This window comes from Malus domestica, chromosome 05 (assembly GCF_042453785.1).
Source record: "Malus domestica chromosome 05, GDT2T_hap1".
NCBI classification, from domain to species: Eukaryota; Viridiplantae; Streptophyta; class Magnoliopsida; order Rosales; family Rosaceae; genus Malus; species Malus domestica.
Genome location: NC_091665.1, coordinates 3,941,645 through 4,083,614, shown reverse-complemented (window position 1 = coordinate 4,083,614; position 141,970 = coordinate 3,941,645). Strand labels below are relative to the sequence as shown.

General features: G+C 38.2%; 12 protein-coding genes, 1 long non-coding RNA gene, 1 other non-coding gene and 1 pseudogene across 26 annotated transcripts; 8 read left to right on the top strand and 7 right to left on the bottom strand.

The window, feature by feature from the left end:
- Positions 1-5,262: 5,262 nt before the first annotated feature.
- On the bottom strand, positions 5,263-6,392 carry LOC108169510 (toll/interleukin-1 receptor-like protein). Its single transcript, XM_017322965.3, has 2 exons — positions 5,728-6,392; positions 5,263-5,631 (listed from the first exon to the last, which is right to left on the bottom strand). The coding sequence occupies exons 1-2, from the start codon at positions 6,270-6,272 to the stop codon at positions 5,376-5,378; spliced, it is 801 nt and encodes a 266-aa protein (XP_017178454.1). The 5' UTR covers positions 6,273-6,392; the 3' UTR covers positions 5,263-5,375.
- Positions 6,393-6,641: 249 nt separating this feature from the next.
- On the bottom strand, positions 6,642-10,718 carry HD8 (disease resistance protein RUN1). Its single transcript, XM_029101868.2, has 4 exons — positions 8,972-10,718; positions 8,587-8,862; positions 7,518-8,468; positions 6,642-7,434 (listed from the first exon to the last, which is right to left on the bottom strand). Exons 1-4 carry the CDS (start codon positions 10,580-10,582, stop codon positions 6,889-6,891), a joined length of 3,384 nt encoding a protein of 1,127 aa, XP_028957701.1. The 5' UTR covers positions 10,583-10,718; the 3' UTR covers positions 6,642-6,888.
- A 7,652-nt stretch (positions 10,719-18,370) lies between these two features.
- Positions 18,371-23,283, top strand: LOC103402159 (transcription factor VIP1-like). Of its 3 annotated transcripts, none has more exons than XM_017323306.3 (5): positions 18,380-19,223; positions 19,545-19,677; positions 21,829-21,913; positions 22,010-22,275; positions 22,747-23,283. In XM_017323306.3, the coding sequence occupies exons 1-4, from the start codon at positions 18,409-18,411 to the stop codon at positions 22,240-22,242; spliced, it is 1,266 nt and encodes a 421-aa protein (XP_017178795.2). In that variant the 5' UTR covers positions 18,380-18,408; the 3' UTR covers positions 22,243-22,275; positions 22,747-23,283. The 3 variants fall into 3 exon arrangements, with proteins under 3 accessions (XP_008339117.3, XP_017178795.2, XP_008339118.3); XM_008340896.4 differs by lacking the exon at positions 22,747-23,283 and adding an exon at positions 22,381-22,646 and having other exon boundaries at positions 18,381-19,223; XM_008340895.4 differs by lacking the exon at positions 22,747-23,283 and having other exon boundaries at positions 18,371-19,223; positions 22,010-22,646.
- A 1,542-nt stretch (positions 23,284-24,825) lies between these two features.
- LOC139196340 (pentatricopeptide repeat-containing protein At2g20710, mitochondrial-like) lies at positions 24,826-27,582 on the top strand. Of its 4 annotated transcripts, none has more exons than XM_070822130.1 (2): positions 24,826-27,087; positions 27,243-27,582. In XM_070822130.1, the coding sequence occupies exon 1, from the start codon at positions 26,180-26,182 to the stop codon at positions 26,966-26,968; it is 789 nt and encodes a 262-aa protein (XP_070678231.1). In that variant the 5' UTR covers positions 24,826-26,179; the 3' UTR covers positions 26,969-27,087; positions 27,243-27,582. The 4 variants fall into 4 exon arrangements, with proteins under 4 accessions (XP_070678231.1, XP_070678232.1, XP_070678229.1 ...); XM_070822131.1 differs by having other exon boundaries at positions 27,219-27,582; XM_070822128.1 differs by having other exon boundaries at positions 27,200-27,582.
- On the top strand, positions 25,511-26,135 carry LOC139196006 (pentatricopeptide repeat-containing protein At2g20710, mitochondrial-like). The gene is made up of 2 exons (XM_070821668.1): positions 25,511-25,924; positions 26,061-26,135. The coding sequence occupies exons 1-2, from the start codon at positions 25,511-25,513 to the stop codon at positions 26,133-26,135; spliced, it is 489 nt and encodes a 162-aa protein (XP_070677769.1).
- A 1,438-nt stretch (positions 27,583-29,020) lies between the features above and the next one.
- LOC103402226 (pentatricopeptide repeat-containing protein At2g20710, mitochondrial-like) lies at positions 29,021-34,013 on the top strand. 4 transcript variants are annotated; one of them, XM_070822126.1, is made up of 4 exons: positions 29,021-30,798; positions 32,285-32,660; positions 33,001-33,351; positions 33,473-34,013. In XM_070822126.1, exon 1 carries the CDS (start codon positions 29,228-29,230, stop codon positions 30,671-30,673), a length of 1,446 nt encoding a protein of 481 aa, XP_070678227.1. In that variant the 5' UTR covers positions 29,021-29,227; the 3' UTR covers positions 30,674-30,798; positions 32,285-32,660; positions 33,001-33,351; positions 33,473-34,013. The 4 variants fall into 4 exon arrangements, with proteins under 4 accessions (XP_070678227.1, XP_070678228.1, XP_070678226.1 ...); XM_070822127.1 differs by having other exon boundaries at positions 32,285-32,645; positions 33,001-34,013; XM_070822125.1 differs by having other exon boundaries at positions 33,001-34,013.
- On the top strand, positions 31,649-31,767 carry LOC114825274 (5S ribosomal RNA). The gene has a single exon (XR_003773917.1). It is a non-coding gene; the product is annotated as a 5S ribosomal RNA (ribosomal RNA).
- A 1,303-nt stretch (positions 34,014-35,316) lies between the features above and the next one.
- LOC103402227 (abscisic acid 8'-hydroxylase 3-like) lies at positions 35,317-38,684 on the top strand. Its single transcript, XM_008340972.4, has 8 exons — positions 35,317-35,540; positions 35,761-36,079; positions 36,180-36,332; positions 36,428-36,697; positions 36,784-36,949; positions 37,051-37,157; positions 37,249-37,367; positions 38,323-38,684. The coding sequence occupies exons 1-8, from the start codon at positions 35,329-35,331 to the stop codon at positions 38,411-38,413; spliced, it is 1,437 nt and encodes a 478-aa protein (XP_008339194.1). The 5' UTR covers positions 35,317-35,328; the 3' UTR covers positions 38,414-38,684.
- A 1,664-nt stretch (positions 38,685-40,348) lies between these two features.
- On the bottom strand, positions 40,349-42,969 carry LOC103402161 (serine decarboxylase-like). The gene is made up of 5 exons (XM_008340898.4): positions 42,542-42,969; positions 42,214-42,445; positions 41,901-42,094; positions 41,647-41,783; positions 40,349-41,107 (listed from the first exon to the last, which is right to left on the bottom strand). Exons 1-5 carry the CDS (start codon positions 42,852-42,854, stop codon positions 40,544-40,546), a joined length of 1,440 nt encoding a protein of 479 aa, XP_008339120.1. The 5' UTR covers positions 42,855-42,969; the 3' UTR covers positions 40,349-40,543.
- A 24,305-nt stretch (positions 42,970-67,274) lies between these two features.
- LOC139195873 (uncharacterized) lies at positions 67,275-68,026 on the bottom strand. Its single transcript, XR_011580941.1, has 2 exons — positions 67,879-68,026; positions 67,275-67,409 (listed from the first exon to the last, which is right to left on the bottom strand). It is a non-coding gene; the product is annotated as an uncharacterized lncRNA (long non-coding RNA).
- Positions 68,027-70,753: 2,727 nt separating this feature from the next.
- LOC103402229 (germin-like protein subfamily 1 member 7) lies at positions 70,754-71,408 on the top strand (annotated as a pseudogene).
- Positions 71,409-74,150: 2,742 nt separating this feature from the next.
- LOC103402162 (SKP1-interacting partner 15) lies at positions 74,151-75,526 on the bottom strand. Its single transcript, XM_017323389.3, has one exon. It carries the CDS (start codon positions 75,383-75,385, stop codon positions 74,309-74,311), a length of 1,077 nt encoding a protein of 358 aa, XP_017178878.1. The 5' UTR covers positions 75,386-75,526; the 3' UTR covers positions 74,151-74,308.
- Positions 75,527-83,946: 8,420 nt separating this feature from the next.
- LOC103402164 (serine/threonine-protein kinase STY46-like) lies at positions 83,947-96,938 on the top strand. Of its 5 annotated transcripts, none has more exons than XM_070822122.1 (17): positions 83,984-84,440; positions 85,171-85,285; positions 85,655-85,807; positions 86,665-86,780; positions 86,980-87,060; positions 89,209-89,281; positions 90,316-90,426; positions 90,939-90,989; positions 91,065-91,204; positions 91,289-91,396; positions 92,358-92,431; positions 94,475-94,650; positions 95,505-95,600; positions 95,962-96,042; positions 96,121-96,171; positions 96,416-96,556; positions 96,642-96,938. In XM_070822122.1, exons 3-17 carry the CDS (start codon positions 85,805-85,807, stop codon positions 96,669-96,671), a joined length of 1,332 nt encoding a protein of 443 aa, XP_070678223.1. In that variant the 5' UTR covers positions 83,984-84,440; positions 85,171-85,285; positions 85,655-85,804; the 3' UTR covers positions 96,672-96,938. The 5 variants fall into 5 exon arrangements, with proteins under 5 accessions (XP_008339122.1, XP_008339123.1, XP_070678223.1 ...); XM_070822123.1 differs by having other exon boundaries at positions 84,047-84,440; positions 85,655-85,777; positions 86,941-87,060; XM_008340900.4 differs by lacking the exon at positions 85,655-85,807 and having other exon boundaries at positions 83,947-84,440; positions 86,941-87,060.
- Positions 96,939-109,686: 12,748 nt separating this feature from the next.
- On the bottom strand, positions 109,687-110,309 carry LOC103402230 (uncharacterized). Its single transcript, XM_070821667.1, has 3 exons — positions 110,033-110,309; positions 109,863-109,972; positions 109,687-109,773 (listed from the first exon to the last, which is right to left on the bottom strand). Exons 1-3 carry the CDS (start codon positions 110,307-110,309, stop codon positions 109,687-109,689), a joined length of 474 nt encoding a protein of 157 aa, XP_070677768.1.
- Positions 110,310-115,864: 5,555 nt separating this feature from the next.
- Positions 115,865-117,493, bottom strand: LOC103416298 (extensin-3-like). Its single transcript, XM_029101864.2, has 2 exons — positions 116,460-117,493; positions 115,865-116,150 (listed from the first exon to the last, which is right to left on the bottom strand). The coding sequence occupies exon 1, from the start codon at positions 117,394-117,396 to the stop codon at positions 116,488-116,490; it is 909 nt and encodes a 302-aa protein (XP_028957697.1). The 5' UTR covers positions 117,397-117,493; the 3' UTR covers positions 115,865-116,150; positions 116,460-116,487.
- Between the last annotated feature and the right edge of the window lie 24,477 nt (positions 117,494-141,970).

The window sequence follows — 141,970 nt, the reverse complement described above, 5'->3', positions numbered from 1 at the left end:
AACTATCCCCCTGTTGTACGTTGCATACTTCTGCGGCCATGGTGCTTGGTGTTGCCAACAGTTCGACATGAATTTTTCTTCCAATCTTGTCTTCCACAGCTGAGGCGAGGCGAGCCAGGGCGTCTGCATGACTGTTTGCCGCTCGAGGAACTTGGGTGATCTGGTAGTGGAAGTGTTTGAGCAAAAGTTGTGTTTGCGCAAGATATGCTGCCATGGAGCTGTCCTTAGCATCAAAGTTGTTGGTAACCTGGTTGACCACTAATTGGGAGTCACTGAAAATATCAATTTGTTTAACCCCGAGGTGTTTGGCCAAACGTAATCCTGCTAGAAGGGCTTCATACTCGGCCTCATTGTTTGATGCCTTGAATTTGAAACGAAGAGCATACTCCATTGCTACTTTGTCGGGCGTAGTCAAGACTAGTCCCGCTCCACAGCCCTGTTGGTTGGATGAGCCATCAACATACAGACTCCATGCTGGGGTTGTTGGTTCTATCTTCTGAGCTTCTGATGGTAATGAAGCTACTGCTTCAGGTGTAGAAGCAATGTCAACAGGATATGTGAAGTCGGCGATGAAATCTGCTACTGCTTGACCTTTTTCGGCTGGTTTTGGTTGGTAGGAGATGTCAAACTCACCCAATGCTATCGCCCATTTGATCATTCGTCCAGACGTGTCAGGACTCTGGAGTATCTGTCAAAGAGGGTGATTGGTAAGCACGATGATGGCGTGTGCTTGGAAATAAGGGCGAAGTTTCCGAGCAGACATGACCAATGCTAGAGCTAATTTCTCAATGTTGGAGTATCGTGTCTCCGCATCTTGTAGGGCCTTGCTAGCGTAGTAGACGGGCCGTTCGACACCACTGTCCATTCGAATAAGAACAGAACTGACTGCTGAAACCGAAACCGATAGATAGATGATGAGAGTGTCACCAACTTCTGGTTTGGAGAGCAGAGGGGCTTTACTCATGTACTCTTTGAGGTTCCTGAATGCCTTGGCACATTCCTCCGTCCATGTAATGTACTTCTTATTTCCCTTGAGTGCTTTGAAGAAAGGAGCACATCTGTCTGTGGCCTTAGAGATGAATCTGGTTAAGGCTGCCACCTTGCCAGTAAGGCTTTGGATGTCTTTTGAAGTTATTGGCTCTTTCATGTCGAGGATTGCTTTGATCTTTTCAGGGTTAGCTTCAATGCCTCGTTGGCTAATCATGAAGCCTAAGAATTTGCCAGAGCCCACGCCGAAGGCACATTTGTTGGGGTTCAACCTCATTCGATACCTCTTTAGAATGGTGAAAGTTTCAGATAGGTTGGTGATGTGTTGGTCAGCATGTTTGCTTTTGACTAGCATATCATCAACGTAAACTTCCATGTTCTTCCCAATTTGTTCGGCGAACATTGAATTGACCAGTCTCTGATAAGTTGCTCCTGCATTCTTTAGGCCGAAAGGCATGACTTTATAGCAATATAGTCCCCTGTCAGTAGTGAAGGCCGTGTGTTCTTGGTCTGAGGGGTTCATGAGGATTTGGTTGTATCCTGAATAAGCGTCCATAAAGCTCAAGAGCTCACACCCTGCCGTAGAGTCTATAAGCCTGTCAATAAGAGGAAGAGGGAAACTATCTTTCGGACACCCTTTGTTTAGGTCGGTGTAGTCAACACACATCCTCCACAAGACATTTTGAAGCGAAAGACTTTCTTTGGTCGGATTTTTCCTAACAAGGACCACATTTGCTACCCATGTCGGGTAATTGACTTCGCGGACAAAGCCTATGCCTTTGAGTTTTTCAACTTCTGCTTTCATTGCCTCGTATCGTTCAGCGTCATAAGATCTTCGCTTCTGTCTCACCGGCTTGATCTTGGGGTCAATACTCAAACGATGACAGATGACATCGGGAGAGATGCCTGGCATGTCCTCGTATGACCAGGCGAAGACTTCAGTGTTCTCTTTCAAAAAAGATATCAATGCTAACCGAAAGGGTGGTGACAATGTGGTGCCAATCTTCACCATGCGATCTGGATAATCTCTTGAGATAGGTACCTTCTCCAACTCTTCAGCAGGTTGGGCTTGCTGGGTGAAAGAGTCATCTCGAGGATCATCGGGTTGATTGTTGCTATCAGGAAGATCCAAGTTCGCTGCATCTAGGCTGGTCTTTGTGACTTGGTCATGTACAGACAGGGTTTCCTTGGGTCCGGGCAAGTGTTGTTGCTTAACTGAAGTGTTGTAACATGATCGTGCAGTAAGCTGATCTCCTCTGATGTAGCCGTTGCCATGGGGGGTTGGAAATTTCATCAACAGCATATGCGTGGATACCATAGCCTTGAGATCATTGATGCCTGTGCGCCCAAAGATGACATTGTATGCCGTTGGGCAGTCAACCACTAGGAAGTTAGTGGTAATGGTAGCCGTGTAAGGGCCTGTACCAATAGTAAAGGGTAAATGTATGCTCCCTAAGGGTTGCACGATATCACCGGAGAAGCTTATCAGAGGAGAAATCGAGCGATCGAGCAAGTGTTCAGCTACACTGAGTGCCCTGAAAGCTTCGGCAAACATGATATTGACCGAAGCCCCTGTGTCTACGAGGATTCGTCGAACATCAAAGTTGGCTATGTGAGCCTCCACGATCAATGGGTCGTTATGAGGGTAGATGATGCCTCTTTCTTCCTCAGGGTAGAAACATATCGGATCCCAGTTAGGCTTTTGATACTTCCCTCCCCTGATGTCTTCCACGTGAAACACTTGGTGACCAGGCCTCAGAATTCGTTCACTGTTTTTCATGGCCCTATTGGAAGATTCAGATATGGGTGTGCCGCCGCTTATGGAATATATGACATTCACCTGGCGTTGGTTACGGTTATCCCTTTGAGGGTGAAGGAGGAATTGATTAATTTTTCCTTCTCGTGCCAAAGCTTCAATACGATCACGGAGGATGATACATTTCTCGCTATCGTGGTCGTTATGCTCATGGTAGCAACAAAACATGCCCGCGTTATTCGGGGGCGTGTAATCTGGGTGCCTCGGCTTTGGCTTTGGTATCATGTGTGCTATGCTGGGGTAAATGGCCGCGCATGTGGCATTCAAGGGCATGTATGTCTCATACCTTGGGGTAGGGGGTGTCTTGACGCGGGTTTGACCCACTGCATTGACTGCCTGGGGGCGAGCGTTATTGTGGCGATACCCTTGGTTATCGGGATAGTGTCCCTTACTCTTTTTACTGAAAGGAGAGTGGTGAGGATGGAAATCCTTCCTCTTGCCTTGAAATTGATATGTCTGTTGATTCGGCGAAGCATTATGCAAGGCATGGGAAGGTGCCACTGCTGTTTGGAAAGTCGAGGTCTTCTCATTTAGGTGAGTCTGGCTTTCACCTCCCACTTGTTGATAAAGGATGGTTGTAGGGGGTTTCTCCTGATATGTCTTTGCCTCGGCGGAGGCATGGTTATAAGCCTGCGCCATCACCTCAGAGTAAGTCTTCCAAGTATTGGCATTGATCATGTATTTAAAGAAACAATCACGTAGGCCTGCCGTGAAGGCTTTGAGGGCAGTCTTGTCGTCTGCCTCGGCACACCGGGAGTATTCATGGCTGAAGCGGCCAGCATACATACGTAATGACTCGTCTGGCTTCTGGCGGATAGTGTACAGGTCATCTGCAGAGTGCAAGCGATCGGTTTGGAAAATGTGTTGGGAAACAAATAGTTTCCTCAATTCCTCAAATGAGTCTACCGTCTCAGGTGTAAGACGACAATACCAATTTAGAGCTCCGCCAGAGAGGGTGGAGGGGAAGAGAAGACATCGCTCTTCGTCGGTGTGCATCCGGTATGCCATGGTGGACTCAAAGAGGTTAAGGTGCTCAATCGGGTCCTCTTTTCCAGTATAAAGTTGCAAGCCAAGCTTCTGCTTTGTCTTTGCTTGAAGGGGGGTGTTGAGGATCCTTCTTGTAAGAGGGCCAGGCCTGGGTTGGTTCCAGTCAGGTATTTCAGCCTGACGTTCAACCTTCAACTTGTTTACTTCCTCAAGAAGTTGTAGGACAAGGGGGTCCTGAGCGGAGTTATGTGCCACTGGAGCTTTCTTTCGTAAATCTCCATCTCCTCTTGGAATTAGGAAGGTTTGATCAAGGGCATGTGATTTTTCCCTGGACTCGCTGTACTGGCTTCCAGGGTATGTCTGTCGGAACACCTCTGAGTCCCCTGTACCCTCATGTCTCTCTAGGACTTGTTGCACCTTCCCCAAGTTGGTGGCCGGCTCGGGCCGTGGCAGGGGACCGAGTCTCTCAGAAATCCTTGGGTCATTGATCTTTGAGCTTATATGGATGGAATTCTCTCGACGTTGCTTCAGGAAATCCCGACAATCGCGAAAGACGGCTTTCGATCCTTCTGCCCCTTCAGCAAAGAGGTGTCTCCCTCCGCTTCTCATGGTTCGGGTCGAAGCAACTGGGTTAAGAGAAGCCTCATGTTGATTATCAAATCGAGGGGTAATTTGTTCCCTATCAGGGATATCTATGTCGAATGCATGTGACCCTCCATGTTGGAGGGCACCCAGTTGATGGTTGACTTCCACGGGGGCAACAAGCTCGCGTGTCTGAGCTTGCCTAGCTTCGTGAAGTGTCTCGAAGAGCTTCTCATATTGCTCCTGGAGGACCTCATTCCTCATTGCTATCTTGTTGTTCTGAGCTTCCAACTCATCGACTTTAGCTTGAAGAAGAACTCGTTTTCCTTCCTTCTTTCGTTGTTTCGCACTATGTGCAAGGGGGGTGTCATTCTGTGTGCTGTGGCTTCCTTCGCTTCCCATGCTGGAGAGGGATGCCTGATCAAAAGAAAGTGTACGAATGATAGAAACCAGCTTGACACAGCTGAAGAGAGTAGGAATAAGTGTCGTTTCCCACAGACGGCGCCAAATGTTGATGCACAAAATCAGCGAAGACTTTGGTACAACAGAAAGTGTCAGGTTTTGTGACCTTCGCTTGGTTGCTTCGGTCACTAGTGAGGATAAGTACGTAAATGAATAGAGACAGAGAAGCAAACACAGGATGTACGTGGTTCACCCAGATTGGCTACGTCCACGGAGTAGAGGAGTTCTTATTAGTAGTGAAGGGCTTACACAAGTACAAAGGATCAAACTCTCAATTTAGTGAGTTCTTGTGAATGATTTAACACAAATGGCATTAGGCAATATTGTGGGGGAATGACCCCTATTTATAGAAAAACTTGTAGCTTTGTCACATTGACATGTGTCATGTTATGATTGGTTCTTGATGTCGACACGTGCTGCGCTCTGATTGGCTTCTAATCTTGACACATGTCGAGTAGTGATTGGCCTCCTGGTCGGAGGGGAACTCTTCTGGGTCCTTGACAGTATAGCGTTGGCCGGTGCTCGGTAGTTTCGGGATTGGTCAAGTATGGTACAAACAAAACTCATGCGAAATTCTCTCATAAACTAGTCTAGCAAGGGTTGTCTTACCCATCCCGCCCATCCCCCATATCCCTATAAAGCGAACATCATTTGCACGAACAAATAAAAGCATATCTATATATTTCAATCTAAAATCAATTCCGACTAAGTTCTCTGTTGAACCTGAGAGTGTGTATGTAGGATGCACCTTTTTCCATATGGCTTCGACTACCTCTTTAATAAGCTCTGTTTCATACCTACAAGAAATTCAAGTAAATAAATAAACTAATCACCAAAGAAGGTAAAAGGAACACAACATCCGAGTATATATTGTTTATGTCAACTTTGCTTACCGATCGTTTGAAGTCCACCCTGCGAGATTACTCACGTTCGTTAAAGAAGCTCTCCACCGATCCACCAGCCGCATGTTTTCCTTATGCTCTTTTTCATGCTTTGTGAAAGCTTCAGCAAAAGTCCCCCTTTGATGTCGTACGTCAGAGGGATCAACATTGTAAAAGATTGGCAGAATTGTCCCCCTCTTTGTCATGCATTGGAAAATCATTGCGAGTTCACTTAAGCACCAAGTTGAAGAGGCATAGTTTGGCGAAAGAACAACAATAGCAAACTGAGATTCTCTGATTGCACTATGAAGCTCAGGAGAGATAAATGTCCCTCTTTCAAGTCCTTGGTCGTCCTTGAAAGTTTTGATTGCACGCCACTGTAATTTATCATAGAGATGGTCTGTGAAACCCTTTCGGGTGTCTTCACCCCTGAAACTTAAAAACACATCATATTTCCATCTGCGAGCTGTAGGAGCAGATGCGGAGGCGCTTCCATCGAGCAGCTCCCTTCGGGACCGGTCCCACCTCTCCATTCTTTCCTCCTCCAAGAAATTCATTGATGAGTTACTGACAACTTCTTTTTCGTTTTTCTTTAAACGAAGAAACACCAAAACAACCAACAAAAAAAACAGGAAGGTGGAGAGAGGCTAGCTTCGTGTTAGAGACAAGGGAACTTCCAGTTGGTCTAGGAGAGAAAGAGGCTCTTTTGACTTTTTTTAGTCAGATTGGACAGATTCAATGCTCCAAAGCACATCACATGCTGCCAATTATCTTTTCTTCTTTAATTTATTTATTTTTGTTGGATAGTTGACTTCGTTTGGTTGAACAGATTCATTGTTATCAATGAATAAAATCTGTGTACTCTTTAGCACTTAATTTGTTGAATACAAATTCTAACATTTTTACCATCAATCCAAGGATAAAACTAAAATGCAATAGGTTCACTGAGATTCCGAGATGGCCATCAGGGAAAGAATGATTCACTCCATAGGATCATAACATACGAAGTTACAAGAACAAAAGATTCCAAATGGATACAGAGACATGTCCCTTCTTTTAATCTTTTCCGGAGTGCTTCCTTCCTTGTCGAAGTTACCACTTCTGCTCGATCCTGCCTCGTTCCTGGATTCTTATGTTCACTTAACAGAGGCAGTTTGTATGTTTGCTGATACGTCAAAAATCACAATGTGGAATGTGCACAGCCTCATGAAGAGAATTGTTGTTGTTGGACAGGTTCATTGTTCTGTTGAGGTCTTCCACATCTTGCTCGTACACTGAACGGACTCCACATTTCTTCACCTTCAAACATTTCTTGTTTCCAACAGCACGTCTGGTTTTGAAACCAAACTTAATCTGAGAGTGTTTCTCCTCCAAAAAATTATAGTGCTGCCTAGACAAAAGGACTAACAAAAGGTGATCTGATACAACGTGGTCTAAACGATTATAAAAAGACACACCCTCAAACTGAGAACCAGGAATTTTCCATTGACAACAAATTTCATTTGCATAAGTTTGCAAATAATCTACTTCACGAACAACAGCTGGATTCTCGTGAGATACAAAAACAGCACATAAAGCAAACCCCATCCACTCGCTATTTCCAGCATGCAAAGGTAGCTTTTCAGTTAGTGAGTGTCCAACACTTTGATTAGTGAACCACTCAGGGATTTCACTTCCAGGAATTATAATACTAAACCGGTCAACAAAATGAGGGATTTCCTGTACGATTCAAATTAACCACTATATCACACAACTATGGAGGAAGATAAAGAGAGGCAGAGAGAGAGAGAGAGAGAGAATACCTGTAGGAATCGCTTTAGCATTGAATATATAATATTGTTCGAACCTTGATAACCAACTAGTCTCAAGCAATTGACAGAAGAGAAGACAAACCGGCGTAATCTGCACAGCTCTGGTGGACCTGGCAACATTTGTAAGGAAGTACAATTGTCCGTTTTTAAATATATTCTGTTGTTTAACGGAAGGTCTGGTAATTGTTGAAGCCTTTTGCAGTTGTTCAAGTTGAAAAAACTAAGCTTAGAAAGACAACCAATGCTTGTGGGAAGGCTAACAAAATTGTTTCCTCCAAGATTTAATTCTTTTAAAGAGGACAAACAGCCAATATCTTCGGGAAGGGCTCCGTCACAAAGGTTGCAGTCACTTAGATCTAGTTTCTTTAAAGAACGGAAATCTTTTAAAGAAGCTAACACCAGATTCACAGGGCTAAGACTGTTCCGTGGGAATAAGCCAGAAGGGAGGAATGAGAACCGTGGCTGAGGTGGTGGACCATTACATCCATGAAAGGATGATAGGTCGAGATTTTTCATAGGACCGATCGAGGAAAGTGGCTCTCTTATAGAAATTCCCGTTAAATCAAGTTCTTCTAAACTCTCAATCAAACCTTTAAATGATAAAGGCAGCTCCTCAACAGCAGTCCCACCTAAATAAAGCTTTGATACATTTTTCATCTGTCCACCGAATTCTGGAATCTTCTTAACTTTTGAGCAGCCAGAAAGATCAAATACTTCAAGAGTTTCCATCTTTACTTCATTTGGGAGAATCTTAATACTTTTGCAGTTTCTAAAATTCAAAATTCTGAGACATTTGAGAGATGCAATGGATGGATGAATCTCAACTAAATTTGTGCAGCCTTCAAGAACTAGCCTCTCAAGATTTTGAAGACCTGTGAAATCTGGAGTCCTTGTCAAGTTCTGCGAGTAGCTAAGATCGATAGATTTCAACTTTCTGAAGTACTGCACAAAACATGAAAAAGTTAGAAAATCAGATCACCGTCCAAAAAGCCTTGCAATGTATTCTAACCAAAAAGATGAAAAAATTGCTGAATGAATACTATTCTATGCATATATTTACCTTTATTCCATTCCAAAGGTAATCAATTTTGCTATGGGGCAAACTAAGTTCAGTCAGTTCATTTGGTTGAAAACCTGGCGGCAGAAATTTGGAGGGATACCAACTCCATTTGAGAAATCTCAAGGCATTAGGAAGATATTTGGGGCCAACAGAAAGTCTCAAATTATCAATGTCAAGCAACTTTAAATTACACATCTTAGAGAAGGCTTCAGGATTCCAGTGTGCCTCTTCAAATTCACGCAAGCGTAAGACAATGCCTTCAATTGCTTTTTTTCCCTAATAAACAGGAATGAAGGAAAAGTTAATTCCACAAGTCTCATAGTACTGTGTAACATTAAGGTTTTATACTGCTATCCAAACTTGATATTTACGAATAATTTCTTACCGTATTCTTTGTGAGCACATGAAATATGTCATCACGAAGCCACAAACGACTTCGCGCACCGGGCTCTTCAAAAGACTCACCTCGAACAATCTCCCATGCCATTTCTTGTATCAAATCGTGCATACAGACACTCTTGCCAGAAATAGTTAAGAGAGACTTCTCAACAAGAACATCTATCACAATACGAGCGCAAAATCCACAACTGTCTAGTACTTCAATTACTCGCTCTTTGTCAGACCACTTATGGAAACAAGCAATATCAAGGAAAATTCTCTTCTCCATCTCATCTAGTCCATCATAACTTATTTTTAGCATTTCAAAAACTGTTCTATTAGGAGTTTGCTTCAGTTTGTTCAATGCACTACTCCATGCATATGGATCTCTTTTATACAAAAAAGACCCCAAAGTTCTAAGAGCTAATGGAAGACCTCTAGCATACTTAACGAACTGCTTAGAGAGCTCCAAATATTTTTCCTGAGGCTCATCTTCTTTGAATGCTTTCCAATTAAAGAGCTGATAAGCTTCATCCTCATCTAATTCTACAACTTCATATTGTTTCTCTATGCCATGTGCGACCAGCAAATGTCTATCTCTAGTGGTCACGATGATTCTGCTCCCTAAACCGAACCAGTATTTTTCTCCAACCAACTTTTCTAGTTGGTTTAATTGGTCTACATCATCAAGAATGAGAAGAGCTTTTTTGTTACACAAAAAACTCTTTGCCATTGTAATCCCGCTATAAACATCCCAAACTTGTACGTCCTTCTCTTTCAAGATTTGTGAAAGCAGTTGCTTTTGTAGATGTACTAAACCATGTTTTGCATAAATTTCTCTGACGTTAGCAAGAAAGATGCTAACTTCAAAGTTATGAGAGAATTTTTCATAAACAAGTCTAGCAAGGGTTGTCTTACCAATCCCTCCCATCCCCCATATCCCTATAAAGCAAACATGATTTTCCGCTATATCCAAAAGGAAACATATTTCCTTTAATCTAAATTCAATTCCGACTAACATCTCCGAAGAATCTATCAGCGTCAATGTAGGATGAACTTTGTTCCACACTACTTCCACAATTTCTTTGATAAGTTCCGTTTCGTACCTGTAATCCTTTGACGTCCACCCTGCAAGATTAGCCACTTTTGTTAAAGCATCTCTCCAACCTTGCACCTTCTCTATGTCTTCCCTGAACTTCTCCTCATGTTTAAAGAAGGCCTCGGCGAAACTCCCCTTTTGATGCCGGACATCCGAGGGATCAACATCGTAAAAAACTGGCAGGATGGTCTCACTCTCGTCCATGGACTGAAGAATCTTTGTCAGTTCAACCAAGCACCATGTGGAAGCAGCATAGTTTGGCGAAATAACAACAATTGCAAATCGTGATTGTTGAATTGCCATAAGAAGCTCAGGATGAATACTAGTTCCTCTTTGAAGTTCTGGGTCGTCCCTGAAAGTTTTGATTGCACGCCACTTCAATTTATCGTAGAGATGGTCTGTGAAACCCTTGCGGGTATCTTCGCCCCTGAAACTCAAAAACACATCGTATTTCCATCGACAAGCTGACGGAGCAGATGCGGAGGCGCTTCCAACGGTCAACTCCTCCAAGCAGGTCATTAATGACAAGCAGTTTTTCACTTCTTTTTTCTTTTCTCAATCTCTAAACCAATCAAGAAAGAAAAATGAGAGAAGACGAGATAAATGGAGGTGAGAGTGAGATAATCTTGATAATCCTGACAAGTTGACAACTTACAGTTTTTTACGCGTTTCTTTCAATGAATTTCCTACTATCTTACCACCTGGGAATTACTTTGTCTCTCCTCCTGTTAGTGTGTAAATTGTGATCTGATGTGGCAGTTGGTTTCTAGCTCATATTGCTAAGATTGTGTGTATGCTTTCGTATTAAGTGTCATAGGTCTTAAACAAGTGAGTGTATATGTGTCTTCATCTCATAGGATGTAAGATGAATCGCTAGGATTGGTTGGATGTTATTTGAATACTGCCAAGTTTAAATTGTAATTGCAATTAAGAGGAGTGGGATTTTTTCCTCACTCACTCTCGGTGGAATGAAATAGTAAAATCATTTGCAGAGTCATATTCTCTGCATTCTTCATCTCTTTCTCTCATTGCATCATCTTCTTCATTGGTGTAAACAGTTTTTATTCCATAATACAGAACGTACCTGTGAGTCACAGCTCGCATGGAAGGTTAAAATTCGTTTTAACACTAACATCTTCCTATCTATTCAGTTTTGTACTGTTGCAGTTGCTAGTTGCTAGTTGCCACCAATTTGTTTCTTTCTATATTGTAAGTGCATGTTCAAGGAAATGAGGTATAAATTAAGACAAAGTTCGACATTGACAACCTTAGCTGACATTGACAACCTTAGTTGCCACCAATTCGAATTGAAATTTTGCATTGGTACTGGTATTGGAATTTTGCATTGGCTAGCATTGGAATTTTACACTAGTATTAATATTGGAATCTTGCATTGGCACTAGCATCTTGCACTTGCATTGCATCAATGGAATTTCGTATTGGAGTTGGCAATAGAAATTAGCATAACGGAGCTTGCATCCACATCTAGTGGCAAACTCATATCATGTACCGCCATGAGTGGGTGTGTTGGAAAATATTAGTCTTAGGTTTATTTTAATGTTTGGTCTTTTGGGCCTAACCCTTTACTATTAGAGTTTTGTTTCCGAGCCTATTAGGGTTATGCCAATTTTCTATATATATGACACCTTGTAACTCTATAGAAGAATAAGTTAGTCTTGAGTAGTTTCTTTGGGTTATGTAGCTGTCTCGGCATCTTGTTTATTTATTATATTCTTATTATTTTGTAGTTTTGTTCGTCGCACACTCTGATATTCAACTTATTCATGATCAGTTTTAAGTTTGACTAATAATGTCATTAACTCTGGATTTTGCAAGGTGAGACTTATTCGTCATTAGTTTTGAGTTTGTTTTTTTTTCCTTCTCCTACAACTTCAACATAATGGGATTCTATTGCTGGTGCCAAAACTCTAACGGAGCTTAGGCACAGTGTTCAACATGCATATTCCTTGAGTTTTGTTTTTAGTTTCAGTGCCACGAGATGGCTCGAGAGAAAGAGATAATAGGCACGCCACTGCTGGAGGTTGCCAACAAACAGTATTTGTGTTTGAATATGTACAAAGGCTGCATGTTAATATGACTTCTAAACCAAAATATTGTGCATTGAGTGGGGGACGCTGGTTCTATTAAGTTCTTTTTGTGCCTCGAACAAACGATGACTTAATATTCAATGTAGTGTATGTTTGCCTATAAAGTAAATAAAAATGAAATAGAAATTTAAACGAGAAACAGAATGTAATTATTTCTTGAAGGAGTCAAGTTACAAATGTTCACAAAAGTAAAATCTAGGCCGATGGGCTGAGCTACATAACTTGAAATGTAAAGTGATTGGAAATGTAAAGAAATCAGTAAAACTCTAACAAGATTCAAGTCATGAAGGGAAAAATAATGGTAGAAGAGTCCATTGAGACCACTGGTGTTAGATTGGACTTAGTGCACAACACACACCTCAAGGAAATCAGAGTAGTTGGAATTGCACATCAAACGAATTATACCACAAAGTGGCAAAGCGGTAAAATTTTAAGATCTCATGGATTGTATGCAATGTTTGCTTCAAAAGAAGGCTTTAAGGTTGTAGCTAAAGAGCTACGAGAGTTTTGCTAAAGAGCAATTGGGTGCTAAAAAGAAATTTGGTTGATTGAAGAATCATTCAAGGTATTGTGTAATCGTAGAGATTGAATTTGACGAATGTCCTCAACTTGAAAGTCCCTGGTTCTATTTATAGGCAATGGTGAAGGAGCAACCTCGATCATATCGCTAAGTTGAAACATGGGTAGATCGTTCATGTGGTGCTAACAATGACTGTAATTCCTGGTAGGTGGCCTTCAACTATGTCTTGAAGCAGTTAGACGATCGCGGTATTGACCTTAGCGTGTCAGATAACGCGTACGTATGCATTTAAGTGGACAAGATATTCCAGTCTTTGGTCGTTTGCCTCACAAACACGCTTCTGAGGGATTTCTGTCCAATGCCTCAGACAAGTTGGAGCGAAATGAAATGGTCGTCTGAACGTAGTTTTGATTTAGAAGTTGGTGGACCGAAGTCAAGGGCGAAACTACAGAGGGGCAAGGAGGGGCGGCCCCTCATCTCATCGAAAGTCAAGCTCAGAAGCGGTGGTTACCCCCTCTGGTCCCGTCGGAACTCGAAAGTGAGCAATCCCGTCTAGTTCTCTAGTTTTTAGTGCTATGCAGCAGAGCCCAGTGCTGCTATGTTTCTGTTTTCAATTTTTCAAACCCAGGCCAAACGACGTCGTTTTAGACAAAGGAATTGTTTTAAGTAGAAACTGATAGCAAGAGACCATGCTTTGTTTGTCATTTAGTAGCACGTGATTGTCGAAGTCTTATCATTCACATCCTTTCAGTGCTATGCAGCAGAGCCCAGTGCTGCTATGTTTCTGTTTTCAATTTTTCAAACCCAGGCCAAACGACGTCGTTTTAGACAAAGGAATTGTTTTAAGTAGAAACTGATAGCAAGAGATCATGCTTTGTTTGTCATTTAGTAGCACGTGATTGTCGAAATCTTATCATTCACATCCTTCTAGTCTTCTTTCTCGTGGGATTTTTTTAAAGATTTCAAGGCTGGAATTTTCCTAATAATTTCGATATGGAATAGGAGCTGATTTCAAGGCTTTGATTTTTCTTTTGAGTCGTAACTGATTTCATTCTAAACTTTTTTTTTATTTTTATGATTCTCTAACTCATGCTAGCATTTTAGAATCGAAACTGACAGTTAACCCAAGAGTAGAGAATTATGAAAGGTTTCAACTTTCAAGGCTTTGATTTTTCAAGGGCTTATGTTTGGCTCTGTTGTTCTCATCTCCTCCTCTGTTGAAGCTGAGACATACAAAGATAATAAGAAAGGTTAATTAATTATTAATTAGTGCATGCAGTCTTCTTTTCTTTATGTATGCTAGCTAGTTAAATATTAGTATAGGCTTTGGTAGATAGTGTTTTTTTTTTTAGGCACATTCTCTGCCCTCTCACTTCCTGTGCCCTCCTATTTGTGTGGTCACGGTTAAGCCACATCAACATTTTATATTACTATTCATTTTTGTTTTATTATCTCTATAAAAATAATAATATAAAATGTTGACGTGGCTTAACTGTGACCACACAAAACAGGAGGGCACGGGAAGTGGGAGGGTAGAGAATCTACCTCCTTTTTTTTTTCCTCAACCTATTATGTGTCTCAATTTTAAACAATTGCACATCATCAATATGGTTACACTTTTACATATTCGACTTATCTATGCACCCATTACATATGTATAATTGACCAAAGCACATGTATGTACTCGATTATTTTTTAACCTTGTACCCTTTTAAATCCACCCCTTCCCTCGCCAACTCCTAACTTCGCCACTGACCGAAGTTATGTAACTTTTCTGTAAATAAAAATAAATAATGCCCATAGCAGGCTTTATTTTCATTTATAACCCAAACATGTTTTATATTATGTACGGTCAATAATGTTTGACTAGTTTGCTGTAGTGTGAGACAGTGGCCTTCTTTTATTTTTCATTGATAACAATGAATCTGTTCAACTAAAAGAAGTGAACTTTCCCCAAAAAATAGAAAATAAATAAAAATTTTGGCTGCATGTGCAGCGTTGAATCTGTTTAATCTGACTGACAAAAGTCTTCTCTCCTATTTCAGTTTCACCTTACACACCAAAGACAAAATGGAATTTCCCTTGTTCTATTAACTCCTGCATTAATCTCTATTCTTTTGTTGATTGGTTTGGATTTTTCGCTTAAAAAAAATTAAAAAAAAAAAAGGAAGAAAGTGGAAAACTGCTTGTAGACTACAATGCATGTACACGGGAGAAGACCAACGTATCCCGTATCTGACACGCAGAGATACGGATACACAGGGTGATACATGCGGATACACGATCGATACGTATCCGAGTCAACAGACACGTTGTTGACTGATGGGATACGCGTACCTTACTGTTGAGATATGAGTATCCTACCTTTCGGATACGTTTTAACCCTAAACCCTAATGAACTTCTTGGGGGAGGAGAAGATGGAGGAGAGGTATTGGTTCCCTTTTCAAAGGAGGATAAATGTTCCTTCAGTTCGTCAATGGAAATATGATGTGTTTCTGAGTTTCAGGGGTGAAGGCATCCGCAAGGGTTTCACAGACCATCTCTATGATAAATTACAGTGGCGTGCAATCAAAACTTTCAAGGACGACCAAGGACTTGAAAGAGGGACATTTACATTTATCTCTCCTGAGCTTCATAGTGCAATCGAAGAATCTCAGTATGCTATCGTTGGAGAAGGATGCCTGGTCAAAAGAGAGTGTACGAATGGTGGAAACCAACTTAGCAAAGCTGAAGAGACTGAGAATAAGTGTTGTTCCCACATACGGCGCCAAATGTTGATGCATAAAATCGGAGGGGACTTTGGTATAATAGAAAGTGTTAAGTTTGTGACCTTCGCTAGATTGCTCCAGTCACTAGTATGGATAAGTATGTAAATGGATAGAGATAGGGAAACAAACACAAGATGTACGTGGTTCACCCATATTGGCTACGTCCACGAAGTAGAGGAGTTCTCATTAATTGTGAAGGGTTTACACAAGTACATAGGTTCAAGCTCTCCTTTAATGAGTACAAGTGAATGATTTAGTACAAATGACATTAGGAAATATTGTGAGAGAATGATCTCTATTTATAGAAGAGAGTTTCTAGTTTCATTCTGACATTGACACGTGTCGTGTTGTGATTGGCTTCTGATGTTATCACTTGTCGTGTTATGATTGGCTTCTGATGTCGACATGTGTCGTGTTGTGATTGGCCTCCTGGTTGGAAGGAAACTCTTCTGGGTCCTTGACGGTATAACATTGACCAGTGCTCAGTAGTTTCGGGATTAGTCAAGTATGGTACAAACAAATATAACGGCTAGCTGTTGCAGCTAGCCGTTGGGTTTTTTTTTTTTTTTTAATTTAAACATTTCTTTTCTTCTATAAATATGGTGAAGTTCTTTCAATTCTTCACTTCATTTGCAATATTTCCTTCTTCAATATTTCCTTCAATATATTTCTCAATATTTCCTTCAATATATTTTCCAATATTTCCTTCATCTATAATATTTGTTTCAATTTTTCAATAATTTCCTTCAATATTTTTTCAATAATTTCCTTTGAATTTAAGTTGTAGTTTATAAATAATAAATTATGTTTGGCCCTCGGTTGGAAACGGTTTTTTGTGAAAGGGCTAAAACGAGCCATTTGGCCCTCGATTGGAGACGGAGGCAAATATGGTCATGTACTGTTCATTAAAATATTAATATCTTGGAGAATTTTGGAAGGCCAGAGGGCTAAAACGAGCCCTCTAGCCAGCCATCGGTTGGAGATGGCCTTACATCAAGAGATTAGTATTTTATGGAAGACAAAAGTTTTATTAAACCTTTTTTTACCCACTCACAACTTTCTATTTTATGCCCCTATGGCTGGATTTATGTGGCGAGTGAGGGTTCTCCAGCCAATCAATGTAGGAATTCTTATTCCTATAGTTTGTAGCATTATCCATTTTACCTAGGATGTGAATACTCACTTTTACTACACTTGCATTGTGCTCTGACATTACATACTCTATAATACGGGTTCATCCGCACTGCGCGCACTCTCACTATTAGTTTTAATTAGTATTAAACTTTGGTTTTAAATATTTATTCATACTTTTTAAACATAATTTATCATTTATAGCTTCGTTAATTTTCAGGCGTCGGTTAGCACGCTTCAATTTTCGGTATCCTCCTGGATATCCGGATAGGTGTTTACCACCTTGCTTCCTAAAATTGGCACGAGTTAGAGTTCATTATCAGTAGAAATTTAGGATAACAAATTACTATACTAGCAAACTACTCAAATTGCATGCAACCAAAACCTAACAAATAAATTATAATTTAGTTAAAGGCCTTACAATCCAAAATGAAATAAATTATTGTGTAAACAATTTATTCGTTTTCTGATTAGATGTTTCGGCTGATATTTTAGTAGAATCATTTTTATTTATTTTGCATGTCTTTTGGGTTGAGTAAGCGTATGGACTGAAAATTTTAATGGTTGGATTCTATGCATTTGGGCTTAAAATTGTCCATTTATTGATTTGTGTCCCTTTGGCCAATAATTAAATAATTGTGATATTTTAAGTAAGGATTGTTGTTTCCATGATGTTCTTAAGTAGCTTGTAATATAAGTTCTTAATTTATCTTCAAGGATGGAAAGTTAGTCCCAATAAGCAATTATAACCTAATCAAGTAGGATTATTCCAAGAAGGGAAATCTATTCAACACAAATCCCTTATGGGAAGAGTTTGGAATTTATTAAGAGTAATTTTAAAAGAATGGAAAGTTATTCAACCCAAATCCCTAATGGAAAAGAGTTTGGAAGTTATTGAGAAAGTAATTATGCAAGAGTGGAAAGCTATTCAAGGGAGATTTTTTATGGAATGCATATCTACACTAGGATGCTTCTAACCTAACATTCATTTCATGGAAGAAAAATTTAGATTTAGTCCCTCAATTTTTACTCTAGCCTGGAATTGGTTCCTCAATCAAAAGCTTGTCAATCAAGATCCCTGAAGTTAATAAAACTTGCAGCATTGATCCTTGCCGTTAACATGGATTTGAAAAACCACCCAATTGATCGAGGATTTACTTTTATAGGATAACTCTCGTGCTTAGTTTTGGTGTATGATGTTTTTTTTTTCTCCTTCTGTTATAGATTGGGTTGAAAGATCCGACAAGTTTTTATACCCAAACCCATTATTTGTATCTTGTACGATGTCTTTTTTTTTTTTTTTTTTTATCAATTTGATAAATATAACACATTTCTCTTAAAAGGATAGAGTTTAACTTACCGCTCAACAAATAGTGTTAATTAAAGGATTATGCATTGCTCACTTCACGTGGTTACATTCAATTATTTGTATCTTGTACGATGTCTCTATTTATCAATTTGATGAATGTAACACATTTATCTTAAAATGTAGTTTTTTGTTGCATTCAAATGTTAGTATGTAACTCAACAAATATTGCACACGTAAACGTAGTTACATTTATTATAACAGATGTAGTTTTTCTGCGTCTAAGACTCTAAATTCTTCTTTCATGAAATTTAAATTAGTTTGAAGTAGAATATAGTTAATTTATTATCAAGAGAGCACTCCTTTGCCTAATGAGAATAATAATGGTAAAAAAAAATAAAAATAAATCACACAAAAAAAGTTACAAATATTTGCAGTTCAAGTACACAACTTCAACTTCTTTCTCAACCTACACCACAGGCATCGCGTTTGTGATATAAATACAACTAAAATGGCCCCCCTTCTCTCCACTTGCTACTCACTCACTACTCAGCAGCTGCAGCTTCTCCAGGTCCACCCTACCACCCAAAACCAAAACCAAAACCAAAAGCACTTTTCTCACTTTTACCAACCTTCTCCCTTCTCCTCCTTTGCTTTCAACAACCTTAACTCCGGCCACCGCCCTCCGCCACCACTCGCCACCTCAAACCGAAAAAAAGGACCAAAAGACAAAAAAATGGATTCCAACAACATCAACAACTTCGGCGCTGCTTCCAGACCGTCCCCGACATCATCGACTGACATGGAGCAGATGTCGGAGACCCCTCAGCGCGGGTCCCACCACCGCCGGGCCCACTCCGACACCTCCTTCCGCATCCCCAACTTCGACGACCTCCTCCTCTTCGACCCTTCCGACCTCGACCTCTCCTGCCTCCCCTCCCCAACCCTCCTGCCACGTGGCGGCAACAGCAGCAACAACAACATCCCCATGTCCCTCGACTCCGACGACTCCTCGGAGGGCCAACCACCCAACCCCTTCTCCTCCACCCCCAAGCCTGCCGCTTCCTCCGGCTCCACGGCCACCGCTGCCCACCTCCGGAGCCTCTCCGTCGATTCCGACTTCTTCGACGGCCTGGGCCTGGGGGATTCCGGCAGGGAAGTGAGCGGGGGGCAGAGGTCTGGGTCCCACCACAGGCACAGCAGCTCGATGGACGGCTCGTCTTTCGATGCGGACTCGTCGGTGATGACGCTGAACGGCTTCAAGAAGTCCGTTGCTCCTGAGAGACTTGCTGAGCTCTCTCTGATTGACCCTAAGAGAGCCAAAAGGTTGCCCCTTTTCCTCTACTGGATCATGTTTTTGCTTTCTGCTGTTTTTTTTAGGGTTTTTTACTCTTCAAATTTCGATCAAATTGCTTGCAATTGAATTATTTTGTAATTATCGTAAATAAATTGGTATTTCTATTCTCCAAATTTTTTTGTTAGAAATTACATTTGCTTAAATTTTGTGGTTGAAGTTTGTGTTGGGAAAGGAAAGATTTTTCAAGTTTTATTTTTATTTGTGTGTGTTTGTAGAATTTTTGGGCTATTTTTGTGGATATTATTTAATTAAATGAGAAATTGATGCTTTATAATTATTTGGTTTTGTAGGATATTAGCTAATAGGCAATCGGCTGCGAGGTCAAAGGAGAGGAAGGTGAGGTATACGAATGAGCTGGAGAGGAAGGTGCAGACGCTTCAGACGGAAGCAACCACCCTCTCAGCACAGGTCACTCTGTTACAGGTATAATGCCTAAGACCTTGACTTTTGTAGCTTTGTAGTATGAGAAGTATCATTTGGGCAAGACTTTTTCGGTACTACATGCTAAAACAATGGATCCCACAGCTTGGCTTGTTATGAAACGGATATTTTACGCATGGTCGTTGCAAAAATGGTATTTTCTGCTTTGCTATTTTTGCCATGAAGTTATTTTCATTGTTTATTTGTGTCTGGTTTGGTTTGGGTGCATGGTTGATTTGATAATGTTTTGGTGTGATTTTGGAATGATCCAGGATACAAAAATGTGCCGTTCTTGTTTTTAGAATGTGATTTGTTTAAGTGATAGTTTAACTTTGATCAATCCTTATTTTGGTATGATTTTGAACTTACATTGACAACCCAAGAAGGAAAGGTACACTGTGCACTTTAATAATGTGTGATCATTGAGTTTCAGTGGTGGTAAGTTGCTTATGTTAAAATCTACGTCATTGCATGCTGCCATGTAATTATCTTTCCAATAAACCCTAAGCTTGACATGCTTAATCCTAACATGCAAAGAAACTTATTTTTTAATCATGTGTTCATGGTGCGAATAATCACCTACAAGAACCACCATTACATGCTAACTATTTGCGTATGCCGTTGCTGCGGTTGTTAATTTTTTTGTGTTTTCTCTCTTTTTGGGTGTCTGCTTCTGATTGCATTATATTTTGGTGTATCCAAAATGGAACCGGCTACATATTTAGAAGGATGTAAATAGGGAGACATTATTAAGGGAAAACGGTGTTATAACCTACAACAAGTACTTTACTTTAAAGTTTAAACCAGGATTCACTTTTCTGTTGAAGGATGTTAAACATCTTTAGTTACCGGAAACCTGAGTTCTTGTGGTTCATTAGTCAAGTTGGGAATAAGGTTAGTGCATTGGCCTGTTCTCTCTGCAAGTCTTTTCAACTAGTGAGCTGTATCCAACTCATATCCAGACCTAACAGGCCTCTATATTAGATGATGCAGGCTTCCTTGGTAGGTTTCTTAAATGATTCAAAGCTTAATATTAGAACGTAGGTTCCAGGAACATAAGAAACTTTGTCACCAATGGCATGGTATTGAACCATGAATGCAGTAATAGATGCATACTAGCCGAGGAGACTTGAAAAGTCATAAGTTACAATCACACTTGAGCCCTCGTAGATGTCTTGGGATGTTTTTCTTAATTTGTTTGAATGGGAAGAAAGCAAACAAGTTTGCCACAGTTCAACAGCATTTTAAGGGTCGTTGTCTGGTTTTGGACCCTTGCTTTATGGCAGAGTTTAAAACTAAGCAGTTTTTAAAGGGACTTTGTTGTGTGACCTTGTAACACACAGCAAGTTTGTATAGCACATAGTTCAGGTAATTCAGATGTCTTCAGTTTAGGATTTTTGTCGGAGTGTCAGATCCGATATCAAAGTGATTTTTTTTTTCTTTTTCCCTAAATACAGGTGAATGTTTTTAGTTTAACACCTAACAATATCTCGGCATCCTTATTGGTCGATTTAGCAGGGAGAAAGGGTACTAACCAAGATGGTCAAATTTGACATTTTCTTGAATTATGTATTCTTCAACAAATTAGCCATTGCCACCATGGTTCCTGAAGATGCAGTAAATGATATGCGTGTTTGTGCGGCTGTCTAAATGATGGAAATTTGTATCTGTTATTGCTCAGTTTTCCATGTGTAGAAAAGTAGGTAATCTTGCATTTTACGTCGTCTCTATTATTTAGTATTTACATGTGCTGTATTCTTTGGTTACGGGAACTATTCATATCTACTTTGATTTGCAAACACTTTGGACGTGCCACATGACTGCATATTTCATGTCTCTGCCCTTTAATAATTGGTTGGTTGTTAATGTTAGATGTTCAATGTTTCTGGTAATAGCCTCTTATTGTATTCCTACTTCAGCTCTTGTTTCTGTAAATAGTCATAGTCATAAGTGATTTGATTTCTTCACGAGCTTTAGTAGTTTACCTGTACAACCTTAAAACCAGAGTTTTTCATGTTGTGTCTTCCCAAATTATTATGTTAGTTGGATGTTGGAGTCGACACAAAAAATTAACTAGAAAGGTAAATAAAGCAAAGGTTACAATCACAATACAAAACGTTCTTGTTGTGCTTATACAACTTATCTATTGTGCAGAGAGACACTACTGTCATAACTGCTGAGAATAAGGAGCTCAAACTTCGCCTACAGGCTCTGGAGCAACAAGCACAGCTTAGAGATGGTATAAATTTCATTTCATAAGATTGTGCTAAATTTTAACCATCAGTTCTTTTAAAATTATGTTATAGTTTCCGTTTGCTTTATTTTACACCTACAGCTTTGAATGAGAAACTTAAGGAGGAAGTGCAGCGGCTTAAGATTGAAACCAACCAAATCCCACCCGGGGCTGGGAATGGAAACCCTTTCTACCGAGGGCTTCCCCCTCAATATGGTCAGACCCAGCACCACCAGAACCACAACCAGCAGAACCAGCACCAGCAGCATCACAACCAGAATGTCACCAATGGGCAGGCTCACCCGAGCTTTATGGACTTCAACGGGAGGGCATAGAAACTCTCGAAGAAGTCATTAACCACAGTTTAGGTATTTCATAATGTTTTTTTGAATTAGAAGAGGGTAGTAAATCTCATCAGATAGCTTCTTGTACAGACTACATACATACAGGTAATGTATATGTATGTGGTACAGGACTGAAGGCTGTGAAGATTGCTGCTCACCAGTACACACAGAACCCCACAGTACCCTGTATCAGTTAATTAAAAACTACAGATCTACTCTTATGTTATTATTTCTAGCGGATTAGAATATCATCTTAGAGTCCAAAACTTACCGGATCACCTTTTTACCGTCGTTGTACTTATCGAACAAGCAACCTCCAGGGTTTAAACGGTTGGCTATGCATTGCTTATAAGTTTATAACACCAAATGTTGTGTTGGTCCCCTTTGCTAAGCAATTCCAATCTGTCTTCCGTCTGTTATGGTTGATTCTGAAATTGTTTATTGATTTTATTTTCTTCTCTTTTTTTGTGGTTTTTCACATTTCCACTTTTTAAGGTTGTCATCACTGCAAGATATGCTTACAAGTGGCGAGTCTTATCTCATTTCGTCGCCTCTTTAGAAAACATTTCTTGTACATGGGGTGCCACGGTTGCCGTATCCAAGCCTACTACATTATGACGTATAATTCGTTTGGATACCGCCACTGTCATATCCCGGGTCGGGATGGAACAAAAACACCTTATTTATGGAGCAATCCTTCTCTTCGCCCGGGTGGACTGCCTCCGAGAGTGGCGGTGGGATCGAAGGGTGGGGCGGGTGGGCCATAAACGCCGATGGAGGGTTTTGGGTTTGGTTGTATTGCTGGCAGAGTCTTGACTGTCGGACCTGAGAATTTCTCCATGTATGAGTGGAGGGTAGAAAATAAGGGCAATTTGTTGTGTGATAAAAGGATAACAATAATTGTGCTTCTTGTCAAAGAAAGAAATTATTTGGTGTTAGTTGATGGCTAAGGAATGATTTGTGTCGTTATCATATGTACTAAGTCCATTAATAATGATGGAGAAGGAGAAATATCACATGCAAGTTAGGTAAGGGTACCTTCTTCTATATTTCATTAACAAAATTCCAATTATATAACTTAGTATATTGTATAATGTACGCAAATTACTAGACAAGAAAACAATTATTACTATTATTATATACAAAAATCATATGTAGATTAGTCACTCATTATGTTATCGTATATAATATAGTACTAGTTATGTTCCTCTCAACCGAGGTTCTAGATTTGATTTCTTTCCACACACTATCCTTTGCATAACTTAAAATAAAAAGCAAGTGGTGAATTGCTCTAGTGGTTAAAATGCCGCTTATATTGACAAAAATTTTGCACAATAAATAGAGACTAGATAATATGTAATATGCATGTGATATGGTTCCGAAGGAATGAATTGGATATGGACAGTTCCAATAAGATTTCTTTCTTGAACAAAAATTCATTTTTTTTTATTTATTTCATCCTCTATAATGAGATATACCATAAGTTGATTCAAGTAATCTTTCTCGATAAAGTCGGTTGATTGAGATAAAGTTTTATCCCTTAGAAACCGTACATGCACCTTTTGATGCATACGGTTCAACAAAAATCACGAAAAATAAAAAGAATCAATGTGTAGATGTAGATTCTAGCACTTTCTTTTATTTATTTATTTTTCATACATAAAGGATAAATGCACTCTTAGGAATCCTAAAAATGATTGTACTGATGTATCATGCAAATTCTTTTAAATGCAAAATTAAAATAATTCTTTGTGGTGGAACAAAATATCTCTCATTTCCCCTTCGAATAAATTCTTCATTTTTGTTTCCAAAGGAATGTTGTTATGTTATTTTGAACGGTGCACTAATTCTTTAAATCTGGTGACATTTTACCACAGTGTCAAAAAATAATCATGCTCATGCACATTTTTGCAAGTTCAATCCTTTTAAGCCATGGTGCGAGCTAAGAGTATTTAAACCTAGCTCCATCAGTTTAGGTAACCAACCATGCAGTTTGTTACCAGTTGGATTTGGGTTGAGTTCAATTAAGGATTTTTCACAGTAGTGCCCCATAAAATAACAATTTAATCCCTCAAATTTTAAAGACACCGGGGCTGGTTTTATTTATTTTATTTATTTATTTTTGGTGAACTGAAAATCGTATTACCAGGGCAAAAATGAGCTTAAAAATGAGAAATCAATTTCTTTCTCGTATTTAGTAAGTAAAAGAAAAGATATGTAATAAATACTAATTAGTGTTGGAAAAAGGGGGAAATTCAATATACCTGCAATAACATCACATTCAAAAAAAATTTCCTGGAAATTTATCATATCAAGAATTGAAAATATCAATTTTGAAATATTATGTCCAAGTTTCTTTCTCAATTTTGTCACATAATCTAATGGGACCTCAATATTATCCTCGTTCTCAATGTGGTTTCTAATGTCAGCATTGTACTGAACTTTGTCAAAATTGATAAGGTGTGTGACATGTTACCAATTTTTTTTTTTTCAAACGCACATCATTGTTGATGTGGTCCTGCCATTTTAAAATCTCAATGCTCACGCAAAAACTTGCAAAATTGACATTAGTGGCCATCTATCAACTTTTCTGCACAATGGAGCGGAATGTGTAGTACAAGAAACGAGGATGGCATGAAGCGATTTTGAGATTGGAAGACCAAATTAACAAGTTTTGCATAGTTCAACATTATTTTTACGATCATTCTGGTTTGCTTGTGTTTTACGGATTGGTAGTGATTCTCACATTCTCACTCTTTTCTTTTGCACCTCATCATATTTTTGCTCAATCATTCCTTTTTACTTTATTAAATTTTACATGTGATTTAATATTCTAATGAATAGGACGTTGAATTTTTACTAATATGTTTCGAATTCAAAGCAACTCCTCTAAATTATTGTTATGGGCCATATTTTAATTGTTTTGTGCAGTTCTTTTGGGCTTCTAGGAAATCATCTTCGAATCCCCAAAAAGATTATAATTTTCTTCAAAAAATTTTTTTTTGAAGTTCTCAATATAAAATAAGAACAGTTTTGAATCCTAAACATTTCTTACCGTTTTTCATCTCTCAATTTGTTACGGGCCATATTTTACTTGAATTGTGCAGTTCTTTGGGCTTCTAGGAAAATCATCTTCAAATCACCAAAATGATTATAATTTCTTCAATTTTTTTTTTTAATTTCTCAAAATAAAATAAGAAAAGTTTTGAATCCTAAACATTTCCGTTTAATTCTACCTGCAATCAATTAGCGTTCGGCGATGAAGCTTCTCCGTTCAAATCCATGCCGTGGCACTGCCATTTCTAGGGTTTTTGGTTCCCTGAACTACTCAACCAATACTCTGGCCTCCTCCTCCACCACATCTCCCACATTTCAGTCTCTGCACCATAGGATTCTGTTCTATAAAGGCCCGAGGGTTTCCGTTCTCCCTGTACTCCATCAATGGCTGAAAGAAGGGAGAGACGTGGAGCAGTCAGAGCTCCGAGATTTCATCATTAAACTCCGTCGGTCCCGCTGCTACAACCTCGCCCTGGAGATCTCAGAGTGGATGGGCGACGAAATGAATTTCGATTTGCACCCTGGAGACATTGCGATTCGGCTGGATTTGATCTCGAGAGTCCACGGAAACAAACGAGCTGAGAGGTATTTCGATTGCATTCCCAATGAATTAAGTGTATGTTTCTCTCTTGTTATCCTATGTAGAGCATAAATGTTTGGAAAAAGCCGAAGCTCTTTTCGAAAAGATGAAGGATTTGGAGTTTGTGAAAGGGCCATTTACTTATAATGTAATGATGAATCTGTATACTGAGGTGGGAAAATATGGAAAGGTTGATATCTTAGTGAACGAGATGGAGGAGAAGGGCATTGAGATATTAGGACGTTGAACAACCGGCTGCATTCGTATGCAGCCACTTCGGATGTAGGCCGAATGGAGAAGCTTTTGATGAAGATGGAAGCTGATCCGACGGTTATTGTGGACTGGCATGCTTATGCTGTTGCAGCAGACGCTTTCTTGAAGGCTGGAGAATTGGAGAAGACATCGGCATTGCTGAGGAAATCGGAGCGACTCATTACAAGTAAAACAAGAAAGTCTGGTTACGAATTTTTGATGACTTCACATGCTGCTGTTGGTAATAAGCACGAGGTTGATCGAATTTGGGAATTGTACAAAGATGTCGTAGGATTCTACAATAGTGGGTATCGCTGTATGATAAGTTCGTTGGTGAAATTGGATGACATTGAAGGTGCTGAAAAAATTGTGGAGGAATGGGAATGTGGAAACAAACTATTCGACATTCAAACACCCAACTTGTTGATCAATGCTTACTGCAAGAAAGGTCTTTTGGAGAAGGCCAGATCATACGCAGAGAAGTTTTCAGAGGGTGGGAAGGAGGATTGTAGAACTTGGGGCATATTGGCTACTGGATATCATATGAATGGTCAGATGGCAGAGGCAGTGGAAACATTGAAAACGGCAGCAAGCTTGGCATGTCGACCAGGGTGGAAGTTTGATCGTTCAACTGTGTCTGCATGCTTTGATTACTTGAGAGAGAAGGGGGATGTGGAAGCAGCACATGAATTGTTGAGATTATTCAGAGAAATGGGTCATCTTCCAACAGATTTGTTTGATAAAATTGGAAGTTATATTGATGGTGGTGAACCTCCTATGGAAAGGATTGATAAAGTTCAGGATCGCGGGATGGATTCGACAGTTTAGCTCAACAATGTGGTAGCAGCCAAATATGTGTTACGTCTGAAGGGTAGTGTGTCTTGTTTTGGTGGTGTCGCGGCTGCACTGTGTGAGGGCTACCAGCTGCAGATTATGCTCTAGCTATTGTGAGTAAGCTTAAAAGTTGTGCTTCTATATCTGCTTTCGTGGTTTCACTTTATGCATTGACAGTTTTGTGTTTATTACCTTCCATATGCACTTAACGTAAATGTTTCGTAGTTCTGTTTTGCACTGGCAGTAATGTTTATTGATGCGAAAATAGGAGCACGAAATTCACACGAGCCTCTTATATTACTTAAGGATTGTATTCGATTCCTTATGACCTAACAAGGCGCAGCTTGCTTACTTCTCGAGCGATAGTTTTATGATCCCGACAAGAGTTTTTGAGGAAGTTATGCCAGAGTGTCGAAGAGCCTCACACCGAGAAGGCCGATGGATAATAAGATAGAGCTGGAACCGGAGGTTTCATTTTGCCACTGTATTTTGTTCAACCTTTACAACAGTCACGTAACCAGCGTATGACGATGTAACTTGCATGAGTTTTGAAGCGTTGGAAACTCATTCTTGAAATTTCAATTAATTAAAAGAAATTTGATGATTCATTGTGATGTTGTAACTTGTTATTATGACAGCGGATTTTTTTTTAGAGATGATAACAAAAAATATAATCAGTTCTAATTATGATATTTACAATTTTGCACGATAAAGTAAAGTGACAAATAGAAGGCAAGTGGCTTATAGCTCAATTTATTAAGCATATTCACTTTTAAAATCGAGGTCTTCTGTTTGAATCCCCCCCCCCCTCTGTAGTTTAATATAGATATTTTATTGTTTGTAAAAGGAAAAGTGACAAGTAGAGGGAAAAAGAAAATGAGGAAGTATTATCTTAAAAAAATAAAAGGCTTATTTTTTGTTATGGCACTTGTACCCTTCACCAAATCTCACTTTACTTCTTCCTCTTTATTTTGTCTCATTTTACCACCTACACTCTTCTTTCGTGTCCCACTCTACCTACTTCACTTTATATTGTCTCACTTTAACACATGTACTCTTTATCAATATCTCAGTTTACCCTATGTCGTCGTATAAGTTAAGACAATTGTTCATTGTGCTTATATGGAATGGACAATTTAGTCTTTTCAACCATGTTGGTTTTGTGGCATGTGACATGGCATGTTACTGTAACTCATGGGTATGGGAGGTGAGTTAAATTCAAACTAGGATTTGATTCCTCCATATTAAAAGAAAAAACATATATAAGAAAAGAAGGTTGAATTTCAAGATTCACGAATTAATTTCAATGTTTTCGAATCCTTTTGCAAAGATTCTTAGGGTTCTATTATGAGAATGTCTACCTTTATCGCTTTCCTCTTCTTTATTTTTTATTAGTTCGGAGAAATCACATACTGGTGTGAGTTTAACCCACATCCTTGCAATCATGGGTCTTACTAACACAGTTGAAATTACTAAATTATTCATGCCACATTAGCATAATTAACGGCTATTTTTAACTAATTTGAAGAAATAGGGTAAAGTGAGACATTGAGAAAGAATAGAGGTGTTAAAGTGAGACAATATAGAGTGTAGGAGGTAAAGTGGAACATGGAGGAAGAGTGTACACAGTAAAGTGAGTAAATATGAGACTTGTTTGGAACTATTTTTAAAATGATTGAAAGTAATTTTGGTGGAAATGTTTTTTAAACCAGTCCATAGAAAAAATCTAAATAAATCATGAAAAAACACTCTAAGTGCTTTCCGCAAGAAGCACATATTTGGTGCCTTCCGCAAGAAGCATTTCCAAAAGGCATTTGCACATATTTGATGTTTCTTCCAAAAAGCATTTAAAGTGCTTTTGAAACCCAAAATTAGTTTCATCAAAAACGCTTTTGGTCTTTTTGAAGGCATTTTCAAACAAGCCAATAGAGTAAAGGAGATAAAGTAAAATTTGGTGAAAAATAAGTGTCATGGAAAAAAAAAAAAAAAAAAAGAAGCCAAAATTAGAAATCAAAAGCGCATTTTCTCTCGTGTGTTCTTTGTGAATGGGCTGCCAATATATTATGGATCACTTTACTTTGTTCCATTTTTTGGGCTCCAATGAAAATTCCTTCAGAACTAAAAGAAGAAAATGGAAAGAAATTCAAAACCCTAAACCCTAAATTATCGTTCAAGTTCACTCCCCTCGAACAAAAAAGCGTCGAACCCCAAAATTTATCTACGGTTCTCTGTGAAATTAATTAGGGTTGAAAGATGAAGCTTATTGGTTCGAATCCATGGCGTGGCAATGCCATTTCTAGGGTTTTCGGCACGCTATTCAACTCAACTGAGGCTCTGGCCACCGCTTCCGCCTCCGTCTTTGCCTCCGCACCACACCCATTTGTGCCTCTGCGCCGTAGGATTTTGCGGTCCGGAAACCCTAGGGTTTCCATTCTGCCGGTGCTCCATCAGTGGCTGGAAGAAGGGAGAAACGTTGAGCGATCAGAACTCCAAGATTTCATCAAGCAGCTCCGAAAATTCCGTCGCTACACCCAAGCCCTGCAGATTTCAGAGTGGATGAGCGATGAGCTGAACCATGATCTGCATCCCGGAGACATTGCAATTCGGTTGGAGTTGATTTCGAAGGTCCGCGGCCTCGAAGAAGCGGAGAAGTATTTCTATAGCATCCCGGAGTTATTGAGAGTGGTTCAGGTGTGTGGTGCTCTCTTGTCCTGCTATGCAGAGCATAATTGCTTGGAAAAGGCCGAGGCTCTTTTCGAAAAGATGAAGCATTCGGGTATAAGAGGGCCATTGCCGTATAATACAATGCTGACACTTTATTCTCGAATGGGTAAACATGGAATGGTAGATATTCTAGTTAAAGACATGGAAAAGAGAGGCGTTGATTATAACATTCACACGTTGAACATTCGGTTATTTTCTTATGCCGCCACTTCTGATATCAATCGAATGGAGAAGCTTTTGATGAAGATGGAAGCTGATCCTCTGGTGTCTGTCGACTGGCATGGTTATGTTAGTGCAGCCGAAGCATTCTTGAAGGTTGGACTATTGGAGAAGACATCGACATTGCTGTGGAGAGCAGAGCAACGCATCAACATTAAAACGAGGAAAATTGCATATGAATACCTGATGACTTCATATGCTGCTATAGGTAATAAGGATGAGGTTTATCGAATTTGGGGATTGTACAAAAGTATTGTAGGATTCTACAATAATGGGTATCGGTGTATGTTAAGTTCGTTGATGAAGATGGATGACTTTGATGGTGCCGAGAAGATTCTGGAGGAATGGGAATCAGGGAACCAATCCTTTGACATCCAAATACCAAACTTGCTGATCAATGCTTACTGCGGGAAAGGTCTGTTGGAGAAGGCCAAATCATGGGCAAACAAGCTTTCAGATGGAGGAAAGGAGGATTGTAGAACATGGTCCCTTTTGGCTACTGGATACTGTACGAATGGTCAGATGGCAGAGGCAGTGGAATCATTGAAAACGGCAGCAAACATGGCATGTCAACCAGGGTGGAAGTTCCATAATTTAACTTTGGCTGCATGTTTTGAGTACTTGAAAGAGAAGGGAGATGTGGAAGTGGCACATAAGATATTGGGGTTATTGAGAGAAAGGGGTCATCTTCCAACAGATTTGTGTGATAGGGTTGAAAATTATATTGATGGTGGTGACCTCGCTGTTCTGGAGTAAGGTGAAGGGGGATATCGTATGGAACGAATTCATAAAGTTCAGGATGGAGGGATGCATGCAATAGACGGACAGTACAAGTCAACGACAAGGGTGGAAGACAAATATTTATCTAACATTGTGAAGAGGTATTTATCTGTAGTATAGCATCTTTTTACAATGGTTTTATCATCTTCTTAATGCTCCAGATGACTCTGTAATTGGTAGCTTCAAATTACACATTTTCTTGAGAAAAGTGACATAAAGAACGACAGGTTATCAGGGCATCGTTTATGATGTTAGATTGAAATCTACCACTGCAATATCTTGAAAAACAATGTGGAGATCTCATTTTTGGAAAAAAAAAAAAAAAAAACACAAATGCAAAAGCTGAAAAAACTTGGTAGTAAGAGTCTTATTTGCTAACAATGGCTAAGTTCTGTTTCTTGTTTGTGTGGTTCGGGGCTGCTGTTGTTTTTGCTGCATGTATATCTGGTTGTTGCTTTTGCCAACAGATTGAAATTGGTCAATTCTCCTTATTTATGGGTGTGCTTTTCCATGGATGTCAAGAATCCGTAGATCTCCTGTTCTTTGAGTGCTCTTATGCGATGCTCAAATATGGTGGTGTAGGAAATTCTGTGTCATGTCTCAGCTTGTTTCTTTGTATGCTTTTTCTTAGTCGCACAATCTTTGATACTATGTTTGGTGTTCTGTTCGTTATATTTGGAAAGATAGAAACTGCATACTATGCTTCTGCAGTTTATGCTCTATTCAACCTTCAACCCCCAATATTACCCTTGCTCCTGGTTGTTATATCAGCCCATGATAGTCTCTTCTTATTTGGTTTCACTTTACATTTTGATAGTGTACTGCAGTTAAAATCTTAACTCCGCCTGTGTAAGTTTATCTTACATTGCCGGTCCCAAGCCCGGATAAAAGAGGAGGGGGAGGGCGTCAGGTAGTCGACAGCCGGCACTCCTAGATTACGTCGAATCCTTGGGATGCGATCATACCAGCTCACATGCACCGGATCCCATCCGAACTCCGAAGTTAAACGAGTTTGGGCGAGAATAGTACTAGGATGGGTGACCGCCTGGGAAGTCCTCGTGTTGCATCCCCCACAGCCGACCCCACTTGGTGGGAAAAGGCTTTGTTGTGTTGTTACTGCAGTTAAAATCTTGGTAGGTGCTAGTTACAACTTACATGCGATAGCAAAAGCGATGATTTTGGCAGTCCAAAATCACCCTTAAACCACGTGTTAAACCAGGAAGTGATGTTTAGACTTCCGAAAGTTTCAGTCTCACACATGCAGAGTAGAGGTTTATTTTTTCCCGATATGTTAATTTTTATGTTTTAATTGACTAAACAAGCTGACAACTTAGTCACATTTTTCACATGATGTTCACAAAAATATCTTTAGTAAAAATTCATTAAACCTTTGTGAAAGTGCTCTTCTTTTTACCAGCTGAACAAGTAGAAAGAACTTCAAGATCTTTTCCAATTTAATCATTATGTACAACTGTGAACACTTCAACATTAAAATGTATAAGATACTTAGATGCTGCGTTTTATACTAACAACGGATGTGGAAGGCATACACAGCCATGGAAATTGAAAAGTGGAAAGGTTATGCAGGTGCAGTAGGTTTTTTGGCAATGGTTACCGTACAGATGGTCAGACAGGAGAGGAATCAATGAAAAAGGCAGCCAACTTTACATGTGAACCCTGCTGGAAGTTGAATAATTTTTCTTCTTTGGCTGCATTTCTGGAGTACTTGAAAGAGAAGGGAGATATGAAAGTGATACAAAAGATTTTGACGATTATTGAGCAAAAGGGTCATTTACCAACATCTTTGTGCAGTAGTTTGTAAAATAATAGACGGTGGTGAACCGCAGGTTCTTGGGTTCTTGAGAAGGTGAAGGGGCTAATTATGTGGAAGGTATTCACAAATTTGGGATGAAGAGAAGCAAGTCGCAGGCAGCAGCTAAAAAGATATGTAAGTCTGTGAAAGGTACTTTGTTCTATCTAAATGCTTTAGCTTCAGTAAGTACATGGTTAGCAAAATGCTATACAGCACAGACCAGGGCATGGTTTGTAAATTTGCGGTGTGTTAGTAAATTTGGAAATTGTTTAGCCACTTGATTACCATCACAATGATATCATTTTTATATAATGCATGCATTGCGTGAATAACTTTGGAGTAACCTATGTGTCTGACATGCGTAAGAACTCTCTCAATTGGGAATTTGGGAAAGTAGTCTATGTCGTTTGGTATATAGTAATTGGATCTGCTGCTGCTGCTGTTTTTTTGCTTAGTGTCCTTATTCTTTTAGTTTTCCTCTTTTTTGAAGGTAACCTTTTAGTTTTACTCTTTCACTACCCACAATCTAAGGAATGTCAAAGGATGAATTGACGTAGTGTGATGGACTGATGGGGGCCGTAAGATCTGAAATGAGCGGTCAAGATTACTCGATCCTTTGGCTTCGGATTGCCGGATCTCGATTCATCAAAGCATATATATCCAAGTCATTTTTCTTATATAATATAGAACATAGGTGGCAGTGACCAGGTACAGCACTTACCTTGTGTACAAATCTCAAAAGGACAAGAAAGTGGGGGAAAGAAGAATGAACGTAGAAGTATCAGTGGGAATCTATCATGGCTTATTGTGACCGGCATTCTACTTCTTTTGGCTTTGTTTGGTAGGTAGGATAAGTGTTAAATCAATCCGATATTTGGTACTCAAAAGTGAAGAGAATTTGTGTTTACCTAGGAAAACTAATCCATTCAAAACAATTGAGATAACTTGTAGTTGGTGAACAGGTTTCGGCTCAGTGGCTCAATGTGCGGGACTGGACATACGCCCTAGACGTAGACTAGAACCCTGATCGCCGAGTCAAGGCCCAGGAATCCCAACTCTTTAGGTCGCGACGCAGTAACATAGACGCCTAGGACCCAGACCATGGAACTCGACTATTAGAGATCTTAGGGTTGAGCTTGACTGGGGTCAAGAACTTGGAGGTTCAGGACTCGAACAGGGAACTTGGACACCTGAGACACAGACTGGAACTTCCGGGGCTCGGTACCTAGCCTAGAGAACTTGACACTTGTAGACTTGGACTAGGGACATCGAAATCAAAAGACCTGGTTAGAGAACTATTGATGTCGGGGAACTGAATGGAGACATCGGTCCAACTCAGAAACTCCGACACGTAGTGAAATGGGCACAAGACCTAGATCGGGAGCTTGATTCGTGACCCGACGCAAGTTAACCGGATATGTTGCTCGACACCAAGACTTGTGATTTAATTGAACCATTGGATTAGTTTTTTTTTTAAATTATTCAACCATTGGATTAGTGCTATGCTCTCCAATCCGATGCAATCCAATTTCTAAGCCCCATATTAACATATCCGATGGTTGTCACCGAGAACAGACTCTTTATTTTTGAGTCGTTAATCTATTATGTCTAAATTAATATGCAAATTAAATTACTAATCAAACATGACAGCAAATCAATTGCCTCAGTGGAGGTTCCACTATAAAATCAATTGCCAATTTTTCGTTCTTCATTACCTCAGTGAAGGTTTTACCGTAAAATCAATTGGCGAATTTTTAAGCCTAACATGTAGACAACACAAGTTGGGTGACGTAGAGCACGTGTGACCGTTAGACTTCACATGCATGACAACTTACTCTAGTACCATGAAGGAAATTGAGATTCACCATAAAATCAAAGGAAAACTGACGAAAAGTTCAAAAAAAACTTTTGTTTTAACAAAAAATGACAAATAAAAGTGTAGTGAATAGTACCAGGAAAAGGTAAAATGTGGTTTTTCGTTAAAAGTGAACAATACCGAGAGTGTTTTGTTAAAACTCCCTAAAATCAATTGTCAATATGAAAAGTAGCCAAATTACTCATAAGCACAAGTAAGATTCCTTCTTTCTCAGATGTGGGATTCATACTCTCAACACACTCTTTCACGAGTGATATATTTCAAACCTAACACGTAGACAACACAAATTGTGTACCGTGGAGCATGTGCAGCCGTTGAGCTTCACACGTGGGACAATCTGCTCTAATGTCATGAAGAAAGTTGAGGTTTCACTATAAAACCAATTGGCAATATGAGAAGTAGCCCAATTACTCATAACGCATGCAAAGTCATTTCTTTCTCCGATGCGAAATTTATACTCTTAATGCTGAACCAAAATACAAGTGCTAATATACAATAATTGTCTTAATAAAATATGGAGATTTTGTAAGAATAATACATATAAGCTAGCAAGGGCCGGCATTGTAATTTTCACTATCACTCACAAATGAAGACAAATTAAACTTCCGATTCTTTTTATGTCCCATTGTCACGGATTAGTGATTAAATTAAGAAATAGATTAGCACGAAGCCTGATTAAAAAAATAATAATCAGCCTACTATAGAAAAATAGAAGAACAAGAAGAAAAACAATGGCCTCCCCAAAGTACCAATTAAGGAAGAAACAAAAACGCTAAAACAAGAGCTCATCAAACATCTAACGTTTACTTAATTGCTGGCGCTAATTACAAGTAATGGGAGCCATGTTAAAGTATCCTTCATTGCAAAATATGATTTAAGAGTGTAATTAGAGTCAAAAGACAGACGATCATCTGATAATCTTTCGATTAGCCAAAACTTGCAATGGCGCTCTTCATCTTGATCATCCTGGCATTGCTGTCCATTTTTGTTTTTTCTGCTTTTTTCGTGCTGCAATCTTGGACCTCGTCACCGAAAAGCATGGAGGATATCCCGGGCAGCTTGGGTTGGCCTATTGTGGGAGAGAGCTTCTCATTTATTTCGGAGTTTTCAAGTCCATCTGGTATATACAGCTTCATGAACAAGAGGCAGCAGAGGTAAATCGATTACATTTTTTGAATTCTGTAACGAGAAAATGAATTTCCGAAAGGGAAGTGATTTTCACTCTCTTTGCTTCCTTGGGAATCAAGGGACAGAAACAAGGAGAGAATTCAAAAGGAGAAAACACGAGTGTGAAAATCACTTGCTCTTTCCAAAATATCCGAAAGAAATCTATATGTGATATTTCAGTAAGTACTAAGCTTGGTTTTTATGTAGGTATGGAAAAGTTTTCAAGAGTTTTGTGTTGGGGAGATTTACAGTGTTCATGACTGGGAGGGAAGCCAGTAAGATTTTGTTAGCAGGAAGAGATGGGATGGTTAGCTTAAACCTATTCTACACCGGGCAGCAGGTGCTAGGGCCTACCAGCTTGCTCCAAACAACCGGCGAAGAACACAAGCGCCTTAGGCGGTTGATTGCAGAGCCCCTATCGGTTGATGGCCTCAAAAAATATTTCCAGTTCATCAATACTCTGGCAATTGAAACACTAGAACAGTGGCCTGGACGAACTGTACTGGTTCTTGAAGAGGCTTCTACAGTTCAGTATCGAGTTACCAAGTGAACAAGCAAAATTTTCTTTTCTACACTCTTGACTTCAGGCCCGATTGATAATCATTTCATCTTTTATGTTTTTGCAGTTCACTCTCAAAGTGATTGGCAACATGATCATGAGTCTGGAGCCTGCTGGTGAGGAGCAGGAGCAATTTCGGTCAAATTTTAAACTCATCTCTTCCTCCTTTGCATCCTTGCCATTTAAGATCCCTGGGACAGCGTTCCATAGCGGCATTCAGGTATCAGTTCTTATGTAGTTTTTTACAACTTGTAACTGTCAAAGATGGAAGGAAATTTTTGGATTCATCTCGAATACATTGTTCTCTTTTATCAGGCACGGGATAGGATGTATGCGATGTTAGACTCGACCATTTCTAAAAGAAGAAGTGGAAGAGGTGGCTTTCAGCAAGATTTTTTAGAATCGCTGATTATGAAACATAGCAAAGGAGAAGGGGATGAAGATAATAAAGATAAACTCACTGATCAACAACTGAAGGACAACATATTAACTCTGCTGGTTGCAGGCCATGATACTACAACTGCTGGGCTCACATGGCTTATTAAATTCCTCGGAGAAAATCCTACTGTTCTGGAACAACTAAGGGTAATGTATCTTTGCCATCTAGGCATCGTTTGATTGATATTTGATTTCCGCCGAAGACTAAAAACTAAATGTTGTCAAATTTGCAGGATGAGCACAAAAAAATCGAAGCAAACCGAGACAGTGGAGCAAATCTAACATGGGATGAAGTTAACAACATGCCTTACACTGCGAAAGTAATCAGCGAAACTCTTCGGAGAGCTACTATTTTGCCTTGGTATTCAAGAAAAGCTGCCCAGAATTTCGAGATTGATGGTACAACACTTTGACTCCAAAAAACCAGATTACAAAAGCAGCCATATTGTTCTCTATACAAGTTTGAATATGTGGCTCTAAATCATGAATCCACATTACAGGATACAAAATAGAGAAAGGCTGGTCTGTCAATTTGGACGTCGTCTCCATTCACCATGACCCAGAAGTCTTCCCCAATCCTCAAAAGTTTGATCCCTCGCGGTTTGATGTAAGTCCGTCCCCATATAACCAATCAGTAGTTGATATAGATAACTTCCTGAAACTATTACATTGCTAAATAATTTTTGAACAAAATGCAGCAACCCCTGAAGCCTTTTAGCTTTCTTGGATTCGGTAGTGGACAGCGTATGTGCCCCGGACTCAACCTGGCAAAGCTTGAAATCTCAGTGTTCATTCATCATCTGGTGTGCAGATACAAGTAAGAAGCACAAATTTTTTTGAGGACTGCTAAACCCACCCGTTGTCTTATTTCACCACCCACATTATATTTACACCCACTATAAAAAGTTAAAAAATTAAAATGTTATTTTCCCACCCACTATTATTCCTAAAATAACCCTATATATAATTAGAGATAAATTTCTTTAAAAAAAATAAATAAATAAACAAACCTTCTAAAAATAGGAAAAAAAGAAAAGAAAAAAAAAACCATGTTTCCTTCCAAATTCCAATTTGAGTGTCCTTTTCGAGATGCATACCAATTTGAGTGTCATTTCCAAATTTCTTTAAAAAAAATAAATAAATAAACAAACCTTCTAAAAATAGGAAAAAAAGAAAAGAAAAAAAAAACCATGTTTCCTTCCAAATTCCAATTTGAGTGTCCTTTTCGAGATGCATACCAATTTGAGTGTCATTTCCAAATTTTCCCTAACCTAATTAAAACAATTCCAACGAATTCTAGGAATTCTCATAGGAAAACATGAAACAAATTGTACCCTAACCTAATGCAAATTCAAATAAAAAGTCACAAAGCTATGCTTCAATTATTCATGTTGACAAATCAAGATGGTCCACATAAAATTATCTTTTACCTGTTCGACAGAAACATAGTCATCTACTTGTTCCATAGAAATGTCATCTTCTAAATTCATTCTTTTTGCTTTCTCTGAATGAAAGGGGATGAAAAGGATGAGTTAGGGTTTATGGGAGACAAATTTTCTAAACTTTTCTTTTTTTATAAAAAAAAAATTAATGCAAAAAGGAGTAAGTAAGGTCCCTATTAGTCATTTTACAAATGGATAAATTTGTAATTAAAAAATTCATAAAAAGGTGGGTGGGGAAATAAGACATCAGGATGGGAATATCACCACTCATTTTTTTTTTATATCTAATTAGTAAGATGCATAGGATAACAATATATTTATCCAATGCAGGTGGAGTCCTCTGGAGAAGGATGATTCAGTCCAGCCAACACTTGTAAGGATGCCAAAAAACAAGTATCCAATTGTAGCTGAGCGACTTTAAAACGTGGATCCCAAGGCACCGATTACAATAGTAATCGTTATATTAGTCCTAGCTAGCTGTGTTATGCAATAATGCCTCAAATTTTCAATATCCAGAAGCTGTTCTGGTTGATTAGTTCATCCATTTCAAATATTTTCCTTTTGGCTTTTAAATGGTGCACGGCATGAGCCGGGTAATGTTGTATCACGTTAGAATGTGAGCATACAATCCGAAATAAATTTGTAATGGGTAGAGAGGCCCAAGACCTTTCAAAGACTGATGCAAGGTTTCATTTTCACTTGTTACGTCACTCGAGCCAAATACGTAGACAATACATTGAGTAATATGGAGGCACATTAGGCCATTGGGCGCAACACTAGAATAATCTGATATGCTACAAGTACTGTACAAAAATACTACATAAAATGGTAAAATTATGTCCTCCTGACGCCAAAACAGACTGCACATCTCCACCAATGAAATGAGACTCTTGACGAACAATTTTCCCTTCCCATATCTTGCATCAAATCATGCATCTCGGCGTAGTTGTAATTGGTATTAGTTAAAAAAGATTTCTCAACCAGAGCATCTACCAGGTTACGAGCGTCGAAAAAATAGCACCCTAGTATTTCAACCACTCGCTCCCTGTACTCTTCCTTAAAGAAACATGCAATGTCAAGGAAAACTCTCTTCTCCATCTCAGTCAGTCCATCATAACATGTATTCCGGCTTTTATAATACATAAAGGAACCCAAAATTAAAGAGCTAACGGATGACCAAGGCAATACTTGACGAAAAGTTTAGATAGTTCCAAGTAATCTTCTTCAAGTTCCATCGTTTTTGAAGGCTTTTTTGATAAGACAGATACAGTGATATCGCGGATCTTTGTTCTCAGATCAAATGTAGAATGTCAACATCATGTCTGATGAGCAGTTGTTGACCTCTAGTTTTAATGACGATTTTACTCCCCGAACCAAACCTGCCTTTGTTTCTAGCCAACATTTCTTGTTGGATTGATTCACTCACATCATCGAGAACGAGAAAAACCTTCTTCCAGTGAAAAAATTTCTTTATCATATCGGTTCCTTGATCATCATCATAAACTTCATAATTCCGCTTCAAGATTGGGGAGAGAAGTGGCTTCTGCACATAAAAGAGCCCGTTTGTTTTAGTAACATATCTAACATTCGGAAGAAAGCTTGTCGACGACCTTAGCAATGGTAGTCTCTGTGGGCAATTTTCCTTATAAGCTCGACTTCACTCATATCCTTGAGAGTCCGCCCGACAAAATTTGCCAATTTGTTAAAGCATCTCTCCAAAGTTATACTTTTGTTAGGTCTTCTTTAAACCTTTCTTCATGCTTGTTGAGGGCTTCCTCAAAACTTGATAATTGCCTTCGGATATCGGGAGGATCCAGGCCATAAAAAAACTGGTAAAATTGTGTTTCCGGCTTCCATGCATTCAAGAATCTTTCAAATTTCATCCAAGCACCAAGTGGAAGCAGCATAATTTGGCAAAAAATGACAGTCATCCTCGATTCTTCGATTGCACTCAAGAGCTTTTTCGAAATGGTGATTCCTCTTTCGGGTTCATGGTCTGTCTTTGAAGACATTAAATGATTGCCAGTCCAATTTGTGGTATAAACGCTGTACGAAACCCTCGTGGTGTCTTCACCCCTAAAACTTAAAAAGACATCGTATTTCCTTGAAGCTATTGGAAGTGGGATCAGCGCAGCGCCCCACTGCAAAGGCAAACGCAAACACTGATGCAGCAGTCTCAGCCTTTTGTTTCTTACCATAAGATTTGATGCTGCAAGATAATCTGTCAAACCCAAGTAAAGAACATGAAACCAATCTGTAGCCAGCTTGAAGAACTATATGCAACGTGTAGCAGAGGAAAGATGCCAAAGTTCTTTTTAGTGCCTTAAAAAGTGGTTTCACAACAAAAAGCACTTGCTTAACGCGTCAAGTAACTGTTGAATAACATAAAAAGCAATGCCCTGATACAGGGATTTCATTTTCATATCCGCTATGACTAGTAAAGCGTTCTACGAGCCAGGGGAGGAACCCCTTTGAAACAAAACACTACAATCTACAAGATCCAGAAGTTCAATCAAAACTACAATACAATAGCTCAATGCAAAGACTTTAATCACTTGTGCTGCCTGCAGGAACAATTCTCAGTTCCTACATCAGCTGCAAGACATGGAGGCTGAACATTCTCGTCGTACCAAGTTGAGCGCTTTTCAACTAGTTCATTTAAGAAATTGTCCAACTTTTCGATACTGACACTCGGCATCACCACAACATGTGCAATATTTCCTTGGCAAGCCAACTGCCACTTACGAACAAACTCTTCATCCTTAGGCCGCTCAAACACCACTGTGCTACTTAGCTCATTCAGCATAGCACTGATTCTAGCATCACGGAGGCGGCCCTTCAAGTAGTGAGCATTTCTAAGACACTTCTGAACTTCTTTTTGGAACCCTGTGTAACCCTTTTTGTTAAGCGTGTACCATAAGAAAATAGGAGCATGACCGTTTCGGCTTCCCATGATTGTCGCATCCCTCGAAGCTAGGTATTCTACATTCCTTGAAAGGGCATTAATGTGCTCCAGCCTAGTTATCTGAACACCACAAGGCATTGGACATCCCACCAACTTGTGACCAGAAACGCTGACACTTCCAATGGGCTTCTTGAACGAAACTTTTGGTGCCTGCTCATCACCAAGCATATGAGAAACGGGAAGCATTGATCCAGAACAGAAAATATGCGCATATCATAATGAGGAAGCAAAAGAAAATATTACTACAGCTATATCAGACTAGCTTTTTGAATACAAGCGGACTCTAATCTCATCATACACTAACCGAGTTGGAAACAAACTTATAAAAACAATCATCTTCGAAGTCATAAGACGATTCAGTAAAAGTAGACTGCAAACATTAATTAATCCTATCCAATCAAAGATATCAGTGTCAATCAACTAGCCAAACCATGAAAAAGGATTATAAACTGTCAAGATCAACTATTAGAGCCAAATCAAGGCTCTCATTCCCAATTGCTGAGAGCAGATCAATCGGATGAGCAGGCTTTCACGAGCATAAATTATTAGCAACCAAAACATCCCCAACAAAAATTGCAATGTACGAAACACCAAACAGTTTGGAACCAAAGGAATTAATGGGAATAAGGCATAAGAGACATGTTCCTATCTACAACAACAACAACAAGAGTTGAAATGAGATGACATACAAGTTTGACAAAGGGCATCATAAGTCCAAATAATGCTCCATCGCAATGGATGTAGAAACGATCTTGCTTGAAGCCACATTCTTCAAGGGTCTTTATGACAAGATCCAAGTCGTCAACAGCTCCTTTGACAGTTGTTCCTGCACATCAAGCAACCCAATAAATCAACCAACAAACAAACCAGAGTCACAAATGTGCGCGCATATATACGGTTGAGTTCAATTTGTGTCAATGTGTGTCTCAACTCTTACACATACCTATATTAACGTTGATGATGGCCGGTTTATCCTGGTGAGCAAGAAGTTTAGTTTTAAAATCCGCACAATCAATCTCACCAGAGATCAGACAATCAATCTTTTCGCATTCCATTCTATACATTCTGGCCGCTTTAAATATTGAATAATGCGATTCTCGAGAGGCATACAGAATTCCAACTGGAAATACTTCTCTCCTGCAAGAATTCAATTGCATTGTACATCACATCCAACTGCTTTAGCCTTGTCATTAGATTAGTGTGCAAATAAATTAAGAGCAGATTCACACAAACAATTAATTAAACACTTAACATACCCAACTAAGACTCCATGAAGATTGCCTTCCGTGCCGCAATTGGTGATATACCCCCAATACTCATTCTTCTCAATCTCCCACAACCGAGCAAACCAATCGAGAACACCGACCTCGAACTGCCTCGAATGCACACCATAGTTGCTCTCGATAAACGGATCACCCAAATTGTTGATGGAGAAATGCTGAAGCTGCGCCAGAGCACCATAGTCGAAGTCCAAATTGTACGGATAACCTGCATTTCCAATCCCAACCAAAACCCACCATTCAGATTCAAGACTTTCGCTTTCATTTAAAAATTTAATCGAAAAATCGCACAAACGAAGCTTACCGAGATGGTGCTTGGTCCTCTCGACGAGGGTTTTGCGGTAGCGAGCGAGGACGCTGGCCATGTAGGCGTCCTTATCGCCCGTGAACTCGTCGTTGGGTTCAGGCTCCGTCACGGCGAGGCAAGTGGTGTGCACGTTCCGGCCGAGCACCATCTGTTTCTCCCGGGTGCCTTTGTGGTCCTCAGCCAATTTTCCAATGAGATCGCAGTCGGCGGTGCTGGTTAAGACCGGAGGCAGAGGCTCCGTAACCACAGCCGTCGGATCGAAATCCTTGGATAACATCTCCACCGCCACAACTCCATTTTCGTGATCCATGCAACCTCTAATTCTGAAAGATTGAACGGTCGAGAGTTGGAGGAGCCGAAACACCAGAAGAGGGGGAGGAGAGTTTGGAAAGAGGGAGGGAGGGAAGAGCGTCGGTTTCTGTTTAGTATTTATAGCCGTTATTGGCGGTTGTGCTTTGTAATAAATATCGAGGAATTTTAGAGAATCTGTTGTATAATATTTTGCCACGTATGAAATAATCAGTCTACGTACTCTTTAAAGTAATTGGCACACGCGTCCTAGTTTTCTAATTAGCAAAAACAAGAGGGACTTGGATCCTCTCCTGAGGCCAAGGAAAGGATGCTCCTGACCAAAGAACTTGAACCGTTAGATAAAAATTTAACGGTTACAAATAGAGAATCATTTTAAAGTTATAATAATTATAACCGTTGAATTTTCATACAACTACTACAAACATAGGGTTCCTTTAAAGTTATAATAATTATAGCAGTTGGATTTTCATCCAACGACTCAAATCCTTTTGTCAGGAGGATCCTCTCCTTGGGCTCAGGAGAGGATCTAAGTCCCTCTTATATTTGCTAATTAGAAAACTAGGACGCGTGTGCCAATTAGTTTATTAAAAAATTGTAGCAACAATAACTCAATTCTAATCCAATTTGAGCAATATTCTCTTAACTAAAAATTCATTCCTTAACTTATCAAAACATGCAGTTATAGTTTTTTTCATCAACTCCGTCAAAATGATTTAGGTTGGAATAACTATTGCTATAATTGGGTTAAAGTAGAGGAAAAATTTCTCCAATTAGGTTAAAATTAAGGAACTATAGCTATAATTTTTTTTTTCATTTGGTTTTCTATATTTGTCCCTTGATTCTATTGCATATGCCTAACACGTAACTTATTTTTATGGAAATTCTAACAGAATTTACGAAAATGACCATAGCTGCAAGTTTGGATGAATTAATTGACCAATGATCATAGATTTTTAGATAAAGGATCATTGCTCTAATTAAGTTAAAGTTGAAGGATTATTGCTACCATTTTTTTTATAGTTTTTTTATTGTTTTTACATTTTGTTTATTTATTTATTTAAGATATTATTGTTTTTTATTAAAATATATTTGCAAAAGCGTAGGTATTTTTTTTTTAGATTTTTTATTTGTTTGAAATTTTAATGAAAAAAATAATTAAGTATTATAAAAGTTTCATCTTTTCTAGAGCAAAAAAAAAAAACATCTTTTTTGCTTTTATCTTTATAATTAGAAAACTTAGCATCTATATATAATACGTTGCACACATTTTTTCCAAAATACATTACACACATTGAAGCGTGTAGAACATGTCGTCGGAAGTTGGTCCGAAGTTTTAGATGTGATGATGGTACGGTGAAATTTCACGTGATAGTATGTCGTGGGCTTTATATATACGCAAGATTTAAACGTTAAAAATTTTTTTTATACAAAATTTAATATTTAAACTTTTGGACCATTTATTGAAGAATTTTTAGTGTTCGTGTCACGTTACGCCACATATATTATACAATTAGTGAATTTTTCTTAAGGGTCTCTCAAATTGTGTAATTACATGTGAGGTATTACCCCGTGTTCTCACTGAAAAATCACTCCAACTAGTGTTACATTCAACAAAAAAAAAATGGTTATAATATAGGGAATTGTTAGTGGCACTCTAAATTTTCTATATCTAGAAAGAAAAGTACACTTGTGGGAAGTGAAGAATGAGATTTTTGAAGTACTAATACCAGTTATATATATATATATATATATAAGTGTTATTGGTACTCCAAAAATCTCATTCTATACTCCCTACAAGTGCATTTTTTTTCTTCCAAATATTGAAAGTTTGGAGTGTAAAAATAAGATTTTTGGAGTGACAATAACAATTCTCTCTCTCTCTCTCTCTCTCTCTCTCTCTCTCTCTCTCTCTCTCTATATATATATATATATATATATATATATATATATATATATATATATATATACATTAGCCTCTCTGCACGCACTAACGTGCGTGCGAGAGGCATTTTTGCATCACGGGCGCTACGCGCCCCTCAATGTGTATTGTGTTAGTTTTTTTCATTGTAATTGTCAATGTATATGGTTTAGAAAGTATGATATGGCTGCACATAACAGGAAGCAATAAATTTGAAGTTGTTAACGTGGATACTCTCTCACACACAGTAGTGCCTATTACAGTATCCTCACGCGCGTGCGAAATACACTTTTTTCATCACAACGCGCTACGCACGACTTACACATTTTAGATGTATTTATATGCAAGGATTGGTTCAATGTATAGAAACATAAAATAAAGACGATTATCATCTCTAATAATACAGTTAGTAATTTAAAGTATTTATCTAGAATTTGTAAAAAAAAAAAAAAAAGTAATAAATAACATAGAAGATCCTTATAACTTAGTTGCAACTAAAAGCTAAGTAAAAAGTATAAAAACAATCCAAGAACTTCAATTGGCCTTGATACACTTGACGGTTCTTCATATCATGAACTCATATCGCTGTCCTGTTGAAAATTTAATGCGTTCGGTTAGAATCAAATATTAGCATTATTTGTAATTGAATTGCACTAAAATTTGAAAACGGGAATTAAACATTAAAAGAAAGAATATAACCTTATGTTGAATCTGAGGGAAGCAAAATATCTTTGTACACAACATTCTTTGTGAAGACTCCTTCATGACCGTGCAATTCTCCTTTCTTTACCGAGACTTTTGTTGTAGACGCTGATACTCCTCTTGATAAAGCCATGTACAATTGTCCATGACTGAATACGTGATCTGGTAGATAAATACCCACATTTGGTATTGTCTGCCCTTGTGATTTATTTATGGTTAGTGCAAAACTCAATTTCACTGGAAACTGTTTTCTCATCATTTCAAATGGGAGTCATGCGCTTTCTGTGGTCTTTAAAGATATTCTTTGGGCATGACCTTCCTTTTCTATTCTACTTACTGTGGAAAAAAAAACTCCACCTGAAGCTTCCATGACATAATCTAACAAAAAGAAGAAAAATTTGCATCCAAAATGAAACTAAAAATGAAAGAGAAGGAGATACCTACCACTGGAGATACTTTTATTTGGAAACACTGTTTGGAAAGCAAAAGCAAGTACATGCTTAATATTGAACACGATGGCGTTGAAATCATTCAAATACGAAAAATGTAAAGTCTTAGCTCATGTGAAGCCTACCAAAACGTCAATTTTATGTTTCATCCGTCAAAAATAATATTTTCTCATCAACTTGTTTGTACTTTTATTAATTAGAGTTTTGTTCTAAAGTAGGCATAAAAAGGTGATGCCTTTGACGGCATTCAAAGTAAATATTAAACACAGTAATGAAATGAGGGAAATACCTTAGTAATGTAGTAATTCTGTTTGTATTTCTGTTTCCTAATTCACTGCACCAAAGCCTATTTAACCAAAAAGAAATGAGGAGAACGTAGACAGGGAATTGATATTAGTAATGCAAACCACTAAATGAAACGCATATGTACCCACTACTGATTAATAGTCCAATTGTCCAAGTCTGTAAACCCTATTTAAGATTGCCAAAAAAAATGAATTATGGTAAGTATACATATATGCACGTCCAAGTTTGTAATCCTTATTTAAGCTTGACAGGACCAAAACGAATGAAGTTGAGAATAAAAGATTAAGATTGAGAGTTGAAAAGTTGTACCGAGGAAGACTCTTTTTCAACCTGACATGATGCGGTTATAACAATATTATGCCAGTAGAATGCAAACAGCAAGAGAAGGATTCACCATAAAAACACAAAACCCAAAAAGATTCACCATAAACTAGACCTAGGCTCTTGATACTACTTGAAGGAAAAATTTTGTCCTAACTAAGAACATGTGAGAATATTTGAACACATATGTAAACTATTAACATATTAAAGTAGGCATGCATTCAAAACAATTTTAAAACCCATGACTTTCAAAGCCTAGTGAATGGTGAACCACAAGACTCTTTAACAACATTAAAGAGAAGGAAGGATTTAGAGATTCATTACCCTTGAAGCTCATCCTTGTTTACACAAGGGATTCACCCAAGTGGAGGGCCTTCAAGTCACCTCCTAGCTCCTTGGATCCTCCTTGTGATTTTCTACCTTTTGATGCTCCTTTGCTCCTTGAGGATGTGAGGAAAGGATCTCCAAAAACACCAAAGATTTGGTGTCTCTAAGTCTCCACACCAAGGATGAGGTGTGAAGATGAAATGGATGACTTAGAGAAGAAAAGATTGCTAGCTATATCTTCTCTAAGTGACCGGCCTCCTTTAGAGAAAAAGAGAGAAAGTGCTTCTCATCTTTGTCTCAAGAAAACCCTAATGAGGTAAAAGCTATAAAGATACTTTTATATCTCTTTTCTTAGGTGAGTGGCAAACTTGCAATTAAGCAAAACTTCCCACTACCCTTGCTATGGCCGGCCATCTTAAGTGATTGGGCTATTTGCCCATATTTGTTTTAGTTGTCATACAACTTAAACATAACGGGCCTAGTGGACCAAACCCTTTTGGACCCCGAAGCCCAAAACTAACTTAAAAGCCCAATACGAACCTTTCGTAAAATTAATTAACTAATTAATTAATCTTGACCATTCTCAATTAAACCATTTAATTCCTTATCCGTCTCATTTTTATTTCTTCACTTTCATCCTTACTCGGTGTACGATCCATTAGGTTCCAATTAGCAAGGCAGTGGGTGATTGTTACTCTTAACGATCGATTGTGAATTGAAATAACATTTCAATTCTCCCTTTGTTGAAGATTAGTGTTTGCTAATCTTCAGGGCTTCCACAAACCATGAGTGACACCTAGCAGTATGTTATGGCTACCCAAGCTAAGTAGAAGTGGTTGGAGAACCTATCCAGTTACAATTACAATGCAATACGGTCATTCTCTAATACAATACTCTTAATCACTTTGTTTGAGTGATAGTTTGTTTCATGTCTACTATCCAATGTGATACTTCTTTATATGATTCAATTGAATATGATTTGGAACATACTTCCTAAGTCATATTCGTATGCTTTGGCCAAAGACTCCCGAATCATATCTTAGAGTATTCTCCTTCCACCATGGAAGGTTAGAGATCCCTTGTTGTGCATTCATATGCCTACATGATGAGATAGCTTGACCCTAACAATGCCAAGGACACTCTCGATGGAATGCATTTGACATGATCAAAGATCAAGGAGCTAACCATTAGACATCTATGATGTCTCAGGTTAAAAGACTACTTTGCATATTGCAACTAACGAGTTCTTACATGACATGTATGTTCGAACTCTCTTTTGATCGTTGTTCAGTGTACTCGATTACTCTTTCGAGCACCTATGTGTTTGTCTTAGTATCCAACACTAAATGACTTGAGACTAGTCATACTCACACTTGAGTTGACATAACACATACTAACCTCAGCGGATTGTCAATGCCCAATTGGCAATCCTATGGCTAGGAACGTTTTAAGAATGAACATAAGAGAAAGGTCTCGTTAATCTAACTTACTTAAATCACTTATCTCGTAGATCAAATACATTCCTTGGATTCCCTTATTGCTTAAACACATGATACAATAAATAGTGATTAACAATAAGATTTGCCCTTTATTAAACATATAATAGTTTAATACAATAAGTATTCCAAAAGCTATTACATCAAATGAGTGGCTTTGTGGGCATACTTCCAACAATCTCCCACTTGCACTTAAAGCCACCTTCCCATGTATCTAATACCCATCTTTTCCATATGGCGGTCAAGTTGGATTTGAGACATTGGCTTTGTCAGTGGATCTACTATGTTATCGGCTGAGGCAACCTTGAAGATGTTGACTTTCCCTTCGGCAGCATATCTTCTAATGATATTAAAGCGCCTGTCAAAATGCTTATTCTTTTGATGAGCCCTGGGTTCCTTGGCTTGAGCTATCACCCCACTATTATCACAGTACAAAGTTACTGGTGATGTAATGGTTGGAACCACTCCAAGTTCAGTAATGAACTTCTTCATCCAGAACGCTTCTTTGCCGACTTCAGCTACAATGACATATTCTGCCTCCGTCGTGGAATCAGCAATTAGATCTTGTTTCTTGCTTTTCCAGCTAACAGCCCCACAATTTAGAGTGAATACATATCCAGAGTTGGAACTTCTATCATCGACATCAGATTGGAAATCTGCGTCTGTATAGGCTTCCACTCGCAACTCTGTTGCTCCTCCATAAACGAGGAACATGTCCTTAGTTCTTCTTAAGTACATAAGGACCGTTTTGACAGCTGCCCAGTGTTCTGATCCTGGGTTAGATTGATATCGACTAGTAATGCTCACAGCATATGCAATATCAGGCCTTGTGCATAACATGGCATACATGAGACTTCCTATGGCGGAAGCATAAGGAATAGCACTCATTTGCCATATCTCTTCAGGAGTCTTAGGTCCCATGGACTTAGAAAGGTGAATTCCATGTCTCATAGGAAGAAGACCTTTCTTAGATTGTTCCATCTGGAACCTACTTAGCACCTTATCTATGTACATAGATTGGGATAATCCAATTAATTTTCTGGATCTATCACGATAGAGCTTTATCCCAAGTACATAAGATGCATCTCCTAAATCTTTCATGTGGAAGGTTTTGGATAACCACACTTTTACAGAAGAAAGTACTACAATGTCATTCCCGAATAGTAATATGTCATCTACATATAACACTAGGAATACAACTGCATCCCCAACGACCTTTTGATAAACACAATTGTCGTCTTCGTTTTGAGAAAAACCAAACGATTTGATTTCAGTATCAAAACGAATGTTCTAGCTTCTAGAGGCTTGCTTAAGTCCATAAATGGACCTCTGAAGCTTGCATACCTTAGTCCTTTCAGACTTGGACACGAAACCTTTGGGTTGAGTCATATAGAGCTCTTCCTCTAGGTAGCCGTTCAGAAAGGCCATCTTCACGTCCATTTGCCATATCTCATAATCATGGTACGCAGCTATAGCAAGCAAAATCTGAATGGACTTAATCATGGCTATAGGAGAGAAGGTTTCTTCATAGTCAATCCCTTCTCGTTGCCTATAACCTTTGGCTACTAGTCTAGCCTTATAAGTCTCCACGTTCCCATCAGCGCCTAGCTTCCTCTTGAAGACCCATTTGTTTCCAACAGGTATTATACCTTCTGGAGGGTCTACAAGAGTCCAGACCTGATTTTGATACTTGGAATCCATCTCAGATTTCATGGCCTCTTGCCATCTTTTTTAGTCAATGTCGGACATTGCTTCGGTGTAGTCCCTAGGGTCCTCTTTTGTGTCATTGTCACCTGGAAGGTGTAATTCCCCAAAGTCATTATCTAAGCCATACCTCTTAGGTGGCTTGCTAACCTTTTCAGATCTACGTGGAGCTAGGGGTTCAGGAACAGGGTTGTCAACTTGTCGAGTGCTTGTTTGTGGTTCATCATTAATCTCATTAATTTCCATCGTTTTACTTATAGTTCTTTTGAGAACAAATTCGTCCTCTAGAAACTTAGCAATTCTGGCAACAAAGAATTTTGGTCGTTAGGATGGTAGAACTCATATCCCATAGTTTCTCTAGGATATCCCACAAAATAGCACCTAATTGATCTCGCTTCAAGCTTAGTAGCTTCAAGCTTCTTGACATATGCTTCACAACCCCGAATCTTAATGTGATTAAGACTTGGCTTTCTTCCATGCCATATCTCATATGACGTATGTGAAACTGACTTGGAAGGTACTCTATTAAGCAAGTAAACTGTTGTATATAGAGCGTATCCCCAAAATGTTACTGGTAGATCGACGAAACTCATCATACAACGAACCATGTTCATCAAGGTTTGATTTCTCCTTTCAGAAACTCCATTAAGTTGTGGAGTTCCCGGTGGAGTCCACTGTGATATTATTTCACACTCTTTGAGATAATCTAGGAACTCGCTACTTAGATATTGTCCCCCTCGATCTAATCTTAGGATCTTTATCTATTTCCTAGTCTGCTTCTCAACTTTATTCTTGAATTCTTTGAACCTTTCAAAGGATTCTGACTTGTACTTCATAAGATACACATAGCCAAACTGAGAGTGATCATCGGTGAATGTGATATAGTAGGAGAAGCCTCCTCTCGACGTAGTAGACATAGGTCCACATACGTCAGTGTGGATTAACCATAGAATTTCAGTGGCACGCTCTCCTTTCCCAGGGAATGGAGATTTGGTCATCATCCCTTTTAAGCAACATTCACAAGTACCTATTTGGTCATTACCTATATCCGTCTTTCGACATCTTGCGAATCTTATCAAGGTTCACATGTCCAAGTTTAAGATGCCACATCTTTTCTTGGTTAACTTCTTCTCTAGCCCTTTTGGGTTTTAAGGTATTCCCGCTTTTAATATAGTGCATCCCACTACTTGTCTCTAGGTGAAAAAGTCCCTCTATCATATTACCATGAGAGATAATACGACCGTTCAAGTATAAAGTGCAACTCATTTTGTCAAACAATATTGAGTGCCCATCTCATAAAAGCTTAGAGATAGAAATCAAATTCTTTATACATGAAGGAAAATATAAACAATTTTTAAGTTCCAGGACTTCCCCAGAGAGTAGTTTAAGCATGTAGGTGCCTATTTCTTTTGCAGAGATCTTAGTGCCGTTCTCAACTCGCACAATCATCTCCCCATTGCGCAGTGTCCTGCTCCCTGTTAGTCCCTGCAACGAATTGCAGATATGTTGACTAGCACCTGAATCAAATATCCAGGAATTGGAGCTCACTGTAAAAGCATTCTCTATGATAGAAATAGTCCCTTCTAAAGTTCATGTCATAAGGCTCGCAATGCCCACCCTGTATTTCTTCTTCCAACGTTCATCATTTCCACAATGAAAGCATGTTCCTTTGGATTTTATTGCCTTCTTCTTATGTAACCTTTTCCTTGTGATTGCATTCTCACTCCCACGGTCCTTTTTGAAACCTTGTTCAAACTTACAGCACATGTCAATCATCTCGGTAAAAGTATGATCGAATCTATTCACTTTATAGTTTACAATAAACTTAGTGAAATCATCCGAGAGAGATGCAAGGAAAAAGTCTTAGGCCATTTTCCCATCGATAGAAGTTCCTAAACTCTCAAGATTTTGAAAGATCCTTTCCATCTTTTGTCCATGTTTATGAACCGATGTCCCCTTTGCCATTTTGGCATTCAATAGACTACAAACATTTGAGAATCGTATATTACTAGTCTCAATGTCATGCATCTTATGCAAACTTTCAACCATGGCACAAGAAGTGTCCATGTGCTTATGTAGCTTCATAAGCTCCTCACTAAGTGAAGTGAGGATTAAGCATTTGGCTTGTAAGTCATCCTCATAGTGTCTATCATAATTTTGACACTCCTCCTTTGAAGCTAGTTTCGTAGGAGGTACATGAGGAGGGAATTGCTTAAGCACATACAATATGTCTTTCACCTTTGAGACATTCTCAATGTGGCGATACCAAGCAAGGAAACGTTGGCCCCTAAGGCCCCTTTTGTCAAGTATAATGGTGGGTGTAATTTTAGGCATGTCGTTAACTACATAACATAACAGAAATCGTATTATATTGTTGATTTTAAAACTACTTGATTGGGTCTTAAATCAAATAGTACCACCCACTATTTTTGGCAAATTCCACATCCCTAAATGGAATTCGAGAGTTATGTTGAACTCTTAGCGAGGTATGAGAAGCTCACCATTACCAAGCCCGCTTCACGATGATACGATGTTGGTTAGCAAAAATAATGATGAGAGAATAACGCTTTAATCATTTACAACTCTTGTAATCACCCATCTAATTTGGCCTCTAGAGAATGATGCCTCACAATGATATGATGTTGGCACCATTGCACTTAGTTAGGTTATTCCCACCATGCTAGTTCGTGTAGGGGTTCAAGAATAGCCTCACAATGATATGATGTCGGCCGTCCTCGTTGCCTACCTCACCACATCATGTATGTACATATGGACTCCTCCTGAATGTAAGCACATACTTTGAACTTCCCCATGATAGGGTGAAGCCGGTGTAGGAGTCACAAACGATTGGAGCCCACCATGGTGGAAGGCCTATGAAGAGATGTTCAAAGCATCTCTCGCTTATCAACTTAATATTCGTTTTGTTGAGGGAGTAGTGTTGGGCTACATCAATTTTATTTTAATCTTATTAAAAGAACTTGGGCCTATCACAACCATTGGTCCAAGTTAGTAGTATATAATACTCCCACTATTTCGATGAAACAAGCGAGACTATATGAAACTACTAATGAATGCATTGCATCCTCTTATGGACTATATAGTCATATTAGGTCTTAGGATGATTATGAACCGTTTGATTTGATCCAACACGAGCCTTGTGTTGGACCTTGGGTCTAAGGTAGGTAGTTGTTGATTTTAGTTAGGCGTTTAATCTAATTAAACCATTATTTCCTATTGGGCGTTGGACCCAACTATTCCAATTTGCATACAAATAAACAAATAGGAATACTTGAAATAAAGAGAAGGGCTTATGCCCTTTTACAACACATTAGATGGACTTATGTCCATTTACAACAAATTTGAACTAATCAAATTACATTCAAATCTAAACTACTTAACCCAAGCATTCATAATGTAAAGCGGCCAATCACATAGCTCAATTATCGAGGCCTTTGGTTCATAATCACCATTTTCTTAATCAATCAAATTAACTAAGAAAGCAACTTAAACAATTGGTTTTCGGATTCATAGAATTGATTTAAATGGAACTAAATGAAATGAAAATCCAATTCTCATTCAAGAGACAAAACCATTTTGTTCTCATCATCTTTTGGGCCGAAAAACAATGACCACAACTATTGGGCCATAAATTTAAAACATAAACTTTTGGGGTCACTTTGTAAAAACACAAGAGTCCACAACTTCATGTAATTACAACTAGAACCCAAAAATTTCAACAATAATAAAAACTTCATTAAAGGAGCAAAAAAAATTGTCCTTTAGCGTTTTTGGGCCTTAACGTAAAAACGCAAACTTTTGGGTCAAAGTGCAAATACACAAAAGTATCAAAACTTTATGTAATTGCATGAAAGCCCCAAAAGTACCCCCACTAAGGGGTGGCCGGTTTTGGTAGTGAAAAAAAGAGGGGGGAAAAGGTTTTTGGTGAAAAATTCAAAACTTGAAAGTGTTTTGTGCAAGTGGATAGGTAGGTGAGGAAAAGTTGATTGGGATGGGTTGTAAGAAAAATGTTTTGTCAAACAATAAAAGCATAAATCATCAATCACCAATCATCCATCATCTATCAATAATAAACCAAAACTTTATTCAAAGCAACAAACATATTGAATCAAAACACCAAAACTTTTTGTTCTTGGTAAGAACATCAAGAACATTGCAGAACACACATGAAAACTCATAAGAGCTCCATGAATGTTTTCACTCAATAAAACTCAAATTTTCACTACACAAAAGAGGGTTAACATCCTAGGGTACTTAGGGGTTCCAAAAGTCACTTTAAAACTCTTTTAACAAGACAAACATGAACCCAAAAATCCACCCTTTGGATTTGGCTGAATCTCCCCACATACATGGCACCAAATTCTAGTTCCAATATTCATGTTTATATGAACTACATCTACAACATTTGAGATGCTAAATTTTCAAGCAAAATTTATATTCAAAAGCAAGAACAAAGCTTGTAACATTTACAATATTTAAATCACAAACCATGAAAAACACAAAACCCAAAAGGATTCACCATAAACTAGACCTAGGCTCTTGATACCACTTGAAGGAAAAATTTTGTCCTAGCTAAGAACATGTGAGAATATTTGAACACATATGCAAACTATTAACATATTAAAGTAGACATGCATTCAAAACAATTCTAAAACCCATGACTTTCAAAGCCTAGTGAATGGTGAACCACAAGACTCTTTAACAACATTAAAGAGATGGAAGGATTTAGAGATTCATTACCCTTGAAGCTCATCCTTGTTTACACAAGGGATTCTCCCAAGTGGAGGGCCTTCAAGTCACCTCCTAGCTCCTTGGATCCTCCTTGTGATTTTCTACCTTTTGATGCTCCTTTGCTCCTTGAGGATGTGCGGAAAGGATCTCCAAAAAACACAAAAGATTTGGTGTCTCTAAGTCTCCACACCAAGGATAAGGTGTGAAGATGAAATGGATGACTTAGAGAAGAAAATATTGCTAGCTATATCTTCTCTAAGTGGACGGCCACCTTTAGAGAAAAAGAGAGAAAGTGCTTCTCATATTTGTCTCAAGAAAACCCTAATGAGGTAAAAGCTATAAAGATGCTTTTATATCTCTTTTCTTAGGTGAGTGGCAAACTTGCAATTAAGCAAAACTTCCCACTACCCTTGCTATAGCCGGCCATCTTAAGTGATTGGGCTATTTGCCCATATTTGTTTTAGTTGTCATACAACTTAAACATAATAGGTCTAGTGGACCAAACCCTTTTGGACCCCGAAGCCCAAAACTAACTTAAAAGCCCAATACGAACCTTTCGTAAAATTAATTAACTAATTAATTAATCTTGACCATTCTCAATTAAACCATTTAATTGCTTATCCATCTCATTTTTATTTCTTCACTTTCATCCTTACTCGGTGTACGATTCATTAGGTTCCAATTAGCGAGGCAGTGGGCGATTGTTACTATTAACGATTGATTGTGAATTGAAATAACATTTCAATTCTCCCTTTGTTGAAGATTAGTGTTTGCTAATCTTCAGGGCTTCCACAAACCATGAGTGACACCTAGCAGTATGTTATGGCTACCCAAGCTAAGTAGAAGTGGTTGGAGAACCTATCCAGTTACAATTACAATGCAATACGGTCCTTCTCTAATACAATACTCTTAATCACATTGTTTGAGTGATAGTTTGTTTCATGTCTACTATCCAATATGATACTTCATTATATGATTCAATTGAATATGATTTGGAACATATTTCCTAAGTCATATTCGTATGCTTTGGCCAAAGACTCCCGAATCATATCTTAGAGTATTCTCCTTCCACCATGGAAGGTTAGAGATCCCTTGTTGTGCATTCATATGCCTACATGACTAGATAGCTTGACCCCAACAATGCCGTGGACACTCTCGATGGAATGTCTTTGACATGATCAAAGATCAATGACCTTTAAATGACTACTTTGCATATTGCAACTAACGAGTTCTTACATGACATGTATGTTCGAACTCTCTTTCGATCATTGTTCAGTGTACTCGATTACTCTTTCGAGCACCTATGTGTTTGTCTTAGTGTCCAACACTAAATGACTTGAGACTAGTCATACTCACGCTTGAGTTGACATAACACATACTAACCTTAGCGGATTGTCAATGCCCAATTGGTAATCCTATGGCTAGGAACGTTTTAGGAATGAACATAAGAGAAATGTCTCGTTAATCTAACTTACTTAAATCACTTATCTCTTAGATCAAATACATTCATTGGATTCCCTTATTGCTTAAACACATGATACAATAAATAATGATTAACAATGAGCTTTGCCCTTATTAAACATATAATATATTAATACAATAAGTATTCCAAAAGCTATTACATTAAATGAGTGGCTTTGTGGGCATACTTCCAACAGGCCCATGATAGGCTATGAGGCCGTCTTGGTAGCAAAAAGCGAGCCCCGTGCTGGGCTCAGGGTAGTAGTCTGGCGCTGCAGTTCTGGGCTAGGTGCAAGCGGTTTCTCGGGGGCATAAGGACAAGGTGGAGTCGCGGCTCATGCTGTAGGCTGAGCCACCATTGTTGTCCCACTTGGCAGCTATCTTCTAGTGTTCAGCATGTTGCATTGCCTTTCAGTGAACATAGGCAAAGGTTTGTTCAACGGAAAGGAAGGGCTTAGTTAGTAGAATATCACTATGAATTTTATTAAACATCTCATCCAATCCATTAAGTAAAGTATACACATGATTCGTTTGAACAATTTTATTATAAATTTCAATATCAGTACCACACTTCATCAAATTGGATAGATAATAATCAATCTCTTGCCACAAAGATTGAAGATCACTATAGTATGTCTCCACCGTCTGTTTTGCCTCATACATGAGGCCTTGTAGGTAAGATCGTAAACTTGAGATATACCGAAACCGTCATAATATGTGCGAGCAACTACGTCCCACACTTCTTTCACCATTGGTAGTCGAAGAACATACCCAATTAAATTGGGTTCCATAGAATTGATGAGCCAACCTTTCACGATGGCATTCTCTGTATGCCATTTGGTGAAGGCTGGATCGTCGGTAGAGGGTTGGGGATTACTCCCAAACAAGTAGCCCAACTTGACTTTGCCAACAACAAACATCTCAACAATTTGAGACCAAACTCCATAATTGGCATCATTGAGTTTGATGCCAATCGAAGCCATAGAAGAATCATGATGAACAATTTGTGGTAAATATGGAGTAAGTTTCATGGGAGGGTCGGTTAGGGTTGTAGTGTTTAAGATAAGGGCAATATCGGTTAGGATGGGGTTGTTGATTTTAGCATGGAGTGGTGGTAGGTTCTCCATGGGAGGGCTGTGTTTGCTTGAGGGAACGAGCAAAGCAGAAATCCTAGGATCTCTGCTCTGATACCATGCTAATTAAGACTTATCTTGGGGTTTAATTCTATGTATTATTCTTCTCTCCAATAAGGGAAATATATATTGTACAAGATTGATTTACAAGGGAAGAAACATAAAATAATATCTACCCTAATCACATCCTGATTATAAGAACACAAACGGGCAACTAACTAATTACAAAGGTTAACTCTCTCCAACAGAAGGTACACTTTACATTGGGTTTGTCACATATATAAAACTGGGATAATTGTCTATTCACCAAGGTGCTGAACTGTGTTCTTGATTGGTCTCATTCATTTCCAACTCAATGTCAGATACAGAAACGATGTAGCCATTGCTGCACTTATAAGTTGGTTGCTCCTATTTCTACATTGTCATCCGTACGTGGATCTTTTGATATCCCTAATTAATATAATGTTATTGTGTTCATTGTGTGTACATTAGCTGTGGGATCTCACTTATTTGGAGTTTGGAGAGTTAAAAGATGACAAATAAATCACATATATGATATATATATATATATATATATATATATATATATATATATATATATATATAGGGTTTAGGATATATTCAAAACTAATTAGCGATGTTAGATTTTAGGGTTATATATATTTTGTTTAAATTTCATACACCACTTTGGCAATGTGATGAAAGGGTTGTGATCAACGGTCATTATTATTGCTGTCTTCTAAGCAATAATAAACCATTAATATGTTGTGGCTTATATTTGACTGACAGGGAGAGAGAGGGTCGGCGGCACAGAGAGAATAGAGAAAGATGTGTTTGTAGGGTTTTGTAGAGGATGTGTTATTCCCTATATGCAGTGCCTTTATTTATAGTAATAAGAGAGAGAAGAAATATTCTCCTCCAAGGAATACAAGTCTTAATAGGAAAGAATAACTAGAATCAAATCTAATCTAGGATTTACACAATCACACTTAAATAAGAAGTTTATAACACTCCCCCCTTAACTGTGTAAATACTCAAGTAAATTTGGCATCATGTAGAGGTTGAGGAAGTCGACTCGTCGACACTGATTCTGGGAACACGTTATTCTCAATAAGGTAGGAACTTGCATAAGGAAGTAAGTCTCACAAAAAAACCTATGGTTATGATAAAAACCCGAGTAGGGACAAAATCCATAGTCTAAGGAAAAATGTGTGAGAAATGCAAAGTCAAATGAAACGTCTATAGGACGTCATCAAGGATATGCTCCTAATCGTAAGGAAAAAGAGTACATTAAGATCAAGCAAGTACACTTTAGGATACTCCCCCTGAGTTTGACATAATTCCAAAGAGAACTAGCAATGTTACAACTCAGAAAGTTTAGGTATACCAATTCCTTGAACAAGTTTCTGAAATGTCGCCAGTAGTGATTTGGTGAAGATGTCGGCCAAATTTTCTTGTGAACAGATTTGCATGACTTCAATCTTCTGATGCTCTTGTTGTTGATGTGAGAAGAAGAACTTCGGCCCAATGTACTTGGTGTTGTCTCCTTTGATGTAACCATTTTTTAGCTATTTGATGCATGCTATGTTGTCTTCATAGATCGTTATCGGGACATCAACGACGGAGTAAATATCACAGGAGCTTTGAATATAGCCCACAACTGCTCTCAACCAAAATCATTCTCGAGTTGCTTCGTGTAAGGAGAGAATTTCAGCATAGTTAGACCAAATGGAAACTAAGGTTTGTTTAGTGGTGCCTCCAACGGTAAAGACATAATCCCTTTGAGAATGCGCCTTGTGGATCAGATAAGTATCCTGCATAAGCATAACCAACAAGGCAAGAATCGACTCGAGATAAGAAAGGTGCAGCATCACTCGAGGATCTGTAAAGATAAAACAAGCCCAAATCTATAGCACCCTTGAGGTAGTGAAAAATGTCTTTAACATTAGTCAAATGTCTACGTTTTGGTGCATTACTGTATCTTGCTAAAAGATTAACAATGAAAGAGATGTCGGGTCTAGTGCATTGAGTTAAGTACAATAAAGTGCCTATCGCACTTAGATAAATAACTTCAGGCTCCAAAATCTCTTCATCATCCTCATTCGAACTACTATAGGAGTACTTGAAGGCTTCACTTTATCCTCGTTAAAGCGATGCAACACCTTCTAGGTGTAGTTCGATTGATGTACTAAGATTCCATCCAAATGGTGCTTTATCTCAAGACTAAGACTGAATCAAGTCTTTCCAAGATCTTTCATCTCAAATTCCGACTTCAGGTGCGCAACAATTCTCGTGAGCTCTTTAGGAGTTCCGATGAGATTTATGTCATCGACATATACTGCAACGATCGCAAAACCAGAATATGACTTCTTAATGAACACACAAGGACATAGTTCATTGTTCACATATCCCTGACTAGTTAAATACTCACTCAAACGGTTATACCACATTCTTCCGGATTACTTTAAACCTTAGAGTAAACTCCTCAACCGAATTGAGAACGTGTTCCAGGGTTTGGAAATATTTGATTCGTCAATGTATGTCCTTTGGGAACTTTTATATAAATTTTCGTATCAAGATCCTTATAGAGATATGCAATTACTATGTCCATCAATTGCATACTCAGTTTTTCGAAAACTACCAAACTGATAAGGTAGCATAAAGTACTCACAACCATAATGGGTGAATAAGTTTCATTATAGTCAATCCCGAGGCATTGTGAAAAGCCTTGCGCAACAAGACAAGCTTTGTAACGCACAATTTTGTTCTTCTCATTATGCTTCCAAACGAAAACCCATTAGCAGCCAACGGGCTTCACATGTGAAAGAGTATGAGCTATAGGTCCAAACACCTTACGTTTCACAAGCGAATCAAGTTCGACTTGGATTGCTTCTTTCTGGTTTAACCAATCTGTTCTACGTCGACATTCATCAACGGAACGGGGTTCAATGTCATCGTTCAACATGGTCTCAGTAGCTATTGCATATGCTAATGCATCATCGACGATCATCTCATTTCTACACCAAACATCATCCAAGCTAACATAATGGGTCAAAATCTCACGATTCTTGGGAGGTGGATTCGCCTATTCAAGGATGCTTCAGTAATCTAGAATTTCCTCATAAGTTAGATAGAATAAGAAGGCGACAATCGAATTCACTCTAGGCTCTTCAGGTGCATGTGTCATGGGTTTCGGGGTGTGAATCCTTGGAACCAAGAGACCTGCCATTCTTTTGTGTAAGGGCAGATGATTGGCTAGCCGCTAATGTACGTAGATCGGCCAAAATGGCGTTTCGGGCCTCCAAGAAGGAAATTCGTCATACATTTGGTACATCCATCTTTGCAGGCACATTCGCAGTTGGAATATGTGATCTTGTCACTTACGCTAGATCGGTAAAAGCATATGGCATGCTCTGAGCTATAATCTGAAGATCTAATATGTGTTGCACTTCAGTTTCTGACTGAGCGGTGCGGGGATCTAAATGAGACAAAGTGGGAGTCATCCACGATAATTTGCGTTGTTCTTCAGGAACATTGACCTTTTTATCTCCCCCTAATGACAAGAAGATTGTCTCATAGAAGTGACAATCCGTGAAACGAACGGCAAACAGATTGCCTGTTAAAGGTTCTAAGTAACGAATTATTGAAGGAGAATCATATCCGACATAGATTCGCATCCTTCGTTGAGGCCTCATTTTTTTACGTAAGGGCAGCTAAATCAACACATAGACCGCACAACCAAAAACTCGCAAATGCGATATTTCAGGTTCATATTCAGTAACCAACTGAAGAGCGTTATATGGTTGGGTCGCAGTAGGCCTCAGATGGACCAACATGGCTGCGTGCAATATTGCATGGCCTCAAGCAGCGATCAGAAGCTTGGTACGTATGACCAACGATCGAGCAATCATTTGCAAGTGCTTAATGAATGCCTCTGCCAAGCCATTCTGGGTGTGAACATGAGGTACTAGATGTTCAACTTCAACCCAACCGACATGCAATAGTCATCAAAAGTTTTAAATGTGAATTCTCCAGTGTTATCCAATCGAATATATTTGATCAGATAATTAGGATAGTGAGACCTACGCTTGATAACTTGAGCCAACAGTTTGGAGAATGCATCATTTCTTGTGGACAACAAGCACACGTGTGACGAACGTGTGAAAGCGTTAACCAAAACCATAAAATAACTAAATGGTCCGTAGTGAGGGTGAATATGTCCACCAATATCCCCTTGAATCCTTTGTAGAAAAATAGAAAGATTCGAACGAATCTTGTCATAAGAAGGCTTAATAATAAGCTTTTCCATATAGCAGGTTTGACATGCGATTCCTTTAATCAAACCTAAACTTCGAGTTAATGGGTGCTAGTGTGATGATTTGGGGATATAGTGCATCACTGTTCGTCCAGGGTGTCCCAAACGATCATGCCAAAGTGTAATTTCATGCACGGTCCCAGAGGTAGGGCTGGCCACATAGTTGCTTTCTATAGGGCAAATAGTCGTAGTATATAGACCACTCGGGATACGCTCCATCTTTTCTAGAATACGCTTCTAGCCATATTCGTAGAAAGTGATGCAGATAAATTCAACTCCATTTTCTACACAGGTTTCAACGTGGTAATTATTATCTCTAATGTCATTGAAACTTAATAATGTTCTTCCGAAACACGGAGAATAAAGTGCATCATCAATGGTCAAAATTGTACCATTAGACAACATTATATGTGCCTTACCGTATCATTCGATCAGGTTGGATGGGCCTAAGAGGTTTGTCAGAGGTGCATTCTTAGGTATGAAGTTAGTGAAATTGATGCATTCACACAAAACGGTGTGCGTGGTTGCACTATCTGCCAGACAACTAATTTTCCCACAAGTCACACCTAGAAATAAAATTAATTTGAATTGGTCATATGCATAAAAGTTCTTAAAACAAATATCCATTCAAAATAATTTAAGTATTCAAAGGTAGTAATTAATTAAACCAAAAAACAAGGGGGGTTCGGCCACTAGGTGGAATTCAGCTCCATTGTCTAAATTTCAACTAGAAAATAGTTTATGTCTAAGATTCTAATCTTCTATATGGGTAGTATCCTCCTAAAAGTCATAAACCTCTATCTTGGTACTCTTTGGTTCATCCACTTGCACAATGTTTGATTCAAACTTCTTACGACGAGAATTATATTCAGCTACAACCTTCTGGGGAGCTCGGCAAACACGGGACCAATGGTCCTTTGAACCACATCAATAGCAAATGCCCGCATCCATGGTTTTAGGTGCTTTACCCTTATTCTTGAAGTTTGGGGCCTTGGGAGCGAGGTTAGGGCGCTTCTGGGCTCAGTTTCCTTCCTTAGATGGGCCTTGGCTCTGTTGACCTTGATGGGGTGACTTCTGGCCGCCCCTACCACGCTTATTTTGGTATTTTAGGTGTTTGTTTGTGTTATAATGTGCTTCAAGCACATTAGTCACCCCAGTAAGCCGAGCTTGATGATTTAAAATTTTTCATCAATAGCTGATTCTGCTTTTCAGTGATAATAAAAATAGAGATCAAATCCGAAAACTTAGTGAACTTATGTGCCCTATATTTTTGCTGCAGGACAATATTAATAACAGAGATGGTCGAATAGGTCTTCTCCAAAAGATCATATTCGATCAAGGTCTTGTTACAGAACTTGAGAAGTGATCGGATTCGACAAACTTCAGAATTATATTCATTCACAGACTTAAAGTCTTGGAAGTGAAAATGCTACCTGTCATGTCTTGCTTCAGGCAAGAAGATGTCATTTTGGTGATCCAAGCGATCAGCCAAAGTAACCCAGAGTGCTCGTGAATCCTCCTCAGCAAGGTACTCGGTTTGTAGTACGTCATGAATATGTCTTCGGATGAAGATCATGGCAATGGCTTTCTCTGCTTCGCCAACCGAGCTATTTGTCTCATCTTCAATGGCGGGATGCAAATTATTTACGGTGTGGTAGAACTTCACATCTTGGACCCACTTAAGGTAGTTTCTTCTAGAGACCTCCAACGTAGTAAAGTCGAGTTTGTTCAAATTCGACATGTTCCTATCACAAAATAAATGGACAAGATGTGGTTAGTGTAATGGAGAAAAAAATAATTCATTCATATAGGAGTAGAACATTCAGGTTCTAATAGACATGTATTGGTTTAAATTTACATGAAAAAGCTTCGGGGTTTTCATGGGTGATTATTTTAAGGAAAACTTTAGGTTTTCAAACAAGGCATGTTTCAAGAAACTTCAGGTTTCGAAATAATTATGAACTTCAGGTTCGTATGTTCCTGCAGATAAACGCAAATATATATACAGAAATATGCGACAATAAAATATGCAAATAAAACTTCAGGTCTATAATTATAATTGAATTAATTATTTGGACTTCGGGCCATATTTAGAGTGTGGATGAAAAAATTATAAAACCCATAGGGCCTAAAAAATAGGCATTTAAACTCGAGGCCCAAAATAATAGGCTAAAGCCCATGAGTGGGTTGAGTAATTTGAGAACTGTGAGGTCCAGACCCAAAAACTGGGCTAAGGTTAGGTATGGGCTGATCAATCCTAAAAATAAATTTAGGCTGCAAGCCTAAGGTAGAAAAACGAGCTACAAAAAGGCCGGGCCCAAAGCATAGGCCCAGACATAGGGCTGATCAGGTGCAGTGGGGAACACGGATACCCCAACAAGGCTGGGATCCGGTGCAGCACAAACATGCATACACCAGCAGAGGCTATGATTGTGTGTGACGCGATGCATGGGTGAAACGGTATGAGCCCAGAAGGGCTCAACTGGTTCTCGGGCCGGGTTATCACCAAAGCCCAAAGGGCTAGTGATGTGGATCAAGATGATAGGCACAAGCAGGCCCAATAAAAAGGTGATGTGCGAGATGGACCAAAGGAATCTGAGGTCCATTAGGGCTTGGGTTTGGATCTTCATGCCACCCCAGCTGCACTAGGTGTGGGGATCTGCTAGAGATGGTCAACGGCACCACTTCAGGTGGTGTTCCATGGTTGGTGCAAGTTGTGGTTCATTAAAGAACCAAGATTTGACGACGGAGGGTGAACCTCAATGTCGGGAGTGGTGAGAACCGAAGGGATTTGAGTGAATCATACATAAATAACTCAGGAAATTCTTCTGGAATTTCGAAGATCGTTGGTGAAAACGATGAGTTCTATCTAAATCACACGACTACCGGTCGTGTTTTCGTCGAAAAAATCGACCGTGGGAAGAAAGACCTGGGCTTCAGGCCAAAGGTTTCAGATTGGGATGATGGTGCCTAAAACGCACCGTTTGGTTTTGGGCCTGCTGCCTCGAAATCCATGACCCAGGGTGCTGGCGACTTGCATGACATCGCGACATGGAGCTGGCGATGTTAAGGTTTTACGAAACCCTTTTTTTTCTTTCAAATTAATTCAAAATATAATATAATGCATGAGCATATAAATGATGCAATTCATGACAATATCAATTCACATAATTCAACAATTATGAATATAATGCATACACAATTTATGTAGAATCTAAAATTTGAAAAACGTATAGTTGGGTTATGTATTACGGTGAATGTTCATGCTATCAAGGCTGCAAAAATATCGAGATAAAAATAGTTGTTTTGAAATAACCTGATTGCATGATGATATTGATGAACTGGTTTGATGTAGAAAACTTTCACGTCAGATTCCTAAGCGCAGTAGTATGAGCGTGCTAATAACGTGTTGTGGCCTATATTTGACTGACAGGGAGAGAAAGGGCCGGCAACACAAAGAGAGAATAGAGAAAGATGTGTTTGTAGGGCTGTGTAAAGAATGTGTTATTTCCCCTGCGCAATGCCTTTATTTATAGTAATAAGAGAGAAGAAATCCTTCACCTCCAAGGAATACAAGTCCTAATAGGAAAGAATAACTAAAATCAATCTAATTTAGGATTTACAAAATCACACTTAAATAAGAAATTTATAACATAATATTAATATTTAAAGGGAATAATAGAAAGATTGATAATAAAATTAAAGAAAAATTTATGATTCAAGCTTTAACTAACAAATCAAACTTATGCATATCTTATAAAAAGATACAAGTTGTTCACGGGCTTATGTGCCGAAAAAGAAGTCCTTAGTATAATTGTTCAAGCTAAGTTCGTTTTACTTATGAACCGAGTTGGAACGAGGCAAATCAAGAGGCTTGTAATTACTCGTCTCCTTTTTCTTGTGAATTTTTGGATCATAGCCATCGGCCGCCCATGATCACTCTTACAAGTGGACACTATTGCCATTAGGAAAAGACATATTTTCATTAAATTATATTTTGATTTGGTCATTCATCAGCTGCATGCGTTTAGACTTTATCCAGAAGTAAGAACCCAATTAAAAAAAAAAGAATTTAACGAAAAATTCTCAGTACTGTTCATTTGATCTAAAAATCATATTTTTATACTAAAAAGTCAATCTTGGTACTATTCATTTTACCCTTTATTTTGTCCTTATCGTTAAAACTCAAAGTTTTCAAATCATTTTCATTAGTTTTCCTATTAAAAAATCCCTAATTTTCAGTCAAAAAAACCATCAAAGCATGAGAGATATTTTAGTATATTCAGAATATTACGTGGTACATCACGTATCATAATATAAATAGAGAGATAATAAAAGTATACCTTCAAATGAGATATATCAACCCTATTATCTATTTATATTATAGCACATGCTATACCACTTTGTGTTTCGGATGTACTGAAATCTCTCCAAATAATTTGGTATTTCCACATCTTCCAATGCTTCTCTTTTCTGGTTGATATGCATGCATTTTTCACGTGTCTTGAGTTTCAGTGTTTTTTTGTGTCATCTTTGTTTCAGTTGTTTTATATTTGTTTATCTTAATTAGATTCGCGTTCATTGATAAACATTGGAACAATATTAAAATATTTGTATCGATCTTGTGTCATCACTTTGGCCACCATTAAAACTCTTTCACCCAGGAATGAAGAAAGTTGGGAATTTATCATAAAATTCATTGGTAATATTTAATCTACTTATAAGTTCATGTAAGGTCGCTCCTCCTATTAATGTGAGATTCATTCTTAACACGTCTCCTCATATATAGCAAATTTTCAAACCTAACACATGAACAATACAATAGAGTGATATGGAGCATATGTGGCCGTTTGGCTTCACATGGGGGATAACTTGTTCTGATACCATGAAGAAGTCAAGGTCCACCACAAAATTAATTGGCAATATGATCCATACAATGTCCTTCCTCCCATCATTATGTGGTCACATATTTTTTACCTCACCTCCTAATACAACCCTAATAGTAGACCCCACAGTTTCTGACACGACACGGTGACACGATACAAAAAATAACAGGTTTTGGGTCAACACGATAACTTATCGGGTGATCCATTAAGAACCTGTTATACACGTGGGTAACCCGTTTCGACCCGTTAAGAAAAAAATTATTTTGATAATTTTAAAGTTTAATTACTAAAATATTTATTATAAAATACAATAGTCATATTAATATATACAATATATTCTATATTAAATATATAGTTTTGTATTATTATTCTATATAAGTTTTAAAAAAAAGTTTTAGTCATTATCTATTTTTATTATGAGAGTTCCTTATTATCATTACTAGGATAAATTTTACTTAACTTGTTATTATCCAAAATTAAAATAAACTAATATAGTATTTGTATAGGCAACAACTAAGAAGACATACATACAAGTATGAAAAATGTGAAAGAATATATAATGTCACGCCTCGGATCTGGGTCGGTAAAAAAAATAACCCCGCACCCAGCGCGCAAGTAAAAGTAAAATAAATAAAAGGAAATTGACACGGGTTGAAAAATGAACTCCTCTTATTAAAATAACTCAAAAACCTTACATGGTGTACAAAAATAATAAATTAAAATCCTTAAACTTCTCCTCAATCACAACCTCAGCTCTTCCAACACCCGTCTTGCCAAATAACTCATCTGTAAAATAATAGGTGAGGGGTGAGCAACAACCATCGTCGCTCAGTGAGTAGAATATATAATATGTCAGTCAAGCAATGCCATTTTAATCACAATATAAAATAGGATAATAATATCAAAACTTTAACCACATAATTTCATATCACATCATCCCTTTACGTGTTCATTACATCCTTCATAAATTGTAACTCACCACGTGACCCCTACTGGCATTTCCGCCCTAATGTCCCCGTGTGCAGTTTACATTTATCCCTCGAATTAATGCAACACTAAAGTTCTCATGCTCCATGAACATGTCCAAATAATCCACATATCACCATATTAATAATTCGAAAAGCATTTCAACAAATCCAACATGTTTGACTTAAAATAGATAGAGATTTATAAATAGATAAAACCCACAATAGTTCGTGGTTTTCATTTATCAGAAAATAAGAATATTTTAAAACACATTACATAAACCACTCACCTCGATAATCCAAGCTTTGGCAAGACAACCCAACTAACATCTCCGCACACCTCAAACTAGCTTTCCCCTTTTCTTTTCTTTCTAAGCTCTCAGTGTAACGTATATATAAGTATGTATGTATGTATATATATACCCCAATCTCTACGTAATGCATGCATTGCATGCTTCTGTGGTTTCAAAAGAATGGAGCTTTTGCTCCTACTTATAGGGGATTGAAGTCGGCTATAATTAATGTTAAATGCATGACTAAGCCTTTCAATGAAGTGGTGGCAGTAGAATGTAAGAAATCATCTAGGATATTGACAGCTACATGCAAGACGTGTTCCACTTAAGTTGGAGGTGTCATGAACATGGGTTACCAAGTATAAGAGTCATCAAATTGTAGGTGCAGGTGTCAAATGCAGGGATTAAGCATGCAACACGTATAAGTTAATAGTTGTATACGAACATCACAATAGAGTGCACAATAAGCACTCGTAGTGATTGCTAAAGTGATGAGAATGATGAAATGGAAGGTGGTGCTGTCAGTTTGCATGAAGTGAGAAGAGCAGGTGTTGCATTCGTAGGAATGCTTGAGGTAGATTGACAAGTGGTATAGTAAAAATGAATGGGTGGATCAAGTGAGTCTAATGAGTCAAAATAAAAATAACACATGTAACAAAAACCCACAAATATACTATTACTTAAAAATAAGAATTATAGTAAATATACATTTTTTTTAAATACGGATTTTCAGATCGTGATTCATCATTATTCCTCTATGAGTAGATAATGGTTACATTTACATTATAGTTTAGATTTTTAAAATCCTCCGAACCTTCATGAATAATGTTTTTTATTTGAGGGCAAAATTAATAAAATTAATAATAATTATTGTAGAAGTGTAAAAAAGTGTAAAAAAAATAATATACAATCACTCATAGTGACAAATTTTACAACTTTCATGAAAGGATCAGCTTCGAAATCCAACACTATAATTCATAAACCTTAAATTTATATTTAACCATCGATTGTCATTTACGCTTTATTCTTCTTATTGAATTTCATTTTTAAAATTTTCTTTTTTGAAAACATGATCATCTGGCGGATGTAAAAAGATGAGGTTCAGATCTTTGATATCACGTTTCGATATTTACAGCTAACTGAAATATGAGTCGATGTCATATAGTTTGTATAAACTTTATAAACATCAAGCAATATTTTCACTAACTGTAAAACTCTGAATATAATATCAACGATCCAAACCGTTCATCTTCCTGCATCCTCTAATAGATCAAGTTTTCAAAAAAGAAAATCTGAAAAAACAAAATTTGATGAGAATAATGAAGCGTAAATGTAAACAACAATCAACGATTAAATTTTGATCTATGATTTATATGATTATAGTGACAAATTTCGAAGTTAAGCTCTTTATGAAAGTTGTAAAGCTTATCATTACAAGCGTTTATATATTTTTTCTATATTTTTTTACAATTCTACATTAATTAAAAAACTTAGGTAAGTGAAAATATACTTAAAAGAAAATTGCATTTTTATGTTTTGAATGTGACAATATGGTATGTATATACTTAGTTAGTATTATGTTTTTCATTTAATTATTTATTGGTTTAAAATATATTTTCCTTAATAGGTAACAGGTCTGGTCATATTACCTGTTAATATTATCGGGTCGATTTCGGATCGGGTCATTTTACCCGTTTATTTTAACGGGTGTTACATGACACGACCTGTTAAGATATCAGGTATGACACGAAAACGATACGAACACGGAAAACACGACACGAATGCTAGATCTACCTAATAGCCATTTCCACATAGTGTGGGACAAATTGAGTAGGGATGTAATTTTGCACATTTTTTAATTAGTTCTTTGATTATCCTTTAACTTGTTCAATTCAAAACTAAAAAAATGTACATAATAAGTTAAAAAAGAATATAAATTATTTCTCATTACCTGCTTTTAATCTGATGTGCTACTATAAACCGTTCCAAGGTAATTCTCAAGTTTATGTGTTTAAGTATGATCGTATATTTATGTGTATATATATAGGAGACCACACTTTAGTAAATCACATTATACATACTACCTCTCTAACAGAAGTAAGACCTTGTTTTATGGACGTGATTAACACTTGCTATCACCACATAAAACTAGGGCTAATGCACTTCAGTAGTTGGAAAGTACAAATTTTCCACCCACGGATTATTGTCTTCATTATTCTCCCAGAAAACATTAAGATGGAGTTTAAGCATTTGAAACTACGGATAAGGAAGGAATTAGGATATAAATAGAGATTAGCAGAGAGGAGTGCCTCATACAGTTTTATCATCTTGCTATCATCAAATTAAGCAAGTCCTAAACCAAACGAAACAACTAAGTTGGGGGCAACCTAATTAAGCCAAGTGCGATGAAAAGTGTTCATTTCTTCATCAGCACTGTGGCCGCATTGGCATTCGCAACCTTCCTTGTCTCTGCCTACGATCCCAGTCCTCTGCAGGACTTCTGCGTAGCAATTAATAACCCCCAATCTGGTGTATATATATATTAGTATATCATATTATTCATCTACCATGTGTCTCCATATTTATGTAATATTATCTATTTTCTCTGTTAATTATACGTTTTTGCACGGCGTGGTTTATATGCATGAAAATTTCATCTGCATGCATATACACATGTATAGACATGTATAACTGATATATACATACGTATAAGAATCCATGTTATTTGTACTATATTATATCATCGTTTTACTGGTCACGCCTCTAATAGAGGTGTGTCCCATGGATGTAGATTACACATGTATAAGAGGGCCAGTCAATAAGATCTCGTTTGAAAGTGTTTTTAGGATAAGTGAAAGCGCTTTTCGTAAAAATGTTTTTGGGACCAATCCTTGGTAAATATGCAAGTAAATCTTAGAAAAACACTTGACGTACTTCCTGCAAGAAAGTCATAATAAATACTTTCATTTCTTTGTAGTGTTTGTGAATGGGAAATTCTGCAAGGACCCAAAGCTTGTCACAGCAAATGATTTTTTCTTACCCGGCCTCCAAATCCCGAAAAGCACAGCAAATCCAGTTGGTTCGACAGTGACAGCGGTGAACATGGATAACCTAGCAGGACTGAACACTCTCGGCATATCCCTGGCTCGCATAAATTTTGCACCAAATGGCCTAAACCCTCCTCACACTCACCCTCGTGGCTCCGAAATTCTTGTAGTCTTGGAAGGTACACTCTACGTTGGCTTTGTCACGTCAAACGCCGATAATAATCGGCTAATCAGCAAAGTGTTGAACAAGGGAGATGTGTTTGTGTTCCCGATTGGTCTCATTCACTTCCAACTCAATGGTACGGAAATGCAGTAGCGATTGCTGGACTTAGCGGCCAGAACCCAGGAGTGATCACCATAGCAAATGCAGTGTTTGGCTCCAAGCCTCCCATCAATCCTGATGTTCTAGCCAAGGCCTTCCAAGTGGACAACAAGCTGGTTGATTATCTTCAGAAACAGTTTTGGTACGACAACAATTGATAACGAAGAATTATCTGGGAAAATTAAGAAGGAAAAGGCCATTAGGAACGATCCATGTATGCCTGGTCGGATGTGCTAATTAAGTTGGCCAATATATAAATTGAATAAGATGGTTAATGCTTTTGTATACCTAATCCTTGTGTGAATTTTGATATGATACGATATTATATATGGTATGTTCTGATGTGCGCTATGTCTCTTAAATCTCTTTTTAACTTTGACAAGTTAAGGAAATTCTTCCCATGCCTCATATTTCAATGATTCGGAACAATTTATATTTGGATACACTTGCATTTTCCTCTTGGATGATGGGCTCATTCCTCCACTTGCAAGTAATGTATATTTACCGTAAAAACCTTATAATCAGAACCGTTCAACTTTCTAATCTTCACGTCAAGATTATCCTTTCAAAAATTCATTTGAATATGAGATCGCTTAGTCATCCAAATATATCAAATAAATGGGCGATTTATCATTAATATATTATACGTACCTATATCGTTGATTCATATGATAAACTTAGGATTTATCAGTAACTGTGAGAGGCCTTCGTACCATGGCGATGGCGGCTTACCAAGGTATGAGCTTTATCCTCTACATGGGAAGCATGAGTTTGTTAGAGTGAGTCCAAGGCTCCTTACGCGTCCTGCCGAAGGACGAAGAAATGCTGGAAATGATGGAGTGCGTCCTAATCTCTCCTCTTACTTTCTCCTACTATTGTCCTACATCACCTCCAAAAATGCAAGCTCTAACTAGCATTTGTGTTCCTTGGTCCCATTTAAATACCCTTGAGCTCCCAAGAGCATAACCAATACGATTTCGAAGTTCAGAGAATCACACTGCATCAACAAAGGGATTAATGTAACCCCCAATACATTCAGGAATCTGACCTCAAACAAGCGCTAAGGGCTCAAGTTCCTTGACTTCAATCCAAAACTTAAAAGTTCCAGCCTTGCTACAATTCAAGTATAGCGAGAACAGTAACCAAGCAACCTGGTAAGCTGCTCACAACAGTTACGGTTTCCTGCAAAGTAAACAGCAAGGGTCATGTCCAGATGCTCCACAGAAGCGGAGTACAAAGCTTTGAATCCGGCCTATTTTAAAAGACTGACATCAGTTTTATCTGCCCCTCCAACTCATTGTTATGATAATCTGTCCACTATTGCTCTCAGCTTGAAAGACTGCAGAAATTAGAAGATAACACTAATATTGAAGATCAAAGAACTTGCTTCGTGCCTGAATAATCTCAACAACAACAACAACAAAGCATTTTCCCACTAAGTAGGGTCGGCTATGCATTCCTCTTTGACGTCGGCGCCGCGCCAGACAGACGACCTTGACGGTCGACAGCTCGCAACGGACACGACAGTCGTTGTGCCTGAATAATCCCAAACCAATAAAATTGGCTTTGTGCCTAAAACTTCAACTTAGAGAGACAGCTATCGTGCCTTCAGAAGTATCAAATCAGAACTGGCTTCGTGCCAAATAACATTTCTACAATTTCAATCAACGAGGCTTCGTGCCAAACTAATCAACAATCATTCTTCTAAACAAAAATTCCACCATAACCCAATTCACCAAATGAGCAGAAAAGAGACCAGAAAATCTCAGAGAAAAACATAACCTCAGGAAAAGATCTTGAGTTATACATTGGATCAAATAGGTGGGATGCACGAACACCAGAACGAAACTCTGCAGACAAAGTCGCAACCTTGAGCCCAGATGAGTACACCGAAGAATAGTGATCAAACGGCGTCAGCCATTTCTAGTTCGTGATACCATCATAACAACAATGGTGTGGTGATCATGATGTTTGACAAGAAATGCAGAAACGAAGAAACGGAGAGAGAAAGGAAGAAGAAAGAATCGGTATATCTTGTATATTCCCAATAGAATGAACCGTACAGTTTTAGTGATATATCCCACTATTTATACAACCGAGAATTACTTAGCTCCCAAGGCACTTAGGTAACATACAAAACAGACTAGCAAACCAAACTAACCTTCTAACGAGCTCCATAAGATGACCTAACCAACACTGTTCATCGAAGTGTAAATCTCTACTGTGCATGTCTTGATAGGATAATGCATTATGAAGTGACTTGTCAAGCTGTTAAACTGATGAGCAGAAACTTTTAAAATTTAGCACAATTACTCATACAATATGATGAACTTTTGATATAAAAGAAATCAACTGTGCGTCTCGGTGAGCAGAAACTTCCCTAAATTATATTACTTAGCTCGTCTTTTTTCGTATCCTTCTTGCTTAGAATAGTATGTCAAATAGCTACATCTAGATCAGTCACAAGTTAGTTACGGTACAAAATGGTAAAAAGAAGAGAAAAGTAAACTGCATAGAGACACACATACAAATATTTACTGCATACCAGCAATAAAAGACCAACGACACTAGTGCTATACTGAAGTTATACAAAAGTATCAAATAACATCATTGTGATGTTATAAGAAAGTTTCCCATTATTACCTGTATCCAAGCTGGTTAAGTTCAAATCGTAGTTTCAGTGCAAACACTAACACAAGCACACTAACTCGGAATGTTTTCATTCTTCTACCCAGAGACATAACTTCATCCTTAATCATAATCAATTGCACGATACTTTAACAACAACAACAACAAAAAGTATTCTTTTCCTTGTATATTTTCTTGTTCGGCTGCTCTGTATTCACCCTACAAGTAATCAGTGAGACTGGATACATAGAGAATGAAGCAATTCGAACGCATTAGTTGGAACATAAAATTCTATTGATTTGTATCAAGAAATTCACTTAACATAATAAATTCTACAAATTTCAACGCTAATACAACATTGGGATTCATTAATGGATAAACACCAACCTCTACTTGACATCAAAAGCTCTGATAGTTACGTTGAACCCCATCAAGGAAATGCAGTGAGCGTAGCCTCAAAAACGAAACCCCGGGAAAGCCCATCGCCACTTCCGGGAACCCCATCAATCCACCGCCACTCGGCTTTCCCGGAACAACGGTCCCACAAAGCCAATCTCCCAATTCTCTTTGCCGAAAAACAAACCTTGTCGCCGCCACCAAACACCTTGAACTTGCTCGACTCTTGAAAGCACCTGAACATCTCCACCGGCATTCGGCCCGCCTCGTCCCACTCCAAGCTATCCAAGTCCAGCCGCAGAATCAAAATCGTCGAACACGAAGCGTTGAGCGAGAAAGACGACTTCAACCCACCAACCATCAGCACCTTGTTTCCATTCCCCCGAACCAAACGGGGTCGCTTCAGGATGTCGAAGACGTCCCCCCACTCGTGCTTTTCGAGCCGAGTCCACGTCTGCGAGGTCTTAAGCTTCGAAATTGTGCAACGGAATAGCTTCCATTGACACCGCCATGGCGAACCCACATCGCACAGGGCGTAAACCGAGTCGAACACCAAAATTGGGCTTCTGGGTTTTGAAGGGAGGTTCGATGAGAACTTGAGCCACTGGTTCGAACCGGAGAAGTAGAGCGCAGCGAGCTCAGTGAGGACCATGACTCGGGTTTGGGAGTCAACGAGGACCGAGCCGTGGCGCGACCAGGCCGAGCCAAGCTGAGGGAGGACTCGGAACTGGCGAGTCAGAGGGTTGCAGACGACGAGTGACTTGGTTGACTCGGGCGGGTCGGGCGAGTCGCCCCAGAGGTAGACGAGGCCGAGGGAGGAGGCGACGGGGTGTGGGGAGCGGAAGGGGAGGAAATCCAGGGGGAATCTGAGCCATTGGTTGAGGTCGGGGTCGAAGACGTGGAGGCAGGATGGGGAGGACAGGTGCCGGTGATGGGGAGGGCGGAGGGCGAGGAGGTTGAGGGGCGGAGATTGGGTGGAGATGAGGTGGAGGAAGGAGGGTGAGGTGAGGAGTTGGTTGAAGAACTTGGAGAGTGAGCGGCAGATCATGATCTGACGGAGGGGAAGGCTCGAGAAGATCTGGTGGAGCGTGTCCTGCGGGAGAGCGTCCATGGCTTTTTGCGGTGGGCTGCCGGAGTACTGGATAAGAGGAAATGCACAGATCGAAGACTCAAGAGTGAGACAGAGAGAAAAACGCAGTTGAATGAAATGGTGGATTGTGGGCTGCGTAGAAGAAATACGCACGTATTGGTTGTTGTAATAAGAGACCTGCTAGTGTTTTGTGCAAAACACAAAAATAAATAAATAACTAAAAATAGATTTGTATCTAAAATGGTCTTTTTTTTTTTTTTTTTTGTCAAACGATAAATTTTGTTAAATTAGATATTAGATTAGCTACCAGTTTGAACCCACATTGTCATGCAAGGGCTCAACACCTTTCCCACTCTTTATTAGTCTCTAAGGTTTAAAATCGATAGATGTGGTTCATGAGATTGTACACCGTCAATTATTTTGATCATTTTGTGATAGATCTCCGTTTAATTGATGATATTTTTGTCAAATCATCCTCTTCTCTTGAACGGATGATTTCTTCAATTTAAATGAGATTTTTCACATAATGACTAAAATAATTGGCGGTGGACAATTCCAAAGACCATTTCTATCAATTTTAAATCTCAGTGACCAAACTGAGGAGTTATGACAATCTTTGAGATTATTTTGGCTAAAAAATATTACTTTCGCAAAGTGTGGAGTGATGATGAAGAAGGATTTCGTCTTCAACTCATTATGTTTTAGGTTTGAAATTATTTTGAGAAAGCAAAGGATTACAAAAGCAAGGGAAATATTTTTGCTCACCATCCTAAAGTGAGAGTGATGCTCACTACCCTAAAATGATGATGATGCTCACCATCTCATTGATTACCATTGGATGAGTTCGATTTAATCTATCTAGTACAAAAATCTTAAAACTTAAACCAATCAAATGATATTTAATGGAGTGGCAAGCATTACCACTACTGTAAGATGGTGAGCAAATATGCACTCAAGCATAAGGCATTCCTTGCGCCATTTTGAAGTTGAACATTATTAAACCAAATACTTTAAGAATGAAGAGAGTGGCCAGATGAGCTAAAGCATCTGCTACAAAGTTGGAGGTTCGAACTTGTATATTTTGATTAGTAAAGTTTGGAGAAGTAGTAGTTATTTAGTACTATGATCTAGTAGTATTTATCTTTACTTGTAATTAAGAGGTCTTATGTTCAAATCTTGGAAATGAGGAGTTCCCCACCAATTTATTCATGCAACTCTTTTGTGTATTATATTATTGTATAATAAAAAAGTTTGGAGTAACAATATTATTTTGGTTGAATTGTAGCATTAGTCAATTTAATTTCCGTTCCTAAACTCTGATAATTGTTGCTCATGTTCTTGAATTATGTCATGTATTTTTATTCCACTTCGTCGATATATTGTTCTTATATTTGGTTTGAAAATTTTTGGGGCCGATCGACATGATTGTTTAAGGAATGGAGAACTCTCCAGTGGTGATGAATTCATGTATAACATGAGATAAAAGTAGTTTTAGGGTTTCAAATATTCTTTTTCTGTATATTCTTCTTCTTAGGAGGTAATATATAAATATACAACTTCTCCTTATTATCAAGGAATATTAAAGAAAATTCTAATCAAACAAGGAAATATAAATACATTCCTATTCCACCTAAAACTTTGACTCATGCTAACAACATGTTGCCACATGGAGTATTGTTTATGATTTATATTTACTCAATGCTTTTATGCTCATATAATGTTAATATTTTCAAAGGAAAACTAATGAAAAGGACTTGAAAACTTTGAGTTTTAATGATAAGGACAAAATAAAGGGCAAAGTGAATAGTACCAGAATTGACTTTTTAGTGTAAAAATGTGTTTTTTCGTTAAAGTGAACAGTACCGGGTGCCTTTCGTTAAAGTTCCCTATTTTCAATGATAATTATCTTCGTGTTTTTGGTTGTAGTTATACTCATAATATAAGACCATCTCCAACCCTTGGGCTAAAAGCCAAATTTTTTAGCCCGGAAAATTTAGCTTTTAGCCCAGAAACATTTTTTCTGCTCCAACCCTTCTACCCTAAAATTTTAGCCCGGAATAATTAAAGAATGAAATTAGCTTAAATTTTTTTCTTAAATCAATTTTTTTTTAAAAAATAAATATGTAGATTATTGTAAATTAATTTTATGAACATTTTAATCTAAAAAATTTTAAATTCCGATAAACATTTCGCATTTAGCCCGGGGGGAAAGCTGGGGGGTATTTGGCCCAGAAATAGCATTTGGCATTTAGCCTAAAATTTTAGCATGGGTTGGAGAGTGTTTGGGGGGGGTAATTTGGCTTTTAGCCCAGGGTTGAAGATGGTCTAAATAAAGCAATTATGTTGAATAGCGTGAGGTGTGCCTGCATTATACTGTATGCGACATGATCTTGAAAGAGTACGTAACAAGCTTCCCTACTTTATATTTTGTATCTATATCGATGCAGCTCACACATAGGCTAGATTTACTTATTTTGTTAGACATATCTTCTTTGAACGGTGAGCTATATATTGTTTGTTTCTCATTCTTGAGGATCATGTAATGCTTTTAGTCGACCCACTCCAACAAAAGTAGCTTTTAGGAAAAATTTAATGGTGTTTCTATACGCCAATAAACAGTTCAAGTGACGTTTGTAAAACTTGCGTCATTACAATGTTTTGAAAACTTGCGACATTACCAATCATATTCTCTACGGTGCTTCTAAGATAACAAATGAACCCTCTAGTAAATCTTAGGAGAAATAAATGAACTACTACTAATGGCTCATAACATATATCAATGACTAAGGATGGATCAAAATCGACTTTGATGGCCTTGTCCTAAATTTTGGAGTCATTACAGATGATAATGGAGTTGCTCTTTTAGTGGGTACCAACTAGATTTGTAGGACAATGTCTCAAGTGTTGAATGTCAAGCCTCTAGCCTTCGCTCTTAATTGAGGGTGGAGAAAAGTGAAGTTAAAGGGGATGTCAAGATTGTTGTTGATCGTATATTTTACCTCCATGGACAATCATTGCTTTATTTAAAGACATTTGGATTCTTATTCCTCTCTTCGCGGAAGTAAACTTTGTCGTGGATGTGGTGAGTATATCTAGGACATAAAGTTCAAATTTCTCAGTTGTAGAATGAAGGTATTGTGGGACATGATATTTTTTTTTTTTTTTGTCAGAGTACGATGGATCGAAATGTAAGCGCCTCTCTAGTTTGGTCATGAACTAAGTGGGCTCGATTGGATTGGGTTGTACAAATGGCGGGCAAGGCTGCAGGTCTTGTTGAGAATAACCCATGCTTGCTCTGCAAGATACGGAAGCTTGTTCCTACGAACTAGTTTCCTATTCGTGGAGATTAGGGATTGACTTGAGCTATAAGTAATCACAATTTTATAAGAAAAGAATATCTATTGCTAGATGTCAGCTAGAATTTTCCCAGCTTTATTCAGATTCACTACCCTAAAATGACTCTCTCAATCACTATGATACACCTATTTAGGATTCATCAAGGTAATTCTAATATTGTGCACTCTACATACATATCGCTCCTTCGCTCTCTAACCCACTGCTTGAGTTATAAAACCTTTACTGACTTGACCTCATATAGCATTTGGTTGGTACCACACCCAATTCCTAGGAATTCACAGTTTGTCTCTCTTTTTTGCAGGTGACTATTCTTACACTCCTCCATTCACGGTAGCGCGCGGACTTGCCTTCTATTTTGATCGTTTGGTGTGTCATTCCCTAAGCACTTCTATTTGTTATCTCTTTACCGTATAAAATAAATGAATAATAATTTTGTAAGTACTTTATAAATAGAACACTCGCTTCCAACTTCCATTACATCAAACTGAACAAGATATGTCTAATGCTTCTAGGAATGGGACATGCTACTCCCAGTGACAGATGTACATTGAGACCAATGTGGTCCTAAGACCACTTAGAGTCCAGAAATATACATGTGAAGGTCTTTTGAGGATCCTCTGAAATGTTTAGTATGCGTCATTTTGTGGCCATCAAGTGTTTGATGTATGGCTTAAATGTCAAAATGGTCCATGTGTTATAGTCACATAACCAATTTAGTCATCATATTTGTCTCTGTTAGCCAATTAAGGACATTTCATTCAATCTCTTTTAAAAAATTCATAAGAAAAATCATATGAGAAATAATTACCTTTTCTCTTTACAGAAAAATGCAAATTAATGAGAAATAACACATAAAAAATAAAACTTGCAATCTAAAAAATTGATAAAGGTTGTGACACAGAGAAGATAGGGTGTAATGTTCGGGAGGAGGTCGGAGAGTTGGGAGGAGAATTTTTCTTTTAATTTTTAATTTTATTTCATTTTAAATATTTTAAATCAAATAAATTATAATTTTATAAATATGTTTACAATAATTTGTATTTTTTTTACAGAAATTAGGTGGAAATGTCTTTAATTGGCTATGGAGATAAACACATGGACCAAATTGACAAATTGAAAACGTAGGGACTAAATTGACCCAATGACTTAAACACATGGATCATTTTAACGTTTAAGCCTTGATGTAATGTCTGCTAGACATATCTCGACAGCACTCGGCATGTTGCGTTGAGATCATTCAAATTTTCTCAATAGCACTCATTAGTTTGCTTCGGCATATGTTGATATATGTCGACATGTGTGCAACATGATTCGGATAGCGACAAGTCCAACAAGTGTACGACAAATGCCTTGGTGAATACACTAAAGTTTTTTTTTTCCGCGATTTCCTTTGTTTCTATTAAAAAACTTAGACCTTTAAAACTGAAATATCACAATATTCAAGTACTAGATCTAGCGTCACTCGGTACTATGGTCTGATGATATTCCTCTTCACTTGTAAGTGAGGTCTTAGGTTCGAATCTCGTGGATGGCGAATTCGATACTAAATTAGATTGCTCATTGTGTGGTTTAGTCGAACTCTCTCTTCTTCTTAATATAAAATATATCATTGTACTAAAAAACAAAAGGATAGCACTGGCTACTCACATTAAAAAAATATGATAATCCTCTATAAAGTGTGAGTTATTAGACAAAAAGAGAAACAAACAAATGAGGACGTCAGCCCAACGTCTAACATGGAGAAACAAACAAGTGTGAGTTACTGGATAAATTTATAGCGGTGGAGCTTCGTCATAATTATGGCATGAGTTTGTTTTTTCGTTTGCGTGTAACCAGCAGACGACATTTACCACGTGACTCGCGCCAAATGAACTGGGCATTTCCTTAGTGCAGTTCCATCTCTAAAAAAATATGCTCGCATCCAACCCATTTAACTCAGTGAACAATTATAGACTCCAGTGAACAGTAATAGATTAAATGCATCTTCACCTCTAAAAAAATGAGCTGGCATAAAGTCTAAAAAATACGCTGGCACAAACGATCTTCATCCCTACAAAATGTGCTGGTACCTAACCCATTTAAAATATTTTAATTTTTTTATAAAAGAATAAATAAATAAAATAGTTTTAATTTCGGATATGATTTTTAACCAATCTCGTCACACCACTTGTCATTATCTGAACGTAATATTTTGTGAATAGATTTCCGTTAAGATTTTCAACAAATTCCGACATGTCACGTGTCACTATCTGTTTACAATCATGGTCTAAAATATCCATAATATCCCGATATTTCCATCGAAATTTCCGTGTTTTTAGACTACCAATATTTTTTTTTACTACCGATATTTCCGATATCATCGATATTTTAGACCTTGCTAAGTCACTCATGTATCTTACTATACAATGTATAAAGTGTAAAATATTGTACTAATTCATTATATATAAATGATTATGGTGTGTTTAAATTTCTTTCATTAATTACTACATTCTACACTCACAATGTTTGCCAGCTCGTTATATAATCAACTTAAATCAATTATATCTATCATGCAATGCATTTCTTTCCAATTTTTTGTGATAAACTAATAGATAATTGACTAAATAAACATCATGCAAAGTTTCAATAAAAATTTTCAAGTTTTTCTTACAATTTCCATGATTTTTATTCAATTTTTATCGATATCGATAATATCCCGATATTTCCATCGAAATTTCCGTGTTTTTGGATTGCCGATATTTCCGATATCATCGATATTTAATACCTTGTTTACAATAATTTAGTCAAGATTTCGATAAGATTTTCAATCAATCTTATCACGTCACCTGTCATTATCCGAACGTACTATTTTATGAAAGCTTTGGTAAAAAAGTGTTGAAAATATTGAAATGTGGTGTAAGGTGGAAGATAAGAATTAGGTATTTATAGAAAAATAAATATATTTTTTCTGTATTTTTTTAACAATATTTCATAATTTTTAATTAATTTTTTATAAATTTTAATTTAGTTAATTAATATGGACCGTTGGATTTAAAAAATATTCAAATCCAACAACCTATATGTTGACATGTGGCCAACGGTCATAATTCTTACCGTTGTGCCTTTTTTTAATTTGTTTTATTTTTAAGGGAAAAACATGGACCGCTGATCTGTGGATAGGACGGTCCAAATCAAGCCACGTCACTAGCCGTTGGATGTCAAATTCAAAAATGTTTGACCGTTGGAAATCCAACGATCCAGAAAACTAGCCGTTGGAAATCAACAGCCCAAGACGGGCCACGTGGCCTCCCCATTCGTTCGCTTAGTGCGCTTCCGCATGCGGGCCCCGACTCTGATTCTTGTCGGCGACACGCGCCCATTCACGCGTGCTTCCCATGCACCTGGCACAAAAAAAAATTCAAATGCCGGTTGACGCCATGTTGGTGTCAGATGGGCCATCCCTTTACTTTGTCGATTCTGGGCTGGCCTGTGGCCTGGCTTGGGCTGGGTGCTAGCCTAAATAGCTGGGGTGGAGCCAAAATAAGGGGATGCCGGTCCATTTTTTGGCCTGGGTGCAAGCCTAAAGGGCTGGGGTGGAACTACTCTTAACTACAAAACATTTAGGGTGTGTTTGTTGCACCGGATTATTTCGGACTGGACTAACTTTAGGGACTAAGCTGGATTGGCTTAGAATAGACTAAGCTGGACTGATTTAGTACTGGTTTGGTACTGAGGTGCTTTTATAAAAAGTGGGTATAAAAAAAAGCTGAGCTAAAAAAGGTGTTTGATAAACACTTAAAAATAGCTTATTTTCCCAGTTTTGGGTGAAAAAAAACTGAAAACGTGAAGCAGCAAAAATGAGCTTATTTTCACAGCACAACAGAAACAGTTTTTTTTCAAAGCACAACAATACCAAACCAACCCTTAGTGAAGCGTTTGGTGCTGTGTTAGACTAAAAAGCAGGACTCATTTATTATATTATTAAATTTATATTTACAATATTTTATCATTAATTTAATCTATATACACTAATATTTTATTATTAAATTATCATTTTCTTTTCTAGAACCATCTTCTGTCTTTTTATTTTGGTCAAGCTCTTAATCATCTTCCTCTCTCATTTTTTTGTCCGCCCACTGCATCCTTCCCCTCTCCTTTTTCTCTGCCATTTTATTTGTGCCACTGTCTCTTTCCCATTTCCCTTTTCTGGGTTTTATGGGTTCAATTTTTCTGGGTTTTCTGGTTGTGGGAAGCAGGGAAGAAGGAGATGTGAGGGGCAAAGCAGAGCAAAGGTAACAGTGGAAGAGGTCAAGGAGGACGAAGCTCGAAGTCCTTACTGTTGAAAATTAAGGTCTAGGAGGAAGGAGCCCAATCGGAGGGCGTGACCGATGAGCTTGGTTTGAGCGAAGGTGAATCAGACGACGGAGCTTGTGAGTTATGCGATTCAAGTTTGAATTAAGGTCTTTGTTCATGATTCAGGGTTGGGGACGAGGAGAGAGGGAGATAATGCGAGCAGAGATGAGGGTAGAGGACGCGAGCAGATAGTGATCGAAGGGATTAGCTAGTCCTATGGTTCGCAACGTCTCTCGCTAAGACCGTCTAGCACGGTCCTTAATCGAGGCGAGTCCGGCTTACTCCCACTAAAGCTAGTCCCGTGAAGTAACAAACATGGGACTGGACTAACTATTAGTCTAGTCCAGTCCAATGAGGGTTAATGAAGGGAAACAAACACACCCTTATTATATTCCCCCACAATTTCAACCATATCCACTCCACTATTTAATACTAGCAAAAGGCTGCACACTTAATGTGTGTTATTTTTACTCTTCCCAAATATATTTTTTTAAATTTTTTATAGGAGTTATTTGTTTTTCAAAGGATTAGGTATTTAAAAAAAAGGGTTGGCAATTAAGAAGAGAGAAAGAGAGAATTAGTTTATAGGATGGTGATAGGGTGGCTTGACTGTGAGATTTAGAAAAAAATATTAGCAAAATTTTACAGGAATTTCAATTGCGCTTAAATTCATCACGGTAGGAATTGGGTCAAGCTTTTCTTAGTCCTTGTCATCATTTGACTCTTGAATTCTCAAAACTTCTGTCTCTCCACTCCTACAAGAGCAGAAAACCCACCGTTGTCTTGGTTGTGCTGCCAGAGGCTCTGGGGCATGTCCAAATGGAATTATATGAATATGTAGTTTACATTAGATAATATATAAAATATGAATAAAAAAGGGAAAATGTTTTGTCTTGACTTTAGGACGGAGGTCTTTTCCTTTTCCAATCCCTACTCATTCTCTCTCTAACCATATGATGACATTCTTCTCTCCTTCAAAGTTCAAACTTGCCTTCTCTTTTCGGAAACTTCACGCTGCTACAGTGATTTTGTATGACGAAATTGCCCTTGGCTTCCTCGCGAAATCTCATACAGGTCCTCGTCTTTCTTCTGGATTCCACCAACAGTCAAAGATCCTCTGCTGATCATCGACAGCTCTCCGAACTCGCTTTCTCCTCCACCTCCTCCGTATTTTCATGGAAAACTTGCTGACTTGACCTTCCCCTATGGATTTGACCGAGGGCGTCGGAGAGAGCTCCTCGCCGCCGAGAAGCTTCGTCGGCTTCAGTAACTACGATGTCCGTAACGATGTCTACAACCGCTTGGTGGAGAGCGGCCATGAAGACGCTCTGACTCTGCCGGAGTTCCGTGGACACTTGGACGCGCACTTCAACCGCTTGCCGGCTAGGTATTCCACTTCGATCACTTTCCTGTATTTTCATTTTAACGAACTTCGGCTATTGATTTGTTCTGGAATCAGTTTTTTCAGAACAGAATATTATTATATTATTGAAGTATGAATCGTTGTGAAGCTCTTAGAGTCTCAAATGATGAGCCAAACATGATTGATTTCTTGAGTTAATATGCTTTCGGAGCGGTTTTGGTGAAGTTTTTAATGTTTCAGCACCAATAAGTTTGTGCATACGTTTGAATGTCGATTTTGTGCTGTAATCTTTGTTCTGTATGCATATGACTATTTGTTGAGCTGGAAATGTTGTGTGTGTGTGTGTGTTGTTTTCTTGCTTATTATCTGTAAGAATTAGTCGGTTTGACTATGTGAGATATGCAATGTGTGTTTGGACGGAAATTAGTCCCGCACAGCGCAGTCAATTTTTTCCTATTTTTATTTGAACTGGAAAGTATTCTTCTTTTTGGAAGTACCTTTCCGGGAGGCACAAATTTTCCTTTGGTTTGTCAAGAAATGTTATTTCAAGGCAAACCTTTCCAGGCCCTATGTTATAATGAAGATTTGTTTAAAATATTACCGGGAAAAGTATTCACTAGATTTTCCAAGATATTTTCTACTGCAGAACTTCATAAGAGCAATAGCAACATGTTTCGTTGTCCTTTTGATGGGGAGGGTGATGAACCTAATTCTACGTTAGTTATTTATTTTACTGATTTTGTTCTCTGCACAGTTATGGACTTGATGTTAACTTGGATAGAGTGGAAGATGTCTTGTTACATCAAAAGCTTCTTGCTTTGGCAAAAGACCCAGAAAAGCGGCCCGTTTATCATGTCCGTTTCATGGAGGTACTAACAATCATTTGTTTCAGTAGTTTATGTTTGGAATCTTGTTCTGAACTAGAATTACTTTGAGTTCCACTGCTAAAAATCTTGTTCTGAACTATAATTACTTTTGAGTTCCAGTGCTAAACCAAGTATTAGTTTATTTCCTGTTGTTATGAAAAGCCACATGTTAGAATGTCTGTAACAACTTGTATTCACATAATCTTTGTATTCCATAAAAAGTTTAAATTATCTGGACAAATACTATATTTCCTTTTAAGCCCACAGAAGGATGGGGCACCAGCGACTTCCTTGACAATGACTCACAATGTCCCTAACTGTGGTTAGCTTTGAGAAATGATGGAATAATTGGGAAAATGTTATCCTTAAAAGGTATAAAGCCGCGGTTGCAACGTTGAGGAAGGAGGTATAATTAACACAAACGGTTCTGTGCTACTACTTTGTTATGACTCTGGCTTGCACTAAGTAAAGGGCTTCAGTGGAGAAGAAGATAAGGTTGGTGCATGGTTTCAAGTTCCAAATATGGTAGGACTACAAATTCCTTGCCTACTGATGCAAACTTGTGCGCTTTAGGTTTGAAAACTTGGGTATACACCACAAGTGTACAAGACAGCCCAAATGAAAAAACCAAATTAGTTCTTAAAAACCAAAATCTAAACTAGCCTTTTTTCAGCACATTCACTGTAAACTTTGTAGGTTCATTTAAATTTTTTATCTCCAATTGGTTACTATTTGTCGCACAAGTTCGGCTTCTGATTTTCAATATGTTAGTACTCAACAAAAGTTACCATTACCTAAGTCCTTAGTCTTAACCTCAGAACTAAGTTTTTTTGGGTAATTAATGATATAAGTTTTCTTTTAATAAGATTTTCTTAGTCTCAGAATAAAATAAAAAGTCATTATGTCATATAGACATTACTTGTTATATTGTTAATTAGAACAAAATAAAAAACTGATTAGCTAGTGTGATTTAGTTTACTTAGTATTTCAACTATACCTTCTTTTAGTCTGATATGATTTTTACTAGCTGATCTATCGGAAACATTTTTGGGTTCTGGGAAAAAAGATGGAATTGTTATTTCACGATGTTGTTGACCAGGATCTGGATCAATCACAATGTGTGGTAATGTGTAATCTTGTTGCATGTACTGACTGTCACTTTTCCTAAAGAAGCCTTGACTACAACAACAAAGCCTTTTCCCACTAAAGAAGCCTTGACTACACTTGAAAAATAAGATTTTACAGAATCTTTTAAAGATCAGAAACTTTGCTGCTGTTCCAATGTGTAATCAGTTTTTTTTTTCCCCTTCTATTTTTTTATCACAAAGTTCCTCAATGTTTATGTTAATCTTCTTTTGGTTCATCTGTGTACTTGTGATCAGAATACTTCTACCAGGACAGATGACGACGACGATGATGTTCAACAATTTACAAGTATTGCTTCAACCCAAAGGCCATCATGTGATGAAACTAATGAAGGAGCTGCTCTGTCACATGGGTATTAACCGTATTATATCTGTGTTGTATTCAGTATCTAATTGCTTAAATATTTTGCTGTATTTTTTCCCAACAAGGGTTTCAATGACTCTCTGGATATTTATCTGTGGACCTTTGGTGGTCACTTATTTATTTCTTATTTACTTCATTTCTCTGAGTAGAACTAGGAATTGTGCGGTTGACTTTGAACCTTGCTCTAGGCTCGGGGACCTAAATTTGGATGTTAGAAAGAATGCTATGGACATGGACGGAAGACATCTGACGGAGTGTTCTCCCACAAGGTACTTGACAAAATTTTGTTGGGTTGTTTTCTGTTTTAGAATAAACACTACTGTAGTTCATCATAACAAGATTTTTTACTTTCACATGCCCCATTTTACTTCATTCACACTTTTTCAGTTTTTAATAGTTGTTTGCTCTTCGTCAAGGCCCACCTCTAAGATAAAGACAAAGGATGGAAGAACAAATAAATATTAAATTCAAACTTCAAAGAGCGTGTGGGAGGTAAAATGGGGGGGGGGGGGGTTGAAAATCACCATCATTTTCCCATTGTCAGATTAATGCTTACCATTTCTTACTTCAATTTTCGCCAGCATCTTGGTTTACTCATTTACTTTATTTTAGTGAGCCGCAAGCTTTTCTTTGGCCTCTAACCAATAATAAATAAAATGAAAGGGCTCAATAGAAACATAATGCATATTGAGAGCAACGAGCCATAATGGCTTTGGTCCCTATTCCCTAATTATTTTGAGTAACCCTTCGTAAGAAATCTTTATTTCGAAGGTTGATTGGTTGTCACTCAATCAGTTTTTTTTCCCTTAAGAATTTAATGGAATTCAGTGGTTGCTAGGAAAGTTAACTTTAACCTTGGGCTTTGGCTGATGAATATTGGCTTTTTAGTCAAAATGGTTTCTGAGATTCGCATAATTCCTTACTTTGGTCTCTGAGATTTAAAATCGCAATAAGTAGTCCCTGAGTTTGTCCACCATCAATCATTTTGGTCATTCCGTGAAAAATATCCATTAAATAAGGATAAAATGACAAAAATACCTTCAATTTTTGTCAAATCATTTTGGTCCATTGTTTATTAAATTGAGGGTATTTTTGTCATTTTGGTCCTTATTTAACATAATTTGTCCCGGAAGGACCAAAATGATTGATGGTGGACAAACTTAGGGACCACTTCTATTGATTTTAAATCTCATGGACCAAAGTGGGAAGTTATGCCAATCTCAGAGACTATTTTGGCTAAAAAGCCTGAAATATTTAACACTAGTAATTGCTTTAAAGAAGAGTCAGACCTTTCTTTATTTCCTAAATGGTGCATAAATGAGTGGGGAATAGATGCGTCGAAGAGATATGAATTGGTTATGGAGCAGATTGTTATGTTCAGTAAAGATAGTTATTGTTTTGCTTCATTTGAATTCTCATATTTACCGTATAAATTTTCGAGGATTTGGGATAATGAAGAGTGAGTTAATATTGAGATGCGCACTGAAAATATTGTTATGGGTCAAGCATCAAGTATTTTTAGCTCTTAGTAGTTACTAGTAGAATAAGTATGTTGCCTTACTATAGGCTTTCAGTATCAAAGTTTTGGGTGGAATTTTGTGAAGCTCTCTTTCCATAGGTTGGAAGACACTTGTTTAAAACTTACTTCTTGCTTTAATGTGCAGTATTTTTTTTATCAAAATTTTATTCTGATAATTTTTTTGTATCTTATCAAACAGAAGTTAGATAAACATTTCGTAAAGCTATAAAGAATATGTTGACAAACAATTACTCTATATGATATGTCATGTGCATAAATGGTAGACATGATGATGCATAGAAGTGTATATGTAAACGTGAAATTGTATGCATAAACACATATGCATGCATATATAAATAGACATATGCATATAAACAGACAAATGTATTAAGTAATATGCTAAAGGTCTTATTTTCCAAAATAAAAATAGAAAATACATTTTTCTGTATGCTGATATTAGCTTTATCAACAATTAGCCTAAAGTATAGTTTTGTTTCAAACTACTGAATTTGTAAAATTGGAGTTCTTTTGCATTTTTTTCGGCAGTGAACATAATCCCTTTTGTTTTTATATGAACTGTGTCCGTATATTGGAGAGATTACATTTATACTTATGGGCTGGTTTTTCTCCACCTTTAGGGATCTATCAATTTCTAACATCTTATTAGATTGGGGAGCTGTTACAGGGTAGTTTTTAGAGTTTCATTACACTGTCATAGGTGTAATTCGGATTTATTTATTTATTTATTATTTGAGTTGAATCATTTTGTTGGTGGACCAGTTGTTCACAGAGTCTTGTACTGTGCTTTTGAGTTTCTTTAATAAAACTTTGTTTGCCATTTGAAAATACATTTATACTTATGCAGAAATGATATTGACCATTGGGCTGTATAACGCAGGCAAGATATACCACATGTTCCCATTCATGAAGTAATATTTTCAACTATTGACAGGCCTAAGCTTCTTAGCCAGGTACGACTGAGAAGCTTTAAGTTATTTGTTTGTTATCAAGTTTGGTATTACCACCTGGAGTTTTACCTGGATTTCAGTTTCAAAATATTCTTAGAATCTGAATTCTGAAAAATAAAGAGTTTGAAGCTCGAAACTCTGCTGATTGTTTCCTTGTGTGTTTGCAAATTAAAGCTGAAGGTCTATTTTGTAGACCAAGTCCAACTATTCAGTGTGTTAAATATAAAAGGGTCATATACGTGATAGTATTTCTGTAGTTTTACTGTTTTAGTGTTCACATGTACAGAATGTTTTCAATTTTAAAGGGTTTTTAACATTTGATAGCTTCATACCATGTAATACGCTGTCTCCACTTAAGGAGTCATCTTGGTATTACTCACTACTATGAATGTGTGCTCAACACCTAATGTTTATAACTCCAACCACCGTCTTGTTTTCATTCTTTAATGACACCCTAACTTGTTGTCCTGTATAAAGCTATCTAAAAAATCGGTTTACTTGGATGTATACAAGTTTCTACCCGATGTTTTCTTATTTTTATTTTATTTGGTACTGCTTATGCTTATTATCTTTTGGGGTAGACAGCTTCTACTGGGGTTGTGTTTTGGCCTCTTTTTAGTGGGTTTATTACTTGTTTGGAGAAAATACGATGTAGTTATGTGACACTGTAATGGCCTGGTATTCATGTCTTTTGGTTCTCCATCAGATCTTTTTGTGTCAACTCTGGAGTCTAGACTCTAATAAACACGATGGCACCTCAATACAGTAAGCTTGGGCATTAAAGATAATTGTGAGAAGACTTTGTATTGGAATAGTTCTTTGTAATTATGATTTGTATCTATTAATATGAAGTTATAAATGTATGGCCTTCAGATTCTGAAATAAGTGGAAAATGAATTTAAAGGTTGCAGTAGACTAGTAATTCAGTACCCTTGATACATATTACAAATATTGTTTATGTTGTAGAATCCAAGAGAACTCCAGAACTGGAACCATACTATGGTCGCATCTTTCTGACTTATATCATTTTTCTCTAGCTTTCTTCGTTGCTTTCGGATTTAGGACTTAACATCCGTGAAGCACATGTCTTCTCAACAACTGATGGCTACTCTTTAGATGTATTTGTGGTGGATGGATGGCCTGTTGAGGTAGATTTCTTCTACTATATAACGTATTTATCGTCATTCACTGTGTACTTTCTACTGTCAGAGTTTTGTATCTTGTAATTTTGCGTGTTAACTATATTACAAATGAGTAATGTCCAATACATGAAACGTCGGATGGCTTTTCTTAAAATATATGCTGCTACATTACGCTTATTTTTGTTTGTTTCTTTGAAGGTCTCTTTTTGTTGGTTATGGATTTGCTATGCAAGCTGTTAATGCTTTCTTTTGGTATGCATGGATGAATGCTTTTTAGTCAGCCTTTATCTTTGATCTATACTATGGCATTGTTACAATGACCTTCACTTTACGAAACAATTATTGTATCTGATGCTTTCCGGTGTTTTTGTTATAAATACTGAGTTTTATCAAATTAACTAAGTTTTTTCAAGGAAAATGTCTTAGGAATACATCAAGGGGAGTTGCGTTTATATTTCTTATATGACAGGGAACTGTGCTGAGTTCAAATGTTGCTGACTTTGCAATGTTGTGGTCAGGATGCAGATGGTCTATATGAAGCTATGGAAAAGGCAATTGCGAGAAGTGAGGTAAATTGCGTCACATTGTTAAAATAATCGAAGAATAATAAGATAGTAATATGTATCTGTTGTTTGGTAATTTAGGGGTCGTGGTCAAGATCTTCACATTCTCATTCGGCTGTGGAGAAAGCATTATCGGTGAAACAAAAACTGGGAAACTGGGAAATAGACCGAAGATTATTAAAGATAGGAGACAGAATTGCATCTGGGTCATGTGGAGATTTGTAAGACGTGTTTTATTTCTGGAATTCCTTTATTCGTTTATAGTCCTTTCTGCTGCTTAACTTTATTTTGCTGTTCATTCTCAGGTATCGCGGAATTTATCTTGGTCAAGATGTTGCTATTAAGATTTTGAGATCTGAACATTTGAATGATGCCCTAGAGGATGAGTTTGCTCAAGAAGTGGCAATTTTAAGGTGAATAATTTTCTAGCTTTATCCTCCTTTTGATCTTGGCTGGTTCCTGCTAGGGAATTCATATGCTTACCAAATCTATTGAGATCTCTTCTCCACTTGTGAACATTTGAAGATTTTCCCATTATTTTCTCCTAATGAATTTGGATTATAAGGGATAACATTCATTGTCCTAATTCTGGTAAACATTTGGTTCAAGTAGAACATGGGTAGGAAAAGGGATTTTGGAAGGTTACAGCTTAAGTTTCTTTCCAGTTGTTTAGCAAATCAAGGTTCCTGGAAGTAAATTTCCGCGAGTTTGGCTGCACTTTCAATCTTAAAAGAAATAATTTTTTTGGAACTTTATTTTCACCCTCTAGAGGTCGCACTTGGTGCGATGGCAAGTGCCTTCGCCCATGAGCGGTAGGTCTCGGGTTCGAGACTTGGGAGCAGCCTCTCCATAAATGGGGGTAAGGCTAGCCGACATTCACCTCTCCCAGACCCTGCGTAAAGCGGGAGCCTTGTGCACTGGGTACGACCTTTTTATTTTCACCCTCTGCATCTATGTGCTAGACTGTACATGAACAATTCCTACATTCTCTGGGTGGTTTTCTTTCTGCACCCTTGTGAACAATTCCACACTTAAATTGATTATGGACAATCTGAACATAGCAAATTTCCTAATCTTCCAAATCAAATGACCGGTTGTGATAGTTCCCTTAAATATTAAACAGATCCTATGTGCCCAAAATTACCTTCCTAGTACCACTCTTTTTATTCCTCTCTTCTTTTGGGGTGGGGGCACATCATCTGGAAACATGTAATAAAAGCTATATGCTTTTCAAGGGCATATATTTTATATCATCTTGATCAGGTGTCCGTTTGCATGGATTTTCCTCAGTACAAATTTCAAAATAAATGCCAAGATATTGTATGTTACTCATTCTTAAATACTGATATATTTTATGTCCGTTTATGATGGCAGAGAGGTCCATCATAGTAATGTTGTGCGCTTTATCGGTGCATGTACAAAGTCTCCACATTTGTGCATAGTGACAGGTATGGAACTCTCCTGTTGGTTGCCTCCAACATTTACTATACCTGTAAGTTAGCTTCTTTTTGTGGTTTTGTTCATTCTGTTTCAGAATCTTACATTTGGAGATGCTTTTAGAAGCATTGCAACTAAGAAAAGTAAGAATAAGCATCAGATTGTTTTATACCTTTTTATTTTATTTTCAGTTTTGTAAGTGAAGCATAGTAGATTCCACTAAATGAATTTACAGCAAAATAAGGGGACACACACACAAACATACATTTCCCTTCTTAAGAGCTATCCCTTTTTACCATTCACAACATACCTCATAAAATATCTTTTATGGAACAAAGGATCATTCTTACACAAAATCAATGAAATCGGATGTTCCTTTCTTAAAAGGTATCCCCTTTTACCATTCACCAAAACAGACCTTTGTGGGCCCAACCATCAATGCAATCCTTTGATCCAAACTGTTCATCTTTTATGACCTCATTCAAGAATCATTCTTACTAAAAATCAATGAAACCGAATGGTTTACTAAAAATCAATGAAATCGGATGGTTTCCACCGATATCGGTGGAGCCAACCAAATTTACATTCTAACTTTTCGAAATTTTTTATTAGAATCAAGAGAAGTATTGATGGAACTAAAAATATCTTTTTTGGAACATACTTTTACTTTGTTGATACTCTTAAGCACTAGAGGCGCTAATGCTTCTTCTCTGAGTATGCAGCATTTAGGAAGATTTTCTTGTGTTCTATATCTTAAATTCCTCTTAAGTTGTTTGGATGTCATGCGTATTGGAACTACCAATTATATGTAATGTCAGCCTTTGGCATATTGTTGCATATTATGAAGCTTCATGAGGGTTAGGAGTAGAAGGATGTAGATCATTCGTGAGATAGAGTTCGTTTTGGGATTACCTTTGGGTGTTGTTTGGTGAGGGTTTAGAAATAGTTCTTGGCAGGGTACCTTTTGTGGTTAGTAAGTTGTCGTATTGTAGATCTCATCTTGATTTCTTTATGTAAAACTTTTATGTTTTAAATGCATTTGTAGTTGTAGATGAGCATAATTAGTCCAGTGACAACTTGTCGCTGTATTGTACTCATCTTTTTCTGCTAATGAAAGTATGGTTTTCATAAAAATAAGAAATAAAAAACATTAAAAAAAAAAAAAAACTATAGGGATTGAGATCTATAACATAAGAACTTCTGTCATGAGCTCTTTCAATATTTTCATCGAGACAATGGTTCAGGAAGGAAAAGCTACACTTGTTATTTTTCTTCTCTTTTGCAAAAGAAGAAAAATGTCTTGTTTGTAATGGAAGCTAAAAATTATGTCATGAGTACGTCTTTGTTTGGTTGTTTGTTTCTCTTTGGTTTTTTGGTAAATCCATGTAGCACAAGACAGCAACTTCATAAAGAATGTAAACAGGATTGGGATGGCATTTCAGAGAGGATAAGCTAGGAAGTTCTAAATTTATGAGGCTGGTTTACCATCTTCCAATTAAGAATGAAAAGGGCTCAGATGGTGATTGTAGGTCTCCAATTTCATTTGAGAAGTTGGTCCAGTTTCAAGTGTTAATTGCAGCCATTCATCATCAGGTTACCTTAAAATGGCACCAAGAGCTAGGGTACATTTTAGTTGGCAGTAGACTATTTGGTTCAGGAGTTTAGCTTCGTTAACCCTGGCTGTTTTAACACAATTCCCTCCTTCAATTGGTCCAGTAATCATGTTGAAATTAGTTATTGATCACCTGAATAAGTCAGAATGGTACCAAGGCTTTGGGCAGTTCTGTATGTTAAAGTGCTTTGGAAATTATGGGCTTTATCCTTTAGACATGGCTACCACTCTTAATCATATATTTCATATGCATATTATTGTACCTTTACTTTTGTTGTCTGATGTTTAAAGTTACATGTTCTAGTAAGTGCCTCTCTGCTTCTACTATTGGAAGTTGTTTTAATTGCACATGCGTTTAACCTCCCTTTTCCACTCCTGTCGTTTTTTGCCCTATCTTATGAAAATAATTATGAAATTTCGTTTGGTTTTTTTCTTCTTTCAGAGTATATGCCTGGTGGAAGTCTATACGATTATTTGCATAAGAATCATAACATCTTGAAGCTTTCAGAACTGCTAAAGTTTGCGATTGATATCTGTAAAGGAATGGAGTATTTGCATCAGAATAACATAATTCATAGGGATCTGAAGACAGCAAATCTGCTAATGGACACTAACAATGTAAGAATTAAAGGTTATTGTTCGCTTGTTTGGCAGCTTCACTTTGTGCATAAATGCAACCTAGGTTTGGGAAGAATAACAGCATATTCATGATAACTGGATTGATTTAATTTGTGATTGTACATGTATAGCTTAACTTAGGCGACGGGAAAACAGTAAAGTTCAACAGATTTGTTTGTAATTTTTTAAAAAGGGCCATAATGTCTTTAGTGGATTTATTGCTACTTTAGTTGATATAAGTTGTGGTTATTGGACCGACTTGAGTAACCAAACCATGAATTGTTTATATGAGGTAATTGTTTGATTGGGTTGATTTGGGATCAACAACCCTGCATGTTATTGGACCGACTTGAGTAACCAAACCATGAATTGTTTATATGAGGTAATTGTTTGATTGGGTTGATTTGGGATCAACAACCCTGCATGCATTGTGCTTTGAGATATGAAGTTTGATTGTTTGAAGAAGTATATCTGTGTTTCAAATATTCAATTCTACCAAAATTCTCTTGGACACACTGAGTTGATGTCTTCCAAATTTTTGTCAATGGTGAAACTGATACTTTCAGGATGACATGAATGATGCAATATATTGATATGTGTTTAAAGATGCAAGTAATGCAATTCTACTTTCCACAAGTTTATTGATATTTTCTAAAAACTATAAGTAGAGTTTGTTGTTAAACTTGGCATGTTTTTGTTTTTGATAATGGGTAAACTGTTTACGAGTTAGTTTTCCATGTAATAATGGTTGAAATCTCTGCGCTCATATCCTGGCAGTTCTATTTTTTTGTTTAGAAAAACAAATAAGTTTCTGTTCCTTTAACAGTTGAAATCATTTTCTTATTTGTCTTTAGGTTGTAAAGGTGGCAGATTTTGGTGTTGCTCGGTTCCAGAATCAAGAGGGTGTAATGACAGCAGAGACTGGAACCTATAGATGGATGGCACCTGAGGTCTGATTCTTCTGGTTTAATATGTTCCTTTCTATTTGTTTTTTTTCTTTCCAATTTTATTCCATAGGAGATCAGGAATTTTATGTAAGTTCTTGAAAGGCTTCTTGAAAATTATTGTTGACTCTTAAATCGTTGGACTTGGTTTGGAAACTGTCCTTTGTCGTGATCTAAGGATTGATTAGTTTATCATTAACAATTACCAGCTACCACCCATACAATATCCCCTTTGTTTTGGCAAGCAGGCTATGGTTTATTGAATTTCCTATTTTGTTAATCACATTTCAGATGTTAACATTCTGGTTCGACAACATTAGTTTACAGTGTTATTTCAATATCTTACTGGTTTCTTGTATTTTGTAAGGTTATCAACCATCAACCGTATGATCAGAAAGCAGATGTGTTCAGTTTTGCAATTGTACTTTGGGAGCTAGTAACAGCCAAAGTATGCTTCCTCTCGTGTGATACACATTATCAAACTTTTAAAAATCTTTTTTTTAACTAGTATGATTTTGTATTGCAGGTTCCATATGATACCTTGACTCCGTTACAAGCTGCCTTGGGAGTTAGACAGGTTTACGGTTGATTCATATCTGTTTATAAATAATTTATAATATTATATATATGTGTGTGTGTGTGTGTGTGTGTGTTTATATTTTTTTCGGGGTGTGTATTGGATTCATGCAGACATGTTTGCTACAGCCCACATTGTATTTGCTTCTTAAGAAGTCCTGTTAATCCATACACTTCATGTTTATTCTGTCGCCATGTGTATTTGTGCCAAATAGTTATGTATTGTTTGACATTCCATTTCCCAGGGGCTGAGACCGGAAATTCCCAGTAATGGACACCCTAAGCTTTTGGAATTAATGCAGAGATGTTGGGATTCATTTCCTTCCAATCGGCCTTCCTTCTCCGATATAACAGCTCAACTTGAATCTCTCCTCCAAGAAGTCCAGGTAGGACACCCTCCCGTCTTTCTTGATGTTTGGTTCTCCCGTGTTCTCTGAGCCTCACACTGAAATAAAATGCTTGAAATCTCAGGAAATTTCGGAACCTTCCAATGGCACTTGAGAGTCATGACACGACTCGGAAAATTTCTGTAGTCCCCGAAACTTATCTTTTTGCAACATTCTGACCAGCTCATTTTAGGCATTTGGGATATGGATGAGGCTTTGGTTTTTTCGTTTGTTTCTCACATGAATATAGAGGTTACATTGTACACTTGAGGAAAAGAGAAAATTACAGAGATTGCCCAACACTGTGTCAATAGTGCGTGATGATCTGATTTCCTATGTGTTGTAAAACTCATCTGTAAGTAAAACTCCCAGTTAAACGTCATTGTAAAGTGTTTGTCTTTTTGAGTAATGAGATGTCGACGCCTCGCTAGATATTTCCTATACGCTTTAATGTATAGCGATGGTTATGTCGGATGAAGAGCTTGGTGTAGATACGATCACAAAACGCAGTGTATCTTACACTCAAGGGGGTCGAGGGGTACATTCTGTTGGCATGAACGAGTTTAGAAAGGTAGTGCAGACTTACGGTTTTCATCTCGGAATCGTTTTGTTACGGAGTGGAACATTTGGAAGCTCAGAAAATATGACAGATTTAGGGCTTTCTTTTCTTAAATGTTCTGCCGATCTCGACTTGAAGTGCTTGTAGGCCAGTCCCGATTTCTCAGTTTCTTTTTAATCGCGAGTATGTTGTAACTGATTTTTTTCCTGTTTCTCGGAATGTAAATCGGGTGATGAGAAATATTGTGTTCGCATGGCAGACTTCTTGTGAAATCTTATCGTGCTCATTTTCTTCTCGTGCACACCTTTGTTTATTTATAGTTTGAATTGAAGAAATCAAAAAGAATGTAAGAGCATCATTGAGTAGTAACTACCTGATGAGAACTCTTGGTCGGCTTGCTAATAGAAGATAGAGTGTGAATGAGCTTAGCCACGCCAAATACCAGGTGCTTGGTTCAAATGATACTGTTCGTACTCGAGCATGGTTTGATACTGCCAAATGATTGCATGTTCATTCTAAATTGATACGAGTTGCGTACTAAACTTGTATCTCAGCTCATTTTTCTAAATATTTTGTTCGACCTCAGCTCTTTATACTTACAAGTCGAGATTAAACACTCCCAAAACAAGCCAAACATGAATAACAAGCCAACAAAAAGTCTTAATCACATTCAGGGCTAGTTTGGTATTGTTGTGCTTTTAAAAAAACTGTTTCTGATGTGCTATGAGAATAAACATCTATAAAATGAACGGTAAAGTATTTGTGAACTCTAGATGTAAAAGTGTTTTTAGCAAAAAAAAAAAGAGCGCGGGTTTTGGTAAACTTTTATGAAAAATCACTGTGACAGTATAAAATGAATAAAATGTATATGGTGGGGATGTGATGTTATCATATTCATCTTTAATTTAATTTAATTTTTCATAATCCTCAATTTTCTTTTTTCTTTGTAACCTCCGTCTTGCTTCTCTCCCAGGCTCCAGCAATCCATGGCTTCACCCACACTTCCAAAAAATAAAAGATCAAAAAAAAAAAAAAAAAAAAACAGAAGCTAGAGAAAGTGAAGCCAAGGACGGCATCCTTCCGAGGTCGATAAGATTTGCGGGTTTGTATTCTCTTACAATTTGATTGAATTTCAGTCTCTTTCAATTTTGATTGAATTTGGTGTCCACTAATTTCTCGACTGGGAGAGATCGAGTTGGGAGCCTCGGAGACGAGGAAATACGTTTGATGCGCAGACAGGGGGGGTGGCGAGGGAGGATAGGATTGCCGTATTAAAAATTTCATTAATGACTACTATTCACTCGTGTTTTGGTAAAAATAAAAAATAAAAAAACTGGTTTTTCGCTTTTTTTTTTTTGCTTTGAATGGCTGTGATTTTGGAAAAAAACAAAGAAGCTAGGTTTGCTTGAGTTACCAAACATAAATTGGATGCGATGATCACCAGATTTTGGTTGGGCCAAAAGGGCAGGGAGAGACGTATTCATTGGGTATCAAAAGAGCCTTTGGGTCTGCCGAAGTCGGAAGGGGGAATGGGCTTTCGGAATTTTGTGGATTTTAATGATGTCCTACTTGCTAAACAATGTTGGAGATTGATTCAGGACCCAAACTCATTGTGGGCTAGGGTTTTGAAGGCCCGGTACTTTCCTTACTGCTCCTTTTTGGACCCTCCGCGAGGGGTAGGTTCGTTTCTCTCAATTTAGTAATATTTCTCCACTGCCTTAGTTTAGATAATATTGTTCGTTCAAGAAAAATGTAACCTGACTTAAATGTTAAACCCTAACTATTGTTGTCCCACCACTTCTATGCAATTGCAGATTTGCAAATGGAACTCTTCTCTTTCTCTCATCCTCCCTCTTCTCATCAGATCTTCCATTGTCTATGAGAGATGCAACGGCGACGAAAGACAAGAGAAAGTCAGTATACCAAAAAAAAAAAAAAAAAACCTTCCTAGATCACCGCCTAGACAGGCGTGTAACTCTTATCTGATTTTGTTGGATGATTTGGCCTAAATCGCGGCAGAACACCATTGCCTAGGCCCATTTTTTAGAGCAGTACTCAAGAGTACGGGTCTTCCGAGTATCCAAGAAGGTCCCCTGTGAATTGCAACCACTCGGTGAACTATGTTTGTTTGAAAGAAAATTTACACACCGTCTTTACCTCCCACACATCTCTATCTTTTCTTTTTCTTATAATTAGATTGAACAAATAAAAAATGAATCTAGGACTAAACTTAAAAAGGGTGTGCAGAAATAGAAAAGGAGTTTCGAAAAATCACTTCAAATTTCCTTTTAAGTCATGCATCTTATCTCTATACTCCAAGTTGCTAATTATGCCTGGTTATAACTTTCTTTGTAATGATATTATGGTTAACGTAAGGATAAAGAATTAGTATTGCACTCCTAGGTTTAAAAGAATCAAAATTCTATTTGAACTACATTATTGCTAACCCATTGTGAGGCTAATCTTACCCCATCCCCTTAGAGTAGATAATATCGTTTGTTAAAAAAAAAAAAATTCTAGTAGTGAAACCTATGTGTTTTGCACAAGCAATATATATATATATTTTTTTAATAAACGATATTATCTATAAGAAGTTAGTGGGGGGTGGGTCAAGTCTCACAATGAACTAGTAATAATGTGGTTAAAATTTATCTTTGACAAGAATTGAACATAAGACATCTCACTTAAAAGGGAAGAAGAATACCACTATACTGTAATATTAAGTGGCTGTACAAGCAATAGTTAAAGAGGGAATATTGATCACAACTCCTCGAACAAATTAATAGTCTTAACCATTTGAATTACAAACTCATTATAGTATTACGTGTGGTTAGTTTAATTATCGCACACGTATTAATCATAGATATTTACATCTCATGATTCCTGTTTGGATTAAAACTTGAACTTTGGGCTCAAGAAAGGAGTTGGCCCAAAAGGAGGCCCGAAAGGGAAGATAGCCGAAGCCCAGTCGAAGCCCAGAAGGCAGGGAAATGCCTTTTCTGACCTGGTACAACTCATGAAGACCACTTGCTTACCTACCCAAAGGCCAAGTGGTGCAGACTGATCAGTTACACAGCCCATAAAGCACTTTATGGTGGCATTACATGTAAAATAGCTGATGAGTCATCACCCTCAAACTGCATTCGGGCAAAGCTGCTGCTACAGAAGCCCAAGCCGAGTTGTCTATATAAGAAGAAAGAAAATCCAGGAATAAGGACACTCAATCAAACAAACAAATGCAAGCACAAACTCTGCTCAAAGCCAGATTTGCCTTCAAAACAAAGCTGTAGTCAGCCTTCATCCCTTTCGGGACAAACCTTCATCCCTCTCGGGATAACCCTATCTTCAACCCTTTGTAATAGCTCTGCTACCTTGTTCAACCTTGCTGTAGTATCGATTCATCTTTTGTAATCTCTCTCTCTCTACCCCTCTAAGCTTTCAGACCTTTGACAAAACTACAAAGATAGGAACCTGCAAGACGAGCAACCTTACCCGATAAGGTTTAACCTTGCCCGACCTTCTTTGCTTTAGTTTTGTCTTTTCAATATGTTGTATACTTCCAGTTATATGCAAGTTATTTCTAGCAACATGACTATTAAAAGGCTTTCTCAGTGCTTGAATCCGATTTGAATATATCGTCAGTGTTCAAACCAGATCCAAGTCCTAAGCCCTCGGGCATGTAAATCTGATCAGTTAAAAGTCATTGGCCTCAAGGCATAAAAAAGAACCTTATGTGGACTTAACCCATCCACGACAGTCCTTGATAAACGAGAAGTCCGAAGTTACTTGGGGCGCAAGTAATCAACCTACCTTCTAGTTTTCTTTCTATTATATCATGATTACCATAGAACGCTTGAGCATGGAATGGATTCTAATGGAAAGCCTCAAGGCCTACACCTAAGGCCCCACAAAGGCATCCATTTGGATTCATTCCGTTCAGCGATCTAAAGAGTCTAAGTATAAGAATGAACTCTGATGGGAAGCCTAAAGGCCTACACCTAAGGCCCCACAAAGGCATCTATTTGGGTTCATTCTACTTCTTGGATTCGGGTAATCAGAAGTATAATAGTTAGAAAACTCCTACAATCACGAGAACAAATATGATGTGTTCGAGCACTGGTTTAGTTATTTATGGGAAGCCTCAAGGCCTACACCTAAGGCCCCACAAAGGCACCTGTTATAACTAACACGGTTTCTTGGATACATATATATATACAACTAAAGCACGACAACTATTTTACATCTGCCATGCTAAAGATGGCAGTGGCACGCCTGAGCACTTAAATGTTAACCTTGATTGTGAGCCTCAAGGCCTACACCTAAGGCCCCACAAAGGCACCTCTCAAAGTTAATGCTGTCCTTCTCTTTCAGCCTTGCCCGAAGAGTCTTGCCCGAAGAGTCTTGCTCGACGAGACTTGCCCGACGAGACTTGCCCGACAACGCCCGATAGTGAAGCAGAAGCCCGACAGCAGCCCTCAACTGGCACCAACCTCCAGGGGAGCTGTGTGCTCGTCGGCCAGGAAACATCCCCGACGGAAATTCCTGCCACGAACAATTCCATTAAATGATAAACCTTTGACTTTGTAACTAGCTAGTAAATAGATTAAACATCCGATTGTAGGTGGATAACGATTATTTTTTCTCCATTTTCACATGAGTGACAACACCAACATTTATTAAAATGGATTAGTTAAGTATAATTTGTTTAATTCGTTATCGTAGGCTCCCTATTTCATGTCTTCTTCCTTGTTGTCCAGATGTTGTGTTTGTTTCTACGGCAATTTCAACCATTGACTTGTATAAACTTGAAAATTTTAACATAAAAATTGAAAATATAAACGTCCCTCCATTCCATTTTCCACGTGAGGTGACGAGAACATCGGCGCAAATTGTTGGTTGCCGACACTTTATTACAATCCCTCGCAATTTACAGCAACCAAAACAAGGACCACCAAAAAGATAAAATGTATAGAGCAAAGAATTATGGGGTCGACAAATTAAAATGATGAAAATATTTTTACTACAATCTCTCGCCTTTTAATGCAATATGGTTTGCATTTTTAATTATTAATTTGTTCAAAAGCAAAACTAAAAGCAAAACTAAAGTTATTAGAGAGATATGAGAAAGGTGTGTCGGGACAGTCAAATTACATGTACACTTTGAACGCTCTTACAAAGTAGTTGAATCTCTCAATTAAATAATTTCGATGAATTAATTGGATGAAACAATTTAACCAAATTTTGAAAAACAATTCATAGAACTGTTGATCATGGTTGGTTTAAATAATTGAAATGTCAATTTTTAGCCATAGGAAAAACCAAAGAAGAAGTGTAAGGATTCTCGAACATGAGCTTGAGCTTGCCAATATTCAAACCGTACGTATCCACATTCAATTTCTTATCAATCATTCTTAAGTAATATTACCAAAGGAGAAAGGGAAAAGACCCATCAGCTTTGAATGAATCTGGCTGGAATGTTGGCCATCATAGATTTGTGCTCAGTTTTTTTTTTAATCTTTTTATTTATATAAATGAAGAATTATGTTTCCTTCATACTTCTCAGCAAATTGAGTTGTATCATTGCCTACATTCCAGCCAGATTCAGTTCGACTTTCATGTACTATACTTCTTGTGCCAAATCAAATCATTAATTTCTTCATAAAAAAGGACAACAAAACAAATTTATAAATCTTGAGTCTTGACTCCTACATGTTCATACATGGATACCATTGTGTTTACGTGCCATGGTGATGTAATCAGAGATGGAGTTCAAATTTTTTGCACTCTTTTTACGTGTTGTTTCTTTGTGACCTCTATCAGTAATTGATACATGGTAATAAACATGACCATGCTTAACTTTATTGTCATAAATTTGATACATGTCAATCAATGATAAAAGCACCACACAAAATAGGTTCATAAAATTTGATCACTCATAAATGCATATAAAATTAACCGACACTAATTAAGATAACCTCGATGTCAAGATCGAATCCAAAGTAGAATTAGCTACCTAATCCACATGCACATTAAGATTATATTAATTAGGTCATAACGAAATGGTTTAGGTTGATTAATTACAACTATGTTGAATACCACAGTTAAGATAGAAAAGCCGAATCCTTTCATTAAGGAGGAAGGACACCCGGTGAGATGATGTGACTGGTCAATTTAACTTGAAGGTTTTTATATACTTTTTGTAGGAACTTGATCATTGCATATACATAAAGCGTGCGTGTGCGTGTGCGTGTGTATGTATTTACAATTTTTACATAGAACATGTTAATAAACGCATGCAGATTCAATACGCGGGAATGATGACCTGCATGCATGCACGCACTCTGAAAATGAAACAGAAATTCAATCATGTGATAAACTCCTTAGATTAATTTAGCATGGTTCATTATGTAACATCGCTAATATTGTCTTTAATTAACTTAATCATCATACTATTTTGTATCAAAAATTGCCATATTATCAAGCATGAACAATATAACAAAAGGATTCGATAGTATTAGTAGTGAACTTCGTACATATAAATTGTAAAGTATTTTATTGTGTCTTTGATGTAGGACTTTATTTTCCAACATTATATTAAGGCTTCATGTCTAACACGCAAGAAATCAGGTGCAATGCTTTTGGTTAGCCGCGAGGCTATGATTGAGGTTATAATTTATGAGTACTTATCTTTTTAAGGCTAAATAACCAAAATGGTCCATGAGATTTGCATAACTCATCACTTTGGTCCATAACATTTCAAATCAACCAAAGTGGTCCCTGAGATTGTCCACCATCCATCATTTTGGTCATTCCGTTAAAAACTCCGTTAAGTGTCCCTGAGCTCTTGGCCGGAAGTTTGGACAATTTTCAAAGTTTTGTAACTCAATCGTTTCTTAACCAAATTCGACCCATAATACATCAAAATGAAGATAGGAAAGTGTAGAATAAGATTATACCTATTTGGAAGCCCAATGGTTGCCGGAGATGGCCGGAAAATAGCCTCAAAGTTGACTGGTCCGAGGGAAAACTGGAAAACTAGCCGGAAACTGGGTAAACTTTAAATGTTCATAACTTCTTCAATACTCAACGAAATCAAGTGATTTAAAAAACGAAAATCATACTTCTCGACGAGACGAAGAGAATGGTACCTTTTTAGATGGCTAACTCGCCGTGGTTTGGCCGGAAAACGACTCGAAAGTGGCCGTGGACTTTCGAATTCCTTGAACTTATTGATATTCAACAAAAGAAAAAATAAAAAGACTTATTATAATTGGAAATAGTTGTATTACAAATACGTACATATATATATATATATATATCTCGTTAAAATAGAAAATTGACATGTCAAATTCGGATTTGATTACACAAAAAAATCACTTATAATATCTTTTGTTATTTACTAGATGTCTAACAATGGGCAGTGCTACATACACTAAATTCACGCATTAAATTTGTACACCAAATGGTGTGGCACATTCTACATTATATAAATTTTTATTTGCAAGGAGGAAAGTTTGTTGGTGGTTTGAAGACATGATCTTGCTTTCTATTTTATAATGTTATCCTATCGACATGTAATACAAGTACGCGCGTAGGGTAGAATGCCCCAATTATCTTCCTACGAATGTCACATGACTTGAGTATCTCAGTAACTTGTAAGGCCCCAACCATTTGGTACGATCTAGATTTGACTTATTCTGTACTCCTCTGTATCAGCTTATGTTCCCATTCAATTCTTGATCAATACCAAACATTTGGATTATATATAGCACTTTAAAGAGAACAATTATTGAACTAACTTCACTTTCTACGATTCTTTTATGAGAAATGCTAAGGAGTCTCTCAAAGTGGGATTTTTTATAGACTCTTTGTTACCTCATTTTTTTAGCATACTATTTTATAATGTTAGTATGGGATTTATACAAAACACATGAGGTGGTAGAAAGTTATATAAAATCTCACTTTTGAGAGTCTTCTTAGCATTTCTCTTCTTCTTGGTGAAGGTGGTGAAGTGGGAAAGGGATCCTCTCCGAATTCCTTCCACTTAATCCTCCCCATCAAACAATCTGGACTCTTGAAATTTGATCAAACAGCTAAAAACATGGGCCCACTTTAAAAATTATAATAACTTTAGCCGTTAGATCAAATTTCAAAGGTCCAGATTGTTTGATAAGGATGATTAGATGGAAGAGATCTGGAGATAATCTCCTTCCGTGAAGGTGCATCCTATACTTCATAAAAAACAATTCATTTTTGGTCGGCACTCGACACTAGGCCAAATCCTATCTGCTCATTATTTTTAAAAGTAATTAATATGCCTTTCAAAATTAAGTCATTAAAACAACTGAATATCTTTCACTAGTATTGTAAGTGGTATATACTTCTCTTAACGCATGAGTGAGAGATTTTGAATTTAATTTTCAGAAAAACATCGTTGCTAAACTATTATTGGTCCGAATCTAGCTTGGAAATGCTTCAATCTACCAATTATTTGATATGTGGAAGATTAATTTGGTTGTGAATGCCATTGACCGAATACATGATCTGAATCCTTTCCTATTTATGTGATTGGTTCGTTATATTTGCTAACGTTATATGATTTGAATCCTAACAAGTGGTTCATTGTAGAATTTTGAACAATCTCAATATCGCACAACAGTGAATTCGCTTTTCTCTTTATACTAGTGAGAATTTTTTAGGGTTTGATAGTCCTTTTGATTCTATCCACGATGGTCTACTGGAAGACAATTATATATATAGTAAACTAAGTTTTATCAATAAAATTACCACTTTTAACTTGTTTCTAAAAAAAATAAACAGCATTAACTTTTAGAAAAAGTATTTGACATTTTATTTTTGAAAAAGTAATCACAAATTTAAGCCATGAAATATGGGAAATAATTGAAGAAAATATATAGATCACTTAATTGAAAGCTCCAATCCTCCATGCTTTGTAGTGTTGTCAACTTGATATTTCGACACCCAAGATTAGAAAATAAGAAGAAGACAAACTGAGCCCTGTCGGGGCAGAGTTGCTTGAAATAAATTACTCACCTTAACAGGAGAAACTTGAGTTATGTTGAGTGACGCGAATTTTTTATTTTTTTTAATAAACGATATTATTTGAGAAAAGATGAATTTAGTCTCATAATAAGTTAATAATAATATGGTTCAAATTTATTTTTGGCGAAAATCTGATATAAGTTCTCTTACGTACAAGTAAAGAGAAATACAACTAGACCATATTACTAAGTGACAAGCGATGAAATTTTAAGTCTAAAAAAAATAAAATAAAATTAGTAAGAAATGAATTACGAAATTTTAAATAGAAGGAATTGAAAATATTCTTCATGAGAATTATATATCCAAACAAAATTTAGACTGAAAGATGATTGTTATTTGTTTAATAGACCACTGCTTAGAGTCTTTTAACCCCCAAGATCCAGTAAAAATTCATTTTAAATCTCCTGTTGGCATTCATTTATATTGTCGTTGAATTTTGTTTTTGTCGAAAAGTAATTGTTACATAAACTGCTCCAGCCATTCTGAGCTTTTAAGCATTTTTAAGATAGCTTAAATGTTAAAATAGTATATGTGTTTTAGTCATTGGATTAATTTAATACCTGTGTTTTTAATTTAGCCGATTTGGTCTTCTATTTATCTCCGTTAGCAAATTAAAGACATTTTCATTTAATTTTTGTAATTTTTTTTATAAATGATTTATAAAATTATAATTTATTTGATTTAAAATGAAATAAAATTTAAAAAGTAAAGGAAAAATTATTCTCCTCCCAACTCTCCAACCTCATCCCTAACATTAGCCCTCTCTTTTTTATGTCACAAGCTCAATCATTTTTCAGATTGGAAGTTTTATTTCTTATATGTGTTTATCCCATTGATTTTCATTTTTTTTTTGTAAAGAGAAATGGTAATTATTTCTCATATGATTTTTCTTATAATTTTTTTTTAAAAGAGATTGAATAAAATGTCCTTAATTGGCTAACAAATACAAACACAATGAATGTGACAACCCGTCCCAAATTTTATTATTTTAGAAATTTTAAAAGTATGATTTTATGATGATGCCCTAGAGGTGAAGGGTTTTTTTACTTTCATTTACCAACGTGTAGTGAGACGTATGGAATTCTTTTAGCGCATTCCTGAAGTACTCGACAATACGGGCTCGTAGGCGCAAACAGAAGAGGATTTGGAGTTACGGTTAAAGTTTTACGGAACTGTAAACCCGAGAAGTATTTTGGTTTTAGTTAATATTTATACTTATATATGTATATATTTTTATATTAGAATGATTAGAATATGGGAAAGAAAGAGGGCAGTCGGGAAGGAAGAAGAAAGGAAAAATGGGATTGGGCAAAACTGCCCAATCTGAAAGAAGAATGAGGGGACGAATCAGGAGAAGAGAGAAGGAGAATCTGAACAATCAGAAAGAGAAGAAAGAAGGAGAAAGGAGGGAAGGGAGAAACGGGGAATCACGACCCGCAAATTGGTAACCCGGCCCGATCGGTGTTCTTGCCATTTCTGACTAGTTTTGGCCCATTTTTCCGACGAATTGCATCAAACCAACCCTTGTAAAACCCTCCACGACCTTCCCTCTATCCATTCCATCTCAAATTTGGAGATATTTGGCCTTGAAAATGGAGGAACACGCAAGGAGGTGTGCGGCCGCTTTGGCTTTGAATCACCCAATCCCAAAGCAATTTCTTTCAATTGCCACCACCCATGGAATCCTCTTGAGGCCTAGAACAAATCCCAAGCAATGGTTGGGACGACGGAGTTGTTTTGGAGTGTGATCGAACACACTCACAACTAGGGTTTCCGACGGGTTTTGATGAAATTGGAGCCTTTCCAGGCCAAATTGGCATTGGTCACAGGTATGAAAGTTGTTCTACTCATTGAGATCTTCAAATCTGAAAATTTTGGTAATTTTTAGAGATAGTTGATTTGTTCGGCGAGTCGGGATGGATAACCGCCACCCACGGCGGCGCGTGGCCAAAGGGCCGCCAATGCTATTTTTAGGCTATATTTGATGCCTTGAATTCATTTTTGAGAATTGAATAACGTAAATTGATCGTTATAACCAAAATTCTACAAGATACGTTAATAGGCCATTATCTGAATCGACGATCCGACCGTTGGATCGTCATCAAACTTTAATAGGTTATTCATCAAACTTTAATAGGTTATTATTCATAATATTTGAGGAATATAGGAACTTACAGATTGGGAATCCGACATACGGATCTTCTTGAATTAGAATTGTAAGTTTGTAAAATAGTTAACCGCCACTTGGTTTTGGCAATTGGCGGAGATCCGACCGTTGGATCGTTTTGAAACTTTAATATGTTATTCTAGAAGCATAATATGGATCCTTGGAAGTTACGGATCAGAGATCTGATTTGTAGATCTTCTGGACCGAACTACGTAGACTCATGTGCGATGTAAGTCATGTATTGTATCAACGAGAATTTTGAGATATGGTTTGATAATTGGTCATAGGCGCCGATCGTTTGTGACGCCTCGATGTTTGTACTAGGAAGTTGTAGCGCGGACTCCAGGTGAGTGGAGCTTTCCTTGCTTATCATATTTTTCGTGATTGATAATTCTATGAATGCTTTTAAATAAAATTGAGAAATTTATGCTATGACATATATATACTTATATGTTATAAAATACTATGAGATAGTTGAGTTTAGACTTCTTCATGATATATCCATATGCGTATTACCATAAATGATTAGTGTGAACTACGAATGGCTTAATCCCTGCTTAGGGTACGTAGGCAGTCTAACGAGACGTTAGATGCAGCCATATAAGAAATGAGATTAAATAATCGAGACCATAGCCTTGTTTAAGGAATTGAGCAATGTGTGTGGGCTTTTGGTTTTCAGTATATATTTATATACTTTGTTTATACCATATTTAGGGCCTCGTATGTAGATCTCGTACAAATACTTGGGGGACTTAAATGTAATTATGTGATAAAGGAAGGGGTAAATATGTAATAAGTGAGGAGCCCTTATTCTATAAAAGGACTCCTCACCCCTCACCCTTACAATGAGGGGAGGCTATTTCTTAAGCCTTCTCACCCTTCTCACATCCCCTATCATATTCAAAGGTTCTCTCCCTCACCTCTCAGATAAATACAATATCAGTGTGGACGTAGCCCAAACCTTGGGGTGAACCACGATACATCTTGTGTTATTTACATTTCATGCAGATTCATGGTCGGATTTACGTTGTTCCAAGACCTCCATCAACATTTGGTGCCGTCTGTGGGAATCGACACGAAAAGATATGTCCGTTCTTTCTTAATTTTTCACCTCAGCCGTGAATCTGCAAAACCCACACAGAGACACAGAAACAGAGCTCTCTCTCTCTCCATGCTCACCAATCCACTCTAAATTCCAAATTCTAGAGCCATAATCAAGATCTGTCTTATAAATGGAGGTCTCATTACAAGGCAAGTGTTTACAAAACGGCTGTGCCACAAACTCCAACATTAGTCCAAGTTCCTTCTAACCAATACTAGCATCAATACGTAGGGTTCCCTTTAGATTGCTGACCACCATACACCATATCTCGTCCTCTTTTTCGACCCATTCTTGTCCTGTCTTTTACTTTTCTTTCTCGGCATACCCTGTGAATTAGCAAGAATTTTTGCATATAAAGTAGGGGTCTTTTCTTCATCAATTTTCCCATCAGCGTTCAGTATGGTCTTCAGCCTACCTTCAGATGAGCCCTTAAACTCTTCTCATTCAAACAGACAACTCTAGGGCATAACTTGCATTTGAAAGTTGATTTGCATTTCACGATACAGTCTAGTAAATCTACTGGTATTTATTCCTCGTTTGGCATGATGTAAGATTCTTCCTCTAGTAATTCTGAACCACTTTTACCAAGCAACTGATCGGCAATAAGATATGGTATTTCATGTCCTGTTGAAGCATCATCATCTTTCAAAGCTTTATTAGCTGAGCTATCCTCACTCTGATATCCAGAGGAGGTAGAGCAAGATTGAGCATCGTCCTTGAGTTGTTCGACTGCATCATATTCTTCTTCTTCATCGGAGTCGTCTGTGGCTTGTGGTTCTATTTCCGAATTTGAGGATGAAGACAAATTTGAGGGGCCATCTTTGTCGCCATGTTCTAGCTTGTAGAATCGCCGCTTTATCATTTCTCTGACTTAGAGAGAGAGAGGAGAGGAGAGGAGAGAGGGTGGCGGCTGAGCGGGGAAGAAATGAGATGGATGGCTTTGGCCCATGAGAAAAGAGTCCAGATCTGCTGTGCCCTGGTGTTGGTTTCTGCTCCATTTGGGTCTCCAATGGCGAGTTGGGTCCTTTCTGAATGCGGCCTAAAGCCTCTCCCGCAAGTTTGGAATCGACCCAGAACCGCAATTTGCTCTAGCTACCCGTCAAAAGTTTGGGTTTTTTGGTCAAACCAGAGCTTGGCGGATCTGAGATGGGATTCGACCAAAATCGCAGATGGGTTGTTTAGAGAGAGAAGATGGGGTCTTAACGTGAGCGCTCCGTTGAGGGTAGCTTCAGTCGAAAAGGAGGATGAGAGGGTTAACGGCGTTAATGGCGGAGAAGAGGAGGTGGGATTTGATCTGGGTGCACCGCCGCCATTCAAATTAGCCGATGTTAAAGCTGCCATTCCGAAGCATTGTTGGGTTAGGGGCCCGTGAAGGTCAATGAGCTATATGGTGAGGGATTTGGCCTTTGTATTGGGCTGCTCAAGGAACAATGTTTTGAGCTCCCTGAGTCGGCCAGGGTTGGGGTCAAGGCCAGCAGTGATTGGGTCATGGACAGCGTGGGCAAAGCGACAAGATAAGATTCTTCATCATCATGAACCTGCCCATTTTCTGAAAACCAACTGTCGACCACCAACTTCTGAATCATGCATGTTCCTCTTTTCAAAAAAAGAATAAACTCCCCACCAGAATGATGTGATTTACTTTTCTTGTTTTTGTATGATGTAATTTATTTTTCTTATCTTTCGGAGACATATGTATAAACCCCATCAGAGGGTAATAATACCAAAAAAAAAGGGCAAAAGCCTAAAATAAATGGGTTGGAATGTTGTGTAAAGGGCGAAGACCCATAAGCCCAAAATAGCTCCAACCAGGCGATCAAAAGTACGCCCAGTACTCCACAATTATTCAACAACCTGCCGCTATTACCACCAACCAGGTGATCAAAAGTATGCCCAGTACTCCCAAATTATACATAAGCATTACTCATGTCAGTCATACATAAACATTCATGAGTATTACTCCTATCAATCATACATAAACATTCATGAGCATCACTCATGTCAACATCCATGAGCATCACTCATGTCAACATTCATGAGCATCACTCATGTCAACATCCATGAGCATCACTCAACATAAACATTCATGAGTATCACTCATGTCAATCAGCTTCAAAAGCTTCATTTACAAAAGCTCTAGCTTCAAAAGCTTCATTTACAGAGCTCTATCTTCAAAAACTTCATTTACAAAGCTCTAGCTTCAAAAGCTTTATTTACAGAGCTACAGTTTCAAAGCTTCACTTGCAAAGCTTTACCTACAAAGCTTCAATTCAAGGTATACAAATACCGCTTCCGAACAACCGCCACTTCGGCCCATACATGGATTCAATTTGAAGTCTCCAGCCAACAGACTCTATTGACCGAAGACTTGGGGGACTACATTATGTACCATATATTGGGCCTCAACTGGGCCATATGGAAAATACTTGGGGGACCTAGCCCATTATCTATGTACTGAGGAGCGAGCCCTTATTCTATAAAAGGAATTCCCTCACTTTCATTAGTCACTCATGAAAAATACTTGGGGGACTTAGCCCATCACTTATGTATTGAGGAGCGAGCCTTTATTTTATAAAAGGGACTCCCTCACCTTCGTTAGAGAGCATCGCCGCCAGTTGCGTAACTGCCTCGCCGCGAGCATCACTCCTAACCCATTATTCATGTACTGAGGAGCGAACCTTTATTTTATAAAAGGGACTCCCTCACCATCATTAGAGAGTATTAACTCTAGCCTATCATTCATGTATTGAGGAGCGAGCCCTTATTCTATAAAAGGGACTCCCTCACCTTCAACGCTACAAGCTGAGCTAACCAAGGCAACATAAGCCACGAGCCTCGCAGCCTCGCAACATGTGCTACTTCTAGTTGAACATCAGTTCAAGACAACATCTAGTTACTTCGGCCCACACATGGACTAAATTTCAAGTCTCCAGCTAAAAGACTCTCTTGACTAAAGACTTGGGGGACTACTGTTTATATCATATTTAGGGCCTCGTATTTAGATCTCGTACAAATACTCGGGGGACTTAAATGTAATTATGTGATAAAGGAAGGGGTAAATATGTAATAAGTGAGGAGCCCTTATTCTATAAAAGGACTCATCACCCTCACAATGAGGGGGGCCATTTCTTAAGCCTTCTCACCCTTCTCACATCCCCTCTCATATTCAGAGGTTCTCTCCCTCACCTCTCAGATAAATACAATATCAGTGTGGACGTAGCTCAAACCTTGGGGTGAACCACGATACATCTTGTGTTATTTACATTTCATGCAGATTCACGGTCAGATTTACGTTGTTTCAAGATCTCCGGTTTTGTGCATCAACATACTTGATATTTTCCCAGAAATATGTTTAAATGAGATTATGCCTTGAATGCCATGCATATAAGTTTATAATTCGTATATGAATTGGTATATGATGCATTATATATAATTGTGTTACTATGAGCGCTCTGAAGTGCAAAGGTGAACGTAGGACATTCAGGTAAGTTCAGTTAAGTTTAAGTAAATTCAAGTAAGTACACGGTATTAGCCATGATGGATAAGACATTTGATGAGATGTGAATATGTCATATAAGTCACTAGAGGCGACTCCGACTTATATGCTAGCCATGATGGATGAGATATGTGATGATGTATGGATATGTCGTATAGGTCACTAGAAGTGACTCCGACTTATATGCTAGCCATGATTGATGAGAGATGTGATGAGATATGAATATGTCGTATAGGTCACTAGAGGTGACTCTGACTTGCGTACTATTATGAGTTATTAATCGCTTGATTATTTGATATTATTGATGAGATGTTGTGTTGTGGTACATTATGATTTCTTTGGAAACTATACATATGTTGTAACGAGGGATTACATGTGTTATATGTTTTCTATTAGTATTTTACTTACATTGCCACTCACCCTTGTCTTGTCTTCATCCTCCAGGTATTATTAGCTAAGTTTTATTATCACCAAAGACTCGCAGCGATTCTTAGTATCAGAGACTATTTCGAGGGTACGATTCTTATATCATTTTTCTGTACTTGCTTATGCTCTAACGTCACGTGTGAAGTGAGTTCATTCCTGCTCACCAATGCACTTTGATATTTAGGCACTCTTAGGTTTAAATTTATTCACAATTTTCTTCATCATCACACTTTATGGCTTCGTCACCTTCCAGGTGTCGGCCAGCACATCTCGATTCGGAGTCCTAGTGGACATTATGGGTCGGGGTGTGTCAATGAAGCCCAATAAAAAATATAAACACTAAATTGACCATATGCTTATACCAGAAGAACCATTTTAACATTTAAGCCTTTTAAGAAAGAGTCCACAAAACTTACTTCTTCCTAAAGTTGTGGCTATTCAGATTTCTTTGCACTTGCAGCGAACATGTGGTACGAACAGTATTTTTCTTTATATATTTATTTCTTCTGAAATTTTTATATTTTATAATTGTTAGCTCAATGAAGGGGTCAAACTAGTTATATTATTTTTTGTGATTAAAAGGTGGCCAAGTACACATTGGAAAAAGTTATCAAACGGTTTATTTTATGTTAGTGTATTTTTATGTTTTTCGTTAGAATTAATTAGATTACTTTCCAGTTTGTTTTAGAATTAGGTCTTTATAAATACATGTTGTTAGTTAGTACAAAAATAAATGTAATCTTTTGGTTATGTAGGCATTTTAACAATTTTTAGCCTTCTTTATTTTGTGTTTATGGAACAAGAGCATTTGTAAATAATTTTTTCTTTTTTCTCATTCTTTTTTTTTTGTTAATAAAAAGTTTAGGGGTGCAGGAGGATATCCCATCCCAAGATCAAGGCATACGCAAGCCTTATGGAAGACTTACAGAAGGGGTCTTAGCCCCTTTTTTCGTTTTTACGATCATCTACTAAGAGGGATTGTCAGCAGCTGAACTTGAACATAAAATTTGATCTAGCGAAGAGAATAATTCTTACCAACTTAACCAACTCTTGTTAGCTCTTCTTTCTCATCCTTTTATTTGTTAACAACACTCAGATATATTATTAATTACGAGGAATCTCGAGTGATGTTAATGATGCCACATATATACACCACATCACCATATAATGTGGCAAGTGATATTACAACTAGCAATGAGATAAGCACATTAATTGAGGTAACATGTAATTATCAGGGTAAATTACATAAAACTACCTCAACTATTGGGTCATTAACAGTTTCATACCTCTTCTTTAAAAAGTTTCAATATCATACCTTATCTTTGATTTTGTTGCAATGTCATACCTTCCGTCAGTTGTCTGTCAATTCCTTTGTTAAATGCTGACGTGGCATAAGGTGGGCTCACTTTTTATTAAAAAAATTAATTAAATATTATTAAAAACTAAAAAAATCATTTAAAAATTTTTAAATATTAAAATAATAATTAATTAAAGAAAAGTTTAAAAAATAAAAAATAAAAAAAATAAAAACCCCAGTTCGTCTTCCACACCCCCTTCTCCCCTCACTGAGCCCACTCCCTCTCTCTCTAATCCCGCTTACAAACCCCTCCCCTCACCTTCTTCCCCAGCCTACCCGTCCCCTCACCTCCCTCATTCACCACCAAAACGATGGTGTCGATCCGAACCCAGACTGGGAACTGGATCGCAGTCCTCGAATGGGTGTGTGCATGTTGTTCAAGTTGCTATTCATGTTGGGATGGAAATGGTGATGTCAGTTGCAAAGAAAAAAAAAAGGGAATGGTGATGTTGCTGCAGAAATCGCCCCATATTTGGGGATTGCCATTTTCCAAATCCGTAATTTCTTACCTACTTGGGCGAAGTGGGTGCTTTTTGTGGTTGTTTGGGTCGATTCGGGGAGGAATTTTTGAAAATGGAGCTCGAATCAAAGATGGAGGAGGAGAGGACGGCGGTGGGTGAGTGGTTCTGGTTTTGGTGGTGCAGGAGAGAGGTGGGGGAACGGGTAGGCTGGGGAAGAAGGTGAGGGGAGGGGTTTGTAAGCGGGATTAGACAGAGAGGGAGTGGGCTCGAGTGGGGTAAGAAGGGGGTGGGGAAGACAAACTGGTTGTATTTTTTTTAAAAATTTTTCTTTAATTAATTATTAGTTTAATATTTAAAAATATTAAATGATTTTTTTAGTTTTTAATAATATTTAATTAATTTTTTTAATAAAAAGTTAGTCCAGTCTCAAGCCACGTCAGCATTTAACAAAAAAATTGACGGACAACTGACAGAAGGTATGACATTGAAACTTTTTAAAGACGAGGTATGAAATTGTTAATGACCCAATAATTTAGGTAGTTTTATGTAATTTACCCTAATTATCACTTGTCAGAACAAATGGTACACCTGTTGTATATGTGGTTTCTCTAACATTATTTGGAAATCTAATTATTAAGAGAATAAAACATATCAGATGTGTGAGAAATTAAGGAAAATTTGGAAAATCTATTTATTTTATTATTATTATGATCACCTCTCCATTGGAAGGTTGAAACAAACGACATACATATACCATCTCTTTCGACAAACAGGAAATCAACTACATGAAACATGAGTGCCCTACAACCGTCTAATATTACAAGGAAAGGAAAATATGGACCTTTAACAAATATCGCATAAATAAAACACGTTACATCAGCAGCTGCGTGGAAACTCGTTGTCTTTCTCTTCTTCGTCTTTGTGTGGTGATAAGGCGCGCTGTTCGACTTCTTCTTCCTTTACCTGCAAAGATATATATATATATATATATATATATATATATATATATATTATTGTTACTTGTTAGGTCTCTGTCATTGGTCTATTTGTTACACTTGAGTACTACTAAATATCAAGAAACTTTAATTGAGTAATGACGATATGCTGGAAATGCATTAAGCTTGCATATGCCAATATGGATTATTAGACAAAAAAGGAAGTAAACACTAGTGTATTATAATTTTATAGCTAGGGATGTTTTTTGTCAAATTATTTGGCGATTGCTTGCAGTTGTATGGATATGATCTAAAAACATAGAATGGAGAGGCTTACCAACTGGATGCAACTAAGCTCTCAATATCTAGTAGTGGTGAGGAGGTGGGGGTGATGAATAGATGTAAGCGGGTGGTGGGTGAACTGTTGGAGGTGTTGGTGGCTTGTAAGGTTTAATAGGTGGTGGTGGTGGTGAGTGAACTGGTGGTGGAGGAGACTTGTGGACTGGAGGGGGTGGTGGGGGAGACGTGTAGTGGTAAGGCTTCTTAGGTGGAGGTGGTGAGTGAACTGGGTGGTGAGGCTTCTTGTGTGGTGGTGGTGGTGGTGGGGATTGGTAATGGTAAGGCTTCTTTGGTGGTGGGGGTGAGTGCACCGGGTGGTAGGGCTTCTTGGGTGGTGGTGGAGGAGACTTGTAATGGTAAGGCTTCTTTGGTGGTGGTGGGGAGTGCACCGGGTGGTAGGGCTTCTTGGGTGGTGGTGGAGGAGACTTGTAATGGTAAGGCTTCTTTGGTGGTGGGGGTGAGTGCACCGGGTGGTAGGGCTTCTTGGGTGGTGGTGGAGGAGACTTGTAATGGTAAGGCTTCTTTGGTGGTGGGGGTGAGTGCACCGGGTGGTAGGGCTTCCTGGGTGGTGGTGGAGGAGACTTGTGATGGTGAGGTTTCTTGGGTGGTGGTGGTGGAGACTTGTAGTGGTAAGGCTCCTTTGGTGGGGGTGGTGAGTGCACTGGAGGAGGAGGTGGTGGTGGGGACTTGTAGTGGTAAGGCTTTGGTGATGGTGGTGGTGACTTGGGGTGGTAGGGATGCTTAGGTGGTGAGTACACTGGAGGAGAAGGAGAAGGAGGTGGTGGTGACTTGTAGTGGTAGGGAGGAGAAGCCGGTGGTGGTGGAGATGAGTAAGGGTAGTTAGCTGAAGTTTCTGAAGGCAATGTGAGAGAGACTAGTGCCACTAGTATAGTGACCACAAGAGAGGTCACTTGTGAAGGCCCCATTTTCCCCATCTTTGTTAAGAATGGGATTTCTGCCTCTTAAGCTAAGCCTTCTCACCCTTTATATAGCTTTGGTCTTTACCTTTAACACCACGGTAATCATGCCAAATTTCACTTGCAATTATTAATTACCTTAGTAAAAAATAAGATTAATGTTAAAATAAGACTAATGGGGCCACTGTTTGAATAGATTATCAATTAATGTTTGGATCAAGGAGGCCTTTGACTGAATTTTGTTAAGCCCTGCCCTTTTTTTAATGGAAAGGATTGTCTGCCCTTCCTTTTTCCATGCCCTTCCATGCCCTCTTGTTTGTGTGGTCACGGTTAAGCCACGTCAATATTTTATATTACTATTCATTTTTGTTTTATTATCTTTATAAAAAATATATAAAATGTTAACGTGGCTTAACTGTGATCACACAAAACAGGAGGGCATGGAAAATGGAAGGGCAGACAATCCTTGTCCTTTTTTAATATCTTGCTTCATGGAGTAGATGGTTCATTGTAAACGTAGATAATAATAAATAAATATAGGAGAAGATTGTAGCAATTGCCTCTCAACTTTAACCCAATTAGAGCAATTGTTCTTCAACTAAAAATCCATGATCATTGGTCTCTTGACTCATCAAAACGTGCAGCTATGATTTTTTTGTTAACTCCGTTAGAATTCTGTCAAAATAAGTTATGTTTGAATAACCATTGCTACAATTACGTTAAGGTTGAAGGATCATTACTCTAATTGAGTTAAAGTTGAGAGACTATTTCTCTAGTTGGGTTAGAGTTGAGAGACCACTGCTACAATTTTTCTCATTTGGTTTTTCATATTTGTCCTTCGATTCAGCCTCATTGCATGAAACGTGACTCATTTTGATGGACGTTCTTATGGAATTGATGAAAATGACTATAGTTGCATGTTTGAAAGAATTAAGGGACCAATGATCATAAATTTTTATTTGAGAGACCATTACTTCAATTTTATTAAAGTTAAAGAACCATTGCCATAATTTTCTCTAGATATAGAGATATAATTTTCACACACCCTCTTATTTGTGGTGCACATCGTTGTTTAATTTTAGCATTTAAATTGATTAAAGAAAAAAAAATTAAAAATTAAAAAATAAACAAGAACTTGCTAAAATCATTAACCATTTCCCTAAACCTATCACCTAAGGTGTGATTATTTTTGCTTTAATAAGGTTTAGTTTAATGCAACAAGAGTACGTAGCAGAAAGGCTAGCTACCAAGAGATGGAGCTTTATTTCTGGGTTAATAATTTAAACAGAAAGTCTTCCCTGAATTTATTTGTGAAATATTTTTCATGATCGACATCTTTGAAAATGTGCGTGGTTGCCTAACTTTCTATGGTTCTTTCTGCTCAGATGAGGGACCAGTCGGCTGCGAGACTCATGTCTCTCTCTCTCTCAAATAATCCAGACTTTAGTACGTAGTCTGTCACATTCACAATTTTCATAGCTTTTAACTAATTGACTCGAATATCTCTGACTGTGAAGGTTTAAGATACAAATATTTACGATCCCATTTGCCTAATAATACAGGTTTTAACTAATTATTCATTTCCAAATACGAATAATCTTTCATTGTGCAGTGAATGCTAGCTAGCTAGATTTGTCTTGCTAGTTGTTCCAAACAATTACAACAAATTAAGAAGGAATAAAGAATGAAAACAAATAAATAAAAGATGCTTAAATGTTTAATTAAGCATGTTTAACTAGACTTACAATCTCATTATATTGATCACCCCAAGAATGTGAAATTCCTTCCCAAGTTCCACCTTCCCAAGTTTACCAAAAAAAAAAAAATTCACTTTACATCAATCAACATGCACGATGAGCTGTTCAGATAATATATTTTTTTCTGTACAATCATTAATCATATTAGTACTTATTTTTCTGTACAATCATTAATCATATTAGTACTTACTTTTCAAACAGCATTAGTAGGGATGGTTTTAACTAGTGAAGGTCTGATTCGTTGACACATTTACGTCCTCTACAAAAGCACATTCATTAATTTTGATGTATAACAAGAAGAGTTTTTAGTTAAACTTATGATTTTTGAGATTGTCATAATTCTTCGTTTTAGTTTCTAAGATTACAAAATCGATAGACGTGGTTTTTGACTTTATCCACCATAAATTATTTTGATCATTCAGTAAAAAATCTATCAATATCATCATTGAGTTGTTACATGAGCGACCATGTAACCACCCTTTTAAATGTATTTTTTTATCAAACCAACCCCTTTTAACCAAAATAGTTCCTGATATCGACATGACTCTTTATTTTAGTCCCTAACAATGAAAACTGATAGAAGTGGTCATTGAGTTTGACCATCGTAAATCATTTTGTTCCTTCCTTGAAAACTCTATCAATATTCTTGTTAAGTGGAGGGGTTGGTTTGGTAAAAATGCCCTTTAAAAGGTGATCACGCGGTCGCTCACATGACAATTTAACGAGTATATTGATAAATTTTTCATAGAATGACCAAAATGATTTACGATAGACAAACTCAAGGACCACATCTATTGATATTCATTGTTAGTAATCAAAATGAGAGGTTATACCAAACTCGACCATTTTGGTTAATAAAAGGAGTTAGTTTGACAAAAATACTATGGAAAAGGTTGTCTTGTGGTCGCTCATATGACAATTTAAAGATGGTGTTGACAGACTTTTCACGGATGCACCAAAATGATTTACGGTGAACAAACTCAGGGATTACTTCTATCAATTTTCAATATTTGGGACCAAAGTAAAGAGTTGTACCAATCTCTAAGACCATTTTGATTACAAAGCCTAAAACTAAGGGTAATGCCACAGAGACTAAATTTATAGACAAAATTTGTAAACTAAATAATGTGTCACCAATAGGAATAAGCATGTTTATTAACACTTAAGTAATAAACCAATCATTAACTTTTATGTCTTTTAGTTTTTAAAATTTTGTCTACAAATTTAGTCTCTCTAGCATTACTCCAAAACTAATGAATATTTTGGTGTAATTCTCACACCATTTAATAACTTACTGACCACAAGTGGCACTCTACCACAGTAGTGGAGACTAGTGGTGGCCTTGCACCACGACGTGGATTCGAACCCCGTCAATTCTCTAATCTAACAAATATATTGTTTGACAAAAAAAACAAAACACTTACTCATCGTTCATATTACAATGTATAAAATATATCACATGACAGACTATTACAATGAGAACGACACAAACTAATATTTTTCTTTGTCACTTTTCCTTTATTTTCTGTTTATTTATTTTTAGCTTCTATAGTCACCATACCTTTCATTTGTACAATATTGATGCACAAAATCAGTGAGGACTTTGGTATAACAGAAAGTGTTAAGTTTGTGACCTTCGCTAGATTGCTCCGGTCACTAGTGTGGATAAGTATGCAAATGGATAGAGACAGGGAAGCAAACACAAGATGTATGTGGTTCACCCAGATTGGCTACGTCCATAGAGTAGAGGAGTTCTTATTAATTGTGAAGGGTTTACACAAGTACATATGTTCAAACTCTTCTTTAGTGAGTACTAGTGAATGATTTAGTACAAATGACATTAGGAAATATTATGAGAGAATGATCTCTATTTATAGAAGAGAGTTTCTAGTTTCATTCTGACATTGACACATGTCGTGTTGTGATTGACTTCTGATGTTGACACGTGTCGCGCTATGATTGGCTTCTGATGTCGACACGTGTCACGCTGTGATTGGCCTCCTGGTTGGAGGGAAACACTTATGGGTCCTTGACGGTATAACTTTGACCGGTGCTCAGTAGTTTTGGGATTGGTCAAGTATGGTACAAACAGTGATCCCCTAAGCTCCCGAGTAAGGGAAGCTCCTCGGTTAGGGACTTACAAGATCCAAGCTATTAAGTAATCACGAAACTTCTAAGTACCGAAGTGTGGTATCATTTTCACTTGTCTTATCTGTCTCATATGTAGATGTGGCATCTTCTCTAGAGGTACTTTTCCTCTATCCATGGGTGGTATCTTTAACCGATGAAGATGCATAAGGTAATGTATCAATTTCACTTGAAGCTTACTTGTAATTTCGAGCTTGGTCATGTGCGATACAAACCCTGTAGTAGGAGTCCCCCAAGTCGTCGAGCTAGGAGATTTGCCGAGAGAGGTAACAGAAAAGGTAAGCAATCAGACTTCCAAGCAAGCAACCTGGATCAGAGGTTCAACTTCGGCTTCCGGTTGATTGTTCTCCTTCTCCTTGTGTCTTAAATAGCAACAAGGATAAGGAGAAACAAATGGAGAAGAGATGATATGAGATACTTTTGCTTTTGAAGAAGTAACTTTCCACATGCTTATTCTTGAACTGGGCTGGAGGGTTTTCTGGTTTCCTCCAGAGTATAAGGCCGACTCAAGAATTTGAGGGTCAAAACAAGTCCATCAAATCTAGAGTACGTTCGACCCTGATGATATGGGATACTTTTGTTGTTGACAAAGTAGTGGATGTATCGGCACGTGTTCTGTTACGCTTGTCTCCACTTGCTTCCTTGTATCCTTCTCACTTGCCTTATCTGTTCCTCAGGCAGATATGGTATCTTCTCTGAAAGCATAAGATGTTGAAGATGAGTACTCGAGAGCAATGTCAGGTAAGTAATCAGGCAAGAGGTAGTTCCTGACTTGAAGCTTGATTTCAAGCGCTGACTGATTGCTCTTTTTCTCCTTGTCTTGTAGGTAAAAACAAGGCCAAAGGAAAAAACAGGGAAAAAGCATGATATGGGATACTCTTGCTTTTAACCCTGATGATATGAGATACTCTTGCTCTGGTGTGGCTTGTTTGCAGAGGTATTATCGGGAGGAAAAAAAGCTGAGTATTTCATGAGACTCTGCTGAGGGTGCCTTCTCGGATGTGAAGAAAAGTTGAGCATTTTTTTTTATTTGTAGGTCTGCCTGGTTGTGGAGGATGGAGGTCGATATATATATGAGTCTCCCTAATAACAAGTAGTAGTGCTATTTCTTTACCCTTCTTGGTCATAGCAATGTAATGGGAGCTGCAAGCTTCACGTGTTTTAACTTTGTCAGAGCACTTTGAAAAAGTGGTTTGTAGTATCTGGAAAACTGATGTTGTGTGTGAAGATTGCAGACAAGCTTTATCCAAGGAAATCTGGCTCTCGGAGTTCAGAGAGCGGTGTCTCTTTGATTTTCGAACAAGCAATCCTGTCGAGGATCTGGCTCTCAAGATTCAGATAACGATGCCTTTTCGATTTTTGAGAAAGCAATCCTGTTGGGAGTCTGACTCTTGAGATTCGGAAAGCAGTCTCTTCGATTTTTTGAGAAAGTAATCCTGTTGGGAGTCTGGCTCTCGAGATTCAGAGGGCGGTGCCTCTTCGATTTTTGAGCACGTAATCTTGTTGGGAGTCTAGCTCTCGAGATTCAGATAGCAGTGCCTCTTCGATTTTTTAGAAAGCAATCTTGTTGGGAGTCTGACTCTTGAGATTCGGAGAGCAGTATCTCTTCGATTTTTGAGAAAATAATCCTGTTGGGAGTCTGGCTATCTAGATTCGGAGGGCGATGTCTCTTCGATTTTTGAGCAAGCAATCTTGTTGGGAGTGTTTTATCAAATGTGAGTAAAGGTTGGGCATTTTTGCCAGTCTGCCTTGCCACGGAGCACGGAGGTTGACACACATTGAGACTTTCTAGTTATCAATCAGTGGTGTTGTTCCTTTACCCTTGTGAGTAATAGTAGGATAGCTGGACCTTTAAAATTTATGTATTTAAACTTTGTCATAGATCTTTGGCAAAGTTATATGTGGTGCCCGAGGAGCTGATGTTGCGTGTGGAAAGTGGTGCCTCTTTGGAATCCGAAGAATGATGCCTCTTCGATTTTTGAACCAACGGCCCTGTTGCCCTTTCTTTTATAAGGGCACCAATTATGTGCAAGAATTACATTCACAGAGTTATTGCTTGTAGGAATTTTCCCCTTACTTCAGAGATTTATTGCACCTCATTTCTCCTTCATTATTTCTGAGAATGTCTGGCCCATCCGACCGTCGTTTTGACTTGAACTTTGGTGAAGAGGCAGCCATGCCTTCTCAAGACAACATATGGCACCCATCCTTCTTATCCCCTACTGGTCCTCTTACCGTTGGGGACTCTGTGATGAAGAATGATATGACCGCTGCGGTGGTGGCCAGGAACCTTCTCACTCCCAAAGATAACAGACTACTTTCCAAACAGTCTGATAAATTGGCTGTTAAGGATTCTCTAGCTCTCAGTGTTCAGTGTGTAGGTTATGTGTCTAATATGGCCCAACGCCTATTTGCTCGAACCCGCCAAGTTGAATCATTAGCGGCTGAAGTGATAAGTCTCAAACAGGAGATCAGAGGGTTTAAGCATGAGAATAAACAGTTGCACAGGCTCACACATGACTATGCTACAAACATGAAGAGGAAGCTCGACCAGCTGCAGGAATCTGATGGTTAGATTTTACTTGATCATCAGAGGTTTGTGGGTTTGTTCCAAAGGCATTTATTGCCTTCGTCTTCTGGGGCTGTACTGCGTAATGAAACTCCAAATGATCAACCTTCGGTGCCTCCTCCTTCTGGGGTTCTGCCTAGTATTGAGGCTCTGAATAATCACCCTCTGGTGCCTCCTCTTTCTGGGGCCTTGTCGACTGCTGAGACTTCTCCTGAGCAACCTTTGTGAAGGCTCGCTCTTGTTTGTTTATTTTGATTCATGTATATGTACATATTTGTAACTTATCGAAGATATCAATAAACAAGCTTTGCTTTATTTCAACATATTGTGTTAAATACACCAAGGCCTTCTTCACTAAGTTCTTTGAATTTTTCCTTTTGTTGAAGCTTGTATGTTGAAGCTTTGTGAGTGAAGCATGTAGGTTGAGGTAGTGCTCCCTTAATTTTCCGAGTGAGGAGAACTTCTCATTTGGAAACTTGAAAAATCCAAGTCACTGAGTGGTAGTGAGACTTCCGAGTATCAAGGTGCAGTAGCATATGGTAAGAGTCCCCTAAGTCTCCAGTCGAGGGAGTTGACGAATGAGGCATTTCCTTTCTAAGTGGTAGCCCAAAACTCATTATTCATATATATTTGTTATGAAAGTTGTTAGGCCCAAAGAAAAGGAGGCCTAAGCAATTTTTTTTTCGAATTTTTTTTTGAAATTTTTTATTTTTCGAATTTTTTTTTATTTTTTATTTTCGAATTTCAAAAAAAAAAAATATATATATATATATATATATATATTTTAAAGCTTTGTAGGTGAAGCTTTGTTGTTGAAGCTTTGTAGGTGAAGCTTTGTTGTTGAAGCTTTGTAGGTGAAGCTTTGAGATTGAAGCTTTGTTGGGTACCATGAATTGATTTTGCTTCACACTATCTTCACACTATCTTGATCAAGATAATGTGAAGCTTTTTTAGGTGAAGCTTTTGTGTTGAAGCTTTGTAGGTGAAGCTTTTATGGGTGAAGCTTTTGTGGTTGGTGAAGCTTTTGTGATGGGGGAAGCTTTTGTGGGTGAAGCTTTTATGGTGGTGGAAGCTTTTGTGGGTGAAGCTTTTGTTGGTAAAGCTTTTATGGGTGAAGTTTTTGTCGGTGAAGCTTTTGTGGTGGGTGAAGCTTTTGTGGGTGAAGCTTTTGTTGGTGAAGCTTTTATGGGTGAAGCTTTTGTAGGTGAAGCTATTGTGGGTGAAGCTATTGTGGGTGAAGCTTTTGTAGGTGAAGCTTTGGAGTTGAAGCTTTGTAGGTGAAGCTTTGGAGTTGAAGCTTTTGTTGGGTACCATGAATTGATTTTGCTTCACACTATCTTGATCAAGATAGTGTGAAGCTTTTGAGAATTTGTAGTTGTCCTCCATTGATAAAGTTTTTATTGGTGAAGCTTTGGAGTTGAAGCTTTTGTTAGGTACCATGAATTGATTTTGCTTCACACTATCTTGATCAAGATAGTGTGAAACTTTTGAGAATTTGTAGTTGTCCTCCATTGATGAAGCTTTTGTTGGTGAAGCTTTTGTGGTGAAGCTTTGTTGGGTACCACGAATTGATTTTGTTTCACACTATCTTGATCAAGATAGTGTAAAGCTTTTGAGAATTTGTAGTTGTCCTCCATTGATGAAGCTTTGTTGAATTTCCCAATTTTTTTTTTCGGGAAACTAGAAATTTAAAAATGTGGGAGAGACAACATATACAAATTTTGCTTCCACACTGTTGAGCAAGAGATTGTGATGCAAGCCACACCTTATAGTAGTCGAAGGTTTGGATGAACTATATAAATTGCATTTGCTTCGAACAGTCTTGAATTTACTTCGAAGGTTTGAGAATTGTAGTTGCCTTCCATTGATGAAGCTTTTGTTGGCACCATAAATTGGTTTTGCTTCACACTGTCTTGATTAAGAGTGTGTGAAGCTTTTGAGAATTGTGGTTGAACTCTTTTGATGAAATTTGTGTTGGCACCGTAAATTGGTTTTGCTTCACACTGTCTTGATCAAGAGTGTGTGAAGCTTTTGAGAATTATGGTTGCCTTCCATTGATGAAGCTCTTGTTGGCACCAATTTAAAGCTTTTGTTGGCACCATAAATTGGTTTTGCTTCACACTGTCTTGATCAAGAGTATGTGAAGCTTTTGAGAATTGTGGTTGAACTCCTTTGATGAAGCTCTTGTTGGCACCATAAATTGGTTTTGCTTCACATTGTCTTGATCAAGAGTGTGTGAAGCTTTTGAGAATTGTGGTTGCCCTCTATTGATGAAGCTCTTGTTGGCACTATAAATTAGTTTTGCTTCACTCTCTTGATCAAGAGTGTGTGAAGCTTTTGAGAATTGTAGTTGCCCTCCGTTGATGAAGCTCTTGTTGACACCATAAATTGGTTTTGCTTCACACTGTCTTGATAAAAAATGTGTGAAGTTTTTAAGAATTGTGGTTGAACTTCTTTGATGAAGCTCTTGTTAGCACCATAAATTGGTTTTGCTTCACACTGTCTTGATCAAGAGTGTGTGAAGCTTTCTACGAGTTGTAGTGTTTGCATTGTTACAGAGGGGAAATGCTTGAAGCAGATGCAAGAGGGCTGAATAGCTTAATCTTCGTATGCCATGCACTGAAGTTGTTATTGGCTTGCAATAAGACTTTATTGGTGACTATAACTCTTGTTAGGCATAAGTGCTCCCCTAGTTGAGTTGTCAAGCTTGAGGGTTTTTGATTATTTGTGAATGCTAAGAGTTCACATGTACAAGTTGTACCACTCGTCTTCTGGTAGGTGGAATGAATGGTGAGTTGCTTTCATCACTTAGTTGGTGGTACGAAGGTGAGTTCCTTCATCACCTTTCATCACATTTCATCACCTGGTTGGTGGCACGAGGATGAGTTCCTTCTTCACCTGGTTGGTGGCATGAATGGCAAGTTGCCAAATGATATTAGAGTACGGGTTGTACATTTTATCACCTGGTTGGTGGCATGAAGGAGAGTACGGGTTGTACATTTCATCACCTGGTTGGTGGCATGAAGATGTTTTCCTTCTTTACCTGGTTGGTGGCATGAATGGCAAGTTGTCAATTAATATTAAAGTACTGGTTGTACATTTCATCACCTGGTTGGTGGCATGAAGGAGAGTATGGGTTGTACATTTCATCACCTGGTTTGTGGCATGAAGATGAGTTCATTCTTCACCTGGTTGGTGGCATGAGTGGCAAGTTGCCAAATGATATTAGAGTACGGGTTGTACATTTCATCACCTGGTTAGTGGCATGAAGGAGAGTACGGGTTGGACATTTCATCACCTGGATGGTGGCACGAAGATGAGGTCCTTCTTCACCTGGTTGGTGGCATGAAGATGAGTTCCTTCTTCACCTGGTTAGTGGCATGAGTGGCAAGTTGCCAAATGATATTAGAGTACGGGTTGTACATTTCATCACTTGGTTGGTGGCATGAAGATGAGTTCCTTCTTCACATTTCATCACCTGGTTGGTGAGAATAAGGGCAAGGTGTCGAGGCACATTGTAGCAAGTGTTGAAGACACAAAGTATGTTGAACCCTTTTGAAGCACAGTTGGCTTATGTATGGATGTGTTGGAATGTATGATGTTTATGTATGAATGTGTTGGAATGTATGATGTTTATGTATGAATGTGTTGGAATGTATAATGTTTATGTTGATTGATATGTGTGATGCTGATGAATGTTTTGCTATGCATGAAGGGATCCATGCTTTTGATATGTGAACCATGTTAGTTGTAACACTTAGTATCACATACTTTGTGTCAAAGTACGCATGTTGAAGCTCTGAGTTGGAGTATAAGGGTAGGTCAATGTAGACCAAGTGTTCCAGTGCTAGGAACGCAAAAGACTCAGAAGAAGTTGTATGAATTCCCTCTTCTTTAAATATTTGCCGAATGGCTTGTGTGACAAAAGATCTCAAGCGGTTAAGAGTCAAAACATTTGTAATGTGTATGCCTTCTTATAATAACATTTCCTTCAGTACCTAGTCCTTCACTTTGAAAGAGTGAGGCATGGCCCTATAGACATAATAATCGACGGTACGTTCACCCCTGGTTGTCTTGATACGAACTTTTATCCCTCTTGCTGTAATGGGCTTGCTGAGAGTAAAAATCCTTCCTCTTACAAAGAGACAGATACGTTTGGTGACTTAGCGAGTAGCTAAATGAGGCAGGAGATGATGCAATGGGTGTCTGAAAGGCTAATATCTCCTCACTTGGTAGAACTTGACTTCCACTTCCCATTTCTTGATAGGGGTTAACCATATGGGGGTTCCCTTGGTATGTCTTTACTTCGGCGTAGGCGTGGTTGTAAGCTTGTGCCATCATCTCAGAGTAAGTCTTCCAAGTGTTGGCATTGATCATGTACTTGAAGAAACAATCACGTAGGCCTGCCTTGAAGGCCTTGAGGGCGGTCTTGTCATCTGCCTCAGTGCAGCGAGAATACTCATGGCTGAAGCGACCGACATACTCTCGTAGTGACTCGTCCGGCTTCTAGCGAATAGTGTACAAGTCATCCGTAGAATGCAAGTGATCGGTCTGGAAGATGTGTTGAGAGACAAACAGTTTCCTCAATTCCTCAAATGAGTCTACTGTCTCAGGTGGAAGATGGCAATACCAGTTTAGAGCTCCGCCAGAGAGGGTGGAGAGGAAGAGAAGACATTACTCTTCGTCAGTATGCATCCGATATGCCATGGTGGCCTCAAAGAGGTTAAGGTGTTCAATTAGGTCCTCCCTTCTAGTATAGAGTTGTAAACTAAGCTTTTGTTTTGTCTTCACTTGAAAGGGGGTGTCGATGATCCTTCTTATGAGAGAGCCATGCCTAGGTTGGTTCGAGTCAGGTATCTCGGCCTGACGTTCGGCCTTCAACTTGGTTACTTCCACAAGAAGCTGAAGGACAAGGGGGTCCTGAGTAAAGTCATGTACCACTGGAATTTTCTTTCGTAAGTTTCCATCGCCTCTTGGAAGTAGGAAAGTTTGAGTAAGGGCGTGTGGTTTTTTCTTGGACTCGCCGTACTGACTTATAGGACGAGTCTATCGGAATACCTCAGAGTCCTCCGTACCTTCATATTCCTCTGGGACCTGTCATTCCTTCCCTAGATTAGCAGCTGGCCTGGGTCGTGAGAAGGGACCGAGTCTTTCAGAAACCCTTAGGTCATTGATCTTCGAGCATATGTGGAGGGGATTCTCTCGACGTTGCTTTAGGAAGTCTCGGCAATCACGATAAACGACTTTTGATCCTTCAAACCCTTCTGCAATGAGGTGTTTTCCTCCATTTCTTCTACTTCGGGTCGAAACATCTGAGTTGAGAGAAGTCTCATGTTGATCAATGTTTTGATGATTAGCTTGCTCCTCATTAGGGATACCCATGTCGAAGGGAGGTGACCCTCCGTGTTGGGGGGCACCCAGATGATGGTTGATGTCCATAGGGGCAACGAGCTCACGTGTTTGAGTACGCCTAGTTTCGTGGAGCGTCTCAAAGAGCTTCTCATACTGCTCTTAGAGGACCTCATTCTTCATTGCTATCTTGTTATTCTGAGCTTCTAACTCATCGAATTTAGCTTAAAGAGCAACCCTCTTTCCTTCCTTCCTTTGTTGTTTCGCACTAGGTGCATGAGGGGTGTCATTCTGTATGCTGTGGCTTCCTTCGCTCCCCATGTTGAAGAGGGATGCCTGGTCAAAAGAGAGTGTACGAATGGTGGAAACCAGCTTGGCAAAGCTGAAGAAAGTGGGAATAAGTGTCGTTCCCACAGACGGTGCCATATGTTGATGCACAAAATCAGTGAGGACTTTGGTACAACAGAAAGTGTTAAGTTTGTGACCTTCGTTAGATTGCTCCGGTCACTAATGTGGATAAGTATGCAAATGGATAGAGACAGGGAAGCAAACAAAAGATGTACGTGGTTCACCCAGATTGGCTACGTCCACGGAGTAGAGGAGTTCTTATTAATTGTGAAGGGTTTACACAAGTACATAGGTTCAAGCTCTCCTTTAGTGAGTACAGGTGAATGATTTAGTACAAATGACATTAGGAAATATTATGAGAGAATGATCTCTATTTATAGAAGAGAGTTTCTAGTTTCATTCTGACATTGACACGTGTCGTGTTGTGATTGGCTTTTGATGTTGACACGTGTCGCACTATGATTGGCTTCTGATGTCGACACGTGTTACGCTGTGATTGGCCTCCTAGTTGGAGGGAAACTCTTCTGGGTCCTTGACGGTATAACGTTGACCGGTGCTCAGTAATTTCGGGATTGGTCAAATATGGTACAAACATACAATAACACTAAAGTTGATACCAATTCGAAAATTGTATGAACCAATGAAAAGAAATTTTTAATTGTTAAAACGATTACTCGTTGTTATATAATCTACGTCGCTATTTGATTTACTTTGAAATAATTTACTATTTCATATGTTCTTTGTTTTGTTGGCAAGTACAAAACTAGACCAACGGTTGACCCGTTAAAATAGTTCGCGAAATAGTTGGGTTTCAGCTGAATGTTAAAAAAAAAAAAAAAAAAAAAAAAATCGTTACTGGATGAAATGATTAGCTCGTTAACAAAACAAGTCATTTCGGGTCAACCATTTTTACCATAAGCTCACTGGCAGAGCCATGTTAAGGGCTATTTTGGGCTATAGCCCAAAAATAAAATTTGACATGTAATTTTTATTAATTTTCGAATGTAGTCCACCATATATTAGTCACTGATCCAAATTCTCTCGGTTTGACTATATAAAATTATAAAATACAGTTTACAAACCATCTCTTTTTCTTACATTCTTTTTTTCTCATCAATTCTTGTATATGTACAAGTTTGGATTTGTTTGAATTTAAACAAGTATTTGTTTATTCTTGGCTCACCTTGTCAAAATTTTCTTTAGTTAGCTAATACGGTGAAAATACAGTATCATGTTTTTTTTTTATAAATATTTAAATCTTTAAGCTAGCTCACCCGGTGAAAAATTCATCGCTCCACCATTGCATAAGCTAATGGATTGAATTTGAATGACCCGTGTAGAAATCAATTAGTGGTGAATCTAACCCAAACCAACTAAACCCAACTATTTGCCAGCTCTAATTGTAATTCGTTAATCCTCATTTCTATCAAATTTCTCAAATCAATATGAACAACTAATTAACGTCAGCCAACCCCAACAGTATATCTTTTACAGTCACAAGTGATAATAGGAGTGTTAGGTGAAGACTGAACCTAGCTACGTAATCTCCTTTTAGCACACAGATCTCAGTAGTAAAAACATAACGTTGCCCTTGACTGCTTCTCAAGATTCTCTGTAAAAAACAAAAGGAAAAGGTAACCATGCATGCACGTTCTCATGTTCATTCTTGTATTTGATCCAGCCTAACTTGCTACTGTTGTTATCCTCTAAGATACGGAGAACATGAAAGGAAGGTTCTCAACCAGTTGTACTTTTGTTTTCATTTTATATCAACTATTTAAAGTGAAATTAACCCATTTCATGCCATTTCATGTGGAAAAACCCTTGGAAAATTGACAGTCAGCTTTCATGTAGCTTTCATGGTAGCTAGCTAAGCTAGATGGACATTTTAAAAATTCATCTCAATGTGCAATGTAGTAAAGCCAATTTAAAATACTAAGGGGGTGTAGTCAAACTAAGATTTTAAAGGATTTTAAAAGTGATAAATTTGATAGGGTTTAGGAGGATTTAAGACTTTTACAAAATTCATATGGATTTTAAAGAATTTGAATAGTTTTAGTTTGTAGATTTTGGTGGATTGTGGTGGATTTTGGACACCAACCCAGAATGTCCACTAGGACTCCGAATTGAGCTGTGCTAGTCGACATCGAAAGATTTCACCTATGCTCTCATAAACGGACCTAATTGCCCACTTGCTTAACGAACCCAACAATAAGTTATTGATATTACTGTAACATCCCACATCGTCCAGGGGAGTGGATCCTCTAAGCCTTATATGTATATTCCCATCTCTACCTAGCACGAGGCTTTTTGGGAGCTCACTGGCTTTGGGTTCCATCGGAACTCCGAAGTTAAGCAAGTTCGCGCAAGAGCAATTCCAAGATGGGTGACCCACTGGGAAGTTCTCGTGTGAGTTCCCAGAAACAAAACCGGGTGACCCACTAGGAAGTTCTCGCCTGAGTTCCTAGAAACAAAACCGTGAGGGCGTGGTCGGGGCCCAAAACGGACAATATCATGCTACGATAGAGTCGAGCCTGGGATGTGGTGGGGGCCCGGACCGGGATGTGACAATTTGGTATCAGAGCCAATCTCTAGTCGGAAGTGTGTTGACGAGGACGTCGGGCCCCTAAGGGGGGTGGATTATAACATCCCACATCGCCTAGGGGAGTGGATCCTCTAAGCCTTATATGTATATTCTTATCTCTACCTAGCACGAGGCCTTTTAGGAGCTCACTGGCTTCGAGTTCCATCAGAACTTCGAAGTTAAGCGAGTTCGCGCGAGAGCAATTCCAAGATGGGTGACCCACTGGGAAGTTCTCATGTGAGTTTCTAGAAACAAAACCGAGTGACCCACTGGGAAGTTCTCGTGTGAGTTCCTAGAAACAAAACCGTGAAGGTGTGGTCGGGGCCCAAAACGGACAATATCATGTTACGATGGAGTCGAGCTTGGGATGTGGTGGGGGCCCGGGCCGGGATATGACAATTTGGTATCAGAGCCAATCTCTAGTCGGAAGTGTGCCGACGAGGACATCGGACCCCTAAGGGGGGTGGATTGTAACATCCCACATCGCCCAGGGGAGTGGATCCTCTAAGCCTTATATGTATATTCTCATCTCTACCTAGCACGAGGCTTTTTGGGAGTTCACTGGCTTCGGATTCCATCGGAACTCAAAAGTTAAGCGAGTTCGCGCGAGAGCAATCCCAAGATGGGTGACCCACTAGGAAGTTCTCGCGTGAGTTCACAAAAACAAAACCATGTGGTCGTGGTCGGGGCCTAAAGCGGACAATATCGTGCTACGGTGGAGTCGAGCATGGGATGTGATAATATTAATATAATTTTTTAATTGAAAATAAAAGGAAAAATCTTTCCCCTTGCCCTACTGTACTCGATAACCACTTTATCCCCTCCCTTTTCGGGTCCCCTTTCACACAACCACGGCTCTATCTCTTTCTCAATTGATAGATCAATATAACTTTGGTGAGCTTTTGAGCACTAAACCACCAACAACCATCACCACCGACTGCCATTTTCCCACAAATGGATGCTGTGGTACTTTAATAGTGCTTGTAGTACCACAAACATTAAAAAAAATCAAAATGGTGTGAGAGTAGTATTAACCAAAATCCTAGATCGATCATGTCCTTCGATGATCATACATGCCTAATTAAAGTCTAAGGGTCATAATAAGAGATTCCACCAAAGTATATGGTGGTTACCTGTGTGTAGCTGGGGTTGGTAGAGATCTGAGGACTGCTCAGATGGAAAATGATTTGAAATTCTAGAGGGTGAGGTTGGATTATTTTTAGTCTTGGTTATATATACTTTGACACACCCCGACCGAGATCAAGCCATGATGACCGTCACGTGAGGGTGCGTAGCCATGTGCACAGTGCGGAAGCGATAATGATAAGAATTATACGAATAATTGAAAACCAATTTACTAGAGTGCACTACTAAACAGAAAGTGATAGAAGTTAGTTACAACAGTAAACACTCCTAATCAGAGCATAAAGTCTAGGTGTAGTCCAGTAAGACAAGTACTAGCTATACAGTACCAGCAATGTCCTACTATTATTTAGATAAGTCAAAACTGCCGACGTCCTCAAGCCACCAACAGCAAGCTTAGTTAAAACCTGGAAGGGAGCAAAACAGAAAACGTGAGTGGGCAAAAACAAATGTTTTACAAAACCATTTCATTTATCAATATACTAACCCCTCGCTGTCAAACATGTATAATTTTTCCCAAAACCAAGATATAAGCATATACATAATATATATATATATATATATATATATATATATATATGAAATCATATCAATTCAATTCATGCTTCACATAATCATATTTAAATGTATGTTATGCCAAGTTATAACAGAGTAAACAATTCAGGTAAGAATAAATTCATAGAAATATGATATGTTAGCCGGAACCCCTGTGATAGTCTGTACGGTTGAATTCATAGCTCAAAGTCAATCTAGCCGGAGTCACTACAATGACCTATACGGCAATGTACTGCACATAAGTCGGAACCACTAAAAAGGGGTCTGTAAGACAAGATTGGGTGTAATATAATTATGCTCAATTTTACTCTCTCATAATAGCCGGGCGATAAATCGCTAGTCACCTACGAGTCGGAACCATAAATAAGGTCTGTACGACAAAACTGTGCACTTAAATTAGATCCAATATGAGCATATAGTGCGGGAGGTGACGTAAATAAACAGGCATGTACTTCACATCTCTGGCTAAATCACAATCACCTTAGGTGCAGTTTTATAAGCTCAACATTATTCAATCACATATCACTTTATCGATGATTCATATAACCAAACATAACTTACCTGAACTTACCTGTGCCTCCACAACACCACATATATATATATATATATATATATATATATATATGCAACCATGAAATGCATATTCAGAATATAAAAGCATTTGGCATACTATTTCAAAGCATAGTTTCCTTGAAAAAAATGCATTTCTAGGAAATATATCTAGTGTATAAGTATATACTGAAAACAAAATCCCACTCACTGGTATGTCGAAGGGTCGTAGCCCCCGAGTCGCCCGTGGATACGCTCGTCCTTGGGATAAGCCTCACCTATATGCGAATTAACTATAAAAACGTTATTTTAAAGCACATAGGTGAAACTAACTAATAACTTTTCATACATTGCTCAAAATAGGTATATGAATACACCACAGTGACCTATACAACCTCAGGATCATCCCTAAATTTTTAGATAAAATTTTCAAGCTCCCATGCGCTGGCAAGGGCACGGCAAAACGCGCCTCCCACGCGCGGCATCTTCAACCTCCAGACGCCGGAATAATGTCACTGGCACCGGATTTTGGGCAGACCTGCAACTGCCTATTTCTTGCTCATTTTTGCACCATTTTTTACGCAATTTATACCAAAATGAAGCTCTTAACTTGTAGAACACAATCATCCGGCAAGGGCATGGCAAAACGCGCCCCCCACGCGCGGCATCTTCAACCTCCAGATGCTGGAATAGTGTCACCGGCACCGGATTTTGGGCAAACCTGCAACTGCCTATTTATTGCTCATTTTTGCACCATTTTTTACGCAATTTATACCAAAATGAAGCTCTTAACTTGTAGAACACAATCATACTAATTTAAAGTTTTAAAAGTCACGGGATCTCACCGGAGAATTCCAAGAAAAACTGGCCAAACTTCATCCACACGATCCCAACGTCCAAAACCTTCAAACGAAGCACTTCGAGCTTCCTTAGGACCTCACTAAGCTTCCTACAAGCTTCAAATTCCAAAACCATCCATAATTACGTGTGCATGAACAATGCACAAATCGGGGGTTATGAAAAACTAGGGTTTTCGAAGGTATCTTTACCTGAAATGGGTACCAATCGACTCGTCTGAGCTTCACGAACACAATGGTGCCAACCTTGACCACGATCCGTGAAGTTTCAAGGGTTTTGGGTGATTGTCCGTACGAGTTCAAAGGAGAGAGAGAGTGAAACCGAGAGAGAGTGCACGGGAGTGAGAGAGAGAATGGAGTGATGTGTGGTCCAAAATAGTCAACAACCCACAATACACCAAACTCTAATCCTAATTGATTCCAAACAATTAGGATTTAATAATATTGGTCCAAAAACACAATTAAACCAATAATACAACTCAACGTCCAGGGGTAACTCCGACTTTTCACACCTCCGATAAATAATTAACGTACATCTCCGGGACTGTGACATACTTCTTGCTTTCAAATCCTACAAAATCCACAACTTATTGAAATCCTCCAAAATCTTAATTTTTTTAATACACTTAGATTTGGATAGAGTTTAAAATCCTTTAAAATCTTTTAATTGACTATACTAGGATTTTAAAGTCTTTTAAAATACTCTCAAATCCGAATTTGACTACACCTAACTATTTTTGGCTCCAAATGATCTCTTTGAATCACTACTATGTCTTTCATATCTAGACAAAGCATCTTTATAAATCTATATATATAAAAAAAACTAATTATATATAATGGGAGTAAGTAAGATTTAGAAATGAAAAAGTAGAGGCACTGGAAATTTCAAAGAATCAAAATTGAGCTGGGCAGATTAGTTGGCATGTCATTTGAGACAAATCTAAATCTAGAAGCTTGTAAGATGAAAGGAGGTGGAGAGTTTAGCTGAGTACCCAGGAAGCCGAGCATCATTTTGGTTTTGTTTTTTATTTAACTTTTGAGGAAGGCTTGGCTTCTCAAGATTGAGAAGAAGTTCGTACTTATGATCAGAATCATTCATATTATAAATTACTTTATAATTAAAGATCATCTCTAAAAAAAATTAATTAAAACTAAGATTGTTTAGTCAATAAATTATAGCAAGTAGATAGAAGTTTCGGAATTCATGTACCGGATCGGTTCATCTATTTTTACACAGTTTCATGACCAAACGATCTTATATTTAATTGATTTTTTTTGTGGAGATGATATTGACACAGTAATTTATAATATGAATAATTCCGATTATAAGAATACAACAACAACAACAACAACAAAGCCTTTTCCCACTAAGTGGGGTCGGCTATATGAATCCTAGAACGCCATTGCGCTCGGTTTTGTGTCATGTCCTCCGTTAGATCCAAGTACTCTAAGTCTTTTCTTAGAGTCTCTTCCAAAGTTTTCCTAGGTCTTCCTCTACCCCTTCGGCCCTGAACCTCTGTCCCGTAGTCACATCTTCGAACCGGAGCGTCATTCGGCCTTCTTTGCACATGTCCAAATCACCGGAGCCGATTTTCTCTCATCTTTCCTACAATTTCGGCTACTCCTACTTTACCTCGGATATCCTCATTCCCAATCTTATCCTTTCTCGTGTGCCCACACATCCCACGAAGCATCCTCATCTCCGCTACACCCATTTTGTGTACGTGTTGATGCTTCACCGCCCAACATTCTGTGCCATACAACATCGCTGGCCTTATTGCCGTCCTATAAAATTTTCCCTTGAGCTTCAGTGGCCTACGACGGTCACACAACACGCCGGATGCATTCTTACACTTCATCCATCCAGCTCGTATTCTATGGTTGAGATCTCCATCTAATTCTCCGTTCTCTTGCAAGATAGATCCTAGGTAGCGAAAACGGTCGCTTTGTGATTTTCGCTAGATTGCTCCGGTCATTAGTGTGGATAAGTATATAAATGGATAGAGATAGGAAAGCAAACACAAGATGTACGTGGTTCACCCATAATAGAAGAGTTCTCATTAATTGTGAAGGGTTTACACAAGTACATAGGTTCAAGCTCTCCTTTAGTGAGTACAAGTGAATGATTTAGTACAAATGACATTAGGAAATATTGTGGGAGAATGATCTCGTAATCACGAAACTTCTAAGTATCGGAGTGTGGGGTCGTCTTGACTTGCCTTATCTGTCTCATAGGTAGATGTGGCATCTTCTCTGGAAGTACTCTTCCTCCATCCAGGGGTGGTATCTTTAACTGGTGGAGATGCACAAGGTAATGTATCAATTTCACTTGAAGCTTACTTGTAGTTTCAGGCTTGGTCAAGCGCGATACAAACCATGTAGTAGGAGTCCCCCAAGTCGCCGAGCTAGGGGGTCTGCTGAAAGAGGTGACAGACAAGGTAAGCAATCAGAGCTCCGACTGATTGTTCACCTTCTCCCCATCTTGCAGCAGCATGAAGGATAAAGAGAAGAAAAATTAGAAGAGATGATATGAGATACTTTTGCTTTTGAAGAAGTAACTTTCCACAGGCTTATTCTTGAACTGAGCTGGAGGGTTTTCTGGTTTCCTCCAGAGTATAAGGCCGACTGAAGAATTTGAAGGTCAAAACAAGTCCATCAAATCTAGAGTACGTTCCACCCTGCTGATATGGGATACTTTTGCTTTTGACAGAGTAATGGATGTATCGGCACGTGTGCTGTTACGCTTGTCTCCACATGCTTCCTTGTATCCTTCGCACTTGCCCTATCTGTTCCTCAAGCAAATGCGGAATCTTCCCTGGAAACATAAGATGTTGAAGATGAGTACTCGAGAGCAATGCCAGGTAAGTAATCAGGTAAGGGGTTCCAGGCAGTCAGTTCCTGGCTGGAAGCTTGATTCCAAGTACTGACTGATTGCTCTCTTTCTCCTTGTCTTGCAGGTAAAAACAAGGCCAAAGGAAAAGACAGGGAAAAAGCATGATATGGGATACTCTTGCTTTTAACCCTGATGATATGAGATATTCTTGCTCTAGTATAGCTTGTTTGCAGAGGTATTATCGGGGGGAAAGAAAGCTGAATATTTCGAAAGGCTTCGTTGGGAGTGCCCTCTCAGATATGATGAAGGGTTGAGCATTTTTGCAGGTCTGCCTGTCCGTTGGGGATGGAGGTCGACATATATAGGAGTCTCCCTAACAAGTAGTAATGCTATTCCTTTACCCTGCTTGGTCATAGCACGGTAGTGGGAGCTGCCAGTTTCACATGTTTTAACTCTGTCAGAGCACTTTGAAAAAGTGGTCTGTGGTATCTGGCTCTCGAGATTCGGAGAACGATGCCTCTTCGATTTTTGAGAAAGCAATCATGCTGGGGGTCTGGCTCTCGAGATTCGGAGAGCAGTGTCTCTTCGATTTTTGAGGAAGTAATCATGTTGGGAGTCTGGCTCTCGAGATTCGGAGGGCGGTGCCTCTTCGATTTTGGAGCAAGCAATCTTGTTGGGAGTGTTGTCTCGAATGTGAGTAAAGGTTGGGCATGTTTGCTAGTCTACCTTGCCACGAAGCACAAAGGTTGACACATAGGGACTTTCCAATTATCCAGCAATGGTACTGTTCCTTTACCCTCTCTTCGATTTTGAGAAAGTAATCATGTTGGGAGTCTGGCTCTCGAGATTCGGAGGACGGTGCCTCTTCGATTTTGGAGCAAGCAATCTTGTTGGGAGTGTTTTCTCGAATGTGAGTAAAGGTTGGTCATGTTTGCTAGTCTACCTTGCCACGAAGCACAGAGGTTGACATACAGGGACTTTCCAATTATCCAGCAGTGGTACTGTTCCTTTACCCTTGTGGGTAATAATATGGTAGCTAGACCTTCAAAATTTATGTGTCTAAACTTTGTTAGTGCTGTTTCTTTGCTATTCTTTTACCTTTCTTGGTCAGAGCGATGTAGTGGGAGCTGCAAGCTTCACGTGCTCAACTTTGGCAGAGAACTTTGGCAAAGTTATCTGTGGTACCCATGAGCTATTGTTGCGTGTGCGAAGTGGGTGATTGAACAGTAAGATTCATATGCTTTCTACTTCACCAGAAGTCTTCGACAGAATGCCCATAATTTCTGCAAAGCTGAGTGTGCGTGTGACAGGTGCTGACAAGGCTAGAAAAGTAGGTGCCTCTTCGATTTCTGAGATCGGCCCTCGTGGTCTCTAAGCAGCCCAGCTTTTGAGAAAGCGAGCGCCTATTCGATTGATTCGGAGAACGATGCCTCAACGATTTTTGAGAAAGCAATCATGCTGGGGGTCTGGCTCTCGAAGATTCGGGGAGCAGTGTCTCTTCGATTTTTGAGAAAGTAATCATGTTGGGAGTCTGGCTCTCGAGATTCGGAGGGCGGTGCCTCTTCGATTTTGGAGCAAGCAATCTTGTTGGGAGTGTTTTCTCGAATGTGAGTAAAGGTTGGGCATGTTTGCTAGTCTACCTTGCCACGAAGCACAGAGGTTGACACACAAGGACTTTCCAATTATCCAGCAATGGTACTGTTCCTTTACCCTCTCTTTGATTTTTAAGAAAGTAGTCATGTTGGGAGTCTGGCTCTCGAGATTCGGAGGACGGTGCCTCTTCGATTTTGGAGCAAGCAATCTTATTGGGAGTGTTTTCTCGAATGTGAGTAAAGGTTGGGCATGTTTGCTAGTCTACCTTGCCACGAAGCATAGAGGTTGACACACAGGGACTTTCCAATTATCCAGCAGTGGTACTGTTCCTTTACCCTTGTGGGTAATAATATGGTAACTAGACCTTCAAAATTTATGGGTCTAAACTTTGTTAGTGCTGTTTCTTTGCTATTCTTTTACCCTTCTTGGTCAGAGCGATGTAGTGGGAGCTGCAAGCTTCACGTGCTCAACTTTGGCAGAGAACTTTGGCAAAGTTTTCTGTGGTACCCATGAGCTATTGTTGCGTGTGCGAAGTGGGTGATTGAACAGTAAGATTCATGTGTTTTCTACTTCCCCAGAAGTCTTCGACAGAATGCCCATAATTTCCGCAAAGCTGAGTGTGCGTGTGACAGGTGCTGACAAGGCTGGAAAAGTAGGTGCCTCTTCGATTTCTGAGATCGGCCCTCGTGGTCTCTAAGGAGCCCAGCTTTTGAGAAAGCGAGCGCCTCTTCGATTTCTGAGATCAGCCTTCGTGGTCTTTGAGTAGCCCAACTTTTGAGAAAGCAAACGCCTCTTCGATTTCTGAGATCAACCCTCGTGATCTCTACGTAGCCCAGCTTTTGAGAAAGCAAACGCCTCTTCGATTTCTGAAGCTCCGTCGAGTGCAGATTTTTATAAGGGCTGGCATTAAGTTCCAAAGCATACTTGAATCTCCACCAGTAGAAGCTTCATTCTTGCACTTCTAAGATCTTGATTTGTCCGACCTCTTCTCTCTTCAACACCTTTGAAAATGTCTGGCCCCTCCGACCGTCGTTTTGACTTGAACCTTGTTGAAGAGGCAGCCCCGCATTCTCCAGACAACATATGGCGCCCATCCTTCATCTCCCCTACTGGTCTTCTTACCGTTGGGGATTCCGTGATGAAGAATGATATGACCGCTGCGGTGGTGGCCAGGAACCTTCTCACTCCCAAAGATAACAGACTACTTTCCAAACGGTCTGATGAGTTAGCTGTTAAGGATTCGCTGGCTCTCAGTGTTCAGTGTGCAGGTTCTGTGTCTAATATGGCCCAACGCCTATTTGCTCGAACCCGCCAAGTTGAATCATTGGCGGCTGAAGTGATGAGTCTCAAACAGGAGATTAGAGGGCTCAAGCATGAGAATAAACAGTTGCACCGGCTCGCACATGACTATGCTACAAACATGAAGAGGAAGCTTGACCAGATGAAGGAAACTGATGGTCAGGTTTTACTTGATCATCAGAGATTTGTGGGTTTGTTCCAAAGGCATTTATTGCCTTCGTCTTCTGGGGCTGTACCGCGTAATGAAGCTCCAAATGATCAACCTCTGATGCCTCCTCCTTCTAGGGTTCTGTCCAGTACTGAGGCTCCAAATGATCCCCCTCCGGTGCCTTCTCTTTCTGGGGCTCTACCGACTGCTGAGACTTCTCCTAAGCAACCTTTGTGAAGGCTCCCTCTTGTGTGTTTATTTTGACTCATGTATATGTACATATTTGTAGCTTATCGGGGATATCAATAAATAAGCTTTCCTTCATTTCAACGTATTGTGTTAAATACACCAAAGCCTTCTTCGCTAAGTTCTTTGAATTTTCTTTTGTTGAAGCTTGTATGTTGAAGCTTTCTGAGTGGAGCATGTAGGTTGGGGTAGTGTTCCCTTAATTTTCTGAGTGAGGAAAACTTCTCGGTTGGAGACTTGGAAAATCCAAGTCACTGAGTGGGATCGGCTATATGAATCTTAGAACGCCATTGTGCTCGATCCTGTGTCATGTCCTTCGTTAGATCCAAGTACTCTAAGTCTTTTCTTAGAGTCTCTTCCAAAGTTTTCCTAGGTCTTCCTCTACCCCTTCGGCCCTGAACCTCTGTCCCATAGTCGCATCTTCTAATCGGAGCCTCAGTAGGCCTTCTTTGCACATGTCCAAACCACCGTAACCGATTTTCTCTCATCTTTCCTTCAATTTTGGCTACTCCTACTTTACCCCGGATATCTTCATTCCTAATCTTATCCTTTCTCGTGTGCCCACACATCCAACGAAGCATCCTCATCTCCGCTACACCCATTTTGTGTACGTG

Excerpts from the sequence above, each read along its gene's own strand:
- LOC103402162 (XM_017323389.3), bottom strand. The coding sequence starts at position 75,385 with ATGGACGCTCTCCCGCAGGACACGCTCCACCAGATCTTCTCGAGCCTT.
- LOC108169510 (XM_017322965.3), bottom strand. The coding sequence starts at position 6,272 with ATGAATTTCTTGGAGGAGGAAAGAATGGAGAGGTGGGACCGGTCCCGA. Across the intron at positions 5,632-5,727 it reads GGGTGGACTTCAAACGATCG|GTATGAAACAGAGCTTATTA; the intron begins GTAAGCAAAGTT and ends AATTTCTTGTAG.
- LOC139196340 (XM_070822130.1), top strand. The coding sequence starts at position 26,180 with ATGGAGAAGCTTTTGATGAAGATGGAAGCTGATCCGACGGTTATTGTG.
- LOC103402226 (XM_070822127.1), top strand. The coding sequence starts at position 29,228 with ATGAAGCTTATTGGTTCGAATCCATGGCGTGGCAATGCCATTTCTAGG.
- LOC139196006 (XM_070821668.1), top strand. The coding sequence starts at position 25,511 with ATGAAGCTTCTCCGTTCAAATCCATGCCGTGGCACTGCCATTTCTAGG. Across the intron at positions 25,925-26,060 it reads GCATTCCCAATGAATTAAGT|GTGGGAAAATATGGAAAGGT; the intron begins GTATGTTTCTCT and ends CTGTATACTGAG.
- LOC103416298 (XM_029101864.2), bottom strand. The coding sequence starts at position 117,396 with ATGGGGAAAATGGGGCCTTCACAAGTGACCTCTCTTGTGGTCACTATA.
- LOC103402227 (XM_008340972.4), top strand. The coding sequence starts at position 35,329 with ATGGCGCTCTTCATCTTGATCATCCTGGCATTGCTGTCCATTTTTGTT. Across the intron at positions 36,698-36,783 it reads CTGTTCTGGAACAACTAAGG|GATGAGCACAAAAAAATCGA; the intron begins GTAATGTATCTT and ends TCAAATTTGCAG. Across the intron at positions 37,368-38,322 it reads CATCTGGTGTGCAGATACAA|GTGGAGTCCTCTGGAGAAGG; the intron begins GTAAGAAGCACA and ends TATCCAATGCAG.
- LOC103402164 (XM_008340900.4), top strand. The coding sequence starts at position 84,259 with ATGGATTTGACCGAGGGCGTCGGAGAGAGCTCCTCGCCGCCGAGAAGC. Across the intron at positions 92,432-94,474 it reads ACATTTGTGCATAGTGACAG|AGTATATGCCTGGTGGAAGT; the intron begins GTATGGAACTCT and ends TTCTTCTTTCAG. Across the intron at positions 96,043-96,120 it reads GGGAGCTAGTAACAGCCAAA|GTTCCATATGATACCTTGAC; the intron begins GTATGCTTCCTC and ends TTTGTATTGCAG.
- LOC103402159 (XM_017323306.3), top strand. The coding sequence starts at position 18,409 with ATGGCCCCCCTTCTCTCCACTTGCTACTCACTCACTACTCAGCAGCTG. Across the intron at positions 19,678-21,828 it reads CACAGGTCACTCTGTTACAG|AGAGACACTACTGTCATAAC; the intron begins GTATAATGCCTA and ends TCTATTGTGCAG. Across the intron at positions 21,914-22,009 it reads ACAAGCACAGCTTAGAGATG|CTTTGAATGAGAAACTTAAG; the intron begins GTATAAATTTCA and ends TTACACCTACAG.
- LOC103402161 (XM_008340898.4), bottom strand. The coding sequence starts at position 42,854 with ATGGATCACGAAAATGGAGTTGTGGCGGTGGAGATGTTATCCAAGGAT. Across the intron at positions 42,446-42,541 it reads GAGGACCAAGCACCATCTCG|GTTATCCGTACAATTTGGAC; the intron begins GTAAGCTTCGTT and ends TTGGAAATGCAG. Across the intron at positions 41,108-41,646 it reads TGATGCCCTTTGTCAAACTT|GCACCAAAAGTTTCGTTCAA; the intron begins GTATGTCATCTC and ends GGTGATGAGCAG.
- LOC103402230 (XM_070821667.1), bottom strand. The coding sequence starts at position 110,309 with ATGATAAAGCGGCGATTCTACAAGCTAGAACATGGCGACAAAGATGGC. Across the intron at positions 109,973-110,032 it reads TATTGCCGATCAGTTGCTTG|TACCAGTAGATTTACTAGAC; the intron begins GTAAAAGTGGTT and ends ACGAGGAATAAA. Across the intron at positions 109,774-109,862 it reads GTTTAAGGGCTCATCTGAAG|GGTATGCCGAGAAAGAAAAG; the intron begins GTAGGCTGAAGA and ends GCTAATTCACAG.
- HD8 (XM_029101868.2), bottom strand. The coding sequence starts at position 10,582 with ATGACCTGCTTGGAGGAGTTGACCGTTGGAAGCGCCTCCGCATCTGCT. Across the intron at positions 8,863-8,971 it reads ATGTGCTCACAAAGAATACG|GGAAAAAAAGCAATTGAAGG; the intron begins GTAAGAAATTAT and ends CCTGTTTATTAG. Across the intron at positions 8,469-8,586 it reads ACCTTTGGAATGGAATAAAG|TACTTCAGAAAGTTGAAATC; the intron begins GTAAATATATGC and ends TGTTTTGTGCAG.